Source organism: Notolepis coatsorum (genome assembly GCF_963971535.1).
Source record: "Notolepis coatsorum genome assembly, chromosome: 13".
Classification (NCBI taxonomy): domain Eukaryota; kingdom Metazoa; phylum Chordata; class Actinopteri; order Aulopiformes; family Paralepididae; genus Notolepis; species Notolepis coatsorum.
In genome coordinates, this window is record NC_140177.1 from 39,938,479 (window position 1) to 40,082,657 (window position 144,179).

The window sequence follows — 144,179 nt, forward strand, 5'->3', positions numbered from 1 at the left end:
ATGTGACCGCGCGCTAGCACGCCCCCCTTAACGCCCGCTGCCGCGCTGTGTAGCGGAAGAGCCAGCCAGGCGACGCGAGGCGGTGGTTTCAGCAGCAGCGGCCATATTTTTCCGAGGCGGCTCGTTCTTATTAATCCCTAATGTCATGTATGTTGTGTATGTCATAAATGTCGATATGAATTGAAAATGGGGGACCCTGATGTAAACAAGACAAACGTCTTTCTCTGGTCTGCATTCTGCAATCTGTTAAATAAAGTTTTCATTCATTCATTCCTCCCCCACTACTCCCAAAAGTAACACTAAATAGATAAAGTACAACAACGCCAGACTCAAGAAACTGTGTTCCCTTTGGCGCAATACACACAATTGTTAAGGGGATGTAGACCAGAGAAAGACGTTTGTCTTGTTTACATCAGGGTCCCCCATTTTCAATTCATATCGACATTTATGACACATACACAACATACATGACAGCTTTGGCTGTTTGTACGATGAAACAAAGAACTTCTAAGATATACATTAACTTGGATTTCAGTGATATTCAGCGGTTATGTCAGTGTTCTTAAAAGCTTGTAGTTGTGCATGTCATAAAAAAACAAACTCGCATCATTTGGGTATTTCTGAATGTTTTGGCATATGAGTCTATATAGGATGCATTTTTGTGTAATTGTTTGATCATAATACAGGTCTAAGGAACATGGTATTTTTTTTATTTCAAATTATATATATAGGACTATGTATAAAGAAACCATTTCTTCTTTCAGAAAGGCTGATATAAAGCTAATGTTTTGTGTAATTGTTATACTCATTGAGGACCATTACATTTGTAGTATTAATCGTAGAATCATATCAGTACCTTCAATAAAGAGTAGATCGGACTACTTTACTGAATTAACAATTACTGTGAATATCTCCAAACCACGCTCACAAACATTGAGTAACAATACCTTGGATGATGTAACTGATATGGATATTAGTTGCGCTACTGGAGAAAAAGACGCTGGTACCCTTGACAGTTAAAAAAAAGAAATCACTTTATTCATTCCAGATGTAGCTTATTTTTCCAATCATATTGTACTGAACAAAGATTAGCAACACATTTTCTTGCGGTGAATTCCTGCCTGAACATTCAAGACATGCTGTATTGCGTGGGGCTTTTAGAGAGGAAGATCCGTAGGACATCACAACGTCGATTCCTGAACGCAACCTCTTTGATATAGCTAAAGGAGAGATTACACCCATGCAGCCTCGAGTGTTGTGTGCAGTGTAAACAAACATTGTTTATGAGAACACATCCAAAGGGAACACAGTTTCTTGAGTCTGGCGTTGTTGTACTTTATCTATTTAGTGTTACTTTTGGGATAGTAGTGGGGGGGAAATGAATTAATGAAAACTTTATTTAACAGATTGCAGAATGGGTACAATACAGTACGGCGCAATACACACAATTGTTAAGGGGATGCAGACCAGAGAAAGACGTTTGTCTTGTTTACATCAGGGTCCCCCATTTTCAATTCATATCGACATTTATGACATACACAACATACATGACATTAGGGATTAATACGAACGAGCCGCCTCGGAAGAAGACGGCCGCTGCTGCTGAAACCACCGCCTCGCGTCGCCTCGCTGGCTCTTCCGCTTCACAGTGCGGCAGCGGGCGATAAGGGGGGCGTGCTAGCGCGCGGTCACGTGGGCTTAGTGGCCAATCAGAGGAACCCGGAAACCGAACTGCGTTGTATTTGGCATAGACGCCACCCGCGTCGCAGCTCTTTGTTTTTTAGACTGCTGCCAACTTGCAATGTTATAAGAGTTTCATGTACATATGTGCCTTTTCAGTTTACAGTTACAGTTATTTAAGTTTGAGAGACGGCCCGGGAGCTCTTTGTTTTTTAGACTGCTGCCAACTTGCAATGTTATAAGAGTTTCATGTACATATGTGCCTTTTCAGTTTACAGTGTATGTAAAATATATATATATTTGACAATATATATTATGTGAATAATATGGAAAAAAAGGATTTTTCAAATAAATTTTCTCCTGCGAAATAAGCTGTGACCTGTTTTGACCTGCACTTCAAAGAATCGGAATCGAGAATCGTTTAGAACAGGAATCGATATGGAGAATCGGAATTGTTCAAATCCAAACGATGCCCAACCCTAGTCGCAACTAGCCTCATTCTCCTCCAGTCAAGAAGGGGCCGCCCATCACTTGACGCCACATCTCCACCAGCACCTCGCAAGAGAGCTCGTGTTGGAATTCCAAATGATGTGCCCTGTAGCTCTCACCTCCATAGCCATGAAGTGCTTTGAGAAGCTAGTAAAGGGCTACATCTGCTCCTCCCTCCCCATCAACATGGACCCCCTGCAATTTGCATACCGCCCCAACAGGTCCACGGAGGACGCCATAGCCCATGTGCTGCACACAGCAGCATCACACCTGGACAAGAGGCAGGGGAACTATGTGAGAATGCTATTCATCGACTACAGCTCGGCATTCAATACCATAGTCCCCTCCATACTCATAGCCAAGCTCAGGGACCTGGGCTTGAACTATGACCTCTGCCAGTGGGTCTTGGACTTCCTGACTGGCAGACCCCAGGTGGTGAGAGCAGGCAACTGCACCTCCTCATCCATCACCCTCAACATAGGGGCCCCCCAGGGCTGTGTTCTGAGTCCCCTCCTCTACTCCCTGTACACACACGACTGTGTGGCTCAGCGGAGTAGCAATACAATCATCAAATTTGCTGACGACACAGTGGTGGTGGGCCTGATCTCTGCCAACGACGAGAGGGCCTACCTGGAAGAGGTCAAGGTCCTGGCGGGATGGTGCCAGGAAAACAGCCTCTCCCTGAACGTCAGCAAAACAAAGGAGATGATTGTGGACTTCAGGAGGTCGGGGGTCAAGGACTACAGCCCCCTCAGCATCGACGGGGCACCGGTTGAGAGAGTCAACAGCTTTAAGTACCTCGGAGCCTACATATCCGAGGACTTGACATGGACCACACACATTGACAGTGTTGTGAAGAAGGCACGACAACGCCTCTACTTCCTCAGGCGCCTAAGGAAGTTCCAAGTCAGTCAGAAGATCCTTAAGAACTTCTACTCATGTACAATAGAGAGCATCTTGACCGGCAACATCACCTCCTGGTTTGGGAATAGCACTGCACAAGACCGAAGCAGACTACAAAGAGTGACACGTTCAGCCGAACGCACAATTGGAGGGGGGCTCCCCACCCTCCAGAACATTTACAACAAGCGTTGCAAGGGCAAGGCTAAGAGAATCATTAAAGACTCCAGTCACCCGAACAACTGCCTCTTTGAACTGCTGCGGTCAGGCAAGCGATACCGGAGTCTCAAGGCGAGCACAGAAAGACTCAGAAGAAGCTTCTATCCCCAGGCCATCAGGCTGCTAAACGAACAATGAACACTACACAACAACAACCACCAAACGCACATAGCACACACATCCACACGCACACACTCACTTTAAACAAACACACTGTAGCACCCACTCCACACACTTTATAGCACACACCCACTTTAAACAAACACACTGTAGCACCCACTCCCCACACTTTATATTTATTGATGAAGGATTGCACTACAACTCGTACACCTTACTGTAAATTGTACCTAAATTGTACCTCATCCCATTTCTGCTTTGCACTATATAGTACTGTACATTAGTACACTGCATAGTATTGTATATTATATGGTAACTCAGAACATTGTACATATGTCTATACCGAACACTGTGACCTCATTTTCTTCTTCTAAATTACATGCTATACTATGTTATTTGATACTATCTTGTCTAGCACAGTCTCTGGAGCGTAACAGTAAGAAGCATTTTGTATGAAAGTATTCTGTACTTCTGTATGACAACTATTAAAGAAACTTGAAACTTGAAAAACTTGATGTTCGTGTGGACCAGGTTGCACACTGGCCTGTGAAGGGTGACAAGCCTGGCCGTTGCAAATTCTGCTAAACGAATGCAACCACCACCCTCTGTGAGAAATGTGAAGTGCGTCTTTGCTTCACTGAAGAAAGAAATTGTTTCAAATCTTTCTATTTGGCCTAGGGTTTAAACATGGTGCTAAAACCTAACATTGTTTCTAAACCCTTTTTGAAAATGTTTTTTTTAGAAGACCTCCAATATGAGGCAGTCTTATTTATTTTTATTCAGTTGTGTTCAGCAAAATGTTGTGTTGTAAAACCGAAGGGAAAGTTCAGTTGTGTTCAGCAAAATGTTGTGTTTTTCTTTTTAAACCAAAGGGAAAGTTATAGTTTGAGGAAATGCAAATAAAAAGACAAACGGAAAGAGATTGTCAGCTTGATTTATTTTCCAATGAGGAATACGTTTAATGATTAACGCCCAATGTAGTATCCTGTAGTACCATGTAATGCCATGTACATTTACATTTAGTCATTTAGCTGACGCTTTTATCCAAAGCGACTTACAAGTTCTGTACGACAAGTCATCAGGAAGGGTACAACTCTATCAGCTGAGTAACAATGTTCATCAAAGTGTTGCGTGTTACAGTGTAGATTAGTTTATTAGGACAAGTGCATGACAGTAAGGTTAGTTAGGGTTAGATATTTAATTAAATTTTTTATTATTATTATTTCAGATAATGGTTGAAGAAGTGCGTCTTTAGTCGACGGCGAAAGATTGGACGGGATTCGGCTGTCCTAACTGGGGTGGGTAGTTCATTCCACCATTGTGGGGCAAGGACTGAGAATAGGCGGCTTCTCTTTGATGACCCTCCCGGAGCTTGGATAGGAGTAGGTCTGAGGCAGCCAGAAGATGCAGAGCGTAGGGGTCTTGAGAGTGTGTAGTTAGAGACCATTGACCGGAGGTAGGCGGGAACGGTTCCCTTTGCCGCACGGTATGCTAGGTCGAGGGCCTTGAAGCGGATACGTGCAGCAATGGGGAGCCAGTGCAGGTCCCTAAGAAGTGGGGTGACATGGGCCGACTTCGGTAGGTTTGAGATCAGGCGGGCCGCTGCGTTTTGAACTAGTTGAAGAGGCTTGGTGGCGGTGGCCGGGAGGCCAGCGAGCAGTGCGTTGCAGTAGTCGAGGCGGGAGATGACGGTTGATTGGACGAGGAGTTGGGTGGCTTCTTTTGTCAGGAAGGGGCGGATCCTTCTGACGTTGCTCAGGAGGAATCTGCAGGTTCTGGTTGTCGCTGCGATGTGAGCAGAGAAGCTCAACTGGTCGTCGAGGACAACACCAAGGTTCTTGGCGGTCGGGGACGTGGTCACAGCTGCATTCTCGACTGTGATGGAAAGGTCGGTCAGGGGGGAGGATTTGGCCGGCAGGTGGAGCAATTCTGTTTTGCTTAGGTTCAGTTTGAGGTGGTTGGTCATTATCCAGGCGGAGATGTCGGACAGACAGGCCGAGATCCGCTCAGAGACGTGGATATCTGAGGGAGGGAAGGAGAGGAAGAGTGTAAGTATCCTGTAGTACCATGTAGTGCACTACATGGGAATTAGGAATAAGTTTAATGATTAACGCCCAATGTGACATATATGTAACATTTCAGATATTTTTTTCTTTTTTTAAATAATAGACGGGCCAGATATTATTGCTGGTGGGCCAATTTCGGCCCGCGGGCCTCCTATTGCAGACCACTATAGTATATACATTCTATGTGGGTATGGTGAGTGTTTTCACGGCACGTCATCAAACCAGAGGTCGGCCATTTGGGAGATACTGAACGTATCCAACACAACCGAACTAGCAACTGTTCCTGGTCATTGTTGCTCAAATGGTCAATTATTGCAGTGTTTTTGGCCGTACTAATCGGTCGGACCGGGAAAAGCATTTAGAGTACTTCAGATTGCCAAAAGCTATTACAAATCAGGGAGAAGAGTGCAAAAAAGGAGGCGAACACCCCCTCGCCTCTCTCCAGTTTGAACGAACTACCAAAGTACCAATCAGCATTTCGATCCAAAAATGTGTACTAGACTACTATTGTCAAATGTAAAGATCAGTTGATCTAGTAACCTTATAGGGAGGTGTAGTCTGACGTCACTGGCTGTTCCACCCATAGGTTCCACCCGTATAGGGATTCATCATTGGGAAAATGGCTATTGTAACAATTCTGCCGAATGGAAAAGCTTCCATTTTTTGCACAAAATGAGTTCCCTTCTATCACTAACATTATTGTTTACGCATTTTTGGTTGAAATAAAGGTAGTTATAAGGTTTTTAATTTGTCGAAAAAAAAAAGAACTACATTTACCAGTAGGCAGCCAGCCTGTTGTTCAGTCGCCAGTAGGCAGCCTGTTCGGCTGTCGCATAATCAACGTCACGGCAAGCTTATATCAAGCTAGCTAGCTAGCTAACGTTAAGATTGCCTAGCTAAACGTACTAGACGTTAGCAATGTCTAGTATTTTAAATTGGGGCATGTAGAGGAGTTTCGGGAACGAGTGAAATGTGCAGGTCCTCTTCTCAGACCTGTGCACTGCACGCATCACGCCGGCTAGCTAGCTACACGGCACGGCCCGCTGATACCACGATAGCTAACTAACGTTACCGTTACAAGCTCAAAAAACACTGTCGTGTCCATAAGTTCCCTGGCAGAATACTTTGTTTGTGAGGACAAAAGTATACAAAGGGGAGAGAACCATTTTAAATCGGGGCATGTGGAGGAGTTTCGGGAATGGCTAGCAAGCTACTAACGTTATATAAAAAACAACGTTATAAACTATACACAATATGTACATAAATGTCATGTATGTTGTGTATGTATATACTCTGTCAGGATCTAGGGGTAACAGTACTGTATATTTGAATACCGTTTATGTCACAAATGTATCAGTACTAAATACCTATATGTCCCTATGCCATAAATGTCATGTATGTTGTGTATGTCATAAATGTCAATATGAATTGAAAATGGGGACCCTGATGTAAACAAGACAAACGTCTTTCTCTGGTCTGCATCCCCTTAACATGTGTATTGAGCCGTACTGTATTGTACCCATTCTGCAATCTGTTAAATAAAGTTTTCATTCATACAACGAAACTGATTTATATTAGTATTTACAGTGATTTGATATGCAGCAAAATAACGTTATACGATTTAAATTATAAATAAAAATATTTTTTTTAAATGATGATTGGTGAAACAGATACTAGCAACAGATTCAGGGTCAGTTATTTTTCCATTGTACGCTTATGGAATGTAAGGGAAATCTGATCCTAGGTCTGCGACTAAAGCCAGGAGGCTACGCTGTGGTGACGTCAGTCAGCGGCGCCAAACGGCAGTGTAGTCTCCCAGCGAACGAAAACATAAACGTTGTTATTTGGCTACCTTTACGATTAATTGCGAATATTTTCATTGAGCTATAGATCATTGTGGATGAATATGCACAGAAAGGTACACCATGCCAATATCCATGCTTTATTTCTTTTAAACGAGCCAATTTAGAAATGGGCAATGGGGAAATACATTAAGTGGAACAGGGTGGAACAGGAAAAAACTAAAATGACGTAACCACTACACCTCCCTATTGAATCACCTACCTTGGCTTTCACAATACACATTTGACATGTCATCGATGAGCTGATACTGTGCCTCGCTCACCCATCCACACACCATCTGATTGTAGGCAATAGACATCCAAACCTTTGTAAGATTTAAGGTCTTCATCTGTGTATGGGCTTGGTGAAAAGACGAGGTAGTTCACTATGTTGGGATAGGCAATAGAAGGCATAATTGTCGGGTCGTAACTCTAAATGAGCCAGCTCGTACGGATCTTCACCACCTATTAGTCTTTGTTTATCAGAATATCGCGAATATAGCAGCTTCCACATGCTTTCCTGAACCTTTCTGTGGTTTAGATCCTAAAATCCTAAAAAGTCAACTTAAATCAAACATTCAGCATGCAATCCATTCTGATGTTTAAATCCCAGTATCTCCTGAATGGCCGCGCATCCGGTTTACTGACCAAATCGTGACGTCGGTGCAAACACTCTATAGGGAAAATATGTGTATACTGGATATGAACAGCAGTATTATAGGCCTACAGCAGTATTGTACAGGCAGCAATATTATACATGACTACTATTTGACTGTATTATATGATATGAACAGCAGTATTATAGGCCTACAGCAGTATTGTGCAGCCAGCAATATTATACAGTATTATACATGACTACTATACTACACACGTCTCTATGCAGGTAGGCTATGTATGTGCAATATGCATACGACTATGAGCTATATGTGGGCATGTCAGGTGGTCTTGTAGTCAAAGTCTGTGGAATCATCTAAGAACGTTCAATTTGACCAATTAGGCCCTTTATTTTTCTATGCATATCACCATTAAAAATGGTAAATCTTTGCCGGAGCTGCAGAAATGCACCATGTGCTTCCAGCACTTTCATTGCCCTTTCTGCAATGCATCCTTATTCAAACCAACAAGGTTGAGTAAGTTGAAGAACTACTTGGAGGTGTAAATGTAAATGTAAATGTAAATGTAAATGGATTTACAGTAGAGACCAATTCCATTTGAGAAATGAATCAAAACTAACCCTTCTGTGATGTCTGTGGCAGGTATGATTCAGATGTTGTGTAGCATATTCAATTGACAAATTATCTCTCTCAGGGGAAGGAGTCCAGCTGAGTACCTGGGCACCACATACCCGTCCCCAGCTGTTCCTCCAGGGACCTCGTTCCTCCATCCATCCTTCTCCATCCTTCCCTACCTCCTTGTAAATAAAAATATATATAAACAAATAACCCCGTTCCGTCATCTGAGCTTTTTTTTTTTTTTTTTTTTTTTTTTTTTAAACTTTGGCCATTCCCCTGGCTCTTTTATACGTTTATCGCATTTATTCTGGTCAAGGATGACCGACAGAAACAGGCTGAAAGGGTTCAGATGGGGGGGAAGACACTCTGGGAAAGGCACGGCTGCAGTCCGGGATTCGAACTCGCTAAACCCCAGATCCGTGACGAGCACGGTTGTCCCCGGCGCCGAAATGGCACTCGCGGTACGTGGTGAGCTACTGGAGCTCCCCTCATCTGAGCTTTTAAAATTGACAAACTGGATTAGGCAACTTAGATTACAAGTCAGTTTTGGTAAAGTTATGTGAACACAGAAGAGCAGAGCTCGTGATAATGGCTGCAGTGGCTACTTTTGAGTTTTATATTGTTAAGATATTGTGAGCAAAAACTTTAATAAAAATAAATGTTTATGAAGTATGGTTAATTTACTCATACAGTATGCACATCCTCTGGCCTGTTTGTAGAACGTCCCTGTTGTTGACCAAGCTAAACCCTATTGATATGAAGTCTAATGGGAACATGAGATAATGCCGTCAGTATTGCACTACCGAGTTATTTGCTGCTATGTAATAAGAATTATAATAATACTTTTGAGTTTTATATTGTTTAACTTCAACAGCAGAAGCTTATATGCTAACCATCAAAACATTAAAGAATATTTAGAGCAATTCCATAAACCTTTCAATATCATAAACTTGGCTTAGCTCTGAGAAAAGAGTTGACTGAGTTGAATGGATATGAACTCAATTATATTAACAGGATTGGGAAAAGAGGTGGGGGTGTAGCACTATATAAAACAATTGCCTCAAATAAAAGGTAGAATGCATGTCATCTACCATTGATAACTTGATGGATTGTATCACAGTAGAGATCTGCATGGAAAAGCAAAGAAATGTGTCAGCTGTGTATACAGAGCTCCAGATTCCAGCATTCAAGGACTGCATGGAGGTGTTATTTGCCAAGACTCAGAAGGTTACATTCATCTGCGGGGATAAATCACTGTACATTCTATATTGCTCACTAGTACTACCATATCTGAACTACTGTGTGGAGATTTGGGGTAACACTTAAAACCATTATGCACACTACAAAAAAGAGCAATTAGGATTATCAATAAGGTAGGATATCTGGAACACACAAACGCAGTTTTTATCACATGCCATGAAACTCAGGGACCTGGCTGAATTTAAGACTGCACACATAAAGCACGAAACAATTATCAGCGGGATTATCATTAGTATTATTACTGATGACTGATTTTCTTTTCATAGTGTGGACATTTGGGTTGTATGAAAATGAGCTAATATGAGTTGCATAAGATAATAAGAGTGAAGGGGGTACGATGAATACATAGTTACTTTACACTTCATCCTACTCCTTTTCAAACATTACTGTTTTGCTTGTTTAAAAAAAATCTGTTTATTACTTTGTTTTATTTATTTAATTTGTTTTAAATTTATGTTAGAAATAAATAAACGCATTCATTCAAGATAATGTGAGCAAAAAAGAAAAATAAATGTTATGAAGTAGTTAATTTACTCATACAGTATGTACATCCTCTGGCCCGCTTGTAGAACTTCCCGGTGGTGTTGACTAAGCTAAACCCTATTGATATGAAGTCTAATGCAGACCTCACAGCGCGGCCCCCATAGCGTTGGTCTCCACTCCTGAACGGTTCTTCTTTCTCTGTGCTGTGAAGCAGGGTTTGGGCATCGTCGTAACTCACCATGCGTGTGTTGGTACACCGCTGTCCTTGCAAAAGCTGATGTAGGACAACACAGCCACTATGAACTCACCCAGTGGGTAACCTCGTTCCCAGCTATACAGGCCAAGCACACCTGAAGATCATTCACTGGTCCACATTCTTGACGTTCACACAACAGGTTTACATAGCTTTCATTCCTGCCTATTATGTGGGAAGGCCAGGGCAGCCTAAATTAGCCTGCGGTGGGACGTAAACAACCAGTATGAATGAAGCAAACTCATGGGGGGGGAGGGGGTATGTTTTAGTTGATGAAGGAAGATTTAAGACTAGAACAGTGTTAAAGGATCACAGACGCATCATTACACCAGCCACTGTTGAGAAACAGATTCCTCCATCCTTTGACTTGCTGGAAAGTTCCATGTGGCGATCCACTCTGAGCAGATGGAAGCCTGCCAGCTGCATAATAACATTATATGCCGATGATTTCATTTACCATGGCCATTTGCTTATGATTAGTTGATTAGCCACTTTTATGTAACTGAAACGTTTTAGAGATTGCAGGCTTTGCCGTCATTACCTGCAGTCATAAACCCGCTGAATCGGGGAAACCCAATAACGTATGAGACTCTGGTACAAATGAAGCGTTGCTAAATTCAGAGTGCTATCAAAGTGAGTCTTTAGTGGCATCAGGAGCAGCAGAGTGGGCTAATGTTTACAATGGTAGTTAATGATAATAAGCTAACTAGCATGCTAATGTTAGCTGACATGCAACAACAGTAAAATTAAGTTTGTAAAATCACCAAAGAGTTCTATATACTGTATCTCATTCAATGGGACAGGGTGCAGAGGTTTGTTGCGCCAGGAAGAGGACACTTGGCACTCATAGTAGTGAAAAAACAGATTGACAAAATAAAAAATGCTGATTTTGAAAATATAGATACAAATGGCCGTGGCTTATGTGGAGATTTCCCCCCAGAAAAATAAGAATTTAGAGATTTACAGTTAAAAGGTTACAGGCCAAACTGTAATGTTTGTCATTATAGTGTCACCATTTGGCTAAATGGCACCAAATCAAACACTGCATTTTAATTTATCAGGTTTCTCTTTATAAACAATTGTAAATGTACATGAAGAAAACCTTTGAGATTACAAAAATGAAACTCAATCTATTATACATCTTGTCAAAGAGTTTTGCCTAGAGCAGCGGTTCCCAAACCTTTTTGGCCGTGCACCCCCTGTCACCTCCCGACCTAGCTGACGCACCCCCCAATGGGTTTCCGTTAGAAGATATTGTTGCTGGTCTCCGTGCACAGATTTTATTTTTTATTTGATCTCTTCCCACGGTGACTATGGATACATTTACATTTAGTCATTTAGCTGACGCTTTTATCCAAAGCGACTTACATGTTCTGTACGACAAGCCATCAGGAAGGGCACAACTCTATCAGCTGAGCAACAATGTTCATCAAAGTGTTGAGTGCTACAGTGTAGGTTAGTTTATTAGGACAAGTTCATGACAGTAAGGTTTTTTTTTTGGATATGACCAACTCCTTGTCCTAGGGAATTTCTTTATTTAATTAAAATGTTCACGACAACATGGATGCATGTACTCTGCCAGCATGTTTAATATCCATAATACTAAAGGTCTGACTAAGATTTTTATGAAATTTTATTGTAATAAAATAAAAAATTACCACCATTAGCCTTTTCATGTCACGCACCACCTAGAGGGCGCTCGCGCACCACAAGGGGTGCGCGCACCACAGTTTGGGAACCACTGGCCTAGAGCATTCAGTGTCCATGTTACAGTGTTATATTTGTCCATGTCTAGGCGTTTTCCTTCTTGCAGCTGTGGTAGTCCCTGAAGCAGTTCCTGTCCACGTGAAGACAGAGCACCACCTTGCAAACCTCACACATCCATTGTGATTTGAGTTTGCAGAGAGCGCATCGTCTCCTCCCCTCGCTTGCCTTCAGACTCTTCACAGTGCCCTCTCTTTGGTTGGTGGGGACGGGGAAGTGGCCTCGAGCGGGGGGCCCAGGGGGCACAGGCGGCCCTGCCAGCGGCACGCCGAGCAGCCCGGCACACAGCTCCTCCTGGAAACCCTGGCGTGTCATCGGCTTCTCCTGCTGCCTGGCGCTGACCTCCTTGTGCACAATGAAGCTGTTGGTGACGGCGATGTCCAAAAAGTGCTGAAAAACCATCATGGACCAACTCCTTGTTTTTCTGTGCACAGAGTTTGTTCCCAGCAGCTGTTCAGAGGTGTCCACTCCCCCCAGGTACTTGTTATACTCACCCACAGCTGTGGGTCTGGGGACAGGGACCCTCCGACTCCGCCCACCGCTGGTCTCCTGCCACCGCAGGACGGTCTCCCCTGTGTATACGGGATGGACAGTTGTGGAGATGGAGACCTCCCTGGTGTCCATCCATTTTATAAAGAGCAGGTCGCCGTCCCTGATCCACCTGATGGAGCCTCTCTTTGAGCTTCTGTCCAGGGCATTCTCGCGAGTTGTTGGGACGCCGTCTGTGCCCTGCCTGTACGTCCCACAAGCTCCAAACCCCTGCTGCCTCAGATGACGGAACAGGAGAGGGCTGGTGTAGTAATTGTCACAGTAGACAATGTAGCCAGTCCCCAGATAGTCCTTGTTCACCAGCTCTGCCACCATGTCAAAGGAAAGCCCCTTCCCTGAAGCACCCTGGGTCTTCCCAGTGTACAGCCTGTAGTCAACAGTGTACCCATTCACATCAGCCAACACAAAATATTTTAGCCCCCACTTTGACGGCTTGGCTTTCATATACTGTTTCATCGTGAGTCTAGCCTTTGTGGCGACCATCCTCTCATCCACCGAGAGGTGCTGCTTTGGGTGGTAAACGCTCTTGCAGCGGGTTCTGATGATCTCCAGGAGAGATATGACCGGTTGCAGGGGGTCGTAGTCCTCCGTCCCCTTTTTCCGGTCATTGGCCGCATCCTCGTTCGGATCGCTCATGTGCAAGTTGGAGTTGATTGCTAGAAACCTGTCTCTTGTCATGACCGAAGCCGGAAGGGGCACTTGAAAAATGTTTTTCGCCCTCCAAAAGTCTGTTAATTTGGGGAGGTTGCACACGGACATAAACAGCAACATGCCCAGGTATTTTCTAAGCTCCTGTGGGGTGATGTCAGTCCAAACAAACTTTTGCCCCTGGCCCAAATTCTTCTTTACATTTTTGTTTGTGTTTGCACACAAGAGCCTGAGTAACTCTGCGTCAAAAAAAAGAGAAAAAATATCATATGGCGTTTGGTTGCCGGTGGTGAGGGGGGGTTGGGGACCAGGGCTACGCTTGGGATTGAATCTGATTTGGTGAGGCCCGGCAGTGTCAGGGTCTGCCTCCGTCTTCCAGGCCTCTTGGCCACGTGGTGACCGGCTACGAGCGGCACCTCGACTGCCTCGGCCACGGATCCGACGCTGTCCCCGCCTTGTACTTCTGCGGGTATTGGTGGATGGCTCTTCATCAGAAGAATCTCTAAAAATATAGACATAACACAAGATTAGATAGGATTTATCCAAAAGAAACCCTTGTGCTTCTAGAAAAGTGTTCAACAGTATAAGGAAAAGTATAGGAAAAGTAATAAATATAACACAGGAAAAGTTATAAATAAAGCAATAATAAAGCGATTTAAAGGTCCCATGTCTTATAAATAGCCTTTTCCAGTGTTTAGCATTGTTTTCTAGCAATGTGGGGTTGTATCAATGGGGTCTGTGCCTCTAATTCTCATTTTGGCTCATCAGTCCAGTCTCGAGTTCCTCCCTCACTGAACTAAGCCATTCTGATTTGACTCGCTGACGTGAGTAAGGCACTGGTTGTAGTCACCGCCCACAATCAACAAATTCGCTCAACAACAGAGCGAGTGGAAATACTGACACTCAAACGGGTTGACGTGCGCGGGTGCCGACAAGAGAGAATCAACAATTCGCTCAACAACGGAGCAGTTGGAATAATGCGGAAGCGGTCTCCCTGTCCCTGACTCTCCCTCTCCACGGTCCACCTGCATTTTACAAACAATCGCAGTCGAGCCACTCACACAGCACACACGGCCACGGAGCGATGTATCCTCTCTCTCGCGCGCGCTCGTTCTCTCTCTCGCTCTCTCGTATACATGTATCACGCTGTGTGGGTGACTGTCACTCAAAGCGGTTATGGGCGGAGCCCAGCCCAAAACAGCTTGAAATCTTGAAGTGGAAAAATGCTGCTTTAGAGTACTTTATTAGAAATACAAAACAATAAATTATTTTGAAAAAAACCTTACAGATGTGTTCCATAGACTCACAGGAATTGTGTAACATTGCCCAAATAGTGAAAGGAATAGCAAAACATGGGACCTTTAACACTTTGATTGCCACGCAGTATGCCCATCCTTTGATTGCCAGCGCTGTAACCCTATGGAGATGTTTACCTTCTTTGCAGGGCTATAACTTTTTAAATATTATAGCTATATCGACATTACTATGGCCCATTCAACATTGGGTATCTATCGTTCCGGATGTGTGAAGGTTATATTTTTTCATTCATACATTGTTGTGTTAATACCGTCGAGAATATAAGTATGTTTTTAAGGTTTTCTGCTGTAATTCCAAAAACGCGAGTTATAGGCCCTGAAGCATATGGATATGGATCGATTGGCGTTTCTTTCCTATACACGCTATATTAAAAAATTCAAATGTATATGATCGGTATACATTATGCTTCATCATGCGTGAAGGAAAGGGGTGGGGGGGGGGGGGGGGGGTTTATAATTCCTTGATCGTCAGTAACGGCTTTATTTAGCTAATAAAGGTTCAATAATTTTTTTTTATTTAGTGTGGGTTGATATGTTGATCAGATGGTTTGCAGTGAAATGAATAAACAATCGGGCTGAAAATAACGTTATATTCCTCTTACCGTTCGCCGATGAGACTGGAGGAAAAATATTCCAATTATTTGACGTCGATCTGCTAGATCCATTTCCCGTTTGTATGACGCAATAAACGCCTAAATCATATTGATTATTGCATTTCGAAAGCGATCCCATGCACTCGAGTGTGTATCTACACCCACGTTACAAGATATTACTGCCGGAGGAATTTCCTCGATGCACCAGCGCCACTTGCGGTTTGGCTTAGAGTGTAACTTGCCCGATCATCCACCAGGTGGCGGTATTGAGGCGTTGCAATATCAGACAGGGTCCAGCTGCAGTCCCGGAGGGAGGCTGGATGAATTATGAATGCCATGGCGAATTTTTTTTATATTGATCCCAAAAACGAGTTAACTCGTTTCTGGCGCACAACGCATGGCGGGCAATAACGAGTATACTCTTTTTTTGGCGTCCAATCTGTTAACACTTTGAGTGCCAACGACGAGAATTCTCGTTATTTCATGCCAACCGTTCAGTGCCAACGACGAGAAATCTCGTTATTAATCGTAAAAAAAAAAAATCCCGATTTCCATAAATTTTTCATCAATCTAGACTCAAGTTACCACTGGGACTCTCTCTGAGCTCGAACAGGGAAAATACTGCCACCTATCGTCTCCCGGATGGTAATGCACACTTTGGATTGGACTGAATCAAAATCCACATTTTACTTGTCAGGCATGTAATCCGAGCCAATTGCAGTCTTTGTGGTCCCTCAGAACAGCGTGGAATATGTCTTTCGAGCACCCAGCGTTGGATCAATAAACACGATCGATATTTGGAATGGCGATCAGGAATTGGAATAATCTTTTTGGAGAACATCTTATCTGAGGTAAGGAATCTATTTTACCAGTCTTGGGGTAATCAGAACTTTTTTCACAGATATATCAACGTGACCCCTATGTGTGTGTGTGTGTGTGCTGATCAGGAAATAAGATAATCGATTTTTCAGCCCGCTTCTCTAGCGTGCAAAAGTACACATATACTATCGATAATCTAGCGTTTATTTGAAAACGATTAATAAATAAACAGTTTTTTGTGTATTCCAGTAAAGGGCATTTTTTTCTGAAATTTTTCAAAAACGAGCGTTTTTCAAAATGGTATAAAACGGAAATGTACCGATGAAAAAACAATCCGTTTCGACAATGTTGACTGGAAGCAAGTCATTGATAAGCGACGGGCGTATTAGACACATAGCCATAATTTAAGATATAGTTTATGCGTTCGCAAATGTGCTCGTTTGAATAGAGCGTTGGCACTCGAGCGCTAAATCGTGCGCCCCCTGCTGGCACTCAAAGTGTTAAGACAAAGCCAATACGAGAAAATACACTAGATGTTGAAAAACATTGTAATAAAAGCTGGGAATAAATATCCAGTGTATATGACTTACGGTGGTTGAGATGGCAACACTCCTCCCGTCTTCTCCTGACCTAATCTCCCTGGGACTTTCCTCTCCTTGGTAGATCTCCTCCACATTTCTCCTATTTACAAAATTATTATAACCAATGAAATCTATAAAAACACAAATTATGGCGAAAAAGACAAACGATGGCAAAGAAGACTGACTGCCAAAAACACTCCAAAACTCTAACAATACTATTATTTACAACACCAAGAAATTATTTACAAATAAAACACAGCTATAACACTCACAAGTTGTACCTTCACTCATCCGCTACCGCTTTCCTGCTCTGCTTACTCCCACCCCACAGGAAATCCCTACCACAATGTACTATTTTTTTTTAATCCACTTTTTCTCCTTATTTTTTTCTCCCATCCCAATTTCATGTTTTCCAATTCTCCCCTCCCCTGTCTTGAACGTTGCTCGACTATGCCCCCCACTGGTCGGTTGTAGGGAAGATAGAAGCCTTGCATCACGTGTCCCCTCCGGTACACGAGGAGGCAGCCTGTCACATCTTTTCACCTGCCAGCGCGGACTCTCATTGGCGAGGAGTAACGTGTGGGAGGCTCACACTACCCTCACATTACCCTTGGATGTCCACAACGTCCAGATTACCACCCATCGACTTCCACCCACTGACTCTGCCAATGAGCCAGTATGACGGGCGGCCCAAGCCGGAGGCAATGCTGACACCCGGATTCGAGACCGGAGTCTCTTGCATTGGTGACGAGCGCAATGTCCGCTGCGCCACCCAGCCGCCCCACAATGTACACTCTTAACACTTTGAATGCCCATCACGAGAATTCTCGTTTAATTTTTTTTATTAGTGATCTGAATTCATATTTCATCAACCGAGTCTACCGTTGGTAATCCTGCCCCGCCAGGTGCTCAGATGTGAAAAAAGCGCCCCCTATCGTCTCCCAGATGGTAATGCACCATTTTGGATTGGACTTGATGAAAATGGATGAGAAAAAAAACTCCGGAATCCACATTTTACTTCTCACGCATGTAACCGGAGCCGATCAGATTCATTCTAGACCCTCAGCACAGCGTGTAATATGTGTTTTACAGTATACACGTGGGATCAATAATTCAATATTTGGAATGGCGATCAGGAATTGGAATAATCCATTTAGATACCATCTGATCTCAGGTAAGGAATCTATTTTACCAGTCTTAGGATAATCAGACCCGTTTTCACGGAGATATAAGCTTTTCCCCTATAATGTGATATGGCTGTTTGACTATAAGAGCGATCAGGAACTGAGAGAATCGATTTTCAGTAGGGATGCACCGAATGGGAAATTCTTGGCCGAAACCGATACCGAAAATAGGAAACAGTTGGCCGAAAACCGAATGCCGAAAATGATTAATAGAAATATATATATAATGTTATTTATTTATTTTTGTTCAGCTACCTGATTATGACAAAGACATGATTATGGCAAAACTTAACTTAAATAATATTAATAATCACTATTATGGGTCCATAAAACATTTATTCAGCACTTTTGAATGCATACATTAATTCCAGACTGACTGCTGAAAGATTGTACAATTTAAACATTTTCTCTTTGCATACAACAAAATGTGCATTAAAGTCAAGTTTTGATTGATTGATTGAAAACTTTATTAACAGATTGCAGAATGGGTACAATACAGTACAGCTCAATACACACAATTGTTAAGGGGATGCAGACCAGAGAAAGACTTTCGTCTTGTTTACATCAGGGTCCCCCATTTTCAATTCATCAGGACATATATGACATACATGACATACAGATAGTCAGTACTGCTACATCTATACATTTATGACATACCAGATTTGCAAATACAGTACTGTTTGTGATACAGAAGGAGTCAGGAAAAGGGAGTATATACATTTGACGTAGAAACTGTACATTGGAGGAGGTTGGGTGGGGGGGGGGGGTGCAAAGAAAGTGAATTTTATTTTCTCTGTAGGATAACTACAACAAAGTGCATTCAGAACAAAGCCAATGCATAAAGATCTGCACACATGAGAGGGAGAATAGCTTATAGCAGACTTAATGATGTTACTGTAGTGGCTACAGTAAGCATTTTATATAAAAGTACTCTGTATTTATGTATGACAACTAATAAAGAAACTTGAACTACTGTCATAATTCACGGCGTTCTAGCCTACATGGAAGGACTGTTGTATTTACTACATCTCCCGTGACTATTAGCGGGGGATGACGTAGCTTTAAGAGAGAGGAGTGAAAGAGGACCGGAAGCCTTGTTAGCTAGCTTAACGCTAACGTTAATTAAAAAGGTTTTTAACCGCGACGGGCATATAGTAATGGTGAGGATATAAAGCATGTTAAAGACGCATTTATTGGACACGTTGCGCGCAGAGTTTACATAGAAACAGTGCGACTCCCGAGTCCCAAGAGGAGTTATCACAGGCTGCAGAACGCAGGACTGAAGAGCTCACGTTGCGCATGTAATGACTGAAGCCGTGTTTTGATTACGTCATCACAACAACACGTTAGGTAGGTTACGAACATCCCTGTTCTTTGACATTCGGTGATATATTTCCGGTGCTAAAACCCTTTCGGCCGAAAGCCGAAAGAGCCTTTTTGACCATTTTCGGCCGATAATTATCGGCCGCCGAATATTCGGTGCATCCCTAATTTTCAGCGCGCGGCACCAGCGTGCACACGTACACATATACTATCGATAATCTAGCGTTTATTTGAAAACTATTCATAAATAGGCCGAAAAATGACAACGTTCTAGAATGTTACAGTACAGGGCGATTATCATGGAATCTTTTTTTTTTCTCGTGAAAACGAGGGCTTTTCAAAATGCTATAAAACGGAAATGAACCGATAAAAAAACAATCCGCTTCGACAATGTTGACTGGAAATGAGTCATTGATAATGCGACGGGCAGATTAGACACATAGCCATAATATAAAACATAGATTAGGCGATATTAATGCTAACATTGAAGTGGATGGTGGGCATTCAAGCACTAAATGTGCGCCCCCTGCTGGGCACTGAAAGTGTTAACTACTAAACCCTGCACAGACTCTAGCACAGTGTGTACTATGTATTATTTACCCCCCCACCGTTTACTTTTATTCACATTTTATATTGTCCTGTAACGGTTTTTATTATATTATATATATTATTACCTAGTTATATTCTTTCTATTACCCTTCCCATACCTGTACCTCCCCTGTGCTGCAATGATGCCTGAATTTCCCCAAGGGGATCAATGAAGGAATGTCTCATCATAAATGTTACATTGAAAAAATTATGTATTTTAATGTTAATGTTTAGTGTTAATTAGATTCCAGAGCGCCAGACTTGAGGTAGAATACATACTGAGGGCTGGGTCATCATCGTCATCATCGTCGTCAGTATCATAACTAGAAACAAAAGGAAAAACAGAAATCATGACAAACTTTATTGAATATTTATTGTGCATCGAACATCACAACATACTAGGGCTGTCCCCGACTAAGGATTTGGATGGTCGACTAGGATTGGCCAAAATTTGCCGTTAGTCGACTATTGGTCGACTTAAAAAAGAAATATATATATATATATAATATTTTAAAACTTTTTTTTTTTTTATCATTTCATTTGGGCTGTGGGGGTGCTTAATGTCTGAAGGAGTCAACTGAAGGCTTCTTGTCCTCTGCAAAAGCATGCAATTGGTCCACTGATGGATACATCTTGATATTTGTCTAGTCTAGTGTGTTCATTAGATGGGTGAAATCCTCTTTCAGTGCCTCTGTGCCTGTTTTCGTAGGCAGTTAGCCTCTGGTATGCGTACCATTAGCGTTAGCCACGCTTCTAGGCCTCTTTTCTTTTGGAAAAAATTATTAAAAAAAAAAATATATATATATATATTTAAAAAATATATATATATTCGACTAAGAGGTTGGCCAGTCGACTACGGCTGCTTTCGACCGATTAGTCGACTAATCGATTAATAGGGGTCAGCCCTACAACATACACGTTACTAGCTAACTCTGAACCGGAGCCGACTGGATAGCAAGTGCAACAACGTATAACGTCTGTGCATGCGGAACCAATGTCCCAACACCAACAACAGTTCCGTGGGTGAACTCATTGAGCATAGTTGTCAATTAATGATACTAATCTATACAATCACCTGTTGTTGAATAAATACCATTACTTTCTAGTCATTACTAAAAACAGTATATATAAAACAGTATCTGTAATTTTTTTTCAAACGTTTAATAATTTATATAATATACATTTTATTTTTTAATGTATGCACTGGTATCGGATCAGTACTCGGTATCGGCTGATACCCAAAGCTTAGGTATGGGAATCGGATCGGGAAGGAAACATCTCTACTATTCACATACATGCATCTATTCCAGCTGTTCTCAAACTATGGGTCGTGACTCGTGACCCAAAGTGGGATCGCGGGTAGGTGACAAGACAAAAATAAAACACAAGCCCAACTCAGATTTAGTTTTCTGCCTGGAAGCTTGTTTGTATTTGCCATGTTTCGCCCCTTCATCAATGGAGGCCGACACAGTATTCCAATACATATCTCACTACATCCTGCGCATATATAATCGTGGAGACCACATCTCGTCTTTTGTGTGTAACCTTGACACTTGCAATGGATAGGTTTGTTGTCAGAAATGCGGAGAGAGAAGAAGCACAGATTTTCCTTGCAGACAAAAACAACCCATTGACAGATAAATGTGCCGATAATGAATGGCTGGCAAAGCTGGCATATCTAGCCGAGATCTTTGACCGCCTCAATGCGTTGAATCTGGGACTACAAGGTCCGGACAGACCCGTTTGGACTCGCAGCTAAAATGGAGAGCTGGATTAAATTAAGGAACTCAGTTTGTGGCACTCCAGGATAATCAGCGGAGATTTTGGGGTATTTCCTCAGCTTGATGGCTTTTTGGAGGAACAGAATGTTGCAAAGAATAATTTGAAGCCCATCATCTGTAGCCATTGAACAGGCTCATTGAACAATTTCAGAACTATTACACTGAGAGCACAGACAATTTGGACAACTGGATCCTAGATCCGTTCATTACGCATGACGCAACAGGCCTCCCACTGTCTGAGCAGGTGGCGCAAATTGATCTTTCGTGTGACGAGAAAGTCAAGTTCACTGGACAGGCCCTCGCAAATCAGTCGGGAACGAGTACCCAGTGTTGTGTAATGCTGCGCAGAGAAAGTGTGTGCCCTTCGCATCAACATACATCTATCTGTGAGGCCGGATTTTTGGCACTGACATTAAAAAATAAATACAGATCTCGCCTCAGAGTAGAAGTGGATCTGCGCCTCTTTCTCAGCACAATGCAGCCACGTATCATGGAACTGTTCAAATGTACAAGCACACCCTTCCCATTAACCTCTTAAGCCCAAAGCCCTATTTTCTGAAAATCCGCCTAAAATACATACCTAAGTAAATGGAATATTGCTCCACTTCTACAAGGTTAATTTGCATATTCTTGGTATCTAGGGACATCTATGGACCTCAGTGAATGTATTTCCAGTGTCAGACATATTGTGTCCATTACTAGGCTTTCTTAAATTGTGATGAAACAAAGGAGAATATGAATTATGATTTTTCTTTGCATCTTTGACAGTGAATAACACCATGCCAATAATGACCAGACATGAAAAACTGCCACTGATCTCGTTCAGTGCCTTCTTGAGATCATGTGTAAAAAAAAAATCTAAGGAAATGAATAAAGGGAAGATGATTAAACAGAAGGTTCTGTAGATACAGTACTGAATTCTCCCATCCGGACCAATGCAATTTGAAATATTATTATAGAATAGCAGGCTTATAAATTACCTTATTATAGCCAATTCGCACATTTATATATATTAGTGCAGTCAATAGATTACAACATTTTTACTAATTAATCTAAAACATTTTCTGTAATTAATCTACGGTAGATTAAAAATCGCATTTTTCTATTTAAGAGCGAAGCTTGTAACAGCTATTTACTTGAGTAAAGTCATGAAATGTATGTAAAATCAACACAAAGAAAGTATATTCAAAGACTATTTTAATAGCTTTCTTTGAATACAGTTTCTCTTCTGTGAAATACAAATGTTCAACAAAACCATCAACATTGACTCGGTTAGACCTCTTTCTTATATCCGCGGCGCTAACAGAAATAAAAACAACCCAGGCCTATGTTAAAGTGCAGATTGGCTTAGAGGACGATAATGTCTTGTATGAACTACCAGTAATATAAATCATATTAACAACAAAAGTGTTCCATCTTCATGTCAGATGATTTTCAAAAAGGTGCATTCGAGGGTGATTCTCATGAAATCTTGATTTCAAAATTTAAAACATTTTTTTTTAACAAACTTGCATCAACAAATTTCCTTTTCAAGCACTATAAGCCAGGTCTAGAGTATATGTGAATAATAATTAGAAAATATTTATTTACGGGCGGTTAGGTGGCCGAGCGGAGATTGCGTTCGTCACCAACCCCGGAGCTGTGAGCTGGATTCGCCTGTTCGAATCCAGCTCACAGCTCCGGGGTTGTCACCAGCTTGGCTGGCCGTCTGCACTAATACAATTGGCTGTATTAGAGGGTGGGAGAAGCTGGCGGGGTGGGTCCGGGTCGTTGTAAACAGCGACTCCTACAGTTCGGTCGGGGCGCCTGCTAAGCGCGGATAGGACTTGAGGGGGATAGTGTGGTCCTCCCACACGCTACGCCCTCTCGATGAGAATCCGCGCTGCCAGGTGAAAAGAAGCGGTGATTGGCTGGACGTGTGTCGGAGGAAGCACGTGGTAGCCTCCACTCTCCCAGATGATCTGACTGTGGGGGGTAAGTGCGCAGCGACCAGGAAGGGACTGGGAATTGGCATACGACTAACATTGGGATGGGAGAAAATCGGAGGAAAATGGAGGGGGAAAAAGATAAAAAAATATATATATATATATATATTTATTTACAATTTAACACCTTTTTGAACACATTTTCCAAAATAAGTCCTTCAAATTCTCATTACCGCAACAGTCTTAAAACTTCAAGACAATAAGAAAAGCAACATTTTCACAGTTTTAAGAATTGATTATTAACAGTCATAGACACATACCACTATGAAATAATATATATCTTTAAATAATCATTTTTAGAATAGTTTGTCACTTAGCATACTTATTATCATTAATCTCATTTCCGAAACCCATGTATCATTACCACAACAGCTGTTAATTTAATGTTTATTTAATTTAGTGAACAATTATAATTTGATTCTAAAGGCATGTCCATGATCTATTTGTTATGTGCTTTCAGGTTTACAATGACATTTTAAAGGTGCTATGCATTATAAATGTCATTTTTCAGTCTCTAGCATTGTATTATAGTAATAGGAGTTCGTATCAATGTGTTTTTGGGCCTAAATACTATATTGGCGAATTCCTCAGCTACAGCCCATCCCCTCTTTGCCTCTAGTAAATCAGGTCATGTTGATTTGACGACCTGGTGCACGTCACAGGGCGCTGTTTATAGCGCACGGTGATGTGATTGGCTCTGTGGTTTTAGTAATTCCCGCCTCCATTCTTGCTACCTGCAGGGTGGAAGGTTTGTCCAGAAGATCACTAATCAGCTGAAGCCTGATGCGGTTCCCTCGGTCTTCGACAGACAGACCGGCGTTAGCTCTCGGGACTCGGGAGCGATCGCTAGCTACTTAGCACCAGCCGGGGCCGGCGTTAGCAACCGGGAGCGTCGTTGAGCATTCAGCCTGCTGGCTACCTATATCCACTTCAACCAGCGTCGCGGAGCATTCAGCCTGCTGGCTACACAGCTTGTCGGTGTGCTAATAGCCTCTGCAAGCTAACGGTAGCTGGCTCCAGGCTATTAGCACATCGACAAGCTGCTGGAGCTCCCGACGCTCGGCTGGTTGAAGTGGATCTAGGTAGCCAGCAGGCTGAATGCTCCGCGACGCTCCCGGTTGCTATCATGTGCAGGTCCTCTTCTCAGACCTGTGTGGCAAAGCACTGCACACGCATCATGCAAGCTACACATCGCTGCATGTTGATCAATGGTGGCCCACTCGGTGCATCACAGTGGGCTACTATTGTGCTAACAACAACCGCGGTGTCCGGCTTGTCGGCTGGCATGAGTGTTCAATTTGGGGTGGTTCTCTCCTCCTTGTGTGCCCCCGTTCTCGCGGGTGTCCTGCCGGGGAGCTTGTGGACGCGACAACAGCGGCGGCCGTAGCGTTAGTTAGCTCATAGCTATTGTGTACCACTAGCGTTACGGCGGGCTCGAGCACCCTACGGCTGCCGCCGTTGTCGCGTCCATGGGCTCCCCGGCAGGGTACCCGTGGGGACGGGGGTGTACAGAGAGGAGATAACCATTTTGTGTCGGGCGTGCATGCCGGCCAGCGAGCCGGACGTCGGGACATGTTGTTAGCACAATAGCTACCAAGCTAAGCTATGTTAGCTTCTAACGGTGTATACACAATATGTACAACGACACAATGATTTACATTATTACAAATATGGTAACGTGGTTGTGGCTTTTACAAATAGTGGTAACATATATATAGATAGACAGTACTGCTACATCTCTATATTTATGACATACCATATTTGTATTGCTACAGTACTGCTCAGTACTGCTATGATGGAGACCAGAGAAAGACTTTCGTCTTGTTTACATCAGGGTCCCCCAATTTCAATTCATGGTAACATTTTATATATATATAGATAGACAGTACTGCTACATCTCTATATTTATGACATACCATATTTGTATGTAACCTGAAACCTAATCTCTGACGGGGAGATGGGCGGAGCTATTTGGTGGGTGGCTGTCACTCAAAGCATTCTGCCAGAATGGGTGGAGCCAAGCCAACAATAGCCTGCTTTCATGAGGCTGAAAAATGCTGGTTTTGAGTACAAGATTAGAAATATAAAACAATGATTATTTTTGGAATAAAAATTACAGATGTGTTACATAGACTCACAGGAAGTGTGTAAAGTTGCCCAAATAGTGCTAGGAATAGCAGTGTATAACCCCTTTAAGACAAATTCAGGTTTCCATGAAATATCACAAAAATTAGGTTGTCGACTGCAGAAGGTGTTGCGGTAATGAGAGTAATATGTTGCCAGACACAACTCGAGGCTTAAGAGCAAGGCTGTTGGTTATTCAAAGCAAACCACTTGGTGTGTCTGATTAGCCACAAACACCAAAGCAGAAAATTGGAAAGTTTCACCGCACCGTTTGGCTACAAATCGACTTTAAACGGGAAATTTTGGTCCATAAGGAATGAATGGCAGAACATTCTAGAACATTTGTGGTCACACTATGACTATGTCATAAGACATTCTAGAACATTTGTGATGTCACAGTATGATGTCATAATAGAACATTCTAGAACATTTGTGATGTCACAGTATGATGTCATAATAGAGGCATCACCCACACTTTCACAATTTCCCTGCGCGGAATTGTCTAGTTTTACTTGCATCACAAAATTTTGGTAACACAACAAATTACATAATTATGAAAACCTCTAATTTACGGTCTTATTTGTCAAGTTAACAGTGAACCTTTTTAATGAGAGATTATTTCAGGGCTTGCCAACTCTCACTGACTGCAGTGACTGGATGCTTTCATAAAATTGCAACTAAGGCATTTGCATAACCTCTCAATCAAATTAAGAAAAAAATGCATTTGTTCAGCTCAACTCACAACTTTATTCTGTTTAACAACATTCTGTTTAAAAATACAATAAGATGCAATCAATATGCAGAATAATAACAAAAACAAACAAAACCTTTTTCATAGAACAATCACTGGTTCAGGTCATATACTTCAAAAAGTGCTATAAATACAAAAGAAAACTCAAACAATCACACATATTAGGCCTGATAAGCAAAATGTGCAACTCTGAACCTTGCTTAGATAATACAATCCATATAGGCCTAAGATAAATGTGTATATTCTTGTTAAAAACAAGTAGGTACAAAATGAAATAAAAAACAAGGACACAATCATGACAAAATGGTTGTCATGTATAAAACATGCTTAGACCTGTAGAACCCCCCACCCCACAACACGCATTTACACACACCAGTGCTTTAGACACACTTCTTTGTGTATTTAGCCCAGATCTCAGCTGAAACACTAAAATGACGTGCAGAGAATGTGGCAGGTAGTGGCTCCGGGATGACACATTTGATGTCGTCCAAGTAATACCACACTTTCTCTCCATCGAACCTCCGAGATGGAATGTAGAATTTGTTCTCTCCAGCACAATTCATCGTGTCAACTTCATATTGATCATCCACAATCTGTAAAGGACATAGGTAAAAGAAAAAGTACAAAACAGGACTCAGGATTTACCATTAACAAGTAACCTAGTGTCCATATCTAAAACTAGTTCTACATACCTGTGTGATGGTGCCAGGGAACAACTCTGCATCATACTCCACAAGGACCCACTTTCCCACTTCCAAAACAGGTCCTGGCTCTGCATTCTCCTTATCTGACTCCACATTCGCTCCTATGAAGGAGCACTCTTTTGGGAGAAAGCATCCACATGCACTGCCACAAAAGCAGGATACGTCCCGGGTCTGGATTACCCCTGGTTTTGTAGATGTCAGCTATAAGCAGAAATTAAATAATAAATGTATTAAAAAAGCATATGAATCAATCAAGTTAAGACAACTTATGACAATTAATTAATTAATTAATTAAAACACTCTTAACAGGAGCACTCATTCAAGGGTACTACGACTATGCTTGCTCCTCATGGTACCAAATCACCTCAAAGGCACTAAAAACAAGATTACAAACATCACAAAACAAACTGGTCAGACTACTGCTTGACCTTATTCCTAGAACCCACCTCACCCCTGCCCACTTTGTCATTATGAATTGAAAATGGGGGACCCTGATGTAAACAAGACGAAAGTCTCTCTGGTCTGCATCCCCTTAACAATTGAGTGTATTGAGCTGTACTGTATCCATTCTACAACCTATTAATAAAGTTTTCAATCAATCAATCAAACTTGTTCAACCTCATGTCACATTGACCTACCTGGTGAATCTTCATAGTCCCGGGCACTGTATTCAGGGATGGAGGAATCAAATCCTGGGCCGAAATGATCTCCTCTGTTACCATGTATAGCCTTACATATGAGTGTGTTGCCTGTTGCTGATGCAGTGTGTTGGTGTCTGGGATGCTAGTTCCATAAGCAACAAGCCGGTCTGCTAGGTTCTGGAGTGCACCCCCTACCCCATCAGGGGCACCCTTGCCATGAGATGCCTCTGAGAAGTTCCAGGTGACATATTCAAACCATCTCATGAAAGGCACTGTCGAGGCCAGATAGAATGCTGTCTTGTTGCGGTACTGGGAGGTGGGTCCATCTGAAATAAAATGGATGTGCTTCACTTCTGGATGTTCCTCCCGGATGGACTTGAGCACTGGATTAAGATGAGCCCACGTTGCAACAGCATCATGCTTTAGGGACGCTGACAGAGGAAAAAGACTCCACACGTCCCCCACTCAGGTATTTGACCCCAGTATGAAGCGTCACATGCTGGTTCCCGCCACCAAAGTGGGTGTCTTTCACTTCCCTGGTGTACTTACAGCTGTAGTTCTCACTGTAATCAATGTGGACGGCCACCTCTTTCTCAGTAAGGCTCTCCTTGAGTGACTTCAGCCTCTGGAACTGGTGCTGGATGTTATACACATGAATGGCCAGTTTATTTACATGGTCCTTAGTGAGGTCAACAAGTTTGTCGATAGATGTGTGTGTCTTCTCCAGTGCTGTGTTTTTTACATTAGTCTCCTCCAGTGCACCATCTTTTCCCTTTTTTGTGATTTTACCTGTCTGGGTAACCCACTGGTCCCAGGAAATTATGTTTCCCTTGGTTGATGGATCAATAGTTGTAGGGAAGGTTGCCTTGGCATTGAATGCACCTTCTGTACATGCATTCCACATCACTTGAGCTGCAGACACAGGACGCAACTATTTCAGTTGTGGATGGTGTGGCAACAATCCCAAGCTGGTGAAGCTTCTTGATTTTGAATAGGAAATTCTCTTGGATTTTGCAGGCACAGGTTTCTCTTTGGGAAACGTTGGGTCTCACGACCCAAAAGGGCTTCAGTCTGCAGAACTGAGCCCTTGAGAGTTTGTAGCGAGGATGCTGACTGAGAAATGTAACATGTAGTCTCTCCATAGTGTCAGGCAGTGCCCTCTTCCTGAACACTTGTCCTTTCTTGCGGACTTCCCCTGTTTTGCCATTGATGACGGTTGAGTTGTCATCCTGGTGCAAGAAACGACTCACAACATGTCCCATCAATCGTCTCTGGCCAGGCCCGGACATCGGGAGTTTTCCCGGTGACCTGGCCTGCACAGATAAAAAAAAAAATTATATAAAAAAGAAAATATTATATATTTTTTTTATTATAATAATTTTTTATGCCAGGCCATTGTTTCTAGTTGTGGCGGCGGCGTGGCGCGATAGTTTAGATAACCAGGTGGGTGGGGAACAACCAGGATTTCACTGTCTGCGACAGAGTTGGAGAACTATCTGACTCTCTCTCCCTCACGTGGACACACACACACATAATGGAGCCGTGCTGCCGCTTGTGATTGGTGGAGGCGGGACCAGGCGATACAACTGATTGACCGTGGAGGCGGCGAATGGAATGGCAGATGGCACACTCCCAAAAGGAGTTGTTAAATCTGACATTACAAAAAACAATATGTGGTGGTTATGATTGGGGCTGAAGTTGAATAAACAATTTATGAAAGAGAGTCAAAATAATTCCAAGATAATTCAAAGATTACACACCTTTGCCACATTGGCTACAAACATAATCACTGCAAAGTTATCAAAAAAATAAGAATCTGATCAGACACAAAGGTTAAGTTGTTGTTCCCTTTCTAATTTCCTCAAAAACATCTAGTCTAGTTAATGTGATCAATATTATTTGACAATTGATGCTTTTTGTTGGAAATTTCAGTCAGTGAGCTCATACTTTGAGCTCATTTTATAGTTAAAATGATTGAGACAACGCAATCTTCTGTCTTCGTTGTGCATGCATGCGTGTGCTCACCACACGTGATACATGCGTCACTATTCTGGCAGTGGCTACTGTTATTATAGTATTGTAATGAAAGGTCTGTTATTTAATGTTTGTGTAAAGGGCTATTTTAACTGTTGATGGGTAGTGCATCAGTAAAGTGAATGTGGTATTGTGCTCTTGCCTTGTTTGAATAGGTGGAGAGAGTGGTTAACTATTATAATAGTAAATAGAAAAATATGTTGTGCTCTTGCTTTTTTCTTTTTGAAGGTGGAGAGTACCATTGCTAGTGCCACAACAGTTTTATTTGAGGTTCATAACAGTACATTGTACTAAGCAATTGTTGGCTCATTAGTTTGTGATTCACATGCACTAAAATTCACCAGAATGCAGGAAATTAAGTCTTTGTAACTAAAATTTTCCGGATGGGGGACCCCCAGACCCCCCCACTTAAAAAGTGGCCTGATTGGGGCTATATTTCACGCTATATCTCCCGGTATGAATTATTTCCCCAGTCCGGCCCGGTCTCTGGCTGTTGTTGGGCAGGGTCTTGGGCTCTCTCCGGTGGGTGGCTCTCTTCTCAATGGTGCCTATCAAAGGTGCTGGTCCTTTTTTCTTTTTTTCTTGTAGCCTTCTAAGCTGCTTCATTAGGTTAGAGTATTTTCGGGACTGGATTTCCAGTTGATCTTTTGTCGCCCTCAGTTTTGACCTCAGTGAGGTTATGGTTGCCTCCCTTTTTCTTCCTGCTTTGGGGGTGGAGGTCTGCTCTGGTGTTGGGCAGTTCAAAGGTGGCTCAGGAGGGCTTGGTACTACCTGGACATCCTGCATCCTCCTTTTTCTTCTTGCTTTGGGGGTGGACGTCTGCTCTAGTGTTGGGCAGTTTGATGGCAGTTCTGGGGGGCTTGGTGGTACCGGTAGGCCTACATCTTGCTCCGGTACCTGTGCGGCATCCGACTCATTGATGGAGGGAGGGGTCAAATCCAAGATGGCATTCAGTGTTTTAATTTTAGCATAATGCCTGTTCGAATTTTCTCTCCATTGTTTTTTTTTCCTTTCATATTGTTTGGAGGTAAGATCTTCCATTTTCTTGATCTTACCATTTTCCTTTCGTTTTTTATATCTAGAAATGAAAAGGAAGCATGCCATAAAATTAGGAAAAACATATATGGACAGACCCTACACTATGCACTGGATGGCTTATGTATGGTGTGTGTGTGTTACAGTAGGGCCTGACTTTCTTAGAGTGTGTGTGCATATGTGTGTCCTACAGTAGGGTTCTCCCTGTGTGTGTGTGTTACAGTAGGGCCTGACTTTCTTAGAGTGTGTGTGCATATGTGTGTCCTACAGTAGGGTTCTCCCTCTGTGTGTGTGTGTGTGCGTGTTACAGTAGGGCCTGACTTTCTTAGAGTGTGTGTGCATATGTGTGTCCTACAGTAGGGTTCTCCCTGTGTGTGTGTGTGTTACAGTAGGGCCTGGCTTTCTTAGAGTGTGTGTGCATATGTGTGTCCTACAGTAGGGTTCTCCCTCTGTGTGTGTGTGTGCGCGTGTGTGTGTGTGTTACAGTAGGGCCTGACTTTCTTAGAGTGTGTGTGCATATGTGTGTCCTACAGTAGGGTTCTCCCTGTGTGTGTGTGTGTGTTACAGTAGGGCCTGACTTTCTTAGAGTGTGTGTGCATATGTGTGTCCTACAGTAGGGTTCTCCCTGTGTGTGTGTGTGTGTGTGTGTGTGTGTGTGTGTGTGTGTGTGTGTGTGTGTGTGTGTGTGTCCTACAGTAGGGACTGAATGGCTTACAAAGTGTGAGTGTGTACACATCCTCTAGTGAGGGCCAGAAAGCTGGACATCCTATCAACTAAATGGCTTGTATGAGACTTCCTATAAACTAGCATGTTTGCTAATGACTGTACAATTCCCAACCCCCCTTACCTCTCTCTCTCCTTCCTTCTGTACTCGTCCAGCAGGTCAGGGTTGTTGTAAACCTTTTCTCTGAATTTTGCTAGCCTAGCCTTTGCTAACGCTTTCTTTTTCTCAGTGGCTGACTGTCTGCAATGAAACAGGAAAGTTAGTAAATTACATCAAAATGAACTGTTGATGATACACATTTTATTATTACTATGTAATTACAACATTATGAACACTTAATGTTGAAGTGTTACCAATTATTCCCATTTAATGACAAAGTTATGTGATGTGTTACCAAATTCTCATTGCCGAAAGAGAAGTTCTCATTACTGAAACACCCAGTAAAGTGTTGCGGTATATGAGAAGTGTGTTGCGGAGGATGAGAGGAGTTAGCATTTTTTTTGTCGTACTAAGGAAAGCCGTTACTGATAATCAAGGAATCATAAAGGACCCCCCCCCCCCCTTTCCTTCACGCATGATGGAGCATAATGTATACAAAGTCAAAGTCAAGTCAAGTCAAAGATTTTTATTGCCATGTATGGACGAATCCACATTGGAATACAGGTACATGAGCAAAACACTGTGTAAACAGTACAGGAAAAATATGTAAAAACACAAACAGTATAAAAGGACAAATGCTAAAATTGATATTGAACATCCCCTAAAAGTGCATATCATAGTTAAAACAGCACTTCCACAAACCTGACTAATAACACTAATAAAAACACAGAAAAGATAGGATAAAAAACAAAAACTAGCCTTTGGTGTCATTCAGGCTCCGCACAGCACTGGAGAAAAAGCTCTTTGTAAACCGAGAGGTAGAGCATGTGATAGAGCGGTAACGTCTGCCCGAGGGGAGGGGGACAAAGAGGCCTGCGGCTGGGTGACCAGAGGGGTCGTTGATAATGCCCGAGGCACGGGAAAGCAGCCTGGCACCATAGATCTCTTCTAGAGCTGGCAGGCTAGACCCGATTGTCTTGCGTGCAAGACGCACAATTCTATTCAGAGATTTCTTCTCCTGGTCTGTGATGTTACCAAACCATATTGTACAGGAGGAAGTAAGAACGCTCTCGATCACACAGCGATAGAAGTTGTGTAGAATCACCCTGTTATTTGTGAACTCTTTCAGTTTCCTGAGAAAGAAAAGACGTTGCTGGGACTTTTTAACAATGGTTCTGGTATTGGAGTACCAGCTCAGGTCATTTGAAATAGTGACCAAGAAATGTAAAACTGCTCACCATCTCCACCTCTGAGCCATTTATGGTAATGGGGAGATGGGATACCTTGCTATGTCTAAAATCGATGACTAGCTCCTTCGTTTTTGAAGCATTCAGGGTGAGGTTATTGGTCTCACTCCACCTAACTAGGTTCTGTACCTCTGATCTGTAAAATGACTCGTCATTTGAGTTTATACGCCCAATGACCGTGGTATCATCAGCATACTTTACTATCGGATTGTTATCATAGGAAGCAGTACAGTCATGACTCATGAGTGCAGAGAGAGAACAGTAAAGGGCTGAGAATACAGCCTTGTGGAGAACCAGTACTTAAAACAAGTTCATCAGACATATTGTTTCCAATCCTGACTCTTTGAGGTCTCGAGATTAAAAAGCTAAGAATCCATTCACAGATAGCGTCGCATAGACCCAGACACTGAAGTTTGTGGATCAGGATTAAGAGCTAAGGAAATAACATCATCTACTGATCTATTTTTCTTGTAGGCGAACTGCCAGGGATCAAGACAGGTAGGAATCTGACCTTTTATATAATTCAGCACTAGCCGCTCTAAACATTTCATTAAAACTGAGGTTAGGGCAATAGGTCTGTAATCATTAAGACAAGTTGTGACGTGACAAGATGGCGTCGCCGTTGTATGGCGACGTGACAAGAGCTCTCCTGTGTTTGTTTTGTTTGTTTATCGTTCTAAATGTGTATGTGTCCGGGACATCTACTACTGTTCGATACAACAGAGAATTACTTCTCCGGATCCGCGACGATGTTCGGGAAGTTTCCCACGTTAATCCCGAGCTCAGATGCAAGGATTTCGCTGCATGTCCCTCGGCAGGTGACGGGAGCCGTCAAAGACGCAGACACCGGGGCAGGCGAGGCGAGGTGCTTGTCAAACTCCGCGAGCGCCCTTTCAAGCCTCCACTGCCTTCCATCTACCTGGCGAACATGCAGTCCTTGTCAAACAAAACCGATGAACTGATGAGCCGGATTAAATTCCAGCGGGAGGCAAGAGACTGCTCCGCATACTGTCTCACGGAGACGTGGCTAGACAACAACACACCAGACTCAGCCTTCCAGCCGCCGGGATTCGCTGTGTTTCGCTCAGACAGACTGAAGGAATGCACCGGCAAAACCAAAAGGAGGAGGGGTCTGTCTTCTTGTGAATGAAAAGTGGTGTACCGATACTACGGTCATGAACAAGACCTGCAATATTAATCTTGAATGCCTAGTCATTAAATGTCGCCCCTTTTATCTCCCTAGAGAATTCCCAGCTATCTTTCTTATTGCTGTTTATATACACCCTCGGGCTGACGCCGCGACTGCTCAATGAACTGGCTGACATTATACATAAATATGAGATCTCCCATCCGGAGGCTGTGTTTATTGCAGCTGGTGATTTTAATGATTGTTCTCTTAAATCGGTTCTGCCAAATTACCATCAGCATGTAAAACACCCTACAAGAGGAAACAAAATCCTGGATCACTGCTATAGCAACATAAAAGCTGCTTACAGGTCTCTCCCAAGACCAGCTTTTGGTAAATCCGATCATCAATCGATTCTTCTTCTACCGTCATATACTCAGAAAAATAGACAAATCAAACCGACGGTACGCTCCACTCAATGTTGGACTAAAGATGCTGAAACACTATTACAAGGGTGTCTCGACGCCACAGACTGGTCTGTTTTTTTTTATTATTTCTTTTTATTGATCTTTTCCCCCCGATTTTTCTCCCATCCCAATGTTAGTCGTTATGCCAATTCACAATCCCCTTCCTGGTCGCTGTGCACTTACCCCCCACAGTCGGTCTGGGAGAGTGGAGTTGGAGGCTATCACGTGCTTCCTCTGACACACGTCTAGCCAATCAACCGCTTCTTTTCACCTGGCAGCGTGGACTCTCACTGAGAGGGTGTAACGTGTGGAAGGATCACACTACCCCCCTTAGATCCTATCCTCGCTGAGCAGGCGCCCCGACCGAACTGTAGGAGTCGCTGTTTACAACGACCCGGACCCACCCCGCCAGCTTTCCCACCCTCTAATACTGCCAATTGTATTAGTGTGAACGGCCAGCCAAGCTGGTGACTGGATTCGGCGAATCCAGCGTCTCAGGCATTGGTGACAAACGCAATCTCCGCTACGCCACCTGACCGCCCCCAGACTAGTCCGTTTTTAAATGTGAGGACCTTGACCAATACTGTGACGCTGTCATTGGATATATACATTTTTGTATTGACTTGTGCATTCCCCGCAAGGTGGTTAAGCAATACTCAAACCAAAGACCATGGCTTAACTCTGATGTTAGACTCAAACTTACTGAACGAGCTACTGCTTTTAAATCTGGGGATGCAACCAGTTATAAACTGACTAGATACTCGCTGGAGCGGTCAATAAGAGCCGCAAAGCGCTCCTATGGAGAACGTATTGAAGGACATTTTTCTGGCAGTGACCCCCGTCGGATGTGGCAGGGACTGAACAGTGAACACTATCACTTCCTACAAACCCAGGGGCCTCGCCTCCGCTGAAGGTGATAGATAGACTGAATAACTTTTACTCCAGATTTGATGAAAGTAATACAGAGCATCCTGTTTTTATTCCTTCCAACCCCAGTGACTTGTCTGGGCTGACTGTCACAGAACATGAGGTGCGCAAGGTCCTGTCCAGTACTAAGGCTAGGAAAGCCACTGGCCCAGACGGCATTCCTCCCAGGGCCGTCAGACTCTGCTCTGAGCAGCTTGCCCCTGTGCTCACAGACCTTTTTAATATGTCACTGGAGCGCCGCCTTGTTCCAAGGAGCTTCAAGGAATCTACTATCATTCCGGTTCCCGAGCATATGCATTTGAATTTTTTAATATAGCGTGTATCTGCAGCTCCTGGCTCTAACTGAGACCTGGATAACCCCCAATAACTCATCAACACCTGCAGCATTATCTACAAACTATAACTTCACTCACACACCTCGACCTTCCAGGCGGGGTGGAGGCACTGGCCTCATGACATCTCCTTCATGGACTACAAACTTAACACCCCTCCCAGCACTGTCACTCTCCTCTTTTGAATATCATGCAGTATCTGTCTCTAATCCTTTCAATCTCACCATTGTTACACTCTACCGCCCTCCAGGTCCGCTCGATCACTTCACAGATGAGCTGGACATGCTTCTAAGCTCCTTACCGGAAGATGGTACCCCTCTCCTTCTATTGGGCGACTTCAACCTGCCTGACTCATCTCAGTCAGTCATAGTAGTCTCCCTCCTACAATCATTTGACCTGACTCCCACTGCCATGCCTCCCACCCACAAAGCAGGCAACTCCTTGGATCTCATATTTTCCCGTAACTCCAGCATCATTAACACCACGGTAACTCCCCTACATGTATCTGACCATTCCTTCATATCCTTCTCACTAACTCTCATGCTTAACCGAAAGGTCTTCACCCCAACTCAAACCGTCTCACTCAGACGCAACCTGCCCTCCCTATCCCCCTCCACCCTCTCCTCTGACATACTATCCACTCTACCTTTGAGTGACACCTTCTCTGCTCTCTCCACAGAGATGGCAACCTCCACCCTCCTCTCAGCCCTTGCAACCTCCTTCGACAAGCTCTGTCCCCTCGTTGAGAAACCTGCCCGCCGTTCCCCACCCAGTCCATGGCTGACAGATCCAGTGAGAGAACAAAGATAGGTCCTGAGAGCAGCTGAAAGGAAGTATAGAAAGTCACGCCTCACTGCTGACATCGACACATATCACAACCTCTTGTTAACATTCTCCAAAACCATTACTAATGCCAAAGCTTCTTTCTTTCACCATAGGATCGAGGCCTCTGCCAAGAATCTTCGCAAACTGCATGCTACCATGTCCTCCCTCCTCACTCCCCCCCCACCCCCCCCTCCCTCATCTTTCTCTGCCGAAGACTTTGCGATCTTCTTTGAGGAAAAAGTGGAGAACATCCGCAGCTCCTTCTCCCAACCCCCACCCATTCCAAATGCTGAATCGAGAACCTCATCCTTCACTCTGTCATCTTTCTCTCCCATTACAGAAGCCGAGACCCTGACACTGGTAACGTCGAACCGTCCGACTACATGCCAGCTGGACCGGCTACCTTCCCCACTCCTCCAGACCATAGCACCAGACATCCTCCCATTCCTAACTGCAACCATCAACTCCTCACTCAACTCGGGGGTGGTCCCCACCTCCCTAAAACAAGCCAGAGTCACGCCCCTCATAAAAAACCATCCCTGAACCCTACCGTCATAGGCAACTACCGTCCTGTCTCTCTTCTCTCCTTCCTTTCTAAAACACTTGAACGTGCTGTATCCAACCAACTTACTGCTTATCTCTTACAGAATGACCTCCTAGACCCTAATCAGTCAGGCTTCAGGACTGGTCACTCCACAGAGACAGCCCTCATTGCGGTCACAGAGGCACTTCACTTAGCAAAAGCGAAAGGCCTCTCCTCTGTCCTGATTCTCCTAGATCTATCTGCAGCCTTCGACACAGTCAACCACCAGATCCTCCTCGCGGCCCTCGCAGGAATGGGAGTGGCTGGCTCTGCGCTGACATGGTTGTCATCATACCTCAATGACCGCTCCTACCAAGTGTCATGGAGAGGGACCCTGTCGGCCACCCGCCCCCTGCGGACGGGTGTCCCCCAGGGCTCGGTTTTAGGACCCCTTCTCTTCTCCCTCTACACTAAATCACTGGGTAACATTATCACGTCTCATGGCTTCTCCTACCACTGTTATGCCGACGATACTCAACTCTTCCTCTCCTTCCCTCCCTCAGATATCCACGTCTCTGAGCGGATCTCGGCCTGTCTGTCCGACATCTCCGCCTGGATGACGACCAACCACCTCAAACTGAACCTAAGCAAAACAGAATTGCTCCACCTGCCGGCCAAATCCTCCCCCCTGACCGACCTTTCCATCACAGTCGAGAATGCAGCTGTGACCGCGTCCCCGACCGCCAAGAACCTTGGTGTTGTCCTCGACGACCAGTTGAACTTCTCTGCTCACATCGCAGCGACAACCAGAACCTGCCGATTCCTCCTGAGCAACGTCAGAAGGATACGCCCCTTCCTGACAAAAGAAGCCACCCAACTCCTCGTCCAATCAACAGTCATCTCCCGCCTCGACTACTGCAACGCACTGCTCGCTGGCCTCCCGGCCACTGCCACTAAGCCTCTTCAACTCATTCAGAACGCAGCGGCCCGCCTGATCTCAAACCTACCGAAGTCGGCCCATGTCACCCCACTTCTTAGGGACCTGCACTGGCTCCCCATTGCTGCACGAATCCGCTTCAAGGCCCTTGACCTAGCATACCGTGCAGCAAAGGGAACTGCTCCCGCCTACCTCCGGTCAATGGTCTCTAACTACACACCCTCAATACCCCTACGCTCTGCATCTTCTGGCCGCCTCAGACCTACTCCTATCCAAGCTCCGGGAGGGTCATCAAAGAGAAGTCGCCTATTCTCAGTCCTTGCCCCACAATGGTGGAATGAACTACCCACCCCAGTTAGGACAGCCGAAACACGTCCAATCTTTCGCCGTCGACTAAAGACGCACTTCTTCAACCATTATCTGAATAAAAAAAAAAAAAAAAAAAAAATCTAACCCTAACTAACCATACTGTCATGCACTTGTCCTAATAAACTAACCTACACTGTAGCACTCAACACTTTGATGAACATTGTTACTCAGCGGATAGAGTTGTGCTCTTCCTGATGGCTTGTCGTACAGAACTTGTAAGTCGCTTTGGATAAAAGCGTCAGCTAAATGACTAAATGTAAATGTAAATGTAAATGTATAGGAACGAAACGCCAATCAATTATGTATAATATGCGTCTGGGTCTAGGAATTACTGCTCTACACTATAAAAACACTTATATTCACGACGGTAATAACACGACAATGTATGAATGGAAAAATATAGCGTTCGCACATACGGAACGATAGATACCCGATGTTGAATGGGCCATAGTAATGTCGATATAGCTATAATATTTAAAATGTTATAGCCCTGCAAAGAAGGTGAGCGACTCCATAGGCTTACAGCACTGGCAGAGTGGTATAAGATGGGCAAACTGCGTGGCACAGAATGTGTTAAGCCATTCAAATAATAAATATATAAAAAAATATATAATAATCTAAAAGAACCGATAAGAGTATCGATAAAGTACCGAACCGCTAAGCAGTATCGATAATAGTAGTAGTATCGATACAATCCTAACGATACCCATCCCTAGTGTCGTTGCATGCCAATTAAAGACCTCTGCGACAGGTCCTGCATAATAATAATTATTATTATTATAATAAAAAAATATTCATAACAAGCCATTTGCTTGCCAGGACCTAGAGCAGGGGTCAGCAAACTTTACTATCAAAAGAGCCATTTTCCCCCCTCCCACAAAATAAAATTCATCTGGAGCCAGAAAATATACGTACTGTATATTTTAGTTGATGAAATATTTTTTCATTTCAGTGTCACAGTATCTCCAAAATAAGAGATACAAAAAAAATACTTTAACCTATTGGTAAACTAACGTATTGATGATAATATTAGTGCTGTCAAAATGAACCCGTTAACTTTGGAGATTAATTTCAATTATGTAACGTGTTACGCCGTTAACACAGTTTTGTTTACTTCCGGCCGCGTGTGCAGCCAAACTAGATAGAGCGAGCCGCCTGGTTAGTTAGCTGATGGTGTGGTGCTCGTGGGCTAACTAAACATGCCAGTGAGAAGGTAACCGACTCCTTGGTTATGTGATGCTAGGGCTGGGCGATATAACGATAACGATAATTAGTGCGATATATTTTAATAATTAATATCGGGAGAAAAAAATATCGAAAGAAATATATATAGATTTTTATTTTTTTTGACCTGCAACAGGGCAGTTTTAAAACCAGAGACAGTGGACAGACTTGTCTTTCTTGCCTGCAACTTAAAGTAATGGCTTTGCTTGTCCAAATGACAATACTGACCAAATTGAGATTTATTTTTCTCGTCCATTTATTTTGTTTGCTTTCTAATTTAAAATACAGTTTGAAACCATCTGTACACAGTAGGCTATGTGTGCTAGCAGAGCTAGTAGTCTCCAGTCACGAGTCACGGTGCACATGTGCGGTGGTTTGTCCACCAAAAAAGCGCCAAAAGATAGAAAAGAAACTAGCAGAGCCAGAACTTTTCAACTCCCCTGGAGCCACAGCCAGCAGAGAAGCCGGTTTACTTTCGCTTTCAAACCAGCTGCAGCCTGAGAACTGGAGTGTGAGGGGCTGTAACACTAAAGATGGCGGCAACGACAAAGAATTGCTGCAAAATAAACATATACCGTATGTTGTTAAAAATAAATAAAAAAAAATTATACTTATAACAATTTCGATAATTATCGATATCGAGTGATATGATAACATTATCATATTGTTATCGCAATATAATTTTTGGCCATATCGCCCAGCCCTATGTGATGCATTTAACTTTAAAATGTACCCAAAAAAAAGGTTCCGGGGGGGCATGCCCCCGGACCCCCCGAAAGGGTCGGAGGTTCACCCCCCATAGTCTCTGAAAATCCTGTGGGAAACACTGCACACATATATACTGTATAGATACATACACTCACACACACACTGTATACACACACACACACCTCACCTCTATGTCAGTCTGAAAGTTGAACAAGGCCACATCGTTCAAAAGAAGTGAGCTTCTTTGTCCCCTGATAACGTAAACAGACTGGTATGCCTCAGTAACTGGCTGAGTGTAAAGAAGGACTAAGCCAAATTGTCTATGGAGTGAAAAATTTTCAATGTTCTGAACTCTCTTTGCAGTATCTTTGCCTGTTCTTTTTTGCATTGACTCATGCACCTTTTTGGAAATCATCAAACACATTTTTGTTGTTAACACTTTGGCTGCCATGGGTTAAATTCATTATCAACCGTAGGTTGCCGGCTCTATTTGTCTATAGAGAAAGTCCCCTTCTTTGCAGGGCTATAACTTTTTAAATTCTATTGCTACATTGCCATTATTAGGGCCCATTCAAAGTCCTATATGTATTGTTCATTGTGTAGCAACGTTAAACTTTTTCATTCACATATTCATAGTAAAGTATGGTCTAATGTATAAGTATGTTTTCATCTCTTTGTGCAGCTTTCTCCAGAACGTGATCTATAGCCCCAAATACATTATATTGATGATGCAATACAGTTTTATGGCAATCAGCGCGATATAAAAAATTCCAACTAGAAGTACTTCTAGAAGTTACTACACGTCATCTGATGTTGACCGGATGGGCTAGGGGGCGTTTATAATTCCGTGGGCAGCGTTATACCAATCATCTAATGTGGGTCAAATGTTGATAATAGCAGTTAGTATCGAAGACGGTAATTGTACACGCTAAAACTCACCCCAGTCTCCGCGCGCCGTTGGGCGATCATCGTAGAGTAGAAATTTTACCATTATGGGATGTCGATTTACCCGGTCCATCTCCAGCTTGTATAATGGTATATACGTCCAAATCATGTTGTTTATCGAGCTATTGGCAATCGATCGCTATGTAGTGTGTCGAGATCGAGTCCCGGGACCTCTAGCGAGTGCCCGGAAGTAATACGGCCGACCAGCACAACCTCTACGGCACTTCCTGTTAAGCGATTGCGCCGATCGGCCACCAGATGGCGCTCCTGAACCGCCAGAGAGCTCAGTGGGTTCTCCTGGTGGATCTCAGGCCAGCGGAGGGGAAATATGAATCCGATCCCAGATTTTTGAAATATTGATATTAAAGACGCTGTAAAGCGTCTTCGGCAACTTGAGCATGGCCGGGAATGACGTGTTTAGGTGTTTTCCGGCAGCCAAAGTGTTAATATGATTTATATTACTTGTAGTTCATACAAGACATTATCGTCCTCTCTAAGCCAATCTGCACTTTAACATTGGCCTGGGTTGTTTTTATTTCTTTATTTCAGTGATTCTTGAACATTTGTATTTCACAGGAGATAAACTGTATTCAAATATCAAAGAAAGCTATTAAAAAAGTATTTGAATCTAAATATACCTTTGTGTTGATTCTACATTAATTCCATGATTTTACTCAAGTAAATATTTGTTACAAGCTTCGGTTTTAGGTAGAAAAATGCGATTTTTAATCTAGATTAACTACAGAAAATTGAGAGATTAACTAGTTAATTTTTTTTAATCTATTGACAGCACTAGATAATATACATTATAAATGCTGTTGTGACATGGTTATGATGTTTATACTTGAATACGTTTGATAAAAAAAACGATACTTTTGTCAAACAGTCTGGAGAGATTGATTTATAATGCGATGTCATTTGCGGTGGACTGCACGGGTGGAAGAGGTTATGTCTCGTTTTCTTTTTTTATTCTTGAAAAGTGCAACACATTTTCTTTTCTTATGCTCCGACAACATATTTGGGCTAAATATGCCTTGTTTTATAAATGTGTATACAGAAACAATTCCGTTGCTTTTTTCTTTTTTTTTGCTTTATTCAGATTCAGCCCGGCAGAGAGGAAGAATGGGAGAAGATATGGGGGAGGACATGCAGCAAAGGTCTCCGGGTCCGGGAGTTGAACCCGTGTTACACTGCAGTGCAGTTACGTGGTGCTCCACCCTGGCGCCCCATAAGTGCTGTAATAAAATGTTCTAATAAATATGCATGATCAAGTTCAACGTGTGCTTTTATTTTGATATTCCTTATTTCCACGTTGAAATTATGCGATACATAAGTGTGGGGTCGCCAAAAAAATCCTAAATAAAATGGGGTCGTAGTATAAAAGTTTGAGAACCCCTGATCTATTCTATTCACATATGCTTACTACATGTATTTATTGCCATGTCCGCCCACCACAAACACGCAAACTGTCTAACGCCTGTCCCAGTCTCTGTGAGTGGATGTCTCGTGGTGATGACCAAGGTGGAGGATGTCCCATGGTGATAGCCAAGATGATGCGATCCTATCTACGTCACCCACATACTTCAAATGTATCCGAACAGGAATACATACTCATGTGCAAACGGAATATGACTGATATTTTGAGCTCCGAGCCTTGACATTTAGCCTTTATCCCATTTTCATACTAGCCCTCGTTTCCCTATGCTTTAAAAAAAATTCTTATGTACCCCAGTTGCTATTCCATACGTGTTTTATTGTGTTTTTATAGTGTGTATCATTCACTCAAAGCAGGTGTTAGGCTTGGGCGGTATGACGGTATTTAAAAATCCCAACGGTATGATTTTCAATACAGTCAAAAATACAGATACAATTCTTTCTAGATGGGATCGTCGCAGCGAGCGTGACGTCACAGACTGTGCGTTTATTAACACTTTGGATGCCAGCCACGCATTTTGTCGTTAGTTCATGTCGACCGTTGAGTGCCCGCCAACGCTATATAGCGTTTGTCGTATTTTTTTTATTGCCGATTTGAATTCATATTTCATCAATCGAGCCTCAGGTTAGTGTTGCAGACTCTCTCTGAGCTCAATTGGGAAGATACCGCCCCCTATCGTCTCTCCCTGTGTAACTGCACCCCATTACTTTTCTGTCAAGGCCAACTGAAGAATCCATTGTGATCGCCGGCCCGGAAAACGCGTGGATTATGTATTTACAGTACCCAACACTGTAATCAATAAGCGTGATCGATATTTGGAATGGCGATCAGGAATTGGAATAATCTTTTTGGATAACATCTGATCTGAGGTAAGGAATTTATTTTACCAGTCTTAGGATAATCAGAGCTATTTTCACCTATATATCAGCGTTTGCCCTATGCGTGTGTGTGTGTGTGTGGCTGTGATCGCTGATGAGGAAATGAGAATAGATTTTTCAGATCGCCTCTATAGCGTGCATAAGTACACATATACTATCGATAATCTAGCGTTTATTTGAAAACGATTCATAAATAGGCCGAAAAATGACAACGTGTTTGTGTATGCCAGAATATTCCAGTAAATGCCTTTTATCACGGAATCTATATATTTTCCTTGAAAACGAGGGCTTTTCAAAATGCTATAAAACGGAAATGAAGCGATTAAAAAACAATCCGTTTCGACAACGTTGACTGCAAACAAGTCATTGATAAACGACGGGCAGATTAGACACATAGCCATAATTTAAGACAAGAGATTATGCGTTCACAACGCTATCATTGAAGTGGGTGGTGGCATTTAACCATGCTTTACTATGTTAACACTTTTCCCGCCAATCACGTCGTACGACGGGTTTCAAGTTCATGCGAATTCTGCCAATAACGGCGTACGACGTGTTTCAAGTTCATATTTCATATTTTCGTCATGGTATTCATATTTCACTCACGGAGCCTTGTCATATGCTGCAGGAGCCATCACAACTCTGCAATACTGCCACCTGGTGGCTGATCGGCGAGTTGCAACCGGAAGTGGATCTCTTGTGATCCCGGTGCGTCTGCCTATTCTGTCCGGCCACTCGTTTATCGTCGCGGGACTCAATACACACACCGTGGATATGGATCCGTTGCCATAACTCAATAATCCACATGATTTGGGTGTATATTAGCATTATACAAACCGGTACTGGATCCACATCATTATAACCGTGATGTTTGCTCCACTCTCATCGCCCAACGGTACGAGGAGACTGACGTGAGTTTCAGCGTTTTTCTTTATCATTTTCGATACAAACTGCTCTGATCTATATCACCCATATATAGGGTAACTACCGCCCTGTTTCTATCCTTACATCCATCTCGAAAGTCATGGAAAAAATAGTATACGAACAGATCGAAAAGTACCTCGCGGAAAAAAATCTAATCTACGAATTCCAATCTGGCTTCAGAACATCCCACTTCACTGACACATGCCTTCTCTACTTGAACGACCACATCAAACAAGAGGTGGACGCGGGCAAATACTGCGGCATGGTCATGCTGGACCTACAAAAGGCCTTCGACACTGTCAATCACACCATTCTGATTGACAAGCTAAAAGCAATTGGTTTTGATAGTTTATCAGTGAGCTGGATACAATCCTACCTGGAGGGGAGGGAACAGATGGTGGAAGTAAACGGTACACTATCCCCCCCCCTCACAGTGAGCTGTGGTGTTCCACAAGGAAGCATACTAGGACCGCTACTATTCCTAATTTATGCAAATGACATGTCGTCAGCTTGTGACTGCAACTTGTTCCTGTTTGCGGACGACTCAGCCCTGCTGGTCTCTGACAAGAACAAGTTACAGGTTGAAAAAGCCCTCAGCTCGGAACTAGGCAAAATCTGCATATGGCTCGCCGACAACAAACTATCATTACACATGGGCAAAACAGAGTCCATTCTCTTCGGTTCAAATAACAAACTCAGCAAGACCGACGGCTTCTCGGTTACAGTGGGTGACAATATTATCACAAGGAAAGATGAAATTACCTACCTGGGTTCCATCCTAGAGGCTAATCTTTCCTGTGACAAAATGGCATCCAATGTAATAAAAAAAGTCAACCAACGAACGCGATTCTTGTACCGGATCTCCTCTCTGGTAAACAAGAATACCCTGAAGACTCTAGCAGGAGCACTCATTCAAGGGTACTACGACTATGCTTGCACCTCATGGTACCAAAGCACCTCAAAGGCACTAAAAAACAAATTACAAACATCTCAAAACAAGCTAGTCAGACTACTACTTGACCTGACTCCTAGAACCCACCTCACCCCTGCCCACTTTGACAACCTAGGATGGCTTAGAGTAGACGACAGAGTACAGCAACTTGCAATGGGCCTGGTCTACAAGATACACTACGCGACCAAGGTACCCATGTACATGTCAAAATACTTCCCAAAGGTCAGTGAATACCACGATCACAACACCAGAGGGAGCTCCACAAATCATGTAAAACCCAGATTCGGATCAAACAAGGGACTAAACACGTTTCGCAATTATGCCACATCAATGTGGAACGCCCTGCCTAAAGCTGTAAAGGAATGTGAATCACTACCCACCTTCAAAAACACTCTCAAAAAACACCTACGTGAGACTGCAATTCGAAACTGGCCCCTACAAATGTCCTAACCTAGTTGTACAGTAAATGACCAAGTAAGGCTTTGTCAATTTTCAAATGTACAGTGTAAAATGTGTGTGTGTCCCCTTCCCAACCCCCCCCCCCCCCCACCTCCAATGTACAGCCCTCACCCAACCCACCCAACCCCACCCCACCCAACCAACCTCCTCCAATGTACAGTTTCTATGCCAAATGTATATACACTCCTTTTCTGGACACTTTTGTATCACAAACAGTACTGTATTTGCAAATCTGATATGTCATAAATGTATAGATGTAGCAGTACTGTCTATCTGTATGTCATGTATGTCATATATGTTATGATGAATTGAAAATGGGGGACCCTGATGTAAACAAGTCGAAAGTCTTTCTCTGGTCTGCATCCCCTTAACAATTGTATGTATTGAGCTGTACTGTACTGTACCCATTCTGCAATCTGTTAATAAACTTTTCAATCAATCAATCAATCAATACTACATAAATCATTTAACGTCGGTCACGGAATTAAAAAACGATGCATTTATGTCTATATCTCACGTTCTAGGAAATACTGCAGAAAACGATAAAAACATATTTATACTCTAAACGTTCCTACATCCTGAACGATAGCTAATCGATATTGAATGGGCCATAGTAATGTCAATTTAGCAATACAATTAAAAAAGTTATAGCCCTGCAAAGAAGGTGAACATCTCCATAGACTTACAGTACTGGCAGAGAATGGTTTAGGATGATCAAAGTGGTGGCAGAGAATGCGTTAATGGCCGGCACTGAAAGTGTTAAGGTCGAATGGACCATGAGTCCACTTCCAGACACCGGATGATTGTGGATTCGGGTATCGGAGCCTTTTTTCTAACGTTTTGAGAGTACGGATTTGTGCGTGAAAGTGGACTCCGGAACACGTTGTTTGGGTAAGTTATGTTATGGTTAAGCGTATGGAAGATGAACGTATGAGGGTCCGGATATCTTTTCTTAGAACGTGGGACGTTCGTATGGATAATTGTCAGAGTTATGAATGCCGGGAGTGTATGGTTGGTAAACCTTCTTCTTTCGTGTAACATCAGAGGTCCAGCTGGGTTTTGATCATCAGTCAATCAATGCAGATAAAATTTTGTGCGTCTGTATGTGTACTGTCGTGAGTTTGTGAGTCACGTTGGTCTCATTTCAGCCTCCGTTATTTGTTCCGCATGTCGTTTCATATCTGTGTCTCGTGTATGGGTCGCTAAGGAATTTAGGTTCGAGGTTGAAGAAAGTTCCGTTCAGTAATATAATGATAATAGGCATAATAATGCAAGGAAACCGTTTCAAAGTGCAATAAACTTTTATTTAACATTGGAAGACCTTTTAAATATCCTAAATAAATAAAACAACCGAAAACAATAAAATAGACTCTCAGCCTCTGTTAACAAAAATGCACTAATAAAAAACAAAAAACAATATATAAAATGACTGTCTGTTGGCAAAAATTGCACTTGAATAAAAAACACAACCAAAAACAATAAATAAAATGGACTCTCAGCCTCTTAACAAAAATGAGGTAGCGTCACGAGTCACCAATGCAATGAACTCAGAGAAGGAGCGCACACGGCACGAGCCAAGGGTTAGTTCTGGTGAGTTAAATAGCCTATAGCCATTAAAATTTTTATATGAAATGCTTCAGTTTAATTAAATATATATTTTTACATTAATAATAATAATACTATTTACATTTATATATTTATAAATGTAATTATAATTATAATGTAATTATAAATGTATAAATGTAAATATTATTGGGGCGGCTAAGTGGTGCAGTGGGCAAGGCGCTCGCCACTAACGCAGGAGACGCTGGGTTCGAGCCCAGCTCTCGGCGTTGCTACCAGCTTGGCTGGTCGCTCATACTAACACAATTGGCAGTGTTAGGGGTGGGAAAGCTGGTGGGTGGGGATTAGACGTTGTGGACAGCGACTCCTACAGGTCGGTTGGTGCGCCTGTACAGCAGAATCGGGAAGTATCAGGGGCAGCGTGAGCCTCCCACGCGTTACTCCTCGCCACTGAGAGATTGCGCTGAAAAGATGCGACAGCTGCCTCCTCGTGTACTGGAGGGGACATGTGATGCAAGGCTTGGTCCTCACTGCAGCCGACCAGTGGGAGGCATAGTCTAGCAACGTTTGAGACAGGGGAGGGGAGAATTGGCGAGGCGAAATTGGGATGGGAGAAAAATAAGGAGAAAAAGTGGATTAAATTTTATTTTTTAATATTATTATTAACGTAAAAATATATTTTTTATTAAACCGAAGCATTTCATATAAAAATATATACCGTATAGGGCAAATATAACTGAGAGGGCATATATCTCCTCATCTTGCACCATGACCTTTTTACACATATAGACTGAGGCCATGTCCACACTAAAATGATTGTGGTCGTTTTAGGCAAAGTATTTGATCGTTTGCATCGTTCTGCCACACGGAACTGCGTTCTGGCAGCCTGAAGACGGTACTTTTTGATACTAGCTCCCAGAGTGCGCAATTCTGAAGACGCCTGAAGATGCCTCCCCCATTGCGTCACCATCTTTACAAACTATGCGCGTGTTCTCCTGAACCGATGACACGTTGGCCCACCTCTCCCTTACCCCGCATGCGCAAACTCTCAGCCAACATCACAACAACAATGGCGTCGTACAGAGTAGTTGCGTTCGTGGTGCAGAAGCTATTGAGCCTGATCGGGCTATTGCGGCAAACTGTTCCATAGCATACCCCTTCAGTTGATCATGACAAATCCTCTCTTACCTTGACGATTAAAAAGCCTCCATAATTTAGTAAATAGTATCCCCATGGCATGGTGTTGAGCTGTAGCCAGCAAGCTATGCCATCAATATTAGCCAAATAATTAGCGTCACATAGCTGGCATTTTTCTGAAAACCCATAACATATGCCTTCAGTTGATCATGACAAATCCTCTCTTACCTTGACGATTAAAAAGCCTCCATAATTTAGTAAATAAAGCTGTATCCAGCCAGCTAGCATTGATGCTATTCAAAATGCTATTGAATCCACATTAGCTAAATAGCTAACCAACTAAATACAATACAGTGGTATCCTGAGGTAACTTTAAATATAGGGATGCCCCGATCGATCGGCCACCGATCGTTATCGGCCGATAATCAGTATAAATATGCGATCGGTGATAATGCTTTATTTTCGCCGATCGTCAAAACCGATCTCATTCGCTCGTCTCGCTGAGTTCTGTCTCAGACACCGGGAGCTGTGCGGCGTCTGCTCCTCCCTCCAGCCCCTCCCGCGCGCATGTAAACACGGGTCGTCTAGTGGGACGGAAGGACGGCGTCTCCCTTAGCTAACGTTAGCTACCGTTACAAAATGACCCAGTCAACCATTCACTTCCAGTCCAATACATGATGAGGCATTGTCTAACCGAACGGTATCTAGCCGGCCAGCTACCGATAGCTCCTGACATCAACAAACGTTCCAGCAAGTCTAGTAGAGACGTGTATGATACCTCAGCTAGCTCATGTTAGCTGACGCCAGCTCACTGTTCAAAACGAAATGTCCCACTGAACTAAATAGTTCACCGAGGCGCTGTATCAACGTTATATAGCCGACCAGTAGTAGCCACAGATAGCTCCTGATATCAATGTTTTATAACACTCATTCGATGCGTATTCGAGCTGAGGGCATGTTGTTGAATATGATCAATAGGGTCTAGCTGCAGCTCCGGAGAATCCTGGCCGTAGCTGCAGGCTACTCGAGTATAGGGTCCAGCTGCAGCTCCGGAGAATCCTGGCCGTAGCTGGAGGCTACTAGAGTACACACAGACAGTGGAGCTTGTTGCGTGGTGGCGATGTCTCGCAGATAATACAAGTACAAGTCTAATTATATAATATATATATTTTATAAAAAAAAAGATATAAAATCATTTTAAATTTTTTTTATCAAAAACTATCGGTATCGGCCGATATGGCTCACGACGATCGGTGATCGGTATCGGTGGCAAAAAACGTGATCGGGGCATCCTAGTTAAATACAACGTTTGCAAGTCGAAATGACTGGACACACACAGGGACAAGTTAAACATCAATCAATTAATTTATTCCAACAGGTAGTTTCAGCTGCATGTGAGCCGCGGTCTTTCTGTCCTCTCCGTTGGAAACTAATGACGTTACGTTAGTTCGAAAAGCACAGAACCGGCCGACACAAGTTAAGCTGCTAGCAACAGACACTAACACTTCCGGTCGGGGGTTTTCAAAATAAAACAGGAAAGACATTTATTTTGTAAATTTGTGGCATGCACTTATTATCTTGAGACGTTTTCGTTTTTACGGAAACCTAAAAACTAAACGAAAACTAAACGGATCAAAATCGTTTTAGTCTGGACAAGGCCTGAGGCATCAGGGCAAGTATACTTACCCAGATGCTTGATCTACTGTAATTGTTCCTGCCACACATCAGATTGAAAACAAAGCACAAGCCGCCACACACTAACAAAATAAATAGTTACTGTATAAATTTTCATCTCAAAGAACGCATTTGAAATAAGTGGCATTGTCGCCGTTTTTAACTTAACTTTTACAGCGTATTTTTATTTTACGTCTATGGGCAATAATAATTATTAGAGGCTCCATTTTTTGTGGACGAAAAATACACCAGTATAAATGTTTCCAGACAAAACGCTACCTGCCACGACAAAATCCGTGCCTTGGTTATCCAGATACAGATTAATTATCGTCTCAGAATAACTAAGTGGCTGCATGCGTATTTTACGTATATTGGGCTAAAATTTTTAGCGGCTAAAATCGAGAATAAATGCAAAAATGGCTTTTCATTTAATTGGTTAGACCTCGTTATTATTTCATTATTGTTTTGTTTTTTAAATGAGTGGCCTTTATTCAATAAATTGCCGCAACGAATGTGCACTTTAGGATTTATTTGTATTTACTAACTTGCAGTGCAAAGCCTTTATAAATGTGTAATGGCCTCCGTTTGTTGTTATGCACATTTAGTTTCAAGTTTCACATTTGTTCTGTGTTCTTGCAAGTGTCAATAAACAGTGTTCAGTAGGGATGTCCGATATTATCGGCCTACCGATATCATCTGCCGATATCGGCATTAAAATGTGATATCGGAAAATATCGGTATCGGTTTTCAAATTCTACATTTCTAGAACCTTTATTTACCCAGGCAAGCAAGTAAGAACAAATTCTGATTTTATTTATTGTATGCATAATGTTGTGTTAATTCCACAACAAGAGATATGTAATGTTAATTACCTGAAATTATTCCATTTTTTGGGGGGGGAAACCCTGCATATATCGGTATCGGTTGATATCGGTATCGGAAATTAAGAGTTGGACAATATCGGTATCGGTAAAAAAGCCAATATCGAGCATCCCTAGTGTTCAGTATAGCCAGGGATTAAAGCAAAAAAATATCTCCTGACTGAATTTCAGGCCAAGTCATATTCTTATTTTAACCTCCACTGTATTTTTAATAGCGTTAGCGTTTTAAGGGAGCCTACTTGTTTCGGTTTCGTCGATAATCCAATGTACAGTTCCCCCCCCCGCCCCCCTACAATGTACAGTCCCCCCCCCCCCCCCCTCCACCCAACCTCCTCCAATGTACAGTTTCTTCGTCAAACTCTTTTTTAGACTCTTATTGTATCACAAACAATACTGTATTTGTAAATCTGGTATGTCATAAATGTATAGATGTAGCAGTATTGTCTATCTGTATGTCATGTATGTCATATATGTTATGATGAATTGAAAATGGGGGACCCTGATGTAAACAAGAGCAAAGTCTTTCTCTGGTCTGCATCCCCTTAACAATTGTGTGTATTGAGCTGTACTGTATTGTACCCATTCTGCAATCTGTTAATAACAATCAATCAATCGATATTTAACAGATTGCAGAATGGGTACAATATGGGGGGGGGGGCTGTACATTAGGGGGGGGGGGAGAATATACGGTGGGGAGGAGACAGTCTACAGATACACCTGTGTGATGTTGCTACGGAGTTAAGCTAATAAAGGATACTCGTCACAACCACAGCAGAGGACTCACGTATTTGTACTGTGAAGTAACACGACAATGACAAATGTGTTGTTTCCGGAACAAGTTAACAACTCACCACTGTCTACAGCCCCTGCATCATACTGTAGCCTAGCCAGTCTCTTGAAACACTGCCATCTTCAAACTTCCATTCCTCTCAACTTTTTGTTGGGTGGTGTCGCTCATCCTTTTTGTCTGAGAACACCGCGTGGGTTCTTTTTAGTGGCTGGCTTACTCCTTCCATTAACGTTATTATGCTAACGTTAGCTAATCGGTATAGCAGTCATGCGTAACGTTAGTGCAAGCAGGTGGTGGATGTGACGTCGGTAAACAAAGAGAGAATTGACGCGTGAGGGCTTCAAAAAAGGCGACTGTCGTAAGACTCGTGTTTTCTGACATGCGTTTCTACTATTAAGTATTATTACATTTTCATACAACAGGCTGACGGACTCCGGTAGAGCCGTCGCGCCTCCGCTAACCCTTCAATAAGCTTTGTGGTGCGGGCATAAATGTGTCCATGAATCCATTTATTTAGATCCAACAGTCTGAATGTATCTTGCGATTATTATAAATTTCTCGCGAGTCGCTGCATGCGTCCTGGCATTATTGCTCGCCATGACTCTGCTTGGCGCAGGAGGAAAAAATGCCCTTTTTCATGATATTCAACGCCTCCGATTGGCTCAATTTAGTTTCAATCTGTATGCATCTACAAATCATATTATACCAGGTAGCCAATTGACGGGAAATCCGTCGGACTCCGAATCAAATTGACGGAACTCCGAATCAAATTGACGGAATTCCGTCTCAAGACGGAACGCTTTAATGCCCGAGTATAGCCTATTGTCTGTGTTTCACTTTCAATAACGAATGCGTGCTTGCCGAATCCCAAACAATATTCCTGCTGCAAAGTCGTCCTCTAAAGATAGACATTTAGACTAGATGCTATAGGCCAGTAGTCGGGAACCTATGGCTCGCGAGCAATATATGGCTCTTCTGGTGACGGCATATGGCTCCCAGACAATTTTGAGAGAAAAAAAATGTATATACTTGTGATATTTCTTAATAATACTGTGTAATTTAAAAGTAAACAGAAATTAGTTTTGAAGATACATTTCACGGGTCGGGTCGGGAACCAATGGCTTGCGAGCATGTCCGGGTCATTGTAAAGGTGAAGAAATCAATTTGATCAGATAGCCAACAAGTTTATCCGCTTCAACCCTTGTAACGGAAAAGATGGCGAAAAGAAGACTATGATTACCGTGCATTCCAGGCTGCGTGGACAGAGGAATTTGCATTTGTGGAGAGAGCAGGATCTGCGGTATGTCTAATATGCAATGATAAAATTGCATCGATGAAACGGTCAAATATAAAGCGGCACTTCGATACGCACCATGCTTCATTTGCATCGAAATATCCAGCGGGGGACAGCAGGAAAAGGGCATGCGAGGAGCTACAGCCGAGAGTGCAGACGAGTCAGCAGCAACTACGTGTGTGGACCAAGCAAGGTGACAGGAATTCTGCTAGCTTTGCGGGGGCTTTGACAATAGTAAGGAATGGAAAGCCATTCACAGATGGAGAGTATGCCAAAACATTCATGCTTGATGTGGCCAATGATGTGGTTTGATGACTTCCCAAATAAAGACAAGATAATCAAACGAATAAAAGACATGCCCTTGTCAGCAAGAACTGTGCACGATCGTAGCATCATGATGGCAAATCAAGTCAAGGAAACACAAATTAAGGACATAAACGCCGGGACATACTTTTCTCTCGCATTAGATGAGTCAACAGACGTTAGCCATCTATCTCAGTGCAGTATAATTGCCAGGTATGCTGCAGGTGACACACTGCGTGAGGAAAGCTTGGCTGTTTTGCCAATGAAAGGGACAACAAGAGGAGAGAATTTATTCACGTCTTTCATGGAATTTGCTAAAGAAAAAAAACTACTGATGGATAAACTTATTTCTGTCTGTACTGATGGTGCACCCTTTATGTTGGGGAAGAACAAAGGATTTGTAGCACTTCTCCGTGAACATGAAAAGAGAGCCATCCTAAGTTTTCATTTCATCCTGCACCAAGAGGCGTTTTGCGCTCAGACGTGTGGCCAGGAGCTTGGTGAGGTGATCGCTGGTCATTCGAGTGGTCAACTTTATTGTTGCCAGTTTATAGCTCTGTTAGAAGAAGTTGGGAATCATTATCCCGGTCTGCTTTTACACAGCAACGTGCGTTGGTTGTCAAGGGGGAAGGTGCTCAGCCGTTTTGCAGCTTGCCTGAGTGAAATCCAGACTTTTCTTGAAATGAAAGGCGTCAAGCATCCTGAGCTAGACAACACTGACTGGCTCCTGCAGTTTCACTATCTCGTGGACATAACTGGCCATCTGAACCAGCTCAATGTGAAAATGCAAGGTATTGGACATACCATCTCATCCCTTCAACAAGCAGTGTTTGCATTTGAAAGCAAGCTGGAAGTCTTTCTCAGGGACATTGAAACAGGTCGTCTTCTGCACTTTGAAAGACTGCAACAATTTAGAGATGCATGCTTAGCAAGTGACTCCACTCAACATTAGGGGTGGGACGATACATCGATCCAGATCGATATATTATCAATAATCAAATAGGATCGATGCAACGTAAAAAGATCGATTCATATTGCGATACTAATTTAAAAAATCCGGCGACGTCATATCCGCCCCGCGGCCAGTGTTGTGAAACTCCGTTTAGCTCTGTACAGCAGAGCGAGAGCAGGGCTTCAGTCATCTATTTTGAGACCTGATATAAGTCTGTGCAGTTTTTTCCCCGCAACGGGTCAAATGCATCTAACATGCTTTGCATCGTCGCCATTCTTTTATGCCCACGTCGCGTGGGCAGACCTAAATTAACGTTACATTAGCTGCTTAAGCTAACTAAGCTAAGAGAGAGAAACGGAGAGAGGAGAGGGGACATTCTGTCTGTGTGTGTGTGTGTGTGTGTGAGTATTATTATATTGATATTATTTACTGAGGATGGACAGATAATGTTGATATTTAAACATGATCATCATGCAACATAAAACAATTGTAGGAACGGTTTGGGAGAGGAAGGGGTTTTAGCTTGCGTGTTGTGAGTTCCAAAACATTTTACTTAAAGTTTAAAGCTCAATATATAAAAACGTGGCACTTTACAGAGAACAGGAGGTCTATTTGTATTAAAAACAATAGATTGTTTTTCATTTAAATGTCTGGAAGAGCTCAAAAATAAAAACGTCAATTGATATTTCCGTAGCCTTTTTTTAGTTGATCTAAATGTGACTGATTGTGTTAAATGGGCACATAATATCGTCTCATATCGATCGCAGGCACCTGAATCGAATCGAATCATATCGTGGCAGACTTTGTGATATCGGCAAATATCGTATCGTTGTCCAAAGAATCGATATCGTATCGTGATGAAACTCGTGATTCCCACCCCTACTCAACATCTCGATCTCCAGCAGCTAGCTGGCTTTACGTCCAATCTCCTGCAGTCATTCAAACGTCCTGCAGTCATTCAACGTTTGAGAATTTCGTGCGCGCACTGGTCTTTTCAAGTTCATCACTCATCCACATGAGTGTGTGCAGTGGACAAAATCTACCTGACATGCATCCCCAGGGTCTCTATCGGAGACTTTGAGCTGGAAGTTGCTGACCTGAAGGCATCAGACATGTGGATGAGTAAGTTCAAGTCACTTAATGGAGAGTTGGAAAGTCTTGCGCGACAGCGAGCAGAGCTGGCGAGGGAACACAAGTGGACAGAAATGAAAAATCTTCAACCTGAAGACCAGCTGATTCTTAAAACTTGGAACGAGCTTCCTGTGACATACCACACAATACAGCGTGTAAGCAGGGAGCGAAATTAACTTTTTGACTCACCGGCCAGTGGCGGGTAGATGGGAAGAATCTACCCGCCAAGCATATTTCTTACCTGCCATTTTTTTTTATTAAAAAAAAATTATTATTTTATATAAATTTTTTTTTAAATAAAATATATATATTATATAATCATACTTGTGATTGTGTTATCTGCGAGACATCGCCACCTCGCTGTCTGCAAACAGCTCCACTGTCTGTGTGTATACTCGAGTGGCCTCCAGCTCCAGCAATGATTCTCCGGCGCTGCAGCTGGACCCTAAACGCTACATTCAGCATGCAAAAGGATTCTCCTGAGCTACAGCTGGACCCTATCAGCAGCCCTCACTCATGCAATGTAAGCCAGGGACTCGAATACGCATGTTGTTGTTGTAGGACATTGATGCCAGGAGCTATCTGTAGCTACTGCTGGATGGCGTTGGGACAACGCCTCAGTGAACTATTTAGTTTACTGCGACATTTCGTAGTGACTAGTGAGCTACCTAGCCAACGGAGGTATTATGCACTGGACTATTGCTGGAGGATTTGTTGATGTCTGGAGCTATCAGTAGCTAGCCGGCTGGATAACGTTACACAATGCCTCATGTATTAAATAAGTGAATAGTTGACTGGGTCATTTTGTAATGGTAGCTAACGTTATCTCACGAAGGTCCCACAGACCCACACTGACTAGACTAACGTCACGGTGACTCGGAGGCAATAGCCTCTGTTTACATGCAGGCATACAGAAACAGGTGGGGAGGGGGTAGGAGCAGCAGCAGCAGCAGTGCGCGGTGCGCTGCATGTCTGTGCTGAGACAGCGAGTGAGAACTCCGCTAAAGAATTGGATCATGATTTTCGGTTTTCACATGACTATTTGATTGCCCGCCACACGGCGGTCAGACCTCTCAGTGGGAGGCGCCAAACGTAAAAACTGAGCGCAAATGGCAGGTGGCGCTCTCTAGTTTCGGTCCCTGCGTGTAAGTATTGCCGTATTGGCCATGTTTGGCTCTACATATGCATGTGAGCAGTCATTCTCGCATATGAGGAACATTAAGACCAACCTACACTCACGTTTAACTGATGGAAGCCTCAACGCCTGCATGAAGCTCAACCTCACCAAACTACAAGGCCATCAGCAAAACCATGCAGCACCAGAAGTCACATTAAAAGTAAGACATATTTAATTTATTATACGTTAAAAATACTATATGGCTCTCAATGAAATATATTTAGAAATATTTGGCTTTTATGGCTCTCCCAGTCAAAAAGGTTCCTGACCCCTGCTATAGGCTATACAGAATAGACTACTACAGAAATAAATGCATTCGAACTTAAAAAATTTTGCGGTTACCGCGGGACACCTGGTCACCCTGACTGTGGCTCGCATTTGTTTACTGTGGCTCGCGGATACGCATGGTGCTCACAGGAGCTCTCGTGCTGTACTAGTCTGTAGTATGGGCCGCGGAACGCATTTCGAATGGGGTAGGGCCAAGTTCACTGAAATTGAATATATATTGAAAATACCCTAGAATTGTCTGTATTCATCCTATATTTTTCCTGACGGTACAACCTGCTGTATAAAAGCAATAATACACGAGGGATGTCGTGAATATTGCCACGCTGTGACTCGAGCTTATGCACCAACCTCTGTAGTAACGCCAGCGGCCCCGCCTCCCCACACGGAGACTAGAATAACTGACAAGAGGTTCTGGTTCCCGCCTCATTAAAACAAACACGCAAATAGAAATTAATCACGCCCGTCAAAATCATCGCATTCATTATCGCGCGATCAATTTATTTATTGCTTATCGCGACAGGTCTAGGTATCGGAGCATTTTTCGAATGTTTTGAGAGTACGGATTCGTGCGTGAATGTGGACTCGGGAACACGTTGTTTTGGTAAGTAAGTTATGTTATGGACGGTTAAGCGTATGGAAGATGAACGTATGAGGATCCGGATATCTTTTCTTAGAGCGGGGTGGCGCACCACGTGGCTGCACTGCAGTGCAACGCGGACGTCCCGGGTTAGACTCCCGGACCCGGAGACCTTTGCCGCATTTCTTCCCCCCATGTCTTCTCCCATCCTTCCTCTCTGACGGCCTATCGGAATAAAGCAATAAAATATATAATATTTTTCCTTTTTTTAGTTATTTAAAGTTTTAAGCTCAATATATCAAAACGTGGCACTTTACAGAACGGAGGTCTATTTGTATTAAAAACAATAGATTGTTTTTCATTTAAATATCTGGAAGAGCAATAAAATATTTTCGTTCAAACCCGCCATACGGCGCAAGGGGAGAAATGTTAAAATCGACACAAATGGCATTTTTGAGTGATCTGCAATGTGCTCTATCCATTTCCTTATTTGCAAAACATAATACGACTTGTAAATGGGCTTAATTCTTGCTAGATTGTATGGCTGTACTTCTCCACAGTCCTTTCAGAGAACTACAATTTTCGAAGGGACAGACACTCGCCCAGCTTACATCACGTACACGCACAACCAGAGCGGGTGTGTGCGCTTTGAAAAGGTATCGGACATGGATCACTTCCCCCGTAGCGTAGCACTGGACAGATACTAATAAAAACAACACCTTGGCTTGGCGTTCATAATATGTATGAATGATCTCTCGCAATAATATTCACAGGACTCGACTTTTTGCCGAGTCGTTGCGAGAGTTGGACGTTTTATTTATTTTATCACTTGTAGGCTACCCTAGTGCAGGCTCATGACAGCAACATTAGTGACTTGGTCATAAGAGGAAGCGCTGCCATGTCTCTGGCAGCAAGGAGTAGGCAAGAGAAGCCTATGTTCTGAAGAATCGTTCATGTTCTGAAATGTTATTGCTAAAGATTGAGAAGTTGTACATTTTTTTTAATGCTTGAAACCCTTTTTTGTGGAATATTTTATGCTGCCCAGCTTCACCCAGACTCTACCTCCAGCGGCCCGGCCCCCAGGTAAATTGAGTTTGAGACCCCTGGTTTACAGGGTTAGCTTAGCTTACCGGTAGTTAGCGTTAGCAGTGACATGGGCATAAAGGAATGGCGAGGATACCATGCTTGTTCAGTATTGTCAATCACTTAAAAATATGCAACACAATTGTTTTGTGTACAAAATCGTACTAGTTCAACCACTTTAACGTTATAAATAATAACGATATTATGACATCATAATGCTGACAAACACTCACGCGTCTTCCTCACGTAGACCCATAGACCACCGCAACACTTCCGGTATTCTGAAATCATGGGAGAGCGGGGGGAGAAAATGAATGAATGTGGATGAGAGCCTCAACATTAAGTGGTTGTAGCTACGGCTGTGGGGGTGCTGGAGACATGATCCAATAGACTTTTATACGCCTGGTGGAAGAGTTCATATTGAGTGACCTCAGGAAAGCATCCATGGGTAGGGCCACCGTAAGGGCAGTGTCGGATGGAGGGGCCAGTTGAGTAGGGGCAATGTTGTGCCCGATTGTTTCGATCTTGGTTTTGAAAAAGTCCATGAAACAGTTCCATTCAACAGTGGAGGGGATTGTGGCAGATGCGTCCCTGAGCTTGAGCATCTGGTTGATGGTAGAAAACAGAAGCTTTGGGTTTGAGTGGCCAGACTCAATAAGAGTTGAATAGTAGGAGGAGGCCCTAGCGGCTCTCAGGCCTTGTCCAGACTAAAACGATTTGATCTTTTTCGTTTCCATTTAAAAAAAGGTTTCCGTACAAACGAAAATGTCTCAAGATAATAAGTGCGTGCCACAAATTTACAAAATAAATGTCTTTCCTGTTTTAGACGTCGCTCTTTTATTTTGAAAACCCCAGACCGGAAGTGTTATAGTGTCTGTTGCTAGCAGCTTAACTTGTGTCGGCCGGTTCTGTGCTTTTCGAGCTAACGTAACATTAGTTTTCCAAAGGAGAGGAGAGAAAGACCGCGGCTCACATGCAGCTCAAACTACCTGTTGGAATCAATTTATTGATTGATGTTTAACTTGTCCCTGTGTGTCCAGTCATTTCGACAAGCAAACGTTGTCTGTATTTAACATTACCTCAGGATACCACTGTCTATTGTATTTAGTTAAGCTATTTAGCTAATGTTGATAGCATTGGATAGCATCAATGCTAGCTGGCTACAGCTCAACACCAGCCATGGAGATACTATTTACTAAATTATGGAGGCTTTTTAATCGTCAAGGTAAGAGAGGATTTGTCATGATCAACTGAAGGGGTATGCTATGGAACAACATGTGCTTGGCTACTACTTGGGTTTTCAGAAAAAGGCCAGCTATGCGACGCTATTATCGTGTATTGCATCACATACACACAGTTAGGGCGGTCTTAAATACTTCAAAGCTTCGTTCAATGGCACAAGCTTCGAACATTTAAAAAAAATCGAAGTTAAAAAAAAAAAAAAAAAATGTAACTTCGATTTTTTTTTTATGTTCGAAGCTTGTGCCATCGAAATAACGTTTATCCATTCAACTAGCTGCTGTACTGCTATGGTAGCTAGCCTAGCCGCAATGCTATGGTCGATCCCATTCACGTTAGCATGTAAGCTAACAACAAGAGCGTTAGGTTTAGTCTCTCGCTTTTTGAGAGACATAAACTCTCCGCTCTTGGTGGTACATTATGTTGATGACTCTGCACCCCCCCTTAACACTTTGATTGCCACTCACGAGTTTTCTCAGATTTATAATAGTTACGTTGAAAGCCACTCACGAGATTTCTCTGAATCTTTTTTTTTCTTTTTTTTTAGCGATCTGAAATCATATTGCATCACGCGAGCCTACCCTAGCCTACCCAAGAGCCGCCGGCGATCAGATGTGGAAAAAAGCGCCCCCTATCGTCTCCGAGATGACATCAGGGATTTTGGAATGGACTCAATGAAAATGGATGGGGAAAAAAATCCTGTACTCCACATCTTCCAGTCCACTGATGCAGCCGGGGTTACCAGAGTTCATTATGGATCCTCTGAGCGCCGCGGATCATGAGTTCTACTGTATACACGTTAGATCTATACACTTATCGATTTTTCCGAATGGTGATCAGGAATTGGAATATACCAGTTGGATACCATCTGATGTCAGGTAAGGAATCTATGTTATCAGTGTTAAGATAATCAGACTCGTTTTGATGAAGATATAAGCCGTTTTGTGAAATGTGCTCTATCGGTTTCACTGTAAAATCCATGAGGAAATGAAAACGGCTATTATCAGCGCGCGGCTCTAATGGGCGTGCGTGTACGTATAATATTGATCATCTAGCGTTTATTTGAAAACGATTCATAAATAGGCAGACAAATATCAACGTTCTGGAATATTCCAGTAAAAGACGATTATCACAGAATGGCCCAGAATGGGCTGTTTTTTTACCTCAAAACAGGTGCTTTTCAAAATGCTCTCAAACGGAAATTAAGTGATAAAAAACCAATCTGCCTTGACAGCACTGACTGGAAAATTATTCTTTGATAAGCGACGGGCAGATTAGACACATAGCCATAATTTAAAACATAGATTAGGCGATATTAACGTTAACATTGAAGTGGATGGTGGCATTCAAGCACTAAGTCGTGCGCCCCCTGGTGGCACTGAAAGTGTTAACAACTGTTTGTATTGAGCCGTATTGTACCCATTCTGCAATGTTAAATAACGTTTATCCATTCAACTAGCTGCTGTACGGCTATGGTAGCTAGCCTAGCCGCAATGCTATGGTCGATCCCATTCACGTTAGCATGTAAGCTAACAACAACAAGAGCGTTAGGTTTAGTCTCTCGCTTTTCGCTTTTCATTTTTTATTTGAATTTTTTACTTCGATTTGTGTGTGTGTATGTGTGTGTGTGTGTGCATGGGGCCATTGGGTGGGGCCGGGGGACAAATACACTGGAGGAAAGTAACCCAGCTCAGCACTGCCCAAATTATATCATCACTATTGCCTGTTTGAAGGATATCATCCTCAAACACATATAATACACCTACATGCCTTGTAGAATTCCACACATAAGAAAGAAAGATACTGGGATGAATAAACAAAATAGGAAATAAAATGTAGAAATGCATGCAATACATAAATAAATATGAATCTCCATATATGAAATAGAACATTTAGATAAGGTGCTACTGAGATGTTTTGGTGAGTTCTTTGTTTTTTTGTGGAAGTAGCCCTTCTTAAAAATGCATGAACATTCACTGATAATTGGTCTGTAGTGGAGTCTACAAGGTCTACATTGCCGGACCATGTAGAATCCGGACCTTGTAGACTTAGTTTAGTCTACACAGGCCATATTTCAAATAATCAAAATCTTACTTCATTCATCTTAAACATTCTTGATTTGGGGGATTGGTAGTTCCCATGAAATCTGAAGTTGTTCAAATGACAACAGCGATCCACCTTGAAATAAATCACACAGCCGAGTGAAACCTTGTTGGCTGCGTCAGTCACGAAAGGGGCGACTTAATTAATTAATCCAATCCACTTTATTTATAGAGCACATTTAAAAACAACAAAGTTTACCAAAGTGCTGTACAAGTCCCACAACATAAGATAAAAAAAATAAAAATAAAACTATTAAAAAAGTCATATTCGAATTAAAATCGAAGCTCGGCCCCGAAGCTTCCATTGCCAAAAAAAGCTTCGAAGGTCAGCCCACAGTTGCATCATCCCGATCAAGCTCAATAGCTTCTGTAACACGAACGCAAATACTCTGTACATGCCATTGTTGTTTAATAATAACTCCCGGTGTTTAACCCATTCTCCGCCAATCACGTGTTAAGGCGGGTTTCTCCGCCATGCATTGTCTGCCAATCACGCCGTAAGGCGTGTTTGAGATCAATATTTCATATTTTCGTCATGGTATTCATATTTCACCGACAGAGTCTTGGCTGATGCTGTCTGAGCCATCACAACTCTGCAACGCTTCAATACCGCCACCTGGTGGCCGATCGGCGAGTTGCCAAACCGGAAGTGCCAGTTGGAGCTCGGTCCGTCCCCTAATTTCGTCCGGCCACTCGTTTATCGTCCCGGGGCTCAATACAGACACCGTGGATAGGGATCTTTGCCATAACTCAATAATCAACATGATTTGGACATGTATTAGTAATATACAAACCGGAAATGGATCGCATCGATCAACATCACATAATTGGGATCCGTTTGCTCCACTCTCATCGCCCAACGCTACGAGGAGACTGACGTGAGTTTCAGCGTTTTTCTTTATCATTTTCGATACAAACTGCTCTGATCAATATATCACCCATACTACATAAATCATTTAACGTTGGTCATTGAATTATAAACGACCCCCCCCCCCCCCCCCCGTTCACCTGCAGATGATCAGTCATGACGTTTAGGACCATGTACAGTTGAAATTTTTAATATAGCATGGATCGGTATCAAACTGCATTTGATAATCTAATATATGCATTTATGCCTATATCTCACATTCTATGAAATACTGCAGAAAACGATAAAAACATATTTATACTCTAGACGGTATTTTAGTATGAATGAAAAAGTAAAACGTTCCTAGATCCTGAACGGTAGATAATTGATGTTGAATGGGCCATAGTAATGTCAATTTAGCAATACAATTTTAAAAGTTATAGCCCTGCAAAGAAGGTGAACATCTCCATAGACAAATAGCGCTGGCAGAGGATGGTTTAGGATGATCAAAGTGGTGGCAGAGAATGGGTTAATAAACACTTCTAGCCAGGACATGACATATGCAGGGAACAAAATAAGTACACGCCAACCGCGGGCAGATTTAAGGTTTGGCGAGTAACAATGAGAGGTCTGCCCGCCACCTGGCTTGTAACAAAATAGTTCATATCGATACTCTTATTTTGAAAATCCTGTGACGGGTAGAGCTGCCGCGGTATTGATGTTTTCCTTACCGCACGGATTTGCAAAATATTTCCTACCGCCGCGGTTATTACCGCACGCACAAAAAAAAAAAAAAAATTTGAATGCATTTTTTTTTTAGTAGTAGTCTACTTTTTATAGCATATAGCCTGCCTCTAGTCTAAATGTCGATCTTTAGAGGATGACTTTGCAGCATGAATATTGTTTGGGATTCGGCAAGCACGCATTAGTTATTGAAAGTGAAACACGGATTCGAAGTTTCCCCTCTGGTCGTGCGCCGTTCACTCGGTGTCGCGGGCAGGGGTGGTTACCCCCCCGACCCTTTCTTATTATTATTACTATAAAGTTACTACTTTATAATAAAGGCATTCGTTTTGTGGCATTACCATTATATAGTTATACGTTCAATAACATCAGCGTATTTACCGGACCATCTCAGTTCCTTTCTTTGCTCAGAGCGTGCTGAGTTGTCCCATTCTGCGGTCTGTTAATAAAGTTTTCAATCAGACAAGTGTATAGAACGAAGGGCTTTTATTATAACATTCGTTGCAGACAGTAAAATCATTATGTCTCGTTTAGTACTCCTGAGGAGCGATGGTAGTCCACTCCGGCGGGGAGCTAAAGCTAACGTTATTAGCCGTATTGTGATGAGCTCTGATCAATGGCTGACATTCAGGATGTAAAAAACTGCAGGACGCTCCCAACGTGTGACGCGTCTCTCTTCTGACCAATCAGTGGTCTGCAATGTTTCACATGACTTTTCTGGTACCCAATAGGGTCGCTTGGAACCTCGGATAGAGGAGTAGGGTATATCTGCAGAGCCGCAAGCCCAACGAGAGGAGGGTACTTCATTATTATTATTATAAAAAACAGCGGTGATGCGGTATTCAGCCTACTCTGCGGTGGCCGTGATGTAACAGCGATACCGCGGTAATGCGGTAATCGCGGCAGCTCTAGTGACGGGTCTCATTTGCGCCCCAAGCGCAGCTCCAGTCATAATATCTATGGCTCCGGCAGCTAACAACGTTCGGTTCATATCGATACTCTTATTTTGAAAAACCCAGTGGCAAGTCGACGAGTCATATCCGCCCAGTCCGTGCTAATGTCTGTGTGGCGCAGGGCGGTCAAGCAGAGGAGCAGGGCTACACAGCAGTGCGCCTATTTTGCGACCCGAAATAAGTCTTGTGGTGTTTTTTTTTTCTCACAACGGGTCAAATGCATCTAACATGTTGCATCGTCGCCATTCCTTTATGCCCACATCGCGTAGTTGCGTAGCAACAACAAACAGGAAGTTGACTTCGAGAATGTGCTATTGCACAGATGTTTGTCCCTTAGTATGCACACACACTATAATATACATATAATAAATAGTTTGTTAATAAAATCTGTTACTTGAAAAAAATTCACTGTGCTACTAAATGTCTTTGTGTGCTCCAAAAAAATTTCATTTAAGAGCACATTTGCTCCTTGGGGAAAAGTTAGTGTAGAGCCCTGCTCAGCCCATTTTGACTGTTCTAACTGAGGGCTTCACACACATGATTGGGGTGTACTTGGGTAGGAACAAGGAGGTGGTCAGATCGTCCCATCATAGCTGTCAACACTCCCGTTTTTCCCGGGATTGTACTGTATTTCAACCTTCTTCACGCCCTGTTCACGGTATTGGCACGTAAAAAAAATATATATATATATATTTTTTTATATATATATTTTTTTAAACTCATAAAATATATTGGGTCGCACCTAAATCGGCAGGGTCGGTCGGCAACCGGAAACAAACCATTATTTTTTTTAGGCCTAAGTGGTTGCCTAGTGGAGATTTAGGATTCACTGACTGTACACTGTAAGAAAAAAAGCTGCAAGAAAACTAAATGTCTGGCCACCTGCATTTCACTATGTATGTGACAAATAAACCTCTTGATTATTCTTGAGTTGTAGTATTAATATGTAGCCTACAGTGATGAAGGTATAAAGACACTATGGTAATACATTGATTGATTGCTAACTTACAATACAGTACAATACAGTATGGCGCAATACACAATTGTTAAGGGGATGCAGACCAGAGAAGGACTTCTTCCACCATTTTCAATTCATCATAACATTTATGTATGAATTGTAAGATTTCAATAAATATGAACATGTTATTGCTACTACTACATAAGTACATAAACTGAATTTATACTGAATTTGTCTTACACTTAATGCAGGGATGTTCACAGCATTTCACTTTCAACCAGGTGTCTGATTAATTTAATGTAGCAACCAGCGTTTCCGTTAGAACATATTCGTGCCGGTCTGGGTGTCCTGCAAGATTTCTATCCCCGGACATATTCGAGAAATTCCGGTCAGCCTGGTTTTCCTTTTTACCGGCTGAATGCCACCATCGGCGCCAATGTTAACGTTAATATCGCCTAATCTATGATTTAAATTACCTTTTTATGAATAGTTTTCAAATAAACGCTAGATGATCAATATTATACGTGCACGCAAGCACATTCGGGCCGCGCACGGATAATCGCTCCGTTCATTTCCTCTCGGACTTTTACAGTGAAACCGAAAGAAGACATTTCACAAAACAGTTTATAACTTCATCAAACTTACTCTGATTATCCTAACACTGATAACATAGAGTCCTTACCTGACATCAGATGGTATCCAACTGGTATATTCCAATTCCTGATCACCATTCGGAAAAATCGATATGTGTATGGATCCAACGCGATACTGTAGAACTCCATGATCAGCGGGGATCTGAGGTTCCAGAATGAACTGTGGTAACCCCGGCTGGATCAGTGAACTGGAAAATGTGGATATAATGTCGCACCTCAGCCAGGAGAATTAAACTTTCCACTCGGGCCTGAACGCTCGACATTTCTGTTTCTGTTTTCTTTCACCACGGCATCAGCGGTCTCTGTGACTTCAAGTTCAGAAGACTCATCTTCGTTGTCATTATTATTAGACCTGCTTGTGCTTGGTTTCATGAAATATTTGTTAAGCTTAGCTTGTTTGGCCATCTCTCTCTCTCGCTCGTATACCTGTTTGTCGTTATGGTGGCCAGGCAGGCTCAAAAAAAGAAAGAAAAAAAGATTCACATCCGAGCGGCGCCATCCGCGCTTTATCAGAGTGAAGCAACAATGAAACAAAATGTAATGATTGTTTCGTTCATCGCATAGGCTATTTAATTTTAGCCTATTTTAATATAATTCAAATAATAAAATTGTGCTTAGAGAAATTATTTTCACCCTACATTATGACCGGAGAGATTTAAATATTCGGACTTCAACATATTTTGCCGGTCAAATACCGGTAATTACCGGCTAACGGAAACGCTGGTAGCAACTAGTTCACCCAGTCCTTGTTGGACTGATAAGTGGTTGCCTAGTGGAGATTTAGGATTCACTGACTGTACACTGTAAGAAAAAAAGCTGCAAGAAAACTAAATGTCTGGCATCTATGGTTTCCAAATACTGTCAAATTACAGTAAAATCAAATACATTTACAGATTACAACCTTTATTTAATGGTTAATATTTTGATAAAGGTCATTTACTGTATTTTTATAGCATTTACACTTAAAGTAGGAAAACAAAAGTAATCTGTAAAATAATACAGTGAATTTCCTTAATACAGGTTTTGACCAGCAGATGGGAGCGACGAGGCAGCTCCATTGGGAGGGGGCGGGGCCGGGTGGGAGGGGGCCGGGCCGGGAGAAGGGGCGGGGCTAAAATGTGCACGTTTTTCTCCTGCCAATGTTGACAGCTATGCGTCCCATATGGGGGAGGGGAACGGTTGTATATGCATCAGCTATGTTGGTTTTGATTGATTGAAAACTTTATTAACAGATTGCAGAATGGGTACAGTACAGTACAGCTCAATATAGGGCTGGGCGATATGGAAAAAAATCATATCGCGATAACGATATGATAATTTTATTTTATTTCTCGATATCGATAATTATCGAATTGTTATAAGTATAAAAAAAAAAAAAAAAAAAACATTTTTTTTTTTTTTTTTTTTAACAACAGATGTATGTTTATTTTGCAGCAATTCTTTGTCATTGCCGCCATCTTTAGTGTTACATCCCCTCACACTCCAGTTCTCAGGCTGCAGCTGGTTTAAAAGCTAAAGTAAACCGGCTTCTCTGCTGGCTGTGGCTCCAGAGGAGTTGAACAGTTCTGGCTCTGCTAGTTTATTTTCGATCTTTTGGCGCTTTTTTGGTGGACAAACCACCGCACATGTGCACTGTGACTTGTGACTGGAGTCTAGTTCTGCTAGCACACATAGCCTACTGTGTACAGACGGTTTCAAAATGTATTTTAAATTAGAAAGCAAACAAAATAAATGGACAAGAGAAAAAGAAATCTGAATTTGGTCAGTATTGTCATTTGGACAAGCAAAGCCATTACTTTAAGTTGCAGGCAAGAAAGACAAGTCTGTCCACTGTCTCTGGTTTTAAAACTGCCCTGTTGCAGGTAAAAAAAATTAAAAAAAAAAAAGATTTTTCGATTTTTTTTTTATTTCGATATTCGATATCGATTATTAAAATATATCGCGATATTTATCGTTATCGTTATATCGCCCAGCCCTAGCTCAATACATACAATTGTTAAGGGGATGCAGACCAGAGAAAGACTTTCGTCTTGTTTACATCAGGGTCCCCCATTTTCAATTCATCGTAACATACATGACAGAGATAGACAGTACTGCTACATCTATACATTTATGACATACCAGATTTGCAAATACAGTACCGCTTGTGATACAAAAAGAGTCCAGAAAAAAAAGAGTATATACATTTGACGTAGAAACTGTACATTGGATTGGGTAGGTGGGGGACACTGTACATTGGAGGTGGTTGGGTGGGTGGGGGGGGGGGGTTGGGTAGGAGTGGGGGGGGGGGGGGGGGGGTGGGTAGGAGGGGTGGGTGGGGGACACTGTACAACTGTACAAACAAAACTGTACATTGGAATATTGACAAGACCATACTTGGTAATTTACTGTACATTGGAGGGGGTTGTGTTCGGACATTTACAGGGGCCAGTTTCGAATTGCAGTCTCCCTTAGGTGTTTTTTGAGAGTGTTTTTGTTTTTGAAAGTGGGTAGTGATTCACATTCCTTTACAGCTTTGGGTAGGGCGTTCCACATTGATGTGGCATAATTGCGAAACGTGTTTAGTCCCTTGTTTGAGCCGAATCTGGGTTTAACATGATTTGTGGAGCTCCCTCTGGTGTTGTGATCGTGGTATTCACTGACCTTTGGGAAGTATTTTGACATGTACATGGGTACCTTGGTCGTGTAGTGTATCTTGTAGACCAGGCCCATTGCAAGTTGCTGTACTCTGTCGTCTACTCTAAGCCATCCTAGGTTGTCAAAGTGGGCAGGGGTGAGGTGGGTTCTAGGAGTAAGGTCAAGCAGTAGTCTGACCAGTTTGTTTTGAGATGTTTGTAATTTTGTTTTTAGCGCCTTTGAGGTGCTTTGGTACCATGAGGTGCAAGCATAGTCGTAGTACCCTTGAATGAGTGCTCCTGCCAGAGTCTTCAGGGTATTCTTGTTTACCAGTGAGGAGGAGATCCGGTACAAGAAATGTTTGATACTATCTTGTCTAGCACAGTCTCTGGAGCGTAACAGTAAGAAGCATTTTGTATGAAAGTATTCTGTACTTCTGTATGACAACTATTAAAGAAACTTGAAACTTGAGTTCGTTGGTTGACTTTTTTTTATTACATTGGATGCCATTTTGTCACAGGAAAGATTTGCCTCTAGGATGGAACCCAGGTAGGTAATATCTTCTTTCCTTGTGACAATATTGTCACCCACTGTAACTGAGAAGCAGTCGGTCTTGCTGAGTTTGTTATTTGAACCGAAGAGAATGGACTCTGTTTTGCCCATGTGTAATGATAGTTTGTTATCAGCGAACCATATGCAGATTTTGCCTAGTTCTGAGCTGATGTACCGTGTAAACATGTTCTATCTAGTATAATGATGTTCTAATAATAATATAACGATAGAGGCTGGCTCTGGGTGTGAGTTATGTTGTTTGCTAATGTAAACATGCAGTTCCTTCATTGCTAGCTTAGCATTAGCATCCGGTGGGATGTACTGCAGTCACAGTAGTAGATCTAAATTCCCTGGCTGGTAGAAAGCTCAACATTTAACGTTAGGTTATGACTATAACCAAGTTCTGTTAGTATGGTGACGCTCGGCATCACTCTCTGCACTGTCCTCGCACACGTGCACGCGCACTGAATAAAGACCACAATGTACCTTTAATCTAGGCCTGCCGCGATAAGCAATAAATCGATTAATTGCCGCGATAATTAAAATTAATGCAATGATTTTGACGGGCGCGATTAATTGCCATTTGCGCGTTTGTTTTAATGAGGCGGAACCAGTAGTACCCCTCGTCAGTCACTCCGTGTGGGGGGCCGCTGGCCTTACTACAGAGCACAGCACGGGAGCTCCGTGGGGCACTAGCAACGCCACATATAGCTTAACTACATTTCTCAATAGTGTTGCTCCTTTTAACCAAATAGCGTTCTTTGTAGTGTAACTAGGCCTGCCACGATAACACATTTTGCTGGGCGATTAATTGCCCCCGAAAATATCGCGATAAGCGATATTATTGCGACCGGTTAGAGAATTTTTTTTTTGGAGACATTTATTTCCCAAAACTTTTATTTTGAAGCCCACCGCTCCGTCTTTTCCGGTGTTTAAGACTTTTATTTTGAAGCCCACCGACCGGACCGGAAGTATTGTTGTGATTATCAGGTACTTTTTGGGTACCAGAAAAGTCACGTGAAACACTGCAGACCACTGAATAGAGACGCGTCTCTAGGATTTCATAATCATTATGTTTGCAGCAGGCACAAGTGCAATAAACAAAGGATACAGTCACTGTGTATTCTGCCTCATTTATTGATTAAACAAAACCGACATCAACACAATTTGCCACCGAGCGGAGAGTTTAGTCTCGCAAAAAGATCGCTGACTTGTTAAGGCTTGTTGTTAGGTTAGGTGCTAATGTTGTGCTAGGGTTTTAGCATGGCTATCGTACATAGCGTGATCAATATAACTCGCTATTGATTGTTTGTATGAGTAACGTTAATGCTAGTAGAATAGACACAACGTGAGGTAATCACCATCCATTTTAAACCGGTTATTACCTAATGCTAACGTTAGCAAATAGACGCGACTGGTAACGTTACAGCTTGTTAGCCTAATGCTCGTTAACGTTAGCATAGACAGCCTAGCTAACGTTAACGCTTGTAGAATAGACACAATGAGAGGTAACGTTAGCGTTAGCAGAATAGACACAACGAGGGTCTCGTTAATGTTGTTATTGATTGATTGATTGAAAACTGTGTTTACTCTGTTTGTATGAGTAACGTTAATGCTAGTAGAATAGACACAATGAGGGGTAACGTTAGCCCCACGGAGCTCCTGTGCTGTGCTCTGTAGTAAAGCCAGCGGCCCGCCTCCCAACACGGACAGTGACTGACAAGGGGCACTGGGTCCGCCTCATTAAAACAAACGCGCAAATAGCAATTAATCGCGCCCGTCAAAATCATTGCATTCATTTTAATTATCGCGGCAATTAATCGATTTATTGCTTATCGCGGCAGGCCTAAGTGTAACGTTAGCTATTTTTAGACCCAAGTAGTTACTCGCTACTGCCCGGAGAAACTGGACTGCTAAATAAAGATTAAAGATCTAGTGTTGATGCTCATTCAATGCCAACAACATTAGCTAAATAGCTAACAAACGAAATACAACGTATAGCATAGCTACAACACAGAATAACGTTAATACAATTACATGCATCATTGTTTACAATGAACGGGTGGGACTAGTCAAAGGACTGGACACGGGGACAAGTTAAACATGAATAAATTTATTATAACGGGTAATCGAGTTGCGCTCCCGTGCCTACGCACCACAGGGCTATTCTATTCTATACGGCTTTGACGCTTCCTCCTCATCGTTGATTGCCTGTAGTAGCTGCATCTAACGTTAGTAGCTAACGTTAAAACTAACCTAAAGTTAGTTGCTCACCAACAATCTCAACATTTGTTTTATCATTAGCTCAAAAACACAGAACCGGACGAGATGCTGCTAGGATAATAACAACAATACTTCCGCTCCGGTCGGTGGGCTTCAAAATAAGTCTAAAACCGGAAAAGACGGAGCGGTGGGCTTCAAAATAAAAGTTTTGGGAAATAAATTTCTAAAAAAAAAAAAATCTCTAACCGGTCGCAATAATATCGCTTATCGCGATATTTTCGGGGGCAATTAATCGCCCAGCAAAATGTGTTATCGTGGCAGGCCTACTTTAATCCCAATATTTGTCTGACCACACCCCTATCAGCTTACCCATATAAGCAGGGGTGGGGCCACCCACTCGCCTCCTTCCCAAGCTTTCACCACAAGGCGAGATCAAGGGCTGCAGCGGCGTCGGACGCCGAGCGTCACCATACTAACAGAACTTGGTTATAGTCATAACCTAACGTTCTGTATCGTATGGCTCTCGCTCTGCGTCACTCTCTGCACAAGGGAGGCCGAGCGAGAGCCATCGGCCGACAAATACACCCCGCTGAAAGCCCCCCACAACCATCAGAACAGGGAGGGCCGAGCCCCCCCGACCCCCCCTAATGGAGGGCACCCCCCCTATTGGGGGCTTCACGGGAGGGCGACGGACCCGACCGTGCGAAGAGGCACTCAAGCAACTCAACGCACAGGGTGAGCAGACCGTGGCTTGACCCCACGACTACACACACGCACAACCCGCATGCCACGCGGGAACGAACAGAGGGAACAACCTCGTTACTGCCCCCAGAATCACAGGGTCAAGGGCAAACCCAACCCCCGTGGCAAGGCCATAGCAGCGGAGCGCGAAGGAAGACCCAGACCCACCAAAGGGACTGGACCCCCTGGAACGGGGGCCCGGAGAAGTCCATGATGCCAGCATCAAGACCCCACCAGGTGGGCACTTAGTGACCCCGCCCCCCACATCGCCAGCGTATTCGGACAAAGGCCCCTCAGCCGAGCGGGCCCTGTCCCCCCAATAGTACACCGCCTGGCACACTGACCCTGCAGAACAGGCAGTCAGCATGGCCGTAAGCACACAAAAAAGGTTAACCAACGGAAGCAGGCAGCGCACCGGGGAAAAACCAGGCAACAGGCTGTTAACCCTAGCCTGGAGACTGCGGACGAGACAGGCGCCAGAGGGGACAGCTGAACACAGCCGCCCCGGCGGAAGGGGCGTAAGCTGGCGTTGTTGCATGACCAAGCCTCCATTTAAAAAGCCCCCACCCAGAGGGGTTGAGGCAGAGAAGGCTGACACGATTGGCAGACGTCATGAACGTGCAGGGGCACCCTCAACCGGTGAACCCGGGAGTTGACACTGCTCCAACACACCAGGGAATCAACCACCTTGGTGTTACCCAATGCGGTGGTTGTTCCTATAACCCCTCAAGAAAGAAAACTCCAAAACACACCTGCGGGTATACACCGGCTACGGCTATACCGCAGTACAAGTGTTTCAGTTTTCAAAAAAGGGTTAACCCAGGCCTACGGGTCGACGAAACATGACTTCGGACCGGGCCCGGTGATACGGGAAGCACAGGGTCACCAGAGGAGGTCAAAGACCACCCCAACAGGCCCCTCTTCGCCATGCGTGAGAGAGGAGCGAAATAGAATGGAGAACCAGCCCCAAGCACACCGTACTTGGTATTCCCAGGCGGTCTCCCAACCAAGTACTAACCAGGACCAACCTGTGTAGCGGCCGAGATCTGACAAGATCGAGCGTGTACAGGTTGGCATGGCCGTAAGCCATTACGACAGTGCTGAGTAAAAAATTTACCCAACCAGGGTCTCCATAGCGCTTAACCCTGTGACACCCGGACCGACCTGGCATTTTCCCCCTGAAAAAGCCCAAGTCCCTCAGGGTACCAGAACAGCAGATCTGCATCCCTGGCGGACAACGGGTTCAACTGATCCGGACCAGCGTGACCAGAACCAGTCCCATGCCCTAACCACGCCGACATGCCTACTCCAGGAGAAGGGGCAGATATGCGTGTTGATCTTAAACATGAAAAGGCGCCACCCAGACGTTCGGGCGAACCGCGCCCGGTGGCCCACCCCCAGGGCGTGAGACCCCTCTACATATGTTCAGATCCATTCTGTCATCACCCCCCGAAACAGATCCATCACATGGACCTGAACAGCACACGGAAGTCCTACCAACAGAGACGCGCACGGTGACGTACTCTATGGCGGGGGAATTTCTGCGGTGCACACGCCCAATATTCCAGGCCGTGGGACCAGGAAACTCCCTCCCCCCCCCCCTCACCCTGCAACGTGCCGAACCGCAACGTGACAGGAACCTTGAAGGACAGGTGGGTTTACCCCTGACCAACAGAAAAAAGGGGGAGGAAAGGTTACCAGTTCACCCCTTTACGACCCCACAACCATGATACGATGTAATGACAAAAAGAGAGTATGACACAGTCATAGTCAGCTCTATGAAGCGTCTGACAGCTTCACACAGCGCATGAGCTAACCTGCTATCTGATTTTTACTAAGGAAAAAACACAGAATAGAGAGGGCTCTCCAAGAGCCCCGGTACCAAACTTACACATGTGCTTCTGTGGCCAGTCCAACCCAGTTGTAGGTCACATGCCACACACTACCCATCATCACCTACAAAAAATGGCAAAAACACTCTACAGAGGAACGCCGTTTTTCATAATGAGAGAATACATAATTCTCGATTAGTATCGGCCACAGGCCTTGCTAAGCACACACGAAAGCGACCAAACAATCTTTTCTTTTAGGAAAATAAAGTTTCTCCAGCAGTTTTAGCACAACCTCAGCAATCAAGCTAAGGGTTACATCGTATCCCTACCACACAGTGACACAATGTAGTGCAACAACATGTCTGAAAGGAGGATGAAGAAGTCCCCAGGGAACCGGGGGGAAACACAATCCTCCTACTTTACCCTTAATACGGCCAGTTAAAACAGGAAAATCTGTTAATATGTGAACACACTGTTCATTGTCATTACAGGCTGAGAAAAGAATCATTCTTTACTCATTTGTCACTAAGCATAGCTTTATAAGTTAGTTAACCCCCTTAGTTGTGAGTACACGGTACATATAAACACACATGATGTTTCTCAACACAACAAACCAGATCATTTTCACATCTGTAACAACAACCCGATTTGCATGGAGAAGCTAAATACCAGTGACAAGACAATTCACACATAACTTGCGTCGTATCCTAAATGTAGTGCAGCAACACTCGTTTTTGGAAAACATCGTTATTTACAAAACATTTAGAAGGGAAAGCCAGAAGAAGTGTACAAGGTCTGGCCAAACCTTGCCTACCCGGAGCGTAGATCAAGCGAAGTGCAGTCTCAAGGCACCGTAGTAAACACAGTAGGGCTGACCTTCAAAGCTTTTTTTGGCGATCGAAGCTTCGGGGCCGAGCTTCGATTTTAATTCGAAGCTTCGATAAAATAAAACGTTTTTTTTTTTTTATTTATTTTTTTATCTTATGTTGTGGGACTTGTACAGCACTTGGTAAACTTTGTTGTTTTTAAATGTGCTCTATAAATAAAGTGGATTGTTCACACACACACACACAAATTGAAGTAAAAAATACAAATAAAAAATGAAAATCGAAAAGCGAGAGACTAAACTGTTGTTGTTAGCTTACATGCTAACGTGAATGGGATCGACCATAGCATTGCGGCTAGGCTAGCTACCATAGCAGTATAGCTCTAGTTGAATGGATAAACGTTATTTAACATTGCAGAATGGGTACAATACAATACGGCTCAATACAAACAGTCAGGGAACAAAATAAGTACCAGCCAACCGCCAATGGCTGGTAAAAAATCTGCCTGGCTGGTAGTTTTTAAAATCTACCAGCCAAATGGCTGGTAAGTCAAAAAGTTAAGTTTGTTCCCTGAAAACAGTTGTTAAGGGGGGGTGCAGAGTCATCAACACAATGTACCACCAAGAGCAGAGAGTTTATGTCTCTCAAAAAGCGAGAGACTAAACCTACAGTAAAGCTCTTGTTGTTATCTTACATGCTAACGTGAATGTGATCGGCCATAGCATTGCGGCTAGGCTAGCTACCATAGCAGTACAGCAGCTAGTTGAATGGATACACGTTATTTCGATGGCACAAGCTTCGAACAGAAAAAAAAAAGTGAAGTTAAAAAAATAAAACTTTTATTTATTTTTTATTTTTTTAAACTTCGATTTTTTTTTAAATGTTCGAAGCTTGTGCCATCGAACGAAGCTTCGAAGCTTCGAAGTATTTAAGACAGCCCTAAAACACAGCCGTCCTGTGTTGTCGATCTGGGCAGCGTCGCCGCTCCATCCCGTCGCTACGGTCCCTCTTGTTGACGCAGTCCTTGCCGTCCTGGCCCAGGGCAGGTTCGACGAACATCCTCTGTCAAAGATGACGTCGTAGTCAAGAGTGTTTAAAACATGTTATAATCAAAGCACGTTCAACAGAGTAGCATTAAGCTAACGGCCGCTCTAACCGTCGGTCGCTACCGCCCCTGCCCGCGAGACGCCGAGCGAACGGCGCACGCAACCAGAGGGGAGCTTCGAATCCCCCCCGCCTCTCCCCGTGAGGGAGAGGGGAGTTGGGAACCGCGGCGGCGCGCTGAGCCTCGGCCGATAGCAGCAAGCTAACGTTTCCTAGCCTAGCCAGGTAGGCCACCTAGTGATCACAGCAGGCTAGCGCCGCAGCTAACAGCTGACTGGCTAACAGTAGGCCACCACTAGTACGTAAGCTAAACAGCTATCACCTGAACTTGTACACAATGATATAACACTCACTCAGACAGGCCGCCGTTCTGAAACCCTCCTCACTTTTTAAGAGAAAAGATAAACAAGATGTTAACAGTTTTACAACAGTGATTTTACCAACACCCGACGGAGCCAGCACAATACCCAAATGGCCTGTAGCTGACTTTGAACACAGATCTTCCGCTACCGAACATCTATGCCCATATTTCCTCGTGAGGAATACTCTCATTTGGATATGAAAGATGGGGCTCACGGTGACAGAGAAAACATCCACTCGTCCAGAAAACACAGGGATCACCAGTGTTAATGGTCGTGGCCCACTAGTTAAACTATAATGGGCTTCAGACCAAGGTCTTCTGTCGCCTAAGAGGCTGAACAAAGGACCCTAGTCTGGGGCCGGTTTTCATAAACATTGTCAACTAGCCCCCATAGCACTAACAGACAAGTGGAGCTTGCCAGCAAAACATAACTCACCAAACCTGGAACCCACCGCTTCTCACAACAGCGGCGCGTCCTACAGCCCAGCTGTGTCTTTACCGCAACCAGCACACAGGACTGCAAGGACTGCAGTTGGAAAGGCATGTAGCGGCGCAAACTCCCAATACGAAAACCGGTGGAGGATTTTTAGAATGATCATCATCTTCCAGACACTCCAGTACGAAGACAATATCGCTGTATTTTCTCGAAAATAGTGAGAGAGAAAATAAAGATATGTCAACGTATCCTTGTTTTCCAACTCTTCTCCTACCATCACATCACTTCAAGTGGGGATCTACCGAGGCACTTCCTTGTGGTGAAAGCGAGAAGGAGGCGAGTGGGTGGCCCCACCCCTGCTTATGGGTAAACTGATAGGGGTGTGGTCAGACAAATATTGGGATTAAAGGTACATTGTGGTCTTTATTCAGTGCGCGTGCACGTGTGCGAGGACAGTGCAGAGAGTGACGCCGAGCGAGAGCCATACGATACAGAACCATGGTTAGCATAACAGTGACTCTCGGTGATGATGGTATTGTTTATATCCAATCTTTGTTTATATACTGTAAATGCACAAGCTGATATTGAGTTGCACCGGTGTCCAGTCAATCTATCGCACACACACACACACACAGAAAGGAGACTGGCTTATAGGAGACTTAATGGTTTTAGAATATTTCAGATGATGAAGTTAAATGTTTATTATCATCAACTATCCTGTTCGTTTATTTAAAAAAAAAAAAAAGCTGATTTATCATCACCAGCAGTGTGAGGGTTAGCTTAGTAAGCAGCAACGTGGGAATAAAGTAATTGCGAGGATACCATGCTTGTTCAGTATTGTCAATCACCACTTCAAAATATGCAACACACTTGTTTTGTGTACAACATCTCTTACTAGTTAAACCACTTCAACGTTGACGTCATAATGCTGACACAAACACTCACGTGTCTTCCTCCTCACGTAGACCCATTCCTTCCCGAAAAGTGATTTCCTCATCGGTGTACGAGATGTCTGCCGCTGAATCAAAAAGAAAGTATTTTTGATTCTCCAAAGGAGCCCGCCAATGATCTTCTATTCTTGAGTCGATATCTGTTATCGTATCTTCTATCTTCACGGCAGTTGTGGCATTATCTTCCTCCTTCCTTGCTATCTCCGTTGGAATTAATCGGTTAAGAAGTACATACGGGTTTATCCTCTCCATTGTGTCTCCTTTCTCTGTCTTTATGTAGCTAAATAATCGGAAGTGACTTTGAAACTTGATCCAGACTATTCCCCTCCCCCTTCCCTTTCTGACCAATGAAAGAAGCGGACGGGTGTGGCCTGTTCACATGCCATTCTACTTGGATAGTCAGTCTGTCACTCAAAGTGGTAGTAATGAATGAATGAATGAAAACTTTATTTAACAGATTGCAGAATGGGTACAATACAGTACGGCTCAATACATACAATTGTTAAGGGGATGCAGACCTGAGAAAGACGTTTGTCTTGTTTCCATCAGGGTCCCCCATTTTCAATTCATATAGACATTTATGACATACACAACATACATGACATTTATGGCATAGGGACATATAGGTATTTAGTACTGATACATTTGTGACATAGGCGGTATTCAAATATACAGTACTGTTACCCCTAGATCCTGACAGAGTATATACATATGATGGGGAGGGGACTGTACATTAGGAGGGGGTGGGTGGGTGGTAGGGAAATATACATACGGCGGGGAGGGAATATATACATGCGGTGGGGAGGAGACTGTCTATTAGGAGGTGGTGGGGGTTTTGGGCATTTACGGTGGCCAGTTTCGAATTGCAGCCTCCCGTAGGTGCCCTTTAAGGGCGGTTTTGAATGTGGGCAGGGATTCACATTCCTTTACAGCTTTGGGTAGGGCGTTCCACATTGTTGTGGCATAATTGCGAAACGTGTTTAGTCCCTTGTTTGAGCCGAATCTGGGTTTAACATGATTTGTTGAGCTTCCTCTGGTGTAGTGGTTGTGGTATTCACTGACCTTTGGGAAGTATTTTGACATGTACATGGGCACCCCGGTCGTATAGTGTATCTTGTAGACCAGGCCCATTGCAAGTTGCTGTACTCTGTCGTCTACTCTAAGCCATCCTAGGTTGGCAAAGTGGGCAGGGGTGAGGTGGGTTCTGGGGTTCAGGTCAAGTAGTAGTCTGACCAGTTTGTTTTGTGATGTTTGTAATTTTGTTTTAAGCGCCTTTGAGGTGCTTTGGTACCATGAGGTGCACGCATAGTCATAGTACCCTTGAATGAGTGCTCCTGCCAGAGTCTTCAGGGTATTCTTGTTTACCAGAGAGGAGATCCGGTACAAGAATCTAGTTCGTTGGTTGACTTTTTTTATTACATTGGATGCCATTTTGTCACAGGAAAGATTTGCCTCTAGGATGGAACCCAGGTAGGTAATTTCGTCTTTCCTTGTGACAATATTGTCACCCACTGTAACTGAGAATCCGTCTCAGTAAGTAAGTAAGTAAGTAAGTAAGTAAGTAAGTAAGTAAGTAAGTAAGTAAGTAAGTAAGTAGTAGGAACAACAGAGTAGTACATGAGTGAATGAATGAATGAATTAATGAACTTTATTTAACAGATTGCAGAATGGGTACAATACAGTACGGCTCAATACATACAATTGTTAAGGGGATGCAGACCTGAGAAAGACGTTTGTCTTGTTTCCATCAGGGTCCCCCATTTTCAATTCATATAGAGACTGGAAGAGACACGGTGGAGGGACACTCGAGTGTTGATATGAGCAACACAACTGTTCGTAACAATCAATAATGCCAACGGAGAAAGCAATGAAGGAAGAAGAGAATATCACAGATATCACAACAAAGATAGAAGATAAGATAACAGATATTACAAACACCTCAATAACTACCAAGAAGAAGGACATCACAGATGTCTCAAGAAAGGAAAATAACTTAATAGCAGATGATTGGCAAGCTCCTTTGGAAGGAATGGATCTATCCGAGGATGATACGTGAGTGTTTGTCAGCATTATGACGTCAACGTTGATGATTGATTGATTGAAAACGTTATTAACAGATTGCAGAATGGGTACAGTACAGTACGGCTCAATACACACAATTGTTAAGGGGATGCAGACCAGAGAAAGACTTTCGTCTTGTTTACACCAGGGTCCCCCATTTTCAATTTATAATGTGGCAACTAGCACTGTGCAATCCATTCTTTGTGGATCTAGCCCATAGTGCAACGACCACTGTAAAGATTGTAGTCTACTATCAATAAGACACTCGGGTGAGCAGCTTTAAGTACCTGGGGGTCCACATCTCAGAGGATCTGACATGGTCAACACACATAGACACAGTAGTAAAGAAAGCGAAGCAGCGCCTCTACCACCTGAGACAGTTAAGGAAGTTCAGAGTATCGGGGAAGATACTCCAGTCCTTCTACTCAGGAGCTGTAGAGAGCATCTTGACCGGAAACATCACTGCTTGGTATGGAAACAGCACGGCACAGGACAAGAAGGCCCTACAGAGAGTGGTGCGCTCAGCCGAGCGTACCACGGGTATTGCGCTACCTCCCCTGCAGGCTCTATACAACAAGAGGTGCAAATCCAGAGCCTGCAGGATAATGAAAGACCCCCACCACCCCAATAACAGCCTGTTCCAGCTGCTGAGGTCAGGCAGACGCCTGCGAACCCCAGCTACTAGGACGGAGAGGCTTAGGCTCAGCTTCTCCCCCAGGCCATCAGAGCCTTGAACAATGAACATTGAGTGTCACAGAACACTAAACTATCCACACACAAGCACACATGAGCACACACACGACACGCACGCTGTGCACGCTCACACATTAGCAGCCACTTTAACAAGAGCGGGCACACACTCATGCCGCACACACGCACACTTATGGCCAAGAGGAAAGGCCACTTTAAATTAGTATAACAACAGGAACAGTGTATTGCACTACTAAAGCTACCTAGCATGTCCTATATGCTCTGTAAATAACTATGTACAGATACCGAGATGTCACACCATGTTACCTGTTACCTGTTTATTGCACAATGTTGTTTTTTTATTGGATTCTATTATATGTTGTACCACTGTATTGCACATCGTCGCGGGCAAGACCACCCGCATTTCATTGTATACTTGTATGCCGTGACAAATAAAACTCTTGACTTGACTTGACTTGGTTAGATCTGTATGCTTGCTTCAGCCAGCTGTTTATTGTCTGCAGGTTGTACACAGGTGCCCTAATTATATAGCCCTACCAGTAACCATAGTAACAGTCAAGTCAAGTCAAGAGTTTTATTTGTCACGGCATACAAGTATACAGTGAAATGCGGGGGGTCTTGCCCGCAACGATTGTGCATAATACAATAATAATAATATAATAAGAATCCAATAGAACGACATTGTGCAATAATACAAGTAATCAAAGTAGGGCATATCGGTATGTAGCAGGGTGGATTATCCCTGCTTTATGGGAGTGGTTGTACACGGCCACCTGGTAGCGGGATGCAGTAGAGCTTGGTCTAACTGAACCCCCGTCTTTGGGCCCGGAACGTCGAACTGGAGGTCGGGAAGCAGGAGCGGATGGGGCCCAGGATTTACTAACCTGGGGGTGGTACTCTGGTCCTCCTCGCCCTGTAAAAGCCAGTTAAAGCTTAACAAAAGCACGAGCAGTGAACTCCAAGACCACGTGACTGAACTCAAACTAGAAAGAAACAGACTAAGAAATGACGTAAACTCCATGATCAAAACTGCTAAAAAAAATTTCATCAATGACAAAACCGAGGAAAACAAAAATAAACCACGTGAACTTTGGAAATTACTCAACAATCAACTAGGCTTCAGTAAAAAACTTAAAACCAGGTTCTCAAACATAAACATAAAGACGGACAACACGCTCATCACAGACAAGCTGGCCAATTACTTAAACACTTTCTTCACAAACATAGCCACAACACTGGTAAACAAACTACCCTCCCACTCAGGGCAGTATGGGGTAGAACACATAGTAGCATACTACAAGAACCTAGGCGTCCACAAAGACGACTTCAAACTGGAAATGATAACTACAGATGAGGTACTCAAAAAACTGAGCGCCCTCCAACCATACAAGGCCACTGACCATGACAACATCCCCTCCAAATTCCTCAGAGACTCAGCAGCAGCCATCACCCCAGTCATCACACACATAATAAACCTCTCCATAAAACAGGGACACGTCCCCAAGGACTTCAATTTTGCGATCTGATTGCATCACGCGAGCCTACCCTTGTAGTCTACCCGAGTGCCGCCGGCGATCAGATGTGGAAAAAAGCGGCCCCTATCGTCTCCCAGATGACATAAGGGATTTTGGAATGGACTCAATGAAAATGGATGGGGAAAAAAATCCTGTACTCCACATTTTCCAGTCCACTGATGCAGCCGGGGTTATCAGAGTTCATTCTGGAGCCTCTGAGCCCCGCGGAATTATGTGTTCTACTGTATCACGTTGGATCTATACCAGGGGTCGGCAACCTTCGGCCTCGAGGCCGCATGCGTAGGGCTGGGCGATATGACCAAAAACGTTATCGCGATAAAATTATAAAATTATTTTCATATAACTCGATATCGATAATTATCATCGATATAATGTCTGTCAAGTTTAATTAACTTATTATGCCCGGCGCCGATACGCGGGCTGACTTGTTTTGCTGCTGTGAATGTCTCGAGAGTCGAGTTGATGTCGTCATCAGTCCGCGCACGTTAGCAGTTAGCCAAAGCAAGCGGAGTATTTCATGACAATGTACTAAAAAATTACCCTAAAATACTCTGTTCCGCCCAATTCATTGCAACGACGTCCACCGTATACCCCACACTACTATAACAGTTACCCTCAGAATTCAAAACACACACCAACTCGGCAGGTAACCTGTGAAATAGCGCCGTGCAAGCTAATTAGCCATAGCCAGCCTCGTTTCCGAGCGGAGTATTTCATGACAATGTACTTAAAAATGACCCTAAAATACTCTGTTCCGCCCAATTCATTGCAACGACGTCCACCGTATACCCCACACTACTATAACAGTTACCCTCAGAATTCAAAACACACACCAACTCGGCAGGTAACCTGTGAAATAGCGCCGTGCAAGCTAATTAGCCATAGCCAGCCTTGTTTCCAAGCGGAGTATTTCATGACAATGTACTAAAAAAAATGACCCTAAAATACTCTGTTCCGCCCAATTCATTGCAACGACGTCCACCGTATACCCCACACTACTATAACAGTTACCCTCAGAATTCAAAACACACACCAACTCGGCAGGCAACCTGTGAAATAGCGCCGTGCAAGCTAATTAGCCATAGCCAGCCTCGTTTCCAAGCGGAGTATTAATAGAATAGAATAGAATAGAAATACTTTTATTATCCCGTGGGAAATTAGACACTGCAAATCGCTCACATTTAAACATTTAGACAGGACAGGTCACAATTTAGAATGATAACACAAATCAAATCAAGTTGCCTAGGATAAGAGTAGAGTAAAATAAAATGAAATGAAATAAAATATACAGAAATAAATACAGTAAGAATATACTGAGCATGGGGTAAACAATTTGGTCAATATAATTATAATTTAAATCTAACTAAATGAAATATGAAATATATATTCAAGTATTCACAGTGTCACAAGGTGCAGTATGCTTTAGGTAGTGTATTGTCCTCCTTGGGTTCCAATAAGACCTAGATCTATGTCTGGCAGCCGTCGCTGCCCTCTGTTCTGGAGCCTGGAGGCCGCTAGTCGCGTCCTCCTGCCACTAATGAGCTGCCGCTCTGTGCTCAGTGATGCAGTGAGGCACAGTGATGCATTATATAGTCTGATGGCTGTTGGAATGAAGGACTTCCTGTGCCGTTCAGTGCTGCATTTGGGTAGTGTGAGCCTAGCACTGAACATGCTCCTCCTGTCAGCCAAGTCTGTGTATAGTGGGTGGGTGGGGTTTTCCCTGATGGCCTGGAGCTTAGCGAGGCGCCTCCTCTCCGCCACCCTCGCTAGAGAGTCCAGCTCCACCCCAACCACGCTGCTGGCCTTCCTGACCAGCTTATCCAGCCTGGTTGTGTCCACTGCTCTCAGTCCGCTGCCCCAGCAAGTCACAGCATACAAGAAGGCGCCCGCCACCACCGACTCATAGAACATCCTCATTCAACATCCTTGTACAGACATTGAAGGATCTCAGCCTTCTGAGGAAGTAGAGTCGGCTCTGGCCCTTCTTGTACAGTGCCTCTGCATGTTTTGACCCGTTCAGTTTGTTGTCGATGTGCACACCGAGGTATTTGTACACCTCCACCATGTCCACATCAACTCCCCTGATGGAAACGGGGGTCACAGGTGCACTCCTCCTCCTCCCCAGCTCCACAACCAGTTCCTTGGTCTTCGCCACATTTAGCTGCAGGTGGTTTTTATCGCTCCATGTGACAAAGTCCACTAACAGTTCCCGGTATTCCCTCTCGTCACCGTCCTTTATACATCCCACTATCGCAGAGTCATCAGAAAACTTCTGAAGGTGGCAGGACTCTGACCGATAGTGGAAGTCGTTGGTGTAGACAGTGAAGAGGAAGGGAGAGAGGACTAGCCCCTGCGGGGCCCCGGTGTTGCTGACCAGTCTGTCTGACACACAGCTCCGTAGGCGCACGTACTGTGGTCTTCCCGTCAGATAGTCCACAACCCAGGACACCAGGGGGGCCTCTACTTGCATCGCCTCCAACTTCTCACCCAGTAGCCCAGGCCTTATGGTATCAAAAGCACTGGAGAAGTCAAAGAACATGATTCTCACAGTGCTCCCCGGCTTGTCTAGGTGAGTGTATGGCTCGGTTCAGCAGGTAGATGACAGCATCCTCTACCCCCAGTCGGGGCTGGTAGGCGAACTGGAGTGGGTCTAGGTGGGGTTTGGTCACCGGGCGGAGTTGCTCCAGGACTAACCTCTCCATGGTCTTCATTATATGAGAGGTTAGAGCCACCGGCCTGTAGTCCTTGGACGTGCTGGGACGCGGGCACTTGGGGACAGGGACCACACAGGAGGTTTTCCACAGTGTCGGGACTCTCTGCAGCCTCAGGCTCATATTGAATATGAACTGGAGCACATCACACAGCTGAGAGGCACAGGTTTTGAGTACCTTTGGGCTCACCCCATCAGGACCTGCAGCCTTGCCTGCGTGTAACTTGCTCAGCTGTGTACTCACCTGGTCTGCAGAGAGCCATGCTGTGGGGATCTCTGGTATTTCATGACAATGTACTAAAAAATGACCCTAAAATACTCTGTTCCGCCCAATTCATTGCAACGACGTCCACCGTATACCCCACACTACTATAACAGTTACCCTCAGAATTCAAAACACACACCAACTCGGCAGGTAAACTGTAATATAGCGCCGTGCAAGCTAATTAGCCATAGCACTGTGTAATACTCCAATTCAGCCATTGGCAATTCAGCCGTTGGGTGGGGGGGGGGGCGCTGTTGAGCGGGCCTGTGACCAGACCTGAAAGCGCCCCTGGCTCTGCGGCTTTGCAGCTGCATGCTATTCGCAAATCCACTGCTGCAGCCGTCCTCCCGCTGCAGCCGTCGTTATCATAACACCAGGGGCGTAGCTGGGGGGGGGGGTAGCTTAGGATGATTCCATTTTTTTTTTACTAGACATCACTCAGGTGTATTATTGATGCTCTCATTGATACTATGTTTGTTTCTGAAGTGTGTGTGTGTGTGTGTGTGTGTGTGTGTGTGTGTGTGTGTGAGATATATAGAGAGAGAGGGGGGGCTTTGGTAGACTATTGCATTGGTCCATTCATTGAAGATGAACGCAATGCGACATCCTTTACTAGGCTCACCCACCAACAGTGCAGGCGCTGAACTGCTGATCCGAATGTATAGGTAAAAACCATATTATGCGTTTTCATCAATAAAAAAATTGCCAAAAAAAATTACGCTTGCGCGCTTACGCGCGCTCGCATTCACTGGGGGCCTACAAATACATTCTTTCATGGGGCCCAGAATCTGGAGTTACACCCCAATGTTTACAGCAAACTGTAGTTGATCACCAGGTATGTTTTATTAACGTAGAATAATTCATATAAGAAAAACGATAGGGAAATCTCTTACCTTTCTCCACTGGTTAAAAATGCCAGGAACTGAAATTGAAACTTGCTGTGCGCCGCGGTGATATGTGTTTATTATGAAATGACAATTGCATGTTGACACGCCCACTGCACGAAGCCTCCTAAATAACTTTTTCCAGTTTGCACATATCTATTATCTATGACTAATTCTATCTATTTTTAGGGGCAAATGCGATTGAAATAGTCACGCTGTGGTTACATGACGTCATTGCTATTTTAGAGCTGCTCTACCGGTTACACGGTATAGTCAAAATCCATACCGTAGATTATGCATACCGTTTATACCTAGTTCATTGAATGGGAAATGGTATAATTGAACATGCACGTTATAACACTCAAACAAAATGAAAAGTGGGCCCACGTTACCAAATGAAAGTCCTAGCTAAAGCCGGCTTAAAATGGTTGGGGTACCCCTAGACGCTGCTGCTAGCGTTCATTCCAAACAACATTTATCTTCGCCCTTAGGGCCTGCGCCACACAGTGAATCGTATGATACTGTTTCAGCACTTGAAGCGCCGCTGTACTTAACCGAGATGGCGGGCCCACTCTCACCACCACTCGTCCGGGTGGTAAGATGGCCGTCGGGCGATCCCGCGATAACAGCCAGCGGGCCGGGGTAGGCAGCTGGGGCAGTGGCGTGGGCTGGAGGAGCGTGCTGTGTTGTGGCAACCTCTGCTGGGAGAAGAGGCGTCCTCGGCTGCGTCGAAGAGACGTCCACTGCGGGGCTGAAGGGCCGAGCTGGCGCGCAGGCTAAGCTGTGGGCTAACCTAAACACAGCTAAACTGTGGGTCTTGGTGGACCCTCCTGCTATCGCCTATATAGCTAACGCACGGTGGCTATGTATACCACCTGTCTTCGGTGACGCTCGCCTAGTGGTGCACTCAAAGTGTCTATAGCCGTTAGCTACAAGCTAAAATAACGCGTACACTTCTAGTATAACCTGTGGTATTACTGAAGTTTATTCCTTTCTCTGTTTCATTAGTCCAACACTCTACTATCGCCTGTAGTTCTATAATAACCCGTTTTGTAGCAGAGTCTCTCTATCTCTCCCGCTTGCTCTCAACGGGGCTCTTCGAGAGCGCACGTCTGTTCACGTCCACGTTCCACACCGAAGAGGCTTCCTCTCTCTTCCGCTCCCCAGGTAAAACAGCGTCTTCCTCATCTCCTTTCCTCTTCTGCTCCGCCTGCCACCACTGCCCCCTGCTGGCGAACGCAATCTGGTCCCACTATGGGACACTCAAGGAAGGAAAAGGATAATGTGCAGTACTTGGGAGACTGCATCATCAGTGGACCTGTTTGACCTGTATGCAAATTGCATAGGGTCTATATCACTGGGGAGGGAGGCACAAATGTGATCCTTAACCAGCCTCTCAAAACATTTCATCAGTGGCGAATCCTTGTGGAAGCCAACGGAAGCCATGCCTCCCTATAAATTTCATATCAAATTATGAAATATGAAATATGAAAAAAAAAAAAAAAAAATATATATATATTTTTTTTTAATATAGTTTACATTCATCTGTGCATCTGTGTGTTTTTTTTTTTTTTTTTTTTTTTTTATGTCTCCCTCTTCTCCTTCTCACTCCCTCTAACACACTGTCAGACTGTGCTCACTACTGCAGCTAGTATAGGAGAGAAGCAGTGGGTAGGTCTCTTTCTCCAGGCTTCCAGCATTATAGAGTGAGTCCAAACTCCAAATCCGATCCTAGCCAATCAGATTCGAGCTGACTGCCACTGGCCACACCCTAAAAGTTTAAAACGGAGCTGGGAGGAAGACGTTCAGCATAATATTCCACCTGGAGGCGGGGCAGGTGCCATATTTTCCCCTCTGCACTCTGAACATTGTATTAACCCGTAACTGTTCCCACGGGCCGAATATTGCCCCGATCCTCGCGAGATTAAATCCACGGGGACCTCTCGGCGTGCCGAAGCTTTTCCTAAATCACTTCCATCATCGAAAACGAGGGGAAAAGGTCGGCTCGCGACCCTGAAAATGTCGCGTGATTTTAAAAACGCTGTATTAAGTGAGCCTATTATGGGATCCACGCGAGCTTTCTATCGTGGAAACATCTGGGCGTCCCGCAACTTTTACTGATTCACATGTAGCCCCTAAAATGCTTAGAAAAGGAAAACAGAAAGCGTGGAATAAACTCGCCGAAACGGAAAAGTGTCCCACGGGCGCGCCGTGATTCCGATCCGCGTGAAAATATTCACGGCCATAGAGGAGACCGTGGGACACCTTTTTGCAACCGAATATGTGTCTCGAATTTGCTCCCACGCGGCGCGCAAAATCGCGCAAGGAAAAATCGGACCAAAAATTAACCAATGCTCCAGCAGTATTAATGACCCTGATGTAAACAAGACAAACGTCTTTCTCTGGTCTGCATCCCCTTATACAATTGTGTGTGAATGAATGAAAACTTTATTAACAGATTGCAGAATGGGTACAGTACAGTACAGCTCAATACATACAATTGTTAAGGGGATGCAGACCAGAGAAAGACTTTCGTTTTGTTTACATCAGGGTCCCCCATTTTCAATTCATCGTAAATGTGTATTGAGCCGTACTGTATTGTACCCATTCTGCAATCTGTTAAATAAATAAAAATAACGTTTGACTGGCTGCCGAGCCATACTGTAGTGTACATGGTGACTGCTTGACTTAAAAAAAAAAAAAAAAAAAAAAAAAAAAATATTAATAAAAATATTGAATAATTTTTTTTTTAATAATTTTTTTTTGGCTTCCCCTGTTATTTTACCCACGCGACGCCACTGCATTTCATGGCCACAGAGGTGAGTGCCACCGGTCTGTAGTCATTGAGACCTGTTGGGGAGGATTTCTTTGGTACCGGGCAGGGGTGTAGCTCCAGATTCTGGGCCCCATGAAAGAATGTATTTGTAGGCCCCCAGTGAATGTGAGCGCGCGTAAGCGCGCGAGAGGAATTGTTTTTGGCCATTTATTTATTGATGAAAACTAGGGATGCTCGATATTGGCTTTTTTACCGATACCGATATTCCGATATTGTCCAACTCTTAATTTCCGATACCGATATCAACCGATATCAACCGATACCGATATATGCAGGGTTCCCCCCCCCCAAAAACTGAATAATTTCAGGTAACTAATAATTTCACTGGATATATATATAACAAATATTGTTATTGTTTTTTTCTTTTTTTAAACCGATACCGATATTTTCCGATATCACATTTTACTGCCGATATCGGCCGATAATATCGGTCGGCCGATAATATCGGACATCCCTAATCAAAACCAATTGCTTTTAGCTTGTCAATCAGAATGGAGTGATTGACAGTGTCGAAGGCCTTTTGTAGGTCCAGCATGACCATGCCGCAGTATTTGCCCGCATCCACCTCTTGTTTGATGTGGTCGTTCAAATAGAGGAGGCATGTGTCAGTGGAGTGGGACGTTCTGAAGCCAGATTGGAATTCGTAGATTCGATTTTTTTCCGCCAGGTACTTTTCGACCTGTTCGAAGACTATTTTCTCCATGACTTTTGAGATGGAGGTAAGAATAGAAACAGGGCGGTAGTTGCCTGGGTCTAATTTGCTGCCCTTTTTGTGCAGAGGGGTCACTCTCGCAATTTTGAAATCCTTGGGGACGTGTCCCTGTTTTATAGAGAGGTTTATTATGTGAGTGATGACTGGGGTGATGGCGGCTGCTGCGTCTCTGAGGAATTTGGAGGGGATGTTGTCATGGCCAGTGGCCTTGTTAGGTTGGAGGGCGCTCAATTTTTTGAGTACCTCATCGGTTGTTACCATTTCAAGTTTGAAGTCGTCTTTGTGGACCCCTAGGTTTTTTTAGTATGCTACTATGTGTTCTACCCCATAATGCCCTGAGTGGGAGGGTAGTTTGTTTACCAGTGTTGTGGCTATGTTTGTGAAGAAGATGTTTAAGTAATTGGCTACATCCAGCTTGTCTGTGATGAGCGTGTTGTCCGTCTTTATGTTTATGTTTGAGAATCTGGTTTTAAGTTTTTTACTGCAGCCTAGTTGATTATTGAGTAATTTCCAAAGTTTGCGGGGTTTGTTTTTGTTTTCCTCAGTTTTGTCGTTGATGAAATTTCTTTTTGCGGTTTTGATCATGGTGTTTACGTCATTTCTTAGTCTGTTTCTTTGAATTTTTTGTTCAACCACGTGGGCTTGGAGTTCACTGTTTGAGCTTTTGGAAAGCTTTGTCTGACTTTTATGAAGTTCAGAGCCTTTTTTGTCTCTGGTTTTCATAACGGCCAGTATTTCAGTGTGCATCCATGGCTCAGCGCGATTTTTAACCCTGGTGGTTCTTATGGGTGCCATGTTGTTGAGTATTGCTGTGAATTTTGTTTTGAATCCAAGCCATGTTTCTTCAACCTGTGTACCACTGAGTTCATCTGACCAGTCCAAGCTCCCCAGTTCTAGGTTAAAGGCCTCTCTAGAGTAAGTTTTGAGGTCTCTAGATGTGACTGTTTTGTGACAGCCGGCCTTCTGTTTTAGCTTTTTGCGGGTACAGAAAATCATATAATGATCACTTAACCCGCATGCTATCACCCCTTTATTGGAGATCATGGACTTGTCAGAGGTCAAAATGAGGTCAATGGTGGTTTGTGTCGAATCACATACCCTTGTGGGTTGGGTGATTAGCTGGCTGAAACCGTGCAGATCAGAAAATCTACTGAAGGCCTTGAAGACGGGTGCTGCTTTACGCAGCATATCCGTGTTCCAGTCCCCAATAAGAATTTTTTCTACCCCCTCCACCCCAGCTAAACACCCATCAAGTGTGTCATAAAAGCCACTCTGTTCTGGCGGTCTATAGATTGTGCCTACTAGTACTGGTTTCGCCCTGTCTAATAAGATTTCAATCCAAACTGTTTCAATTTCGTCATGGTTAAGGTCAGTACGGTTGATGTATTTGGTATCTTTGTGTATATACACGCAGACGCCACCTCCATACTGGTTTCTATCCCTCCTGACTATTGAGTAGTTTTCAATTTCAATCTCTGGATCCTGTACAGATGAGTCTAATTTTGTTTCTGTGAAACACAATATGTTAGCCTTACCGTTTAAAAACAATTGTTTGATTTCAGCCAGTTTGGGTCTCAGGCTGTTTGTATTAATGTGGAATATATGAAGTCCATTTTTGCTGGTAATCTGATTGATGTCGTCACACTGGAGGTAACTCTGTTCATTTGTGTCTTGTCCTGTGGTGGGGGGAGGGGGGGGCGTTGTTGTTGTTTGTGCCGTGAGTGGGGAGGGGGGGAGGGGGTGAACCTTTGTCCTTTGCTGGAGTCTGTATTCCTCTGTGTGAAAGCCCGCAATGTGGGGGGGGGGGGGGGGCTGGTTGATTAAAGATGTGTCTGTTAGTACTCCATTGTGGGGGAGGGGGGGTGCCTTTTGTCCTGGCCCCGGCCCGGGTAGTCTAGCTGGCATGGCGGGGCCAGCCGAGCGAACCGGCGGGTCCTTGTCCTTGGTGATCTCGACCATAGATATGATCTCGACGTCCCGCGCCGCTCTCCCTCTCGCCTCTCGCCTCGTCTGTTGGGGCTTTGGTGAGGGTATGTCGCCGCTTGCTGGTCGGCTGGTGCAACTGCTGGCTGTAGCGTCAGCTGCATGGATGATGTTGATCTCGACGGCCGGCGCCGGTGTGTGGAGCGATGCCCCTTCTTGGGTCAGCAGATCTAACTGTAGTCTCTGGTTCCGTGTCATTACGGGACCAGGGTTCTGGTGTATGTCACCCGACATGAGCAGATATAATAAAAACATTGATCTCTTATTACACTTGCCTGTCGGGGGTAATTTCTTTCGTTCCGGATTCGCAGTAAGTACTGTGTGGATAGTCGTGGCTCCGAAGGCTGGATGTTTCCTCTCCATGCCCGTTAACAAGTAGAAGTCGCAATGGGACTGCTGATTTGCGTTTTCGCTACCCTCCACTTCTGTCTGGAGTTGTTGCTTGAGTTGTGAATTCAGGTACAAGTCCATAATCCACAGGAGGGAAAGTAGAAAATGCGCAAAATACTTTTTTGTTGTTGTTCTGTTGCATTGGTTACAGGAGCTGGGTAAAATGCGACCGTCCATGTTGAAGCCGGATGTCACATCTGTATGTGTATGTATGTATGTATGTATGTATGTATGTATGTATGTATGTATGTATGTATGTATGTATGTATGTATGTATGTATGTATGTATGTATGTATGTATGTGTGTGTGTATGTATGTATGTGTATGTATGTATGTATGTATGTATGTATGTATGTATGTATGTATGTATGTATGTATGTATGTATGTATGTATGTATGTATGTATGTATGTATGTATGTATGTATATGTATGTATGTATGTGTATGTATGTATGTGCAGTGATGGGAATAACGGCGTTATAAATAACGGCGTTACTAATGGCGTTAGTTTTTTCAGTAATGAGTAATCTAACGGATTACTCTTCCAATCTTAATAACGCCGTTACCGTTACTGCCAAAAAATGCTGCGCGTTACTACTGTATGATTGAAGCAGTTTTCATCAGACAGATCTCTGCGCCAACCGCCAACACACACACACACGCCGTGCATCGCCGACACACACACACACACACACGCCGCGCATCGCCGACACACACACACACACGCCGCGCATCGTAGAAACACACACACATGCCGCGCATTGCAGAAACACACACACACACACGCCGCGCATCGCAGAAACACACAGTAGGCAGTAGGCAATTAATTTACTCTGGATGCCTGAACCAGAATGACACCAGAATCACTGACTACCACGGCAAGCCTATAGAAAATAATTTTATTTAATAATAATAATTATAATAATGACCATAAATATAATATATTTAAAAAAAGTAATTAAAATAATTAATTATATTAATAATAATAATTATAAATATCTTTTTTCTGTTGTACCGAACTCGTACCGAACCGTGACCCCAATACCGAGGTACGTACTGAACCGTGGCTTCTGTGTACCGTTACACCCCTAATCTATTGTGTTTGTATTTGTATGATCCACTGACTATATAAACATAGTAATTATAATATCTACATATACATGGCATTTGATTGGAGGCTAGTCTCACTTTGTCCCACAGCAACATTAAAATAGTTTAGATTTGTGTATGTTGTTTATGTAAAAAAATTACTTGAAAGTAACGCAATAGTTACTTTCTGAAGTAACTAGTTACTTTTATAATTTGTAACTGAGTAAGTAATTTAGTTACTTTTTGGAAGAAGTAACTAGTAACTGTAACTAGTTACTTTTTAAAAGTAACTTTCCCAACACTGTGTATGTGTGTATGTATGTATGTGTATGTATGTATTGTAAGGGGCTGAGGGGAATGGTGATCAATGGATGCTATGTTCCTGCCTGTTGGCTCCCCCCAATGGAGAGAAGAAGACTGACAGCTGCACACATGCAGACACACACACACAGCTGTCTTTCAATTAGCAATCAGCATGCCTCTCAAAGAGGACAGACCAAGAACATCAGAGGGTGTCTTGGAATGGAGAGTGAGAGAGCTGTGGGGAGACAACCAAACCGTGAGTTAAACAGCCGGTAAGCCGGACAGCGGCCCGGCCTAGTTAAAGACTGGACTATAGCAAAGACAATTCGGTGCTTCACTGGGAGCCAGTATGATTTTTGTTTGTTTCTTAACACTTTAATCGCCGATGACGTGTTTAGACGTCATTCCTCGCCATGCTCATTCTGCCGAAGACGCCGTAACTCGTCTTTGATGTCAATATTTCAAAAATCTGTGATCGAAATCATATTTCTCCTCCTGAGATATACTGCTGATCTCCACTCAACTCTCTAGCGGTTCAAGAGCGCCATCTGGTGGTCGATCGGCAGATCGCCAACAGGAAGTGACTCGTCAAACAGGAAGTGCTCATCCATATTTCGTCTGGGCACTCGCGATCATTAGCAGGACTCTATCTCAACACACTGGATAATCAATCGCTCGCCCTAACTCAATAAACAACGTTATTTGGACGTATATAGTATTATACAACCTGGAAATGGTTCATCAGGATCAACATCCCATAATCGAAAACTGTCTACTCCACGCTGATCGTCCAACGGCGCGAGGAAGATACGGTGAGTTTCAACGTTATTTTCTAACGTATTCTATACTAACTGATCTGATGATCATATGACCCACACTAGATGAATGGTATAACGTTGCCCACGGAATTATAAACGCCCCCTCGCCCATCCGGTCAATATCAGATGATACGTAGTAACTTCTAGAAGTACCTCCAGTTGAAATTTTTCATCTGGCACCGATCGCTACCAAACTGTATTTGATCATCAATATAATGCATTTGGGGCTATAAATCAAGTTCTGAAGAAAGCTGCAGAAAACGATAAAAACATACTTATACTTTAGACCATATTTTAGTATGAATATGTGAATGAAAAAGTATATCGTTGCTACACCCTGAACAATGGATATAGGACATTGAATGGGCCATAATAATGTCAATTTAGCAATAGAATTTAAAAAGTTATAGCCCTGCAAAGAAGGGGAACTTCTCCATAGACAAATAGAGCTGGCTAGGGATGGTAAATTATGAATTTAACCATGGCAATCAAAGTGTTAATTTTCTGTTTTGTTTAAATAAATGCCCCTGGCCATTGTCCAGCGGGGAGCTAAAGCTGTTTGACTGTGTGTTTGATTATTTGTACAACCATATTGCACCTTCCACTTACCCCTGTCTGCTACCTTTGTTACATTGATGGAGAATGCGGGCATTGCAATATGTTTGTACTAGGGATGTCCGATATTATCGGCCGACCGATATTATCGGCCGATATCGGCAGTAAAATGTGATATCGGAAAATATCGGTATCGGTTATTTTTTTTTTTAAACAATAACAATATTTGTTATATATATATCCAGTGAAATTATTAGTTACCTGAAATTATTCAGTTTTTTGGGGGGGGGAAACCCTGCATATATCGGTATCGGTTGATATTGGTTGATATCGGTATCGGAAATTAAGAGTTGGACAATATCGGAATATCGGTATCGGTAAAAAAGCCAATATCGAGCATCCCTAGTTTGTACAATAATCAAACACTGTTAAAAGCTGCATGGACAAATAGTAAACAGACTTGATTAAAAAAGAAAAAAAAACAGCATGGAGAACCTGGTGATACAGCTGTTAAAGGCCAATGAGGAGCAGAAGACTATGCACCGGGAGATCCTGGCAGAACAAAGGCAGCAGAATGCTCTCATGTATGCAGAGATGAAGAAAGGTATGGCGCCAGGCCCTACCCATCACAGTGGGGCTGGGGGTCAACCCAACCCGAGCAGGTTTATCCCCAAGATGACTGAAAATGATGATGTGGAAGCCTATTTTCTGGCATTTGAACGAACAGCCACCAGGGAGGGGTGGGCTGAGGACACCTGGGCAGATCTCATTGGACCTTTTCTCACCGGGCCTGCGCAGCATGCCTATCTTGACCTCTCCCCTGAACAAGCTAAGGTATATACCCATCTAAAAAAAGAGACTTTGGCTAGGTATGGTTACAGCCTGCATGCTCGAGCTCAAAGATTTCATGAGTGGAAATACACCCCAGAGATGTCTGCCAGAGCCCAGCTGTATGACCTAGCTCGTTTGGGCAAATCCTGGCTGACTAATGACCCAGAGGGGGTGAGTGTGTTGGAGAGAGTGGTTATGGACAAATTTATCCGTACATTACCCTATGATGCCAAGAAAATGGTGAGCCATGGTAACCCAACCGGGATAGATGATCTGGTCAATCTTGTTGAAAGCCACCAGGTCACAATTGAACTGCTAAAGTCAGGAAGGACTGAGCGACCAGAGGCTGGGAAAAACAGGAAAGTCCCAGAGAAGGCCCGAGTGTGGGAAAAAGAACCAGAGTGAGAAGACCAGGTGCTGAGACGCAGGCGGTTCCCAGTGCTTGGGGATAGGAGGAGGTGCTTTGAGTGTGGAGAGGTGGGACACCTCGCCTAGGACTGCCCCACAAGGGATGAATCCATGCCTACTGCGGCCTCGGCTGGTGGAGGCTCAGGGAGGCCTTGCCACCTACTGGACTCCTGTTGGGCCACCGAATGCTCCCCTCCCCACATGGTGCCAGTAAAAATAAATGGAAAGGATGCAGGAGCACTGGTGGATTCAGGTAGTTCAGTCTCACTGGTCCAACCCCATCTCCTTGACCAGCTGGAACCTGGTGAGTCGATACCTGTGTCCTGTGTTCATGGGGATACCAGGGAATATCCTGTGGGTAAGGTTCAGCTCACCACACCTCAGGGTACCTGTGAACTGAAGGTGGGAGTGGTTCCCTGTCTCCCCGTCCCGGTGCTGGTTGGCCGAGACTGCCCCCTCTATGAGAAACTATACCGGAGGAAAAAGGTGAGCGAGAGAACTCAATATACTCGATGTAATGTAACCTCAAAAGGATGCAAACGTGTACTAACTTCCCCAAAGGTGTATTCCCCAGGAGGAGAGGCCTCCAAGCTGGTGTGTGTTGCTCCGGAGAACGATGACCAGAGCTCCACAGGGCCCAGCTCAGAAGAGGAGTTGGAGAACCCATTTGCTTCCTTTCCAGATGAAGTGAGCTCGGGGGAAGCCGAGCAGGGAGCCCAGCCCTTACCCCGGTTGAGAGGACAGTTTGGTGCGGCCCAGTTGGGGGATCCCAATCTGCTGCATGCTCGGAGCAATGTGCAAGAGATAGAAGGGAAACTGGCTCCCGGGGTGAGTAAACTCTCATATCCCCATTTTCTGATAAAAAAATCAACTTCTCTACTATGCTCAGATGGTGGACCGTCAAAAAAGATGTTTGCTAGTGGTGCCCAAACAGTATGTGTCCACAGTTTTACACCTGGCCCACAGCCATGTCCTCGGGGCCCATCTGGGGGTCGAGAAGACCAGAGACCGTATCAGGGGACGGTTCTATTGGCCAGGAGTGGTAAGAGCGGTAACAGACTACTGTCGCACATGCCCAGAATGTCAAAAGATGGCACCAAAACCCCACTTCAAAAAACCACTGATACCATTGCCAATTATTGAGGTGCCCTTTGATAGGATTGCCATGGACCTAGTGGGACCGCTAGTGAAATCTGTAAGGGGACACCAATATATCCTTGTTGTCCTTGACTATGCCACCAGGTATCCTGAGGCCATTCCTCTCCGGAACATGACAACGAAGGGCATTGCACGGGAGCTGCTCCAGATGTTCAGCAGAGTTGGGATACCCGGAGAGATACTTACGGACCAAGGGACCCCCTTTATGTCTAGGATCATGAAGGACATGTGTCGGCTCCTCAAGGTAAAACAAATTAGAACTTCAGTATACCACCCACAAACGGATGGTTTGGTTGAAAGATTTAACAAGACCCTGAAGTCCATGCTCCGGAAAGTGGTTGATAAGGATGGCAGGGACTGGGATCAGTTGCTGCCTTACCTCATGTTTTCCATTAGAGAAGTACCACAGGCATCTACAGGATTCTCACCATTTGAACTCCTGTATGGAAGGCAACCAAGGGGCCTACTTGATGTGGCTAGAGAGGCCTGGGAGGAGCAGCCCAGCCCACATCGCAGCCTGGTGGAACATGTGGAGGTGATGCGGGACCGCATGAAGGTACTGTGGCCAATGGTAAGGGAACATATGTCACAAGCCCAGGAAGCCCAAAGACGGGTCTATAATAGGGGTGCACAGCCACGTGAGTTCCAACCTGGGGACAAAGTGTTGGTACTGGTACCCACCACTGACCACAAGTTTCTGGCCTCCTGGCACGGACCATATGAGGTGGCCGAAAGGGTAGGCCCAGTTAACTACAAAGTGCGCCAGCCAGGACGCCGAAAGCCTATTCAAATCTATCATGTCAACCTGCTTAAGATGTGGTATGCCAGAGATGTGCTGGTATCTTGTGTTTCTCCTTGTGTCTTCCCTTACTCCTCACCAAGGGATGAAGGTGTCGAGGTGACGTATGGACCAGGGCTCTCAAAAATGCAGCTGCAGCAGATGAAGGAATTGGTGCAGAGAGCCTCAGGTGTGTTCTCCAGTGTACCAGGCCAGACCACCCTGGTGGAACACCACATCCAGACAGAGCCGGGTCGAAAGGTGAAAATGCGGCCTTACAGAACCCCAGAAGCCACGAGGGTCATCATTGAAGAAGAGGTCAAGAAGATGCTGACACTATGCGTCATAGAGGAGTCCTATAGTGAATGGGCTAGCCCGATCGTCCTGGTCCCTAAGCCAGACAACACAAAAAGGTTCTGTAATGATTTTCGGAAGCTTAATGAAATATCTAAATTTGATGCCTATCCCATGCCTAGGGTTGACGAGCTGATTGACCGGCTGGGGGAGGCCCGGTACATCAGCACCCTGGATCTAACCAAGGGGTATTGGCAGGTGCCTCTAGCAGCTGACTCCAGGGAGAAGACTGCGTTTGCTACCCCCACAGGGCTGTACCAATACACTGTGTTGCCCTTTGGCCTGCATGGAGCCCCAGCCACCTTCCAAAGGCTAATGGACAAAGTGTTGAGACCTCACCGTGAGTATGCAGCTGCATATCTGGACGATGTGGTAATCCACAGTGAGGACTGGGAGAGCCACTTGGACAGGCTTGCCGCGGTATTGGAGGCTCTCCGCAAAGCAGGTTTAACAGCCAATCCAAAGAAGTGCAAGCTTGGTTTGGAGGAGGCTGAATACCTGGGTTTCACCATCGGACGAGGAAATGTGAAACCACAGGAGCGTAAGGTTCAGTCTATTGAAGAGTGGCCCCGACCAGCAACTAAGAGACAGGTAAAGACATTCCTGGGACTTACCTCCTATTACTCTTGTTTCATCCCTAACTACTCCTCTATAGCTGCTCCCCTCACAGACCTAACCAAAGCCACCAAGCCCCTCATGGTGGAATGGACGGAAGGGGCAGAGAAGGCGTTCCAGGGTCTCAGAGAGGCACTTTGTGCACGGCCCGTTCTGGTCACCCCGGATTTCACGCAGGAGATGATCGTGCAAACGGATGCGTCAGAGGTGGGAGTAGGAGCCGTACTCTCTCAAGAGATACAAGGTGAGGAACATCCAGTACTCTACATCAGTAGGAAGCTGAACCAAAGGGAGCAAGGATATGCTACGGTAGAGAAGGAAGGACTGGCTATCAAGTGGGCACTGGAGCATCTCAGATATTATCTGGTGGGCCGACATTTCTCTCTCGTAACTGACCATGCACCCCTAGTCTGGATGTCCAAAAAGAAGGAGACTAATGCTCGAGTCGGTAGATGGTTTCTTTCCTTGCAAGAGTTTGACTTCTCTGTGATCCACAGGTCGGGAGCCAAACACGGGAACGCAGACGCCCTGTCCCGGAGGGATGCCCTCTGGACCTTATTTGCCTCTCCCAAGCAGGGACTGAAGGGGGGGTATGTAAGGGGCTGAGGGGAATGGTGATCAATGGATGCTATGTTCCTGCCTGTTGGCTCCCCCCAATGGAGAGAAGAAGACTGACAGCTGCACACATGCAGACACACACACAGCTGTCTTTCAATTAGCAATCAGCATGCCTCTCAAAGAGGACAGACCAAGAACATCAGAGGGTGTCTTGGAATGGAGAGTGAGAGAGCTGTGGGGAGACAACCAAACCGTGAGTTTAACTAGCGGCCCGGCCTAGTTAAAGACTGGACTATAGCAAAGACAATTCGGTGCTTCACTGGGAGCCAGTATGATTTTTGTTTGTTTCTTAATTTTCTGTTTTGTTTAAATAAATGCCCCTGGCCATTGTCCAGCGGGGAGCTAAAGCTGTTTGACTGTGTGTTTGATTATTTGTACAACCATATTGCACCTTCCACCTACCCCTGTCTGCTACCTTTGTTACAGTATGTATATGTATGTATGTATGTATGTATGTATGTATGTATGTATGTATGTATGTATGTATGTATGTATGTATGTATGTATGTATGTATGTATGTATGTATGTATGTATGTATGTATGTGTGTGTATGTATGTGTGTGTGTGTGTGTATGTATGTGTATGTGGACCTCTTCCCTATTCTATATGACAGAAGATATGAAACACATTAAAGGAGACATTCATTGAGGAGGTCATGATAATCACATTATTGAAGGATGTCTTTATTGAGGAGGTTTCATTACATTCTTACATCTGGTTAGCAAGTTGCCTTAGTGGTTAGTTTACTATAGTGTCAATACATTCACTTGTTTCAGCTGAAGGTGTGTGTGTGTGTGTGTGTGTGTGTGTGTGTGTGTGTGTTTGTGTGTGTGTGTGTGTGTATGTGTGTGTGTGTGTGTGTGTGTGTGTGTGTAATATGTCATATACTGTGTGTTACGGACGGTGTCCTTATGTATGTATATAGAGTGAGTAATGTATGTTATCTGTTGTGTGTGTGTATATAGGCATGTTTTGGTTGTTCAGTTTTTTTCTCCCTCCTGTGTAACATATCCCATTCTCAGGTGTCTCCCAGTCCCAGTTGCAGCAGCAGCTGGTCAATCAGCAACTCACCCCAGTGCAGCAGCAGCTGAGGCTCGTCAGCGATCAACCTTCTCTCTCACTTCATATACCACATTGTGTGCAGTGTTAGGGAGGTCTCTGGTTCATGGTTGTGGTAACTATTCTTGGTCTGTGTGGGAGAGCTCTTTGTGTGTTCTGGTAATAGAGCTGAGGCTCTTAGGGTGCCTTTGGTAGAGCTGGTGAAGGCTCTGGCATTTTGTGCAGTTAGTTTGTAGGAAATAGCTTTAGTGTTGTTCATTATTGTAAAGCTGTATCTTTAGTGTTGTGTGTTCTGTAGAGCTGTGGCCTTTTAGGCATTTGGTTGGTGTAGAGCTGGTACCTAAAGCTCTATTAATGTGTGCTATTGTTTAGTGGAATCCTTGTATCTTTTGGTGTTTGTAGTACATTTCTGTTTAACCCTAACCCTGTGTATATTTATTCCCTTGTCACCCAGCCTATGGTGATTGCTTTTCTTTTGTATTAATCTTTTGTTTCGCACATAGGGACAATTGAGGACAGGAAGATACCCTGGGGATTTTGCATCACATAGGTGACCTGATGTTAAAGACACCAGCCTTAGAGTGAGCACCGCCACCTGTACTTTTGGCCATCCGTGCCTGTAAGGGGGGGGTGGGTTTTCATTTCCTTTTGATATTTCATTTGGTGCCACTGGTAGGTCCTCCTTGCTTTCTGTGTTGCTGAGTTTTGTGTAAATAAATACTATTATTTAGCTAATTGTTTCATGGTTTTGTGTCACTGCACCCTCACCTACCCTGTCTGTGGCCTTGTGTTGCGTCTCCCTACTGGGGTGCGTAACACTGTGTATAGTAAGAAGGTGTAACAAACCCATCTATCCTCCTCCTACTGCACCACTCCTTTCCTCTCCTTTATTATCTCCTCTTCTCACCTCCTTCCTGCCTGCTCTCCTCTCCCATCCTCTCCTCTCCCCTCGTCTCCTTTCCTCTCTCCTCCCCTCCTCTCCTTTCCTCTCCTTTCCTATCCGCTCCCCTCCTCTCCCCCCCTTCCTCTTGTCTACTCTCCTCTACCCTCATCCCCTCCTCTCCTTTCCTCTCTCCTCCCCTCCTCTCCTCTCCGCTCCCCTCCTCTCCTCCACTCCCCTCCTACTCCACCTCCCTCCCTTCCTCCTCCTCGGCAGGGCATGCCGTGAGCTCCTTCTCTGGGAGGAGTCCGTACTCGTTCAGAAATGCCTCCACGTCCGTAGCGAAGAACTCCTGGCTGAGGTGTTTGGTGACAGACAGGAAGTTCCCCAGTAGCTCTCCAGACTTGTAGACCAGCAGGGCGGGAAGCACCTGGACAGATAAACAGAGCCTTCACGTTCAGCAGCATCTGGCATCACTTGTATTAGAAAACATAGGTGCTACTCTGCTACCCATCGCCCTTGACCGAGGTGCTGGTGTTACAGCTGGAGTTGGTCCGCAGGGCGCTGGACTGTGCTGAACTTTGCTAGCGAAGCCAGTTACATTTCAACTGGCCTCGCGTCTCGCTCTGCTACTGAGATAACCTCTTATCTCCTCGCACCTAACGTGCACGCAAAACAAAAACAAATGCACCCACTTGCACGTGACCGCACCACCCCCATGCGTCCCTATATGACGCCGGAAGTGGGCACGCCTCACCCTTCCTCATTTCGTTTCCAGACAGAGGGACGTTGCGCGACGGTTAGCAGTCGAGCTGAGTCATGCACAGGTAAGGCCTGCGCTATCAGGCATTGATACTAGCATGGGTAATACTGCTCGTTGTCTCGTGAGACGACCGAGTGATGTATTGGCGCAGGGGGCGGGATATTTGGGAAAACATGACTCTCTTTTGGATGTTTTTCCATGTATCCTAGCGCTCGCAGCTAATGCTAATGCTACAATGTTGGGGCGCCGTTCCCATGTACCCCGCCGAGGGCTGTCTTTACTGTCTTCCCTCCTCTTAACCATTCATGCTGACGGTCAATCGGTGTCTAATGTTGGGGGTTTAACGGGGGCTTATTTACCCTTTACATGGGTGGATGGGCTGAGGCTCAGGGCAGGTGTGCTTTTTGTGAATCTATGAATTGAAAATGGGGGTCCCTGATGTGGACAGGACTAATGTTTTCTCTGGTCTGCATCCCCTTAACAATTGTGTGTATTGGGCTAGCCCATTCTGCAATATGTTAATAGAGTTTTCGTTCATTCATTCATTTATCCCTTCACAGGTGCACACCGCAGTGGAGGTTGTTACATGACTACTAGTGGAGCAGTGCTTTCCCCCGTCTGAGATACCCTGGACACAAAGAAAACAGGTGATCACAAGGCAGACAGCCTCGGCGGCCAGAGGGATCGGCTATATTAGATGGGCACGCCCTAAAAAAACGTTGCCATCTAGCTGTGTCTAGCACGCTCTCCGGTTACTCCCCCCCGCTAAACTACGGGACACAGGGCTCTGATTTGTTCCCTTTGGCTGCGGGCCGCGTTCTTCCAGTGAAGAGCAAGCGGTCCCACATTTCGCTTCTCATGGAGACAGGGGCTGACACCCAGTTGCTAGCTAGGCCTGGGTCTGTCTATGAGAATGCTGTGCTGTCAAGCGGCTCCCACATCACACGTCCTGCGTCTGTGTTTGGTGAGCCTGGTGTTGTATCTGTCGACGGAGCAGGGTTCCCTGTATCTAAAAAATTTTGTCAGAGGGGGAACTCTAGGCCCAGGAGGTCGCAGCCCTGCCCTCGCCAGGCCGGGTATTACGTTAGTGCCTCCCCCGTCTGGACTTCCGATCCCGCGGTGGTCAGCAGGCACACGTCATTTGGGTGGTAGTAATATCACTAAAGGGCTACGGTGTGTAGAGACCCACCCTATCGGGCAGTGTGAGGACCACACACCATGCATGTCCAGCTGGCTATGGGCGTTTCTCAATCTGCGCAGCCTGAGGGCTCTCCACATCCCCGGCAGGGAGAATGTGGGTGCAGATGTGATGTCACGGGGCGGTCCTCACCCTGACGAGTGGGGACTACGTCCAGACATAGTCAGACAGGTCTGGGACCGATTCGGGGAGGCCACATGGACCTGTTTGCGAGCAGACAGTCCCACCAGTGCCCCTTGTGGTTCTCGGTCAGTCGGAAGGACAACCCCTCTCTGGGGGTGGATGCCTTCTTGATGTATCCGTGGCCGCCCGGGATTCTGTACGCATTTCCCCCCATACACCTGATAGCTCAGCTGTTGGGGCGGGTACGTCAGGAGTGCAGGACTTTGATCCTGGTCGCGCCGGGCCGGGGCTCAGCTGTGTGGTTCCCGGCCCTGATTCAGCTCTTGGTGGCCCCGCCGTGGCCTGTTCCGTGGTCACTGCGGGCCCTCTCTCAGGCACGCGAAACTCTGTTCTGCCTCCTGTTCTGGGGCAGCCTTTAGACTTGGCTGCTGAAAGAGTGAATCTGGTGGGGATGCGTCTTGACCCTTCTGTGGTTAACGCCATCCGGAACGCGCAAGCTCCGTCCACTACCGCGGCTTACGCTGGGAAGTGGCATATGGTGGAGAGTGGGGGGCAGAACATTGTTCAGCCACCCTCTCATGAAATGTTTCCTGCTTGGCGCTCGGCGTCTCAAGCCTGTGAAACATTCTCTGTCTCGGAGTTGGGACCTCCAACTGGTCCTGGGCCGGTTGTCGGAGGCCCCGTTTGAGCCTCTTGAGCAGGCGCCATTGGATCGGCTGTCCTTTAAGACTGCGTTCCTTTTGGCCATCACCTCCGCTAGGCGTGTGGGTGAGCTGTGTGCTCTCTCGGTGCGGCCTGAGTGCCTGTCTATTCGGGCGACTCTGAGGCCTAATCTAGTCTTCGTGCCAAAGGATATCCGGAGCTCTTTTCGCTCTAGGGATATTGTGGTTCAGGCGTTTCATCCGCCTCCTCACGCTAGTGGGTTGTTCACCTGTCGTGTCCTGTCCGTGCACTGAGGGTTTACCTTAGTCGGACGCAGGATCTCAGGGCTTCCGAACAACTGTTGTTATGGTGGCCCTTGCACGGGTAAGGCGCTATCCAAGCAGCGCCTGTCACATTGGTTGTGCGAGGGCATTGCCCTTTGCTACACGTTGGCTGGACAGGTCCCCCCCGGGGGCGTCAGGGCGCACTCCACTCGTGGTGTGGCGGCCTCTGCTGCCCTGTTAGGGGTGGCCTCGGTGGAGGACATCTGTGCTGCGGCCTCCTGGTCCTCCCCGGGTCCTTTCGTTAGGTTTTACCTCGTGGACATGACTGGGGGTTCTGTCTCCCAGGCGGTCCTGAGGTCCGGGACCTCTCCTGCATCCCGCCATCAGGTGGGCTAGCAGGGGTGTGTGAGTGTGGACCGCGGGGTGCTGTGTCACACGTGGTCCCGCCTGTGCTGTGCGTTCAGGGGTGCCTGTTTCCCCCTTTTCGCACTTTGGTGGAGTTGACTGCCTCCCCCCCTTCGTTAGGACGGGCGGGTAGACGGGACTCCCCTCCTCCCTGGCTGGGTGCATTTGTCGGGCCGCGTGTCCGCTCTGCCTTTTATCTCAGTAGCAGAGCAAGACGCGAGGCTAGTTGAAATGTAACGTATGGTTATTCTATAACCCTAGTTACATGATACTGGCTGAGCGTCTCGCTCTTAGCGCCCTGAGGTCCCTTGGAGGTTTTCCGCTTATGGAAATCGAACTGGGAAGGGTGAGGCGTGACCACTTCCGGCATCATATAGGGACGCATGGGGGTGCCGTGGACACGTGCAGTAGCAGAGCGAGACGCTCAACCAGTATAATGTAACTAGGGTTATAGAATAACGATACGCTTTTGGAAGTGGTTTCCCAGGCGTTGGTGGGTTGCAGGGCACGCACGCTGGATAACTTAGGTTCTTTTGAAAATAGATTCCTGAAAATGTGAGCCTAGATTGTTCACAGGTTTACGCTACACTTTTGAAAATCTACCTGAAGACATGTCCTTTCAGACGACGTATGTCAGACAGTTCTTCTTCCCGTTCTCTGGATGTCAGTTGGGTTTGAGTTGCAGATAATAGAAAAAGTATCTGTTGAAAATAACCAAAATCATCCTTTGATACATGAGTTTTTCTGTCTTTCTGTCTTCTCCCTCGCATGCTAACACTCTACCCCATGCTAACACTGTACCCCATGCTAATACTGTACTCCATGCTTACACTGTACACAGTTCCTTTACTTAAGTAAAAGTAGAAATACCCAGATAAACGAGTGGGAACCACTTCTAAAAGCTGGCTTTTCTAGCACAGTTCAGCACATGTATGATGCCAGATGCTGCTGAACGTGAAGGCTCTGTAAAAGTAAAAGTCCTCAAATTCGACTTAAGTAAGTAAAAGTAGAGACGTATTTGCTATTGAATGTACTTACTTTAACACCTGAGAAAAGTCGTGTTTCGCCGCCACCCGTTGAGCGCCACACCTGAGAATTCGCAGGTTTTGATCCTTTGATATTTTTCCTTTGATCCCCGTTCTATACACTCAGCCGGAGCTCCCTAGGTCTCCCTGGCGCATCTGCCTACGTTGGAATTGCAATGACGATCAAATCTCACCAGGTGGCAGTATCGCCTACCTTTTGAACTGGGAACTGGGGATATCACTCGTCTTGTGATCCACTCTGGCTGTTTCCGCCTAGGAGTGGATCACAACATAGCAATCGGTGGAATATTTGGTGCCTCAGAGCTATTATTTCCCATATGGTAGCCATGCCAAATATAGTAATTGCGATCGCCATGGGATGGACTGGGTGTTATTCATTTTGGAGTACTTTCTGACTGAGGTAAGGTCTATCTTAGGTAACCTGCTGGTATATATATATATATATATATATATATATATATATATATATATATATATATATATATATATATATATATATATATTTTTTTTTTTTTTTTTTTTTTTTAAACATGCTTCTGTACCGATCACAGTGTCATAGTTTACCGGACGTAAAACTTGCTTTTGGTAACGATCACAGTTTTGAGTTAAAATGTCCCCCCCCCTTGATGATTTTGTGAAGACACATACCGGTATGTACATGGTATATACCTTTGATTTGTAAGTATTTCGGGTTTCGGGCGAGCAACCAGAATGATTTGGGCATATTGCATATAGCGCGCCATATCTCGCAATCTATGAAAAAAGACTGAATTATTTTGGAAAGGGGCGATGTTTAGTGTGTAATAGTGCACAAACTACAGTATGTAGAAATGAACTCGTTAGTCAGTGATGGACTATGAACAATGCCTGTCAAATGAGCCATACTATTGTCTCAATAGCTATAATACCGAACACACGATGGGTCTGCAAAATCGCTAAAATGGTCAATAACACTGGCACCATTGAGTAAAGATGGGAAAAGGGCATAGCGCTCAATGAGTTAATGTATCTAAAGTAAAAGTATGTTTGTGTTTTCCAGTGCTTGGGAGCATTCAAACCTTGATCCATTGACTTCTATAGGTTATGTTAAAGTGGTATGTGGTCCAGTTATGCTGTTCTGATTAACACTTTCTACGCCATCCACGTATATATACGTGTTTGCTCGCCAATCGTTCCGCGCCAAAACATTTATATAGTTTTTGCTTTTTTTCTATTTTAATATTCTATTCAATGTCACGGACCTGTATGTTGCCGTTAAAAGGCCTACTGGGACCCCAAGGGTGCAGTACCGGCCAGATCCTGCTAGGTGGCAGTATCGAGAGTGCAGTAAACCCTGTTCCAGACCGTGTGTTACATTTAAATCCCACTGGGCGGAGATTTTTAGTCCAGGGCAGCCTAGAGGTTCACTCGATCACATTGAAACGTGTTCAGGACACTCGATGCATGTGTTGTGCCGGATTATGTCGCGGACCAGATGGACACCAATACTGGAAATCGCGATCGAACAATTGGAATATTCTTTTTGGAATACCCCCGATCAAAGGTAAGGACTATCTGACGTCAATTCCAGCTTGATCGTACAATGTTTTCATATCGATACAGCTGATCAGCGTGTGCTGTGTTCAATACGAATGCCGTTACTGGCCATCAAAGCATAAAAAAACTACCCCCCCCCCCCTTTCATGCATTCATGATGAAACATAATACCAATTACCGTAATTCCTCTAATAGTGACCTGTATTCAATTAAAAACCGACTCTATTAATGACCGGGTGCGCTGTTGAAATAAGCAATTATAAGCCAACCTCCTAATACAATACCGTATATGGAACACGGGTCGCGCGCAGCACGTAACACAACAACAACAGAGCACGCATGGCTACCGGTACTAAACAGAGACAAAAGTTTGACGTTAAGTTTAAAGAGGAAGTTTTGAGGTATGCGGCGGAGCATTCGGGAGAGAAAGCCGCAAAGCACTTTAAAATCAATGGAAATCTACCCAACAGTGAGTGATGGAGGCAAGGCGTTTGTGGCCAGTAAAGGTTGGCTAGAGAAGTTTCTACACCGTGATTGCACTATTTTACTCAGGTAAAGTTACTTGATTTCACTTTGAAAATGTTGAAATGATCAGTGACCACCTGTAATTGCACTGTTTACTATTTCATACAGTACTTGGTTTCAATAAATGAACCCAGTACATTTGACTGGGTTCAAACTGACACAAAATGTTGATTTATTCATTATGATCTGTTTGAAAATTAGAAATATAGGCCTCTCTCTTATACATGCCTCCTTTCAATAAAAGCCTGGTACCCGCTACAGTTGAAACAAATACAAGCCCGGGTCACTATTAGAGGAATTACGGTATATACATTTGATTTGGAAATAGTAGCGTGTCCAGGCAAGAAACGCCAATGCTTATAGTAGAATTCACGTAGCCCCCTATAACTCAGCTTTTCAGGAATGATCCCGGATCACTCCTAAACTATACAATATTCACCACGGGCTAACGCGTGAACGTATACATGAAAAAATTATCTCTTTTTTGCATGTTCGATGGAAGAAAGTCACTGTCAAATGACCATAGTATTGTCTCCATAGCTATAATATAGAATATAGATATAGCTCTACAAACAAGGTGACGCACCCCTATCTTTAAAGCGTGGCCTAGCTAGAACGGGATAAGACTAATCCCTGGCGCTGAATGAGTTAAAGGTTATGTTTTAGCTTTTTTTTTATCCACTTTTTCTCCTTATTTTTCTATTTTTCTCCCATCCCAATTTCGCCTCGCCAATTCTCCCTTCAATTCTCCCCTCCCCTGTCTCGAACATTGCTATACTATGCCTCCCACTGGTCGGCTGCAGTGAGGACTAAGCCTTGCATCACGTGTCCCCTCCGGTACACGAGGAGGCAGCTGTCGCATCTTTTCACTTGTACAGCGCGATCTCTCAGTGGCGACTGGCGAGGAGTAACGCGTGGGAGGCTCACGCTGCCCCCGATGCTTCCTGATTCTGCTGTACAGGCGCACCAACCGACCTGTAGGAGTCGCTGTCCACAACGTCCGATCCCCACCCACCAGCTTTCCCACCCCTAACACTGCCAATTGTGTTAGTATGAACGACCAGCCAAGCCGGAAGCAACGCAGAGAGCTGGGCTCGAACCCAGCATCTCCTGCGTTAGTGGCGAGCGCCTTGCCCACTGCGCCACTTAGCCGCCAGTTATAGGTTATGTTAAAGTGGTATGTGGTCCAGTTATGCTGCTCTGAGATTTGGTCCTATTGAAGTTGACAGGCTTCAAATGTGAAAGTATATAATATTCATACATTTTTGCCATGTTTTCTATGTCAAATCTTTTTCTTCAAAGTAACTAGTAACTGATGGGTTCAGATAAATGTAGTGGAGTAAAAAGTACAATATTTTTCTTTGAATAAAGTAAAGTAAAAGTATTAAGTTCCCTAAAATCAAAATGCCGTACTCACGTAAAGTACAAGTAGCTCGAAATTGTACTTAAGTATACAGTACTGGAGTAAAAATTTTAATTTCCGTTTTTCTCCTTTCCCAATGTTAGTCATTATGCCAATTCCCAATCCCCTTCTTGGTCGTTGTGCACTCTACCCCCTACCGTCGGTCTGGGAGGGCGGAGACTATCACATGCTTCCTCCGACACATGTGTACCCAGCCCACCACTTCTTTTCACCTGGCAGCGCGGACTCTCACTGCGAGAGTGTAACGTGTGGAAGGTCACACTACCTCTCTTAGATCCTTCCCTCGCTGTGCAGGCGCCCTGACCGAACTGTAGGAGTCGCTGTCCACAACGACCCAGACCCACCCACTGGCTTCCCTCCCGCTGACTCTGCCAATCAAGCCAGTATGACAGCCGGCCAAGCCGGAAGCAACGCTGACAGCTGGATTCGATACCAGTGTCTCTTGCGTTGGTGACGAGCGCCTTGTCCGTTGCGCCACCCAGCCGCCCTCGAAATTTCGAACTCATCCCTAGCTAACACCATACCCCATGCTAACACTGTATCCCAGGGCTATTCAACTGGCGGCCCGCGGGCCAGATCCGGCCCGCGGGATTATTCTGACCGGCCCGCAAAAGATGACATGATAATTAGATTTTTTTTATTTATTTATTTTTTTTACTTTTTTCTTTTCGTGTCGCACAATTGAGCCAAAAGTCACTCAATTAATGACAGATTTCATTGATAAATTGAGGGAAAACTTTGCAAGTCGATTTGATGAATTTGACATGCCCAGAGAATTGATGCATTTTGTGAACAACCCATTTGCCAATGTAGCTGCTATTTCCACAAAAGGACAAGAGTTCCTTGCATCACTTCACATTGATGAAGGTCTCCTGCAACTTGAAATAATTGACATGCAAGCATCATCTGCTCTGAAGCAGGCACTTGAGAATGAATCCACCACAACATTTTGGATAAAGTGTATTCATGTCAACACATTCCCCAAAATAAAATGCCATTAAAACAAGCAACCGTGCCTCCTTGACAAATGAGCATTTGCATCACTGTTTGCGGGTAGCCCTCACTTCCTATGAACCCTCTTTCTCTGCCATTGCCCAGTCAAAGAAGTGCAATCTCTCTCATTAGATGTGTGTATGTAGGCTCTAGGCCTGTCTGCCCCCCACCCCCCCTGATGTTTTAGAGTTAAGAGTGGACAATAAGTGCTAATAAGATGCTGTGATTTGCTGTTGTTGCCCAGACATGAAGCACTTTTTCATAAGCTCAGCTGCACTATAAATGTGTTTTTTTGTTCAAGTGTTGATGTTAGAATGTTCAGATGCACATCATGCACTTGTTTGTTTTTTTATTTAATTTTTATATTGAAATGTTGAAGAGGAGATGTTGCAGTTGTTGCACAGTCATAAATGAAGCACTTTTTGCAGGAGATGTTGCAGATGTGGCACATAAATGAAGCACTTTTTTTGAAAAGTATACTACTTTTGCAATGTAGTTAAATAAAAGTTGTGAAAATGTGGTTGCGTGTTGTGTCAAGTGTACATATATTCATAGCACGGGGAGGTGCCGTGGCAGTCCGGCCCCTGGCCCCTTGGGTTTCTGACTATGTGGCCCCCTGAACAATTTAGTTGAATAGCCCTGCTGTATCCCATGCTAACACCATACCCCATGCTGCCTAACACTGTACCCCATGATAACACCATACCCCATGCTAACACCCCATGCTAACACTGTACCCCATGCTAACACTATACCCCATGCTAATGTGACGGATCATACTGGTCTGCGTTGTGTTTTGATGTTAAATGAGAATGTCCCGAGGGGGAGTCGAACAGGGGGCTCCCGCGTCCGCGGGCGACGACACAGGCCGCTGCACTAAGAAGTGAATTCACTCCTAACTACCGTACCTATGCGTCTGTTAACCCTGTTATGGGGAAGTGAGTTTAATTTACCAGCCCGCACTGCCACAGTCACTCGTCAACACACCTGTTTCCGTGACTGTGGACATTCCCCGTTACACTAACACCGTACCCCATGCTAACACCATAACCCATGCTAACACCGTAACCCATGCTAACACCATAACCCATGCTAACATTATACCCATACCATTTGTTGAAACAACACGTTTGTTGGCAGACTCTAAACCTTCCTATTAACACCAACAGACTCTAAACCTTCCCTTTAACACCAACAGACTCTAAACCTTCCTTTTAATATCAACAGACTATAAACCTTTCTTTTAACATAAACAGACTCTAAGGCCCCGTCCACACGAACGCTGGGTTTAATGTAACCGTGATTGTATGTGCGCAGTTGCACTGTTCGGCCACACACAACCGGGGATTTGCTACACTGCAACCGCGGTCTTTTGAAACCGGTGGCCAGGGTGGAGTTGTGCGGTTTTGCAGTTGCGTGTGGGCATAGCAACCGAGGTTATTCCCAGTGTTTACAGCAGAGCTGTCGCAATTATTCCCCATGTTCACGGCAGACCGCGGGGTAGAGAGATTAGAGCAGAGCCAACTACACCAGTGTTTACAGCAGAGCTGTCCCAAGTAGCGTTATATGAAAATGATTGTAACAAACTTTTGTTCAAAACGTATCGTCTGTGTTGAAGAGTGTTGTGATCGACTGATGTCTGTTGACGCTCAGAGTAAACATGTAGCTGCAGCTAAACTAAACTCATGTGTTGTCAAGTTATTGTTATAAGGAACCCAGTCCAGACTGCATCCCCATAACAATTGTTTGTATTGAGCCGTATTGTATTGTACCCATTCTGCAATGTGTTAAATAACGTTTGCATCCATTCATTATACTAGCGTTAACGTTACATTATTACGTTAGCATTTAAGCTATATACTATACATAGAGAATGCCATTGACATTAGCATGTGTAGCTAACAACACCGGAGATCTTTTTTGTGAGACTAAACTATCCGCTCTTGGTGGTAAATTGTGTTGCTGATGGTTTTGTTTCATCAACAAAATGAGAGGCAGAACACAGTGAATGTATCCGTTTGTTTATTGCAGTTTCTTTCTTTGCTGAAAATATATGTTCCGTTGGCAAAATGATCAATAGGGTCCAGCTGTGCTTCTAAACGGGAAGTTTACTTCTTCTTCTTCAGTAAATTAATGGCAGATCGCGACCCAACGGGAAGTTTAGTGAGCGTTGAATGAATGAATGAATGAAAACTTTATTTAACAGATTGCAGAATGGGTACAATACAGTACGGCTCAATACATACAATTGTTAAGGGGATGCAGACCTGAGAAAGACGTTTGTCTTGTTTCCATCAGGGTCCCCCATTTTCAATTCATATAGACATATATGACATACATGACATACAGATAGTCAGTACTGCTACATCTATACATTTATGACATACCAGATTTGCAAATACAGTACTGTTTGTGATACAGAAGGAGTCAAGAAAAGGGAGTATATACATTTGACGTAGAAACTGTACATTGGAGGTTGGGTGGGGGGGGTTGGGTACATTGGGATATTGACAACCATACTGGGTAATTTACATTGGAGGTGGTTGGGGGGGGGGGGGGGGGGCGGGGGGCATACTGTATAAACAAGTAACACTGTACATTGAGGGGGGGGGGGAGGAGACACTGTACAAACAAACACAATTGTACATTGAACTATTGACAAAACCATACTAGGTAAATGACTGTACATTGGAGGGGGTTGGAATGATTGGGTTAGGATATTTACAGGGGCCAGTGTTGAATTGCAGTCTCCCGTAGGTTTCAGTCTTTTCTGATTGGTTGAAATGGCCTTCATGTCTGAACAACATCGCCGCCTACTGCTTTGGCATTGTATTACATTGTACTGAATGTATCGGTTGCTGGGTTCCAGCTCTGCCTGTGAGTACGCAGTTATACACGGTTGTCCACCTGTGTTCACCGTGTGGACGGAGTTTTATTTTTTCAAACTTCGGTCATATTAAATCCAAACTCTCGTGTGGACAGGGCCTAAACCTTCCTATTAACACCAACCGACTCAAAACCTTCCTTTTCACACCAACATAAACCTTCCTTTTAACACCAACGGACTCCAAATCTTCCTATTAACACCAACAGACTAAACCTTCCTTTTAACACCAACATACTCTAGTCTAAACCTTCATATTAACACCAACACAATGAGAGACTCTGATCTGCATCTTGTTTTTCTTGCCTCTCTTTGGCCTGCCTTTGTGACATTATTAATAAATAAATAATAAAACATTTAAATAAATAAATACATAAATAAATAATAATACATTATTAACACTTTCAGTGCCGGCCATAACGTTGATTAATGTCCTTGAGTGCCATCATCAACTTCAATGATAGCGTTAAAAACGCATAATCTATGTAAATTTTTTTGGCTATGTGTCTAATCTGCCCATCGCTTATCAATGACTTGTTTGCAGTCAACATTGTCGAAACGTATTGTTTTTTAATCGGTTCATATCCTTTTTATAGCATTGCGAAAAGCTATCGTTTTCTAAAAAATTTACATAAAATAGAAAGATTCCCTCATAAACGGCATTTATTGCAATATTCTCGAATACACTAGACACGTTGTCATTTGTCTGCCTATTTATGAATCGTTTTCAAATAAACGCTAGATTATCGATAGTATATGTGTACTTATGCACGCTATAGAAGCGAGCTGAGAAATCGATTACCTCATTTCCTCAATATCACACACACACACACACACACACACATATACACATACGGGACACACTGTTATCTCAGTGAATACAGCTCTGATTATCCTAAAACTGGTAACATAGACTCCTTACCTTAGATCAGATGTTCTCCAAAAAGATTATTCCAATTCCTGATCGCCATTCCAAATATCGATCGCGTTTATTGATTGATTATTGGCTGCTGTAAATATATATTCCAGGCTGCTTTCCAACTCGCGATCACTTTCCTCATCATCAGATCCCTCGCCAGCATAGTGGAGCGAGGAGGCTCCCCCTCCACAGATCCACCAGTATAATCGAATGGCCTGCAGTTACACAGGGATAGACGATAGGGGGCGGTATTTTCCCATCGGAGCTCCTAGAGGGGCTGCTGTACCAACGGGAGACTCGGTTGATGAAATATGAATTCAGATCGCTAATAAAAAAATCAAACGACAATTTGCGTCGTCTGCACTCAACGGGGGGCATGAAAAGACGACATAACACGTCGCTGGCACTCAAAGTGTTAATACACAAACGAATACACAAATAATAATACATTATTAATACATAAACTATTACACAAATAATAATACATTATTAATAAATAATAATAATAATAATAATAATAATAATAATAATAATAATAATAATAATAATAATAATAATAATAATAATAATAATAATAATAATAATAATAATAATAATAATAATAATAATAATAATAATGGACATGTCTTTAATATTTTATCTGATACCTCTCAGAGGAACTGACCTCAGGGGAGAAGTGATCTGAGGCACCCGTTGCTATAGCGTCAATGCGACAAAATTTTACTGTTGGATATTCAGTAGCAAGACAGTCGAGAGAGGAATTCAACTCCTCACAACCTGGAGAGGAGCAGAGAGGAGAGGAGAGGAGACAAGATGGGGAGAGGAGAAAGGAGATGAGACAAGGGGGGGGAGAATAGGAGAGGAGAGGCAATAAGAGAGAGGAGACAAGAGGGGGAGAAGAGGAGTGGAGAGAAGATAAGAAAGAGGAGACAAGAGGGGGAGGAGAGGAGATGAAACAAGGGGGGAGGAGAGGAGACAAGAGGGGGGAGGAGAGAGGAAGAGGGGATAGGAGAGAAAAGAGAAGACAAGAGGGGGATAAGAGAGGAAGAGGGGAGAGGATAAGTGGGGAGGAAGAGAGGATGGGATAAGAGGAGAATATGAAAGAAGAGGATGGGAGAGGAGAGGAGGAGATGCTGGTAGAGGAGGAGAGGATGGTAGAGAAGATGAGAGGAGGAGAGGATGGTAGAGGAGGAGAGGATGGTGAGGAGGAGAGGATGGTGAGGAAGATGAGAGGATGGTGAGGAAGATGAGAAGACAGTGAGGAAGAGGAGAGGAGGAGAGGATGGTAGGAAGATGAGAGGAGGAGATGATAAGAGGAGAAGACCGTGAGGAAGAGGAGAAGACAGTGAGGAAGAGGAGGAGAGGATGGTAGGGAAGATGAGAGGAGGAGAGGATGGTAGGAAGATGAGAGGAGGAGAGGACGGTTGAGAAGAGCTTAAAATACATACCTATAAGTAAATGGGAGATTGCTCCACTTCTTTTTTTTAACAATGTATTTATTGGGTTTTAGTTTGCAAATTACAACATGTATATCAGCAGAGCAATATTCAGCAAACATTTTCACCCTGTTCTCCCTCCCTTAACCCCCCCCCAAACAAAATAACAATTAACTACAAACACAGGTTCACAAAGGAAAGAAGGATAACAAATTTAATAATAAAATAATAATAATAATAATAATAATAATAATAATAATAATAATAATAATAATAATAATAATAATAATAATAATAATAATAATAATAATAATAATAATAATAATAATAATAATAATAAATAAATAATAATACAAACTAAATGTTTTACACATTGAGTAAAGGGTGTTTCTTGTTGTTTTTACACAATAATAAGAGTTGTCCCACAGTACTCCCCCTAATCCTGTTCTTGTTGAAGCAAGTTCCCAACATTTGTATTATGTTTTAAGAAGTACACAAACGGTCCCCAGGCATTATCAAAAATGTTTTGTTTACGTCTAACAATATACACTATCTTTTCCATTGACATGTTTGAAGCCATTTCTTTAATCGACATACCAATTCTTGGTCCATCAACTTTTTCCAATTAAGTCGAGCTATTACACGTTTTGCTTGTAATATGCACATATCTATACATCTAAACTCTTTGCTTTGTAGATGTGAGGTGGTAGGATATAAACCAAGAATAAAAAGCTCGGGATTCAATGGCAACTTCTTTGATCAAATTTCAATCAAATCAATAACATCTTGCCAGAAGGTTTTCACTTTCACACATTCCCATATGCAGTGGAACAGTGTCGCCCTTGCCTCACTACACTTAATACAAGTATCTGGAATATTATCATTAAACTTATGCAATTTACAGTAACAGGCGTTATATATGTACGCATCAGCCATTTATATTGTATACGTTTTAAGTTGCTACTGACTGTCTGACTCTGTGCCTCTTTACATGCCACACTCCATTCTTGTAAAGATATTTCTTCCTCTATGTCTTCGTTCCATTGATTCAGTTTTGATTCTGATGATTCATCTGAACCAGATACAAATAAGTCATATAGCATTTAAATTAAACCTTTACCATAACAGTGTCTAGTGACTGTATGGTATCCATAATCGTACAGGCTAATACTCCATGCCAATATGTTACCAATTGGTCTGAACAGACCCTGAACAGAATTAGCTGTGAAAGCCCTGAAGGACAAGTCAGTTTGTCTGCAAAAGCTAAAACAGATGGTTTTGTCAGATAAGGAAGTTAAAACCATAAAGACACTCAACTGAACTCAGTTGGGACGGAGGTCAGGAGATTATCTCAGAGGATACGGCCTTAAGTCAACATTGCAACACGAAAGTGATACCCTGGTGAGCTGAACACAAATAAGCCAACACGCAGGCAGCGTGTATACTTTCCGCAACGGAGTTCGGTTTCCGGGTTCCTCTGATTGGCCGCGACCCCCACGTGACCCGTCCCCCTTATCGCTGCCGCTCGCCGCTGTGTTGCAGCGCAGAGTGCTCGCTTCCTGAGTCAAGAAACGCGCCACTCTGAAACGCGCCACTCTGAAGTCAAGAAACGCGCTGTTGGTAACACCACCCACTTCAATGACAGAGCTCTCTTGTTTAATAATATTGTCGCGTCATCTTAATATGCTGCTTATGCAGTTATCAGCTGTATTTGGCATAGATGCCTGAGTCAAGCCTCTGAGTCAAGAAACGCGCTGTTGGTAACACCACCCACTTCAATGACAGAGCTCTCTTGTTTAAAGGGGACATGTACTGCTATTCCTAGCACTATTTGGGCAACTTTACACAATTCCTGTTAGTCTATTGAAGACATCTGTAAGGTTTTTTTCAAAAAAATGTATTGTTTTATATTTCTAATTAAGTACTCAAAACCATCATTTTCCAGCTTCAAGATTTCAGGCTGTTATGGCCTGGCTCCGCCCATAAGCACTTTGAGTGACAGTCAGCCCACACAGCGACTGGTAGACAGAGAGAGATAGAGAGAGAGAGAGAGAGAGAGAGAGAGAGAGAGAGAGAGAGAGGGAGGGGTGGGAGAGAGATAGAGCTTCTTCCAGAGCGAAACCCGACACCTCTGCACACACTCCGGAGGGAGAGAGAGAGAGAGAGACAGAGAGAGAGAGGGAGGCCCACAAGCCGCGCGGCAGCTTGTGGGCCTCCCTTCCTCCCCTCTCCCGTGTGCCGCGCAGCAGGTCCCCCCCCCCCCCAAGTGCTCCCTCTCTCTCCATCTCTCTCTCCCTCTCTCCCTCCAGAGTGCACGCAGAGGCGTCGGGCCCCACTCTGCCTCGCAGCATGAGGAAGTGGCTTCCACTCGCTGTCTAGTCTAGGTAGAATGGGGGCGGGCATTAGCTCCAACCACAGAGCCAATCGCATCACTGTGCGCTACCCAGCGTCCGAATGACGTGACTCAGTCGTTCAAATCAAAATGGCCTGATTTACTGGAGGAGGAAAGGGGCTGAGCTGAATCAGAGCAATCCGCCATTATGGTATTTAGACACTAAAACACATTGATACAAACTCCTATTACTATAATACAATGCTAGAGACTGAAAAATGACATTTATAGTACATGTCACCTTTAATAATATTGTCGCGTCATCTTCTGAGTCAAGAAACGCAGTCATCTTAATCAGCTGTTCAAGAAAGCATATTAAGATGACTGCGTTTCTTGACTCAGAAGATGACGCGACAATAGTATTAAACAAGAGAGCTCTGTCATTGAAGTGGGTGGTGTTACCAACAGCGCGTTTCTTGACTCAGAGGCTTGACTCAGGTGTCTATGCCAAATACAGCTGATAACTGCATAAGCCAGTGGCGGCCGCGCCCCCTGCCCCCTGGTAAAGAGATCAGGAGAAGAAGAAAATGTTTTATTTTTATTTTTATTTTAGACCCCTAAAAATAAAATAAACATGTTTAAAATGAATAATATTTACTCATTTTAAGTATGTTTGTGTTTCCAATGCACAATATAACGTTAAAATATAAAATATTAATAATCGTTTTCCTGAACAGGAAGTGACGATTCTGTCTGATAAAGAACGTTCCATTACCTTAGCCGCATTTCTCCTGCCGTATTTCTCTCGGGCTAGACGCAATAGCGCTCTGAGTGCGCGTCACTGTTTCATCGCTGTATCCGTCGCAGCCAATCAGTGCGTAACGCGTTGTGCGTTGAAATATGATGTTTATGATGGAAGCCGGGCGCGATTTGAAGCGGTCTAGGAAAGCGTTTAGAATTTCCGTCTAGAATTTCCATAGCCGCATTTCGCGGAGACGCTCTCTGATTGGCCGATGCGGCGATGCCAGTTTTTTCCTTAGCCACAGTTTGCAACATGTTCGAGGCTGTGTGTTGTGAACTTGTGATTCAGTCTGGAGTCTGGACAGTGGGCAGTGAGTGGAATGGATATACATCGACAACAGTCTGGGGGACAGTCAGTGGACATACACTTTATTAAGCCCTCCGGCTGGACCACGTTTCAATTAAACAAAGTGAGTTAATTCTCTCTCTCTCTCTCTTAGCCAACTCAGCTAACTTTAGCTGCTGTTAGCCACTCAGCTAATGCTTAACTAACGCTCTCTCTCTCTCTCTCTCTCGCTCTCTCTCTCTCTCTCTCTCTCTCTCTCTCTCTCTCTTCTGTTGTGCTGCACCCGCCGTGGTGTGTCTCTCTCCATCTCTCTCTCTCTCTCTCTCTCTCGCTCTCTCTCTCTCTCTCTCTCTCTCTCTCTCTCTCTCTCTCTCTCTCTCTCTCTCTCTCTCTCTCTCTCTCTCTCTCTCTCTTCTGTTGTGCTGCACCTGCCGTGGTGTCTCTCTCTCTCTCTCTCTCTCTCTCTCTTCTGTTGTGCTGCACCCGCCGTGGTGTGTCTCTCTCTCTCTCTCTCTCTCTCTCTCTCTCTCTCTCTCTCTCTCTCTCTCTCTTCTGTTGTGCTGCACCCGCCGTGGTGTCTCTCTCCATCTCTCTCTCTCTCTCTCTCTCTCTCTCTCTCTCTCTCTCTCTCTCTCTCTCTCTCTCTCTCTGCCTATGCGTGTGTTTGGAGACGGAGCGAGTTTGTTTCTAACGTTTCTATTTATATATTGTGTTTCAAGTTGTGAATTAGACTGTACTTTACATTTACATTTACATTTAGTCATTTAGCTGACGCTTTTATCCAAAGCGACTTACAAGTTCTGTACGACAAGCCATCAGGAAGGGCACAACTCTATCAGCTGAGTAACAATGTTCGTCAAAGTGTTGAGTGCTACAGTGTAGGTTAGTTTATTAGGACAAGTGCATGACAGTATGGTTAGTTAGGGTTAGATAATTTTTTTTTTTTTTTTTTTTTTTTTAATTCAGATAATGGTTGAAGAAGTGCGTCTTTAGTCGACGGCGAAAGATTGGACGTGTTTCGACTGTCCTAACTGGGGTGGGTAGTTCATTCCACCATTGTGGGGCAAGGACTGAGAATAGGCGACTTCTCTTTGATGACCCTCCCGGAGCTTGGATAGGAGTAGGTCTGAGGCGGCCAGAAGAAGCAGAGCGTAGGGGTCTTGAGGGTGTGTAGTTAGAGACCATTGACCGGAGGTAGGCGGGAGCAGTTCCCTTTGCCGCATGGTATGCTAGGTCAAGGGCCTTGAAGCGGATTCGTGCAGCAATGGGGAGCCAGTGCAGGTCCCTAAGAAGTGGGGTGACATGGGCCGACTTGGGTAGGTTTGAGATCAGGCGGGCCGCTGCGTTCTGAATGAGTTGAAGAGGCTTAGTGGCAGTGGCCGGGAGGCCAGCGAGCAGTGCGTTGCAGTAGTCGAGGCGGGAGATGACTGTTGATTGGATGAGGAGTTGGGTGGATTCTTTTGTCAGGAAGGGGCGGATCCTTCTGACGTTGCTCAGGAGGAATCGGCAGGTTCTGGTTGTCGCTGCGATGTGAGCAGAGAAGTTCAACTGGTCGTCTAGGACAACACCAAGGTTCTTGGCGGTCGGGGACGCGGTCACAGCTGCATTCTCGACTGTGATGGAAAGGTTGGTCAGGGGGGAGGATTTGGCCGGCAGGTGGAGCAATTCTGTTTTGCTTAGGTTCAGTTTGAGGTGGTTGGTCGTCATCCAGGCGGAGATGTCGGACAGACAGGCCGAGATCCGTTCAGAGACGTGGATATCTGAGGGAGGGAAGGAGAGGAAGAGTTGAGTATCGTCGGCATAACAGTGGTAGGAGAAGCCATGAGACGTGATAATGTTACCCAGTGATTTAGTGTAGAGGGAGAAGAGAAGGGGTCCTAAAACCGAGCCCTGGGGGACACCCGTCCGCAGGGGGCGGGTGGCCGACAGGGTCCCTCTCCATGACACTTGGTAGGAGCGGTCATTGAGGTATGATGACAACCATGTCAGCGCAGAGCCAGCCACTCCCATTCCTGCGAGGGCCGCGAGGAGGATCTGGTGGTTGACTGTGTCGAAGGCTGCAGATAGATCTAGGAGAATCAGGACAGAGGAGAGGCCTTTCGCTTTTGCTAAGTGAAGTGCCTCTGTGACCGCAATGAGGGCTGTCTCTGTGGAGTGACCAGTTCTGAAGCCTGACTGATTAGGGTCTAGGAGGTCATTCTGTAAGAGATAAGCAGTAAGTTGGTTGGATACAGCACGTTCAAGTGTTTTAGAAAGGAAGGAGAGAAGAGAGACAGGACGGTAGTTGCCTATGACGGTAGGGTTCAGGGATGGTTTTTTTATGAGGGGCGTGACTCTGGCTTGTTTTAGGGAGGTGGGGACCACCCCCGAGTTGAGTGAGGAGTTGATGGTTGCAGTTAGGAATGGGAGGATGTCTGGTGCTATGGTCTGGAGGAGTGGGGAAGGTAGCCGGTCCAGCTGGCATGTAGTCGGACGGTTCGACGTTACCAGTGTCAGGGTCTCGGCTTCTGTAATGGGAGAGAAAGATGACAGAGTGAAGGATGAGGTTCTCGATTCAGCATTTGGAATGGGTGGGGGTTGGGAGAAGGAGCTGCGGATGTTCTCCACTTTTTCCTCAAAGAAGATCGCAAAGTCTTCAGCAGAGAAAGATGATGGAGGGGGGGGTGGGGGGGGGAGTGAGGAGGGAGGACATGGTAGCATGCAGTTTGCGAAGATTCTTGGCAGAGGCCTCGATCCTACGGTGAAAGAAAGAAGCTTTGGCATTAGTAATGGTTTTGGAGAATGTTAACAAGAGGTTGTGATATGTGCCGATGTCAGCAGTGAGGCGTGACTTTCTATACTTCCTTTCAGCTGCTCTCAGGACCTGTCTTTGTTCTCTCACTGGATCTGTCAGCCATGGACTGGGTGGGGAACGGCGGGCAGGTTTCTCAACGAGGGGACAGAGCTTGTCGAAGGAGGTTGCAAGGGCTGAGAGGAGGGTGGAGGTTGCCATCTCTGTGGAGAGAGCAGAGAAGGTGTCACTCAAAGGTAGAGCGGACAGTATGTCAGAGGAGAGGGTGGAGGGGGATAGGGAGGCCAGGTTGCGTCTGAGTGAGACGGTTTGAGTTGGGGTGAAGACCTTTCGGTTAAGCATGAGAGTTAGTGAGAAGGATATGAAGGAATGGTCAGATACATGTAGGGGAGTTACCGTGGTGTTAATGATGCTGGAGTTACGGGAAAATATGCGATCCAAGGAGTTGCCTGCTTTGTGGGTGGGAGGCATGGCAGTGGGAGTCAGGTCAAATGATTGTAGGAGGGAGACTACTATGACTGACTGAGATGAGTCAGGCAGGTTGAAGTCGCCCAATAGAAGGAGAGGGGTACCATCTTCCGGTAAGGAGCTTAGAAGCATGTCCAGCTCATCTGTGAAGTGATCGAGCGGACCTGGAGGGCGGTAGAGTGTAACAATGGTGAGATTGAAAGGATTAGAGACAGATACTGCATGATATTCAAAAGAGGAGAGTGACAGTGCTGGGAGGGGTGTTAAGTTTGTAGTCCATGAAGGAGATGTCATGAGGCCAGTGCCTCCACCCCGTCTGGAAGGTCGAGGTGTGTGAGTGAAGTTATAGTTTGTAGATAATGCTGCAGGTGTTGATGAGTTATTGGGGGTTATCCAGGTCTCAGTTAGAGCCAGGAGCTGCAGATTTTGACTATGGGCGTAGGCAGTAATGAAGTCAGCTTTCTTGACTGCTGATTGACAATTCCATAAGCCTCCCCGTACTGTGACAGGTGTATTAGTGGCTGTAGGAGGGTAGGAGAGATTAGCCGGGTTGCTAGCAAACTGCCGTGGGTGGGTTGAATCTGTTCTGGAAGAGCAGATTGTGGATATGAGACACATTGTGGTGTCAAGAGTGGCAGGGAGGAAGTAGAGGAATAGCAGAGTGGAGTGAAAGATAGGACTAGGGTGTACTTAGCGCTAGGTGGATCCCTCTGCAGATAACTCCAGGAAAACTCCTCTTTGTCCCTCTTCGTTTCTCGACGCTTCGCTGACGCTAAGCCTGCAGGCCTTTAAATCCCTATCACTAATTAGTGCTGTCTAACACCTGGCCCTTAATGGGTCACTTAAGAAAACAAAATGGCCGCTTTAAACACGCCCCTTAATCAAGTCAGCTGGTCAGGTCAGCAATCAAGTCTCAGTTTAAAGATATTACTAAATTACTTAAAATGTCTTACCCTGATGCAGTGTAAGTCTCTCAGTGAATGAGCTGTCCTTCCACAACAGAATGTAGTACAGAGTGATTCCAGGAGAGGCTGAGGTTCTGCTTTTAAGCAGTGACAGGGCTCTGAGATCACACTCAGTACACAAGAGCTGTCTTTAAGCAGGAAGCAGCTTTTAATGGGTCACTTAAGAAAACAAAATGGCCGCTTTAAACACGCCCCTTAATCAAGTCAGCTGGTCAGGTCAGCAATCAAGTCTCAGTTTAAAGATATTACTAAATTACTTAAAATGTCTTACCCTGATGCAGTGTAAGTCTCTCAGTGAATGAGCTGTCCTTCCACAACAGAATGTAGTACAGAGTGATTCCAGGAGAGGCTGAGGTTCTGCTTTTAAGCAGTGACAGGGCTCTGAGATCACACTCAGTACACAAGAGCTGTCTTTAAGCAGGAAGCAGCTTTTAATGGGTCACTTAAGAAAACAAAATGGCCGCTTTAAACACGCCCCTTAATCAAGTCAGCTGGTCAGGTCAGCAATCAAGTCTCAGTTTAAAGATATTACTAAATTACTTAAAATGTCTTACCCTGATGCAGTGTAAGTCTCTCAGTGAATGAGCTGTCCTTCCACAACAGAATGTAGTACAGAGTGATTCCAGGAGAGGCTGAGGTTCTGCTTTTAAGCAGTGACAGGGCTCTGAGATCACACTCAGTACACAAGAGCTGTCTTTAAGCAGGAAGCAGCTTTTAATGGGTCACTGCGTGGTACATGTTTGGTATAGCGCCCCCTAGCGCCCCCTCTGGAGAATAATTCAGGAGCGATAAGGCAGCGATAAGGAGGGCGGGTCACGTGGGGGTCGCGGCCAATCAGAGGAACCCGGAAACCGAACTCTGTTGCGGAAAGTATACACGCAGCCAGGCACGGAAGATAAAATGGTCTGGCCTTGTGTTTATGGTATTAGAGCAGTTGAGACAATCATTGATCCTGAGAAAAGGGCCTGTGAGAACAGATCTGGGTTCAGTGAGGACCAGGGAAGAACTGTTAGAATTGACTAAACCAGGGAAACTAATAATCCAAAGATAAAATACATATTAAATTGGTGATAATAATAGGTAAATAGGCAAATAAATTAAGTGTTATTTGAATACTGGAACCTATGTAAAAATGCTGTTATAGTCCAACTGCTTATCTGATAGTCGCATCTGATCGGGGATTTCACGACGAGGTCCAGTAAGACCAGACCAGGGATACAGGTATAATAAGAAATAACATGATTTAATGCAACAAGTGGTAGGGAGGGGGTCGGCTCCCCGAACCTTAGCACTTAACAGGCGGCAGTGGAATCGGAAGATTCCGTGGGCACGTTAAACAAATACTATAGTGCTGGGGAGAGACTGAAAGGCCCCCGTGTCTAGAAAGATGACCAACATCTTACTGTGGTACCGTCTAGTCGGCCCAGAAATGTCGCATGTAAGGAAATGTGGGCACTGGGTGGTACGTGGGTGACAATCCACACTTAGCAGAGGGGGAGATGTGCCAGAGGGGCAATCCACCTTTGTGAACAGTTAAAGGCTGGTGAAAACGGTCAAAGTTTCCATACTCATAGCTAAGTGGGATGGGGATCAGACCGTCGGTTTCTAAACTGAGTGGCTGATAGGTACTACGGACAGTCAGCCGCTTGGGGTCCTGACTTGATGACGGACTAGGAGGTCGCTATCGACTGCGTCACCGGTCGGTCAGGTAAGCATTATGGTATGATTGTCCATAAATGCGTCTGGCTCAATGTACAGTCAGGCCACAATAAGCCGAAACCGAATGCATTATTAGGCGAGTTGTGCTTCTGTGATCAGCAGGTTTGAAAACAGCCACTGGGAAGCAGAGGGTTAAGGTGTGTCAATTCAGAAGAATCTGGTTTGTATCGTCTAAGGATGGAAAGGGACCCAGCCTAAAACTGCACCGAAGGTAAAAGAAGGGGACTTCTTCCATTCACGAGTGGAGACCTTACCGCCGGAAGTGGAGGCCTGCATCCCTGTTGGGGGTAAGGGGTCCGGCGTCGGGTACAAGGCGGCCCTAAGAAGCCGGTTGTCCCGACGTTAGGTCTACCTGCACACATTTGGGGAGAGGTGCATCTAAGAGGGGAAGAAGTGCATCCGAACGGGAGGAGGGTACTCTTAACTGGAAGGAGGTTGAAAGGATCAAAGTGATTTTAATCAATCAAAGACATTGTGTGACAACACAGTCGCATTTACCAATAGGGAGGTTTCCTTCCTCTGGTACACATTCCAAAAGAGGGTTTTTGACATGCTGGTTGGCGGGGTAAATATTCTTTAACTGTTTTTAGCTCAAATCAACAGTAGAAATATTAAGTAAAGAAGCTGTACATTTGTCTTTAAGAATTATAGACTAATCTCCTAAATTCTAATTTGGAATTATTAATCCAAAAGGTTTAATTGGAAGAACTATTATCTTATAGAAATAGGAGAGGGCGGATCTTCTTTCTGAATCACAGGCCAGAGACGGACTCTGGCGGGTTCTGGTTGGCTGAGGGTGTGTGTCCATCGTGATGACATGACAAACAGGGGGGCGACCTGAAAGGTTTAAATGGCCGCGCCCAAGGAGATGGAAGAGACACACGACAGACACAGAATGCAGACAAGACGAGATGAAGATGAAGATGATGAAGAGAATATTCAGTAACTGAACACAGGATGAAGGCCCTCCGCTCCTCTGTGCCAATCTGACTAGCTGCCATGCTGAATACCAACGAAGACCAAACCTGCTGAAATAATGATTTTGTAAACACTGGAAACTATCCAGAGAAAGAGTGTGTATTACCATATTTCAGAGAGCTTTAAGACGACCACCTTCAGGGAATCTTTTAAATAAAAGCTCTGTAGAATACCACTCCAACTTGCTCGTGTGGACTCCGATTCTTCTGCATAAAACATCTGCACTAGACCGGTGGTCGACCCAGACACGTAGCCGTAGAAGAAGCAGAGTACTGACCCAAAATATACGACAACTGCTATTTCTAAGATGGAAATGTTCGGTATATCCAATGAATAGCTGAAGATATTTAAAAAAAGTGATGTTTTGGAATATCATATTTTGTAGATATTTCCGCAAAGGACATGAATACTTCATCCTCCTCCCTGTATACGTCTTGTACTTTCCTTAACCTCTTTTCAGCCCATACTTTAAATCCACTATTGTTTTGCCCTGGTTTAAAATTGGCATTGCCCCAAATAGGACTGAACCGGGATCGGACTACACATCAATCATATTTAAAATAATGGGGTTGTCTGTATTTTTCTTCAGATATTTATGGTCTGCAGAATACAAATACAGGTGCAAGGGTAAGCTCGGTTTAACAGAGCAGGATTCTGAATGGATCCAAGCAGGAGGATTCTCCGATGAGAAGTAAAACATGATCGTCCGCAATTGTGCTGCTCAGTAATACCATTGAATATTTGGGCATTTCAGGCCTCCTCTGTCATATGGTAGATAAAGTAGAGATAGATGTAATCTGGGGCGTTTATTTTGCCAAATAAAGTTGGTAAACAGTTTCTTGATTCTAGTGAACAAAGACGAGGGAGGGGGTAAAGGGATATTCTGGAATAAGTAGAGAAATTCATTCATTCAGTATATTCATTTTTAGAATATTAATCCTGCCGATAATTGAGATAGGTAGAGATGTCCAACTCTCTATTGAAGAAGTACTAGCTTCCAGAATTGGGTCATAATTTATCTGAGAAATCGTATTCACCTCAGGGACCATCTTTATTCCCAAATACGTAAATGTATCTGTTGAGTTGAGAGTAGAAGCACAAACAAGCCCATTTTCCTCTCTCTTTCATTGAGTAACATTATAGATGATTTGGAGTGATTCACTTTATAACCAGACAAACCAACATTTTCCCAAATGTTTCAATAAGACTTAGGAGCGTCGGGATAGATCTGTGTAGATTTTTTAGCATTAATATTACATCATCAGCGAAGAGGGCTATCCTATGTTCTATATCAGGGGTTCCCAAAGTGGGGGTTGCGAGCCGCCGTGGGGGGGGGGGTCGCCAGATGAAAAAAATAAAATAAAATCAAATTTTTTTGTGCAGTCAGGCCACTGAACTTAGAATCAGGCCAGGCCAATAGTTAGATAACCTAGGTGGGGAACAACTGTCTCTCTCTATCTCTCTTGCTCACTAACACACACACACACACACACACACACACACACACACACACACACACACACACACACACACACACACACACACACACACACACACACACACACACACGCGCGTGCATGCACGCACGCACGCACACAGGTAGAGAAACTAACTGCGTTCTGTTTTTGTGAGGGCTGTGTGTGTGTGTGTGGGTCATGAGCAGATAACAGGGACTCTTAAAGTTATCCGTGACACGGACAACCACTAGACTGCTTACGCAGATATTTTAGGAGAGGGGAAAAATTAAACAACAGAAAACAACCTTTACAGGTGGAAATCTCAAAGTGAGTAATTAAGAAAATAAATCAAGTCCCAAAAAACAGGACTACTCTCAATAAAGAGGTATAGTATAAAAGTAATTATACAACGGCATGCAAATTTCTCGATTCTGATTGGCTGAAACAGTCATTTTACACGTCTTTATTGGCAACAATTCCACGCTGCTGGCCCAGGACCCGCCCACAACCGACCCACATCACATCACTCCGCCGGATCACAAGAAGGTGGACAATAATCTTTACAAATGGATATGTTGATAGCGACTAAACGACTAAATATCAAGCGATTCTGTCACAGCGAATGTGTTAGTCGTTTAAACAATGTTGGATGATGTAATTGATGGGTCTTGAATCATTCTGTAACAAAAGAAAAATCGCGGTTTGATTGATTGATTAATTTACATTTTCTTTTCAATTTTTTTTCCGTTCGACTGTCAGCGCTCGCTCTAGTCTCCACCCACCGCCACACCCCCCCCCCCCACACACACACACACACACACACACACACACACACACACACACGCACGCACGCACGCACGCACGCACACACACGCACACACACACACACTCTGCCTGCAACGCGGGGGATAGTCAGACTGAGAGAGCTGGGTGCTGCGCTGTTCTAAGTGAGCATGGCCTATTGAGTTGATTGATTGATTGATTGCTAATTTTATTACTGTACACTTGGTTTCCAACTGGTTAAGTTTAGGCCCTCTACAGTAGGTTTAAAAAAATAAATAAAAGAATAGGGCGAAGAAAACGTTTTTTTCCTATAGGGCAAAGAAAACTTTTTAATTTGTTTTACCTACTTTATATAGAAGCATCTAAGAATGAAGTTCTATGGAAAGTAGGTCTGCATTCCCTTAACAATTGTGTGTATTGAGCCGTACTGTATTGTACCCATTCTGCATCTGGTAATAAAATTTTCAATCAATCATTCCAATAATACACAGTTGGATGTGTTAGTTGGTTGGATGCACTTCAAGCTGCTTCCACATGAGGCAACTTCTCTCAATAATTCCAATAATACACAGTTGGATGTGTTAGTTTGGTTGGATGCACTTCAAGCTGCTTCCACATGGAGGCAACTTGTCTTTTTTGTAGTTGTGGGAACTACTTTTTCTGGCGGATGGTTTTTTCAATAAATCTTCGATTAATGTGTGTTTATTGTATAGAAATAAGTTTGGATGAATCTGGCAGTTGTATAAAAGCTTTACACCACTTGCAGTCGTGATTTGTGAACAATAAACCATGCCTAGGGGGGTCTAACGACCCTCGGCTGCGCCTCGGGCCTAACGACCACCCCTAGGCATGGTTTATTGTTCACAAACCACTCCTGCGCGTGATGTAATGCTTAAATAAGCCACAAGGATACCTCCTAATAAAGGAGTTTATATTTGAAAAAAGGTAAAACAATAAACCTCCACTAAGGGAGTTTATGTGTAGAATCACGTGAGTAGCCTAAAATAAGAATGACTACCATAAAGCTCAATTCTGAATCAGAGATCAGACTACACTTCAATATAATGAGCGTGACCAAAAGGACAACCAACACTAGGAAATGAAAAAGCAGTTGACACTGCGATCTCCAAACTTAAATAGACTCCACATGGCCATAGGCACAGCTGGACTGCATCAGGTGCAATCAAGCCCACACACCTGCCGACCCATGAGGCAATTAACCACAGGGAACAGGGATTGACAGCTATCCCTCACAGAGAGGTGAAATAAAGCAAAAATAGACAGCTGTCCCTCACAGAAAGGTGAAATAAGGCAAAAAGCAATAACGTTCAGGTTTGTGGGAGATAATCCTGAAAAATAACAGAAATAAAAAAGTAAATCCAGAAGTCAGATGATTGACAGGGGCTTGCATGAGCTGGGTAGTGTAGTTTTTCAGAAATCGAAAGCCCATCGAAAGCTCTTGGTCTCTTCCTTCAAAAGACTACACTCACTTTTGGCTGTGCCACTTCCTCCCGTCAATATGCGCCAGTTTCCGACCGAATGCCCTGAGATTTCTACAATCTTATATTTCACTAATAACAGTTAAACTCATTGGTATACAAACGTAATGCTGAAAATATACACTTTGACTGCTGTCTTGACAGGGTTAGGGTATTTACTCTTGGCTACATTTGGGAAAAAAACACAACATTAATTCATACAGTCTGTAGAGATGGATTTATGGCGTGATGTCATTGTGGGTCCGGTACTGGACCCATCGGGCTTAAGAGGTTAAACAATGTTCTCCTTTAAATGTTCCTCTTCCTTTTGAAAGAAACTGACCTTTGACCCCGTGCTGGTAGACGTGAACCACCACCAGCGTGATACGGTGCTCCTGCTCTATGACCTCCAGGAAGGCCTCTCCACTCTCCAGCTCAAACACACACTCAAACTTTGGACCGAAGCTCAGCCGCTCGTGCATCTCCTGCATGCACTGCTTCCTGTAGCGCTTCAGGCACTGTTCATCCTCCTCATGGATCATATCGTACTCCTGGACACTCATCTGAGAGACACAGAGAGAGAGAGAGAGAGAGAGAGAGAGAGAGAGAGAGAGAGAGAGAGAGAGAGAGAGAGAGAGAGAGAGAGAGAGAGAGAAAGAGAGAGAGAGAGAGAGAGAGACATGCAGACATGGAGAGAGACGGAGACACAGAGAGAGACAAAGACACAGAGACACAGTGAGACAGAGAGAGAGACACAGAGACAGAGACACAGTATGACAGGGAGAAGGAGAGAGAGCGACAAAGAGACAGGGAGAGACAGAAAGAGACACAGAGACAAGGAAACAGAGAAAGATAGAGACAGACAAGGAGACAGAGAGAAAGACAAAGAAAGAGAGAGACAAAGAGACAGAGACAGTTAAATATCATTAAAGAAATTACAGTAAGTGACCTGAATTGAAAAAGAGAGACAGTGTGGCATCTCTGTACAATAGTATTGTATTTTGTGTGTGTGTCTGTGTGTGTACATGCGTGCGTGCATAAGTGCATGTGTGTGTATGTGTGTGCGTACCTTCCTGTTGCCTCTCTCTGTGTCGTCGTCTCGAGGGGTAGACATCTGTCTCAGCAGTTCTCTGCGGCTCTGGGGAGCGTTGGGGTCAACACTGTCCAGTTTAAACCTCCTCCAGTCATTAATCACTCCTTTAGGTCCTACAGATAGATAGATAGATGGATGGATGGATAGATAGATAGATAGATAGATAGATAGATAGATAGATAGATAGATAGATAGATAGATAGATAGATAGATAGATAGATAGATAGATAGATAGATAGATAGATAGATAGATAGATAGATAGATAGATAGATAGATAGATAGATAGATAGATAGATAGATAGATAGATAGATAGATAGATAGATAGATAGATAGATAGATAGATAGATAGATAGATAGATAGATAGATAGATAGATAGATAGATAGATAGATAGATAGATAGATAGATAGATAGATAGATAGATAGATAGATAGATAGATAGATAAATAGATAGATACAGTATGTTCCTGCTCCAAAGTCTACTTAATTATTACACAACTTCTGACCTGTCTGAATGCCAGGTAGCTCCTCTTCTTCGTGGGTGGGGCTAGACATTCTGCGGGGAGACAGCTGAACAAAGACAGAGAGACAGAGAGAGACAGACAAAGAGAGAGAGAGACAGACAGAGAGTGACAGGCAAAAGGAGAGCGAGACAGACAGAGAGACGGACAAAGAGAGAGAGACAGACAAAGAGAGACAGACCAACAGACAGAGAAAGATAGAGAGGAGACCTTTACAACATGACAGAGGAAGGGAGCCTAGAAATAAGATAACTACCCTTGAGCAAGGCAGTGAACCCCCAACATCTCCAGTGTTTAGACTGGTTGTACTGGGCAGCTCCTAGTGGTCAACAGTGTCAGACTATGGTTGTACTGGGCAGCTCCTAGTGGTCAACAGTGTCAGACTGTGGTTGTACTAGGCATCCCCTAGTGGTCAACAGTGTCAGACTGTGGTTGTACTGGGCAGCCTCTAGTGGTCAACAGTGTCAGACTGTGGTTGTACTGGGCAGCTCCTAGTGGTCAACAGTGTCAGACTGTGGTTGTACTGGGCAGCTCCTAGTGGTCAATAGTCAGTGTCAGACCAAGGTTATACTGGGCAGCTCCTAGTGGTCAACAGTGTCAGACCGTGGTTGTACTGGGCAGCTCCTAGTGGTCAACAGTCAGTGTCAGACCAAGGTTGTACTGGGCAGCTCCTAGTGGTCAACAGTGTCAGACCGTGGTTGTACTGGGCAGCTCCTAGTGGTCAACAGTGTCAGACCGTGGTTGTACTGGGCAGCTCCTAGTGGTCAACAGTCAGTGTCAGACCAAGGTTGTACTGGGCAGCTCCTAGTGGTCAACAGTCAGTGTCAGACCAAGGTTGTACTGGCCAGCTCCTAGTGGTCAACAGGGTCAGACCGTGGTTGTACTGGGCAGCTCCTAGTGGTCAACAGTGTTGATTAATTGATTGATTTTTATTGTGGAGTAAAAGACAGCATCCAAGGGATAAAAACATGAGAAAGTGCAAGCACTTATTTCCATCATGGTCCCTGATTTTGGACATGGACAGACATCACATAGAGCATCATAATAAAACATAGAGCATCATAATAAAACATAGAGCATCATAATAAAACATAGATCATCATAATAAAAACATAGATCATCAACAGTGAACCAAAGTGTCAGGCTGTGGTTCTAAGTGTGAATATCAAGCCCTGTGTTTAATGGAATTCCTGATGTTAGGAAGCATAGAATACATGTTAGGAAGCATAGAAGAAATTTTAGGAAGCATGGGAAGGATGTTAGGAAGCATCGAAGACATGTTAAGAAGTATAGAGGACATTTTAGGAAGAATAGGAAGGATGTTAGGAAGCATAGAATACATGTTAGGAAGCATAGGAAGGATGTTAGGAAGAATATGAACGATGTTAGGAAGCATAGGAAGGATGCGTGCGTGCGTGCGTGCGTGCGTGCGTGCGTGCGTGCGTGCGTGCGTGCGTGCGTGCGTGCGTGTGTTTGTGTTTGTGTCTGTGTCTGTGTCTGTACTTGTTTATGTGAAAAATTATTTCAAGAATACATACTCACAAAATCTGTGTCTGTGTGTGTGGTTGATGACAATGAGGAGCTGCTTAATGAAGGACTCCCTGAGATCCGAGGCTCCGCCCTAATTCTACAAATAACCATAACAACCTGTAGGCTGCCAATCACTGTGATACAGGCTAATGGTGATTTATCAGATTAACACTAGATTATCATGATTACAGACTGTCCTAGGACACCTGACACTGTACCTGTGCACTACCCTATATGGACTACCTATATTCACTACCCTATATGTACTACCTTATATTCACTACCCTATATGTACTACCTTATATTCACTACCCTATATGCACTACCATATTCACTACCATATATTCACTACCCTATATTCACTATCTATATTCACTACCTATATTCACTACCCATACAGTATATGCACTACCCTATATGCACTACCTATATTCACTACCAAATATGCACTACCAAATATGCACTACCCTATATTCACTAACTATATTTATTCACTACCCTATATGCACTACCCTATATTCACTACCCTATATGCACTACCATATATGCACTACCCTATATGCACTACCCTATATGCACTACTATATATGCACTACCTATATTCACTACCAAATGTGCACTACCCTATATTCACTAACTATATTTATTCACTACCCTATATGCACTACCCTATATTCACTAACTATATCTATTCACTACCCTATATGCACTACCCTAAATTCACTACCCTATATGTACTACCTATATGCACTACCCTATATGCACTACCCTATATGCACTACCCTATATGCACTACCTATATTCACTACCTATATTCACTACCTATATGCACTACCCTATATGCACTACCCTATATGCACTACCCTATATGCACTACCATATATGCACTACCCTATATGCACTACCTATATTCACTACCTATATTCACTACCCTATATTCACTACCTATATTCACTACCTATATTCACTAACCTATATGCACTGCCCTATATGCACTACCCTATATTCACTACCTATATTCACTACCCTATATGCACTACCCTATATTCACTACCTATATTCACTACCTATATTCACTACCTATATTCACTACCTATATGCTATATGAGGCGTTGGAAATAAAAAAAAAATTATTTGATTTGCAAAAAATAGAAAAACTTTACACACATGTCACCACAGATTCAAGGAAGTAGTAATTTTTTTTGATACTGTATGTCATAAAATTGTCCCTTCAACAGTTTTAAGCAACAGGACGTCCAGTGTTCGTTTGCTTTGATACAACCGTTTTAATACATTAATATCTGATTTCATGTTGTGAATAAAACATGTTTTGATGAAGTGTTAACGCGGCTCCTAGCCGTGATGTTACAGCAAATAACACACACCTCTCGCTTCTCGCTTGATCATTCACAGCCAACCGTTTCATAGTATCCTCCTGAAGCTCACTTTCATTCATAAACATTAATAATATTCCAGAACAGCCTATCTCGGTTAAAACCTAATTCAAGTCGTCTTTATTTACAAAACAGGTGTCTCGTAGTCTGAATATGAGCTCATCCCGGCTATTCTAAGCGATATACGGCATTCCCCTGCAGCAAGAAAAAATACTCCTTGTACTGTATGTATTCTGACGCTAGAAGGTGATGCATGGAAACACAATCCTTGTAGCTACTCATGACTACTGAAGCAGGTAATGGTATCTGCTCTTACCTGATTGTCCTGGATGAGATGGCTCTTATAAGACCAACTGTCTGTCTGTCTGTCTGTCTGTCTGTCTGTCTGTCTGTCTGTCTGTCTGTCTGTCTGTCTGTCTGTCTGTCTGTCTGTCTGTCTGTCTGTCTGTCTGTCTCTCTCTCTGTTTATTTTTGCCTATCTGTCCCTTTTTTTTGTCTTTCTTGATGTCCGTTTTGTCTGTCCCTCTGCGTTGAGCCGTGTGTGTGTCCACAGAATAAGAAGAGATTGTAGTGAAAGGTGCTGGCGGTGGAGAAAAAGTTAATATGTTAATCATCTGGAAGATGAAGCGTCGTAATGAGATTATCTGTCCCTTGAGCTCTCAGCAGCGCAGCCCGTGGCTCCACTGCAGCCGCGTCTGGGTCTCCTGGTATGGGAGAGAAAATTCCAGCGAAAATTCCTGTGATATCACGTCATTACGAAAATTAAAGACTACAAAACAGCTATTGAGTTGCACAGGCGCCGCTGTGAAAGTCAAGCAGCCGGACTAGCTTATACACAGTTGGCATCGAGTTGTACCACAGTATTAGTGTATTTCATTTCAAACCTTTATTTAAACTCGAAAGGCAACTGAGGTTTCCCTCATTTACAGTCACGTCGAGTGTACATACTGAGTTAAGCAAATAAGGCATATCGAATCACACAGCATTTAAAATCAGAACAATAAGACAAGTAAGTGGATAACAATCAACTAAAACATGTACAACTTGATTGACAAAGGTTTGAGATCAAGGTTTTAAACTCTGCAACAGAGGGGAGAATCTCAAGCCTCTGTTCTCAAGTATATATATAGAGCTGGAGTCGTATTACAGTAATATAAACAGTATACAGCTGGAGTTGTATTACAAGATTAGTATATATAAACAGTATATATACAGCTGGATTTGTATTACAGTATTGCTATATATTTAAACAGTATATATATACAGTAGGCCTACTTATATACACATCTGTGATATTATGGTACCTTAACCAATGCCTCCACCACTGCTGCCACAGACCAATTTTATTTTAATCTTTTCAAATCTGCTGTGAACATTCATGTCCCTGACAGGAAGAATGCTGTTGATTTTGGTGACCCTGTGACCTTTCCTCTAGTGCCACCATCAGGCCAAACTTTAAAATGTCAAATAACGTTAATCTCAAATTAATCTCCTGACCATCACAAACCCATGAAGGTCAAGTTCAGGAAGGTTCAAGATTTGGATGATTAGGTTCCAGAGAGGGTTAATGGTTTTCCCTCCAATCTCGATTCATGCAGTAAATAATCAGTGATTCTAATCTGTCAATCATCATCATCATCATCTTTTATTTATTCGTACATGGAATTATTACAGTCCAACAGTTCATATTAATATGCTCCACTAAATTCCATGGCCAAAAGGAACAGGAAGAAGAAAACTCTTATTTGTACCCGCCCCTACACACATACAGTACACTGATCGACTAATTGCAATGTTTACCAAACCAAACAGAATGTACATACTTATTTTGCAGAAATGGAAACGTTAACACAATTAAATTAACATACATAAATACATTTTGTGTATCTATCAGATAAATAGCATAGGTTCATTAACACACACACACACACACACACACACACACACACACACACACACACACACACACACACACACACACACACACACACACACACACACATACATTTATCTATATATTTATATAATGTATTATTCTATATTATACTTCTATATACTATCAGTGTATATTACTATTGCACTTTACTGTTACATTTGCACTCTGGTTGGATGCCAAACTTATTTTCGTTGTACTGTACTTGTGCCATATGATGAATCTAATTGTATCTAAAACTAATCAAGTGTCATATGCTGAGGCAGTGAGGAAGGTGGAGGATAGGGAGCCAGGTCAGGTTGAACCGTTTGGAAGAGGAGAACACAAGGAGTGTATCTGGTTGCGAACATGACAGTTCTTGGCATTTGTCACTATGGTAATTAACTGCACCTGGGGAAGCAAGACAGTCAGACATTATAAGTTAAGTGTCCACAGCTCAGAAATACCTCAAAGCGAAGGACTTATCAGCTCAACAACTGAAGGAAATACTAAGAAAGGATTCTGACTAGGTTGTGGTTTTTGTTGTGTTTTTGTCTCTTATTTAGTTGTGTTATGTAGTAGAGAGACACACAGGATTATGACTATAGATGTCATATTTCGTATGATCAAAATAGTAGTAGATGGCGGTAATGCAACAATCATGGATGCCAACCGCCGTTAAATCGAACAAAGAAGAAGAAGAAGAAGAAGAAGAAGAAGAAGAAGAAGAAGAAGAAGAAGAAGAAGAAGAAGAAGACCGGAAGTGTAGTACCTTTTGACAGTAGTGGTGGTCATCATCACCACAGCGACGGTACTGTGATTTACTTGATGCTTAATTCTGGGACTAAATGAGATTAACATGAATCGGTGCTTTTGAGATGAACCACTGATTTCACATCAGAAGAAGCACGAGACGCACGAAGATGCAGCAGGATGACGCGCGCTTTCTGAAACGGTAACATTTGGCTACTCTTATTTGGTTCCATTTATTTATTTACAGCAGGTTCAAATACTAACGTTAGTTTAGTTAACGTTTAACCCGGCTTTATAACCAGTGGTTAGTAAACGCTAGTTAGTTAACGTTAGTTGCCATTAGAAGACTAACGTTACAACACACCCCGCGGTGTTGAAAGGAGGTGGTAACTTCCAGGAAAAATGACAGGGTATTGCTAATGCGTGACATTAATAATGCAAATGATAGCAATGGTTTTTGCAGGCGTTGGACTGGAGCATGTTATGTGGTAGTTATTCACAGCATGTTATATTAGATTCGACTCAAATGTATTGTCATCATGCAGCACAAGTACAGTACAACGAAAATAAGTTTGGCATCCAACCAGAGTGCAAATGTAACAGAAAAGTGCAATATACAATGTGCAGGAGATTAAATTATGTATTAATTAATTATGTATACTCTGTCAGGATCTATGGGTAACAGTACTGTATATAACAATACTGTATATTTGAATACCGTTTATGTCACACATGTATCAGTACTAAATACCTGTATGTCCCTATGCCATAAATGTCATGCATGTTGTGAATGTCATAAATGTCGATATGAATTGAAATGGGGGACCCTGATGTAAACAAGACAAACGTCTTTCTCTGGTCTGCATCCCCTTAAAAAGGGGAACTATCTTATAAATGGCCTTTTTGAGTGTTTAGCATTGTTTCCTAGCTATGTGAACTTATATTAATATGATCTATGTCTCAAAATTCTCATATTGGCGCATTCTTCCAATTCTCCTCTCACAATATTCACCCTCACTGAACTGAGTCGTTTGAAAATGTGCCTATATGTGATGTCATATAGTCACTGCTGCATGTTAATGTTCAAGAGGCGGCGCAGGCCACACAGTGGTTTAGGAGCCCAGGCTCAAAACAGCTCGAGATCTTGAGGTAGAAAAATGCTGTTTTTGAGGACTTGATTAGAAATACAAAACAATGAATAAAAAAAATATATATATTACAGAGGAGTTCCATAGACTCACAGGAATTGTGTAAAAGTGCCCAAATAGTGAAAGAAATAGTAAAATAGTTCCCCTTTAACAATTGAGCCGTACTGTATTGAGCCGTACTGTATTGTACCCATTCTGGAATCTGTTAAATAAAGTTTTCATTCATTCATTCATTCATTCATTCATTCATTCATTCATTCATTCATTCAAACTGGGTATATAATATATAAATTAGTAAGAGTAAGTAAGGGATATATTATGTACAGATATGATATTTAGTATATACAGATATGTAAAAAGGATTTTAATGCAGGTATGTAGTACAGATGTGTGTGTATATATATTTATATAGGCCTATATATTAGTGCTGTCAGGCGATTAAAAAAGTAATCTAATTAATTACAGGATTTGTAATTAATTAATCTAATTAATTGCATTTTAATCGCATAACCATTTTATGCCTGGTATTCTTTTTTTGTATTTTTTTTTTTTTATTATTTTTTAAACAAACACATAAACAAACATGACAACACACGATAAGATATACAAGCATTAGTTGACAGTGCACATCCAATGAAATCACATTTTAGTTAATTGTCTTATACAGGATATACCCTTAATACCTGTTATCTAAAAACCTACACATTATGCTCTAGCTCGTACCCCCCCCTCCCGGACCCCCCATTGGATAATCCATCCATTTTCCCTCGCTCCTAACCAGACATTACCATTATATGCTAGTTTTTATTTTCTCCACCACTTCTAACCACAATGTCATTTTGGATTCATTAAGACCCCAAATTCTTGCTGTAGATATTTCTTGATAGATCACATCGAGATATGTAATAATCCAGACCTTTCGGCACATTTTTTCCGGTTGGAACCATCGTGATGCCTGGTATTCTATAATCATATTTCAAATTGCATGTGTCCGGATGGCAGAATTCAGTACTGTATCTACAAAACCTTCTGTTTAATCATCTTCCATCTATTAATTTGCTTAGATTTTTCAGGTCTGGTCAATTTGAGCATAGTGTACAGTCAAAGAGAAAAACATTTTAATTGATATTCTCATTTGGTTCATTACAATTTACTCAAGCCTAGTAGTTTCAGATAATGGTTGAAGAAGTGCGTCTTTAGTCGACAGCGAAAGATTGGATGGGTTTCGGCTGTCCTAACTGGGGTGGGTAGTTCATTCCACCATTGTGGGGCAAGGACTGAGAATAGGCGACTTCTCTTTGATTATCCTCCCAGAGCTCGGATAGGATTTGGTCTGAGGCGGCCAGAAGATGCAGAGCGTAGGGGTCTTGAGGGTGTGTAGTTAGAGACCATTGACCGGAGCGTTTCCCTTTGCCGCACGGTATGCCAGGTCGAGGGCCTTGAAGCGGATTCGTGCAGCAATGGGGAGCCAGTGCAGGTCCCTAAGAAGTGGGGTGACATGGGCCGACTTCGGTAGGTTTGAGATCAGGCGGGCCGCTGCGTTCTGAATATGAGTTGAAGAGGCTTGGTGGCAGTGGCCGGTAGTCTGACTGTTCGACGTTACCAGTGTCAGGGTCTCGGCTTCTGTAATGGGAGAGAAAGATGACCGTGAAGGATGAGGTTTTCGATTCAGCATTTGGAATTGGTGGGGGTTGGGAGAAGGAGCTGCGGATGTTCTCCACTTTTTCCTCAAAGAAGATCGCAAAGTCTTCGGCAGAGAAAGATGAGGGAGGGGGGGTGGGGGGGGGGGGAGTGAGGACATGGTAGCATGCAGTTTGCGAAGATTCTTGGCAGAGGCCTCGATCCTATGGTGAAAGAAAGAAGCTTTGGCATTAGTAATGGTTTTGGAGAATGTTAACAAGAGGTTGTGATATGTGTCGATGTTTTGATTTGATTTGATTTTATTAGGGATCCCCATTAGCTGGTGCGATAGCAACCAGCTAGTCTTCCTGGGGTCCACACACAAAAAACACACAAACAATCACTATTGCAAAAAACAAAATTATTAAAAGTCAGTACACACAATGCATAATGAACCTACTGTAACAATTAATATAGCTAAAATTACATTAGTGTAAAACAAAAACAAAAAATTATGTCAGCAGTGAGGCGTGACTTTCTATACTTCCTTTCAGCTGCTCTCAGGACCTGTCTTTGTTCTCTCACTGGATCTGTCAGCCATGGACTGGGTGGGGAACGGCGGGCAGGTTTCTCAACGAGGGGACAGAGCTTGTCGAAGGAGGTTGCAAGGGCTGAGAGGAGGGTGTAGGTTGCCATCTCTGTGGAGAGAGCAGAGAAGGTGTCACTCAAAGGTAGAGCGGATAGTATGTCAGAGGAGAGGGTGGAGGGGGATAGGGAGGGCAGGTTGCGTCTGAGTGAGACGGTTTGAGTTGGGGTGAAGACCTTTCGGTTAAGCATGAGAGTTAGTGAGAAGGATATGAAGGAATGGTCAGATACATGTAGGGGAGTTACCGTGGTGTTAATGATGCTGGAGTTACGGGAAAATATGAGATCCAAGGAGTTGCCTGCTTTGTGGGTGGGAGGCATGGCAGTGGGAGTCAGGTCAAACGATTGTAGGAGGGAGACTACTATAACTGACTGAGATGAGTCAGGCAGGTTGAAGTCTCCCAATAGAAGGAGAGGGGTACCATCTTCCGGTAAGGAGCTTAGAAGCATGTCCAGCTCATCTGTGAAGTGATCGAGCGGATGTTTACTTGCAGTACAGCTTAACGTCCACAGCCACTTCACTACACTGTCCACGTTACACTTTTATTTATTTTAGGACATCACCATGCCTCATTTAATCATGACTATAAATGTGAAAATGTCTCTCGTTCTCTCTCTCCCTCTCTCTTGTCTCTCACAGTAAGGTGAAGGCAGGTAGTCTTGATGTCCACCCTACAGAGAAGGCTCTGGTGGTCCAGTATGAGGTGGAGGCATCCATCTTGAGACAGACTGGAGACGTTCTGGGAGACCGCAAGGAGGGACACAAGATGTAAATACTCTGTAGTGTCCTCCTCTTATCTCCTTTCTCTCCTTTTCTCTTCTTGTCTATTATCTCCTTCTCTTTTCTTTTCTTCTCCTCTTTTCTTCTCCTCTCCTTCTCTTCTCTCCTATCCTCTGAATTAAAATTATGTTTTTAAACCCAGTGTTTTTTATTTACCAGGGTAAATCACCACTAGGAGCTTCATCTGTACAACTAGTCTGAACACTGTTGGTGACTGAGCAGCTCCACTAGAGCAGTTTGGAGATTTAAGTGCCTTGCTCAAGGGCACTTAAGTGGTGGGGTGTTGTGGGAGGGGAGAGCAAACCACTGCCCTACAACTGTCTCTCTCTTTCTCTCTCTCTCTCCCCCCTCACAATCTGTGTCCCTCTCTCTCTCTCTCTCTCTCTCTCTCTCTCTCTCTCCTTTTCTCACAATCTGTCTCTCTCTCTGTCTCTGTCTCTGTCTCTCTCTGTCTTCAGTATCAGGGTGAAGAGTCTCTCTCCCAGTACAGACGTGGTGGCGTTAGCCAGGAAGGTGGTGGAGGAGTGTAAACTCATCCCTCCGTCTCGTCTGGCGCAGGTGGAGCAGCTGCTCTATTACCTGCAGAACAGGAAGTCTCCTCCAGAGGACAGCCCAGGTGTGTCACGCTGTCTACCGTCCCAATACTACCATGTACCATATATACCATATATTATATTTATAAATAGTAGCTTTTGGCCTGCAAGTGGGACTTTAAAAACCTCTTAAGCCCTAGCCATATTTTCAGTAAATTCGCCTAAAAGTACATACCCAAGTAAATGGAAGATTGCTCCACTTAGAATAGAATAGAATAGAATATAATAGAATAGAATAGACTTTTAATTGTCATTGCACAGTATACAACGAAATTTCAGGGGAGCTCCCACAGACCGTAGTACAATATATACATACATGAACACATAACACTGTACATAACAGAATATTTTAAATAATAAAGTGCATGATGAGTGGTAACAGTGATTATCAAGTCCAGGTAAGTGCATGGTGCACGTGAGGGGACAGTCAATGAGCGTTTAACAGTCTGACTGCTTGGGGGAAAAAGCTGTTCTTAAATCTTGAACTCTTGGCATGTATGGACCGGTATCTCCTCCCTGAGGGAAGGAGCTGAAAGAGGTGATGTGCTGGGTGAGACTGGTCCTTGATGATACATTTGGAGCGGTGGAGGCAGCGGGAGGTGAAGACTGAGGTGATGTTTGGTAGAGGAGTCCCGACGATCCTGCCTGCCGCCTTCACCACCCTCTGTAGAGCCTCCTGCTCTGCCTTTGTGCAGCTGGAGAACCACACAGACACACCGTAGGTCAGCACACTCTCAACCGCACAATGATAAAAGTTGACAAGGAGATTTCGTGGCAGGCCAGCCTGCTTCAGCTTCCTTAGATACTAGGATACCTTCTACAAGGTATCTATGTTCTTGGTATCTAGGGACATCTATTTCTTCCCCCATCTTTGATGGTGAATAACACCATGCTAACATTGACCAAATGTGAAGAATTGAGCCACTGAGCTAATTCAGGACCTTCTTGACATCAAGTGTACAAAAAAATCTAAGCAAATGAACAAAGGGCAGATGATTTACAGGTTTTTTTTGTAGATGCAGTACTGAATTTTGCCATCCGGATACATGCAATTTGAAATATGAATATAGAATATCAGGCCTATAAATGACCATATTATGGCCAAGTCATACATGTATGGATCGGCCCAAATCTCCTCTTTCCAATGGCAGAGTTAAATCTGGATTTAGTACCACCAGGTGCCCGGTACAGGGCAGCAAAGACTGAATGAAATCTACTGTAAGTACAATTACTTTTGTATAATGTCCATAGCTCCGTAGGGCTGAAAAAATTGGCCAAAAATGACATTACAATATTCCTTAAAAAAAACACATCGGTTTGAACCATTCGAATATCTATTGTTGCGGATTATGTCCACAAGAGGAGCAAGATCAAATTAATGAAAGTTCACTGTATATAGAACGGACATTTATACACAGCAGCGCATCTCCGAAAAACGTGTGATAAACATCAAACAATATATTTTCCTTGACATGAAACTTGAAATAGTAGGCGGCTGGGTGGCGTAGCGGAGATTGCGCTAGTCACCAATGCAAGAGACTCCGGTCTCGAATCCCGTTGTCAGCATTGCCTGGGGCTTGGGCCAGTCGTCATACTATCTCAATTGACAGAGGTAGCGGGTGGAAGTCAATGGGTGGGGATTGGACGTTGTGGACAGCGACTCCTACAGGTCGGTTGGGTGACGCCTGCACAGCAGAGACAGGAAATATCGGGGGCAGCGTGAGCCTCCCATGCGTTACTCCTCGCCACTGAGAGTCCGCGCTGTCTGGTGAAAAGATGCGACAGGCTGCCTCCTCGTGTACCGGAGGGGACACGTGATGCAAGGCTTCTATCCTCACTACAGCCAACCAGTGGGAGGCATAGTCTAGCAATGTTCAAGACAGGGGAGGGGAGAATTGGCAATACGAAATTGGGATGGGAGAAAAATAGAAAAATAAGGAGAAAAAGTGGATAAAAAAGAAACTTGAAATAGTAATCAAAACATTGGGGATCCGTATTATGCTTCTGTCAATTCATTATTTAATATCTGTTCAGTAAGCCTACACTGCAGTAGCCAATATACTTGTTTCATGTTTTGTTTAAATAAAATTAAGGCACACAATTCCTAGAAATGTGACTAAACAACATTGTTTTTCCCTGAGGGTTGATTTACAATAAAGTGCTATAAAAAAACTGAAAAGTTAGGGTACTTAAATTCTTGATGCTATAAGTCTCAAAACGCTAGCGTTAGCACTTTGCTAACGAACGATGCTCAACGAACAATAACACTATGTAACAACCATCAAATGCACTCACAGAACACACATCCACATGCACACACTCACTTAAACAAACAACTCACTGCAGCAC

At 43.9% G+C, this 144,179-nt stretch overlaps 3 protein-coding genes across 5 annotated transcripts in view; 1 reads left to right on the top strand and 2 right to left on the bottom strand.

The window, feature by feature from the left end:
- Positions 1-11,710: 11,710 nt before the first annotated feature.
- Positions 11,711-78,301, bottom strand: LOC311238670 (piggyBac transposable element-derived protein 4-like). Of its 3 annotated transcripts, none has more exons than XM_084326818.1 (5): positions 78,045-78,301; positions 31,808-31,920; positions 20,185-20,228; positions 16,820-16,910; positions 11,711-14,003 (listed from the first exon to the last, which is right to left on the bottom strand). In XM_084326818.1, exons 4-5 carry the CDS (start codon positions 16,903-16,905, stop codon positions 12,332-12,334), a joined length of 1,758 nt encoding a protein of 585 aa, XP_084182944.1. In that variant the 5' UTR covers positions 16,906-16,910; positions 20,185-20,228; positions 31,808-31,920; positions 78,045-78,301; the 3' UTR covers positions 11,711-12,331. The 3 variants fall into 3 exon arrangements, 2 of the variants coding, with proteins under 2 accessions (XP_084182944.1, XP_084182943.1); XM_084326817.1 differs by lacking the exon at positions 78,045-78,301 and adding an exon at positions 59,145-59,186 and having other exon boundaries at positions 31,808-31,924; XR_014620388.1 differs by lacking the exons at positions 11,711-14,003; positions 16,820-16,910; positions 20,185-20,228 and adding exons at positions 26,590-27,139; positions 27,239-27,451; positions 27,889-31,003 and having other exon boundaries at positions 31,808-31,924.
- Positions 78,302-101,845: 23,544 nt separating this feature from the next.
- pdca (phosducin a) lies at positions 101,846-131,488 on the bottom strand (the record flags this gene model as incomplete). The annotated part of the gene is made up of 5 exons (XM_084327404.1): positions 101,846-102,034; positions 115,010-115,122; positions 130,183-130,402; positions 130,909-131,045; positions 131,440-131,488. The coding sequence occupies 5 exons, from the start codon at positions 131,486-131,488 to the stop codon at positions 101,846-101,848; spliced, it is 708 nt and encodes a 235-aa protein (XP_084183530.1).
- A 5,620-nt stretch (positions 131,489-137,108) lies between these two features.
- The window catches only part of LOC311238982 (kinesin-associated protein 3-like), an 81,243-nt gene continuing 74,172 nt past the window's right edge, over positions 137,109-144,179 (top strand). The window contains 3 exon segments of the mRNA XM_084327196.1: positions 137,109-137,245; positions 141,097-141,225; positions 141,696-141,853. Coding sequence (XP_084183322.1) covers positions 137,214-137,245; positions 141,097-141,225; positions 141,696-141,853 — 319 coding nt within the window. The 5' untranslated portion in view covers positions 137,109-137,213.

Bases quoted from the DNA above. Each gene is read 5' to 3' on its own strand.
- LOC311238670 (XM_084326817.1), bottom strand. From the start codon at position 59,167: ATGGGTCTACGTGAGGAAGACGC. The intron at 20,229-31,807 runs GTAAGGGGGGTT...TTTTGTTTCTAG, and splicing joins AGAAGGAAGGAGAGAGAGAG to TTATGATACTGACGACGATG. The intron at 16,911-20,184 runs GTATGTATTCTA...TTTTGTAAATAG, and splicing joins CGATGATGACCCAGCCCTCA to GAGAAATGTGGAGGAGATCT.